Source organism: Equus asinus, chromosome 13 (genome assembly GCF_041296235.1).
Source record: "Equus asinus isolate D_3611 breed Donkey chromosome 13, EquAss-T2T_v2, whole genome shotgun sequence".
NCBI lineage: Eukaryota > Metazoa > Chordata > Mammalia > Perissodactyla > Equidae > Equus > Equus asinus.
This window is the reverse complement of record NC_091802.1, coordinates 1698160-1830567: the sequence shown is the minus strand read 5'-3', so window position 1 is coordinate 1830567 and position 132408 is coordinate 1698160. Positions and strand designations below refer to the sequence as shown.

At 45.4% G+C, this 132408-nt stretch overlaps 3 protein-coding genes and 1 pseudogene across 16 annotated transcripts; 2 read left to right on the top strand and 2 right to left on the bottom strand.

Moving 5' to 3' along the window:
- Positions 1–4494: 4494 nt before the first annotated feature.
- Positions 4495–42491, bottom strand: NT5M (5',3'-nucleotidase, mitochondrial). 5 transcript variants are annotated; one of them, XM_044745457.2, is made up of 5 exons: positions 41849–42357; positions 38797–38897; positions 30561–30621; positions 6632–6746; positions 4495–5257 (listed from the first exon to the last, which is right to left on the bottom strand). In XM_044745457.2, exons 1-5 carry the CDS (start codon positions 42170–42172, stop codon positions 5115–5117), a joined length of 744 nt encoding a protein of 247 aa, XP_044601392.2. In that variant the 5' UTR covers positions 42173–42357; the 3' UTR covers positions 4495–5114. The 5 variants fall into 5 exon arrangements, with proteins under 5 accessions (XP_044601392.2, XP_044601393.2, XP_070338323.1 ...); XM_044745458.2 differs by having other exon boundaries at positions 41903–42345; XM_070482222.1 differs by lacking the exons at positions 4495–5257; positions 6632–6746 and adding an exon at positions 25296–26219 and having other exon boundaries at positions 41849–42478.
- An 18944-nt stretch (positions 42492–61435) lies between these two features.
- LOC106840020 (amidophosphoribosyltransferase-like) lies at positions 61436–63135 on the bottom strand (annotated as a pseudogene).
- A 6411-nt stretch (positions 63136–69546) lies between these two features.
- On the top strand, positions 69547–104171 carry COPS3 (COP9 signalosome subunit 3). Its single transcript, XM_014856351.3, has 12 exons — positions 69547–69742; positions 73206–73335; positions 76017–76129; positions 76222–76271; positions 79537–79629; positions 81172–81351; positions 84315–84455; positions 86490–86663; positions 90105–90191; positions 102129–102242; positions 103429–103509; positions 103851–104171. Exons 1-12 carry the CDS (start codon positions 69688–69690, stop codon positions 103902–103904), a joined length of 1272 nt encoding a protein of 423 aa, XP_014711837.1. The 5' UTR covers positions 69547–69687; the 3' UTR covers positions 103905–104171.
- Positions 104172–111055: 6884 nt separating this feature from the next.
- FLCN (folliculin) lies at positions 111056–130930 on the top strand. Of its 10 annotated transcripts, none has more exons than XM_044744401.2 (14): positions 111085–111207; positions 113227–113347; positions 114176–114346; positions 116615–116887; positions 118272–118418; positions 119744–119965; positions 120972–121132; positions 122645–122736; positions 124458–124645; positions 126412–126525; positions 127319–127442; positions 128602–128733; positions 128847–128952; positions 129676–130930. In XM_044744401.2, exons 4-14 carry the CDS (start codon positions 116639–116641, stop codon positions 129875–129877), a joined length of 1737 nt encoding a protein of 578 aa, XP_044600336.1. In that variant the 5' UTR covers positions 111085–111207; positions 113227–113347; positions 114176–114346; positions 116615–116638; the 3' UTR covers positions 129878–130930. The 10 variants fall into 10 exon arrangements, with proteins under 10 accessions (XP_044600332.1, XP_044600336.1, XP_044600334.1 ...); XM_070482220.1 differs by having other exon boundaries at positions 111200–111299; XM_044744400.2 differs by lacking the exon at positions 111085–111207 and adding an exon at positions 111481–111620.
- The last annotated feature ends 1478 nt before the right edge of the window (positions 130931–132408 follow it).

Here is a 132408-nt window from a genome sequence, read left to right as displayed (position 1 = left end):
ACGAATCACTAGCATCCCCCAGCCCGCTCGCTCACACACGCACACTCACACACACGCCCCAGTCCATTTCAAGTGGGCTGTGCTGCCACCCGGTGGCCAAACCAGGACAAGCACCCCTGGTTCCCGCAGTGGGGCTCCGGCCACTGAGCCACCACCTTGTCCCACAGAGCAAGTCAGTTTCCTCCCCGAGCAGCAATGTTCTGGAATAAATGTCCCTATTTCCTGCAACCCTTTCTCATGGAAACCCAACTCTGGAAACGGGCTGAGAGAGAAGTGGCTTTGCTGAGCTCACACAGCCGGCAGGCGGCCAGGCAGCCCCCTCTCCAGGCTGTTCCCAGCCCCTCCCACTGCCACGCAGCCTTCTGGCTCTTCCCTGCAGGCTCTGGGAGCTGAGTCTAGACCCCAGCCCTGCTGGCTGGGTGGCCTCAGGGTTGTCAATGAACCTCTCTGAGCCCTGGCTTCCTGGGGACAACGAAATGTGTGTGTGTGTGTGTATATATATGCGCTAAAACTCAAATGTGCAAATAAGTGTTCACTATTAACTATATAACTGATCATTCTTTCTTTTTTTTCAATTGCCAATTACAACTATCTCAGTTTCTTTCCATTTAAATGGTCTTCTCTGGTCTCTAACTCAGGCTCTTTTGAGAAGCTCTTAGCTCAAGACTCACTCCCTGAAGGGGCTCATATCCTCTCTCTCTTCAGAGGGTCTCCCTCGTTTTTGTCCCCAGCAAAGGGACATCTAAGCCAGGACCCGGCTTCTGCATGGGCACTGGCCATGTCACCCAGTGTTGGGCGGGGGCCTCTGCCCCACCTGCCCCCACGGCCAGCCCCTGTGCAGGCATAGCAAGGCCTGCTCTCGGCCCAGGCAGACTGCTCAGCCCTGCAGCCCTGGGGTCACTCTGCCCCTCCTTGGTGGTCCCCTATTGAGTGCCCAGCCAGCGTGCTCATCCATCCTCCACACCCCCCCCAGAGGCATGCAGGGACTCCTGGAGCCTCGTGTCAGAGGGAGAGGAGGGGTCTTGGGGACCTACCTCATCTGCTCAACGGCTCCACTTTGGAGGGGATGGGGCACCACCTCCCAGGGACCTGGCTTATCTTCACTTGAGCTGTGGCTGTGGCCTCTGGGCCCAGTACCAGCAGGCCACTTTCTCTGGGGCCTCACCAGGCCGTCCCCCACCTTCCCCCCCACCACGGGCTCCCTGTCCTGAACACCTGCCCTGCCTTTCCTTGGGGCTGCTGGACTCTGGCTTCACCTGGAAGGCAGGTGTGCAGGGGAGGACACTGGCAAGTCGGGGGCAACAGGGGTGTTGGGGAGCATCTTCACCTCCATCACATACGTGTCTCTGCCTGGCCCGCAGGGCAATCAGGAGCTCCTCTCCTCCTCACACCCCTTCCTCGGGCTTGTCACCTAGGGCCATAGCCTGCCCTGCCTGCTTCTAGGAACTGCGCAGCCCCGGCCTGATCCTTTCCCACCTGTGCCTGGTCTCTACTGCAGGTGAGGGTCTGAATACCCGCCTTCAGAGGGAGGCCCAGCCCAAGCTGACTCCGCTCTACCCATGGACACCTGAGCCCCCAGGGAACTGCAGGTCGGACGACAGGGCTGTGCACAGGCCGCCAGCAGAAGCCCCGAACGTGGCTGCCTGCACTCCATCCTGGTGGCACCACTGACCTGGCTCACCCTCCATGGGGACAGCTGACCCTGCTGAGCCCACAGCCCCAAGGGTTAAGTGGTCACCAGGCCATGTTAAGTGCTCATCAGCATCCAGAACACAGGAAGTGCTGAGGAAATGGCTGTCACTGTGGTTGTGACATGGAATGGGTCCCCGCAGGGAAAGTGTGACCCAGAAAGTGAAGAAACCACACAGGCTCCCTGGCCGAGGCGTCTGCTGGCCCGAGGACGCCATGCCGCCCAGGCCCAGGCCCAGGCCCAGGCCCAGAGTCCTGAGCATCCTCAAAGGGGTAAATCTCCACTCTGGGCAAGAGCTGAGGCGTTTCCAGCCCAGCCAGTGGAGATGGCAAGGAACCGAGCTGATGCGTCACCCGGCTGGGGGCAGGACAGGCCCGGCTCTCCTCTCCAGAGGTGGACTTCCTTTTCTGCGGCTCATTAAATGGTTCCAAAGCAAAACATACACTTCTCAAGCTTTGAAGAAAATCACCTTCATGTCAAGTGGGTGTGTCCTGTTTCACAAAAAGAAAATCACGAAGCCTTGTGCTCCTGGCTGCGTCCTCAGCTGTTCCGGGGGTAGATGCCAGTCCCCGCGCCCCGGGGCCACCTCCCACCTCCCTGCCTCTTCTCCAGGCCCCAGTCCTGCTGTCTTCTTCCCTCCCACCCTCTTCGGCAGCCCCTCCTGCCCCAGGGCCTCTGCACGGCCTTGGTCTTCCCTCGGCAGGGCTCCCCCTCTTCTACTCAGACCTCAGTCGAGATGCCTGCTGCCCAGGCCCCGCCACACCGCTCCCCCGGCGCGCTGCACTCCGCAGGGACAGCGGCTCTGTCGGGCGGGCAACCCTCTGCAGCACTGACCGCAGCCCCTGTGCCACTGCAACTGCTCCTTCTCCTGTAAACTAACGAGGCAGCTGAAGCGCCGCTGCCTCGGGCGGGCTCCCGGCTGGGCAGAGAGCACCGCCACCTGCAGCTCTGAGTCCCCAGCCAGCCTCGGAGATTCACACAGCGGCGGCTGGAAAGGAAAGGTTTCAGAGGCGGCGCCTCCTGAGGACGCAGCAGCTGTTAGGAGCGGACCTGGCGGCACGGCGTGGGGCGGGCAGCGGGGCTCGGCAGAGGCCAGGGAGGGCCCATCCCTGAGTGGGCTCTGTGCCCTGGCCTCCCGCCCCACCCAAGGCCCTGGACTGCACCAGGCGCCGGGAGCATGGGGGCAACGGCCACAGGTGACCAGCCGTGTCCCTGTAGCAGAGGGGCTGTGCACCGGATGTGGGGCCCCATGGCTGACCTCAGGGGGACGGGCCATCCAGCAGTGCCAGCACCACTGTCCGGCAAGACCGCCATGAGGATGGGACCACAGGATACCGGACGCCCCTCACCACTGACACCCCTGCAGGAAACCCACACCCCCGTGCTTGGGGGTCTCCCTGGGCAGGAGGAGGAGGGAGAAACCAGATGTGGCTGAGAAAAACCTGACGGGACTAATTTCTGTCATCAGGAAAACAAGGCCCCATGACAGAAATGAACTAAGAGCTTTCCAGCTGCCCCACTTTGCCATCTGCGGTGACTGAGGCCAGGGCTGGACAAGCCTACTGCACGGCTGTGGCCTCAGGACCAGCACACACCCTGGCCGGGGCAGGTGCTCCTCCCACCCCAGGAAGGCCAAGTCCAAGGGAAGACGCCACTCCCATCAGGCCAGACGCTGCAGTGCTCCGGACAGTCGCGAGCAGGGTCCCAGAAAATCTAGACCTCACACCTCTGAGCAGGAGGAGCCCTGTGAAGAGTGGGCGTGCAGGACCAGACGGCCAGGCCCCCACTGCCAACTGGGAAGAGGGCAGTGACCGAGCCCGGGAAGAAGGGAAGCACTGCGCCACATATGTGACATGGTCTCAGGCCCTCGGGCAGCGGCTGTGTCCTCTGTGTCCTCGTGTGAGCACCGCAGAGGGTCCTGGGGAGCCGCTGGGGAGCTGGCGCTCCAGGGTCTGTCTTTGTTCTGGGGCCGCAGGCTGGGACTCCTCTGGACACTGCCCTGCTGGGGCCAGGCGGCCTCTGGGTCATGTGACACAACCCCAAATACCCTCCTCATCAGGATGACCTGCAGAGCCGTCACCCAAGGGATGGAGCCAGCCAAGGGGAGGGGCAAGCAGAGGACTGCCTTTGGCCAGGCTGGGGCCGTCCTGCCTCATCTGGGCTCCTGAGGCCCCGAGAGCCAGAAAGCCAAGAAGCTCCCCAGCCCTGAGCCTCGGGCACCTCTCCCTCATCTTCCCTCCCACCTGACCCCACCCCCGAGGCAGCCCGAGGGTGCCTGTCACAGAAGGACCCCGAGATAGGACCATCAGGGGTCCCCTGCAAGGGCAGCAGGAGAGAAGTGGGAGAGTGCAGGTCCTGAGGCCCCAGGCCTCGGAGGAAGAAGTGTGGGAGGGGGCTGCTCGAGGTGCCGCCCCCAGCAGGTCGGAAGGGGAAAGGTTGAGTCTCTAATGCAGCCTGCCCCTCCACACGTGGCTCCTGGGACCTCACAGGGACTGGCCCTGGAGAGGAGCAGAGGGTGGGCCCGGGGGCTCGGAGTGGGAAGGAGGCACTTGAGGGGACGGTACTGCTAAACTTGCAGGGTGTGGGGGGTCGGACCAAGGGGACCACCATGGCCGCCAGTTCCACCACCAGCAAGACTCTGTCCCTCCGAGGTCCCTGCGCGGCACCCATGGGGAAGCGGCACCCTCAGCCCTTGTCGTCAGTGAGGGGACGGCCAGGCACTTACGGGATGTGCAGCTGGGTGCCTGGGGGTCAGACACTGGAGGACCTTGGGGCAAGGGTCAGAGGAGCTCACAGCCTCAGGCAACATGTGAACAGCCTTTATTTTTTCATGCCTTCAACAAACATTCAAGCCAGCTGACCCTCTGCTGGGCCCTGAGCGGGGCCCCAGGGACACAGCACAAGAAACCCCTGAGCTGGTCAAAGGCAGGGCCTCCTGTGCGTCCCCAACACAGAGCCCGGCGTGCCCTAAACTCGGAGTGTGTTTGCTGAGTCCATGGCGGGTCACTGCGGGACACAGGACTGGAGGGCAGGGAGTGAGGGGTCACCGCCCCCTGCTCCTGCTTGTCGCCCGCAGCCAGGAACACCCCAGCCATCTCACCCCGGCACCCCTTGCTGATGGGTCACGGGGCCTGGGAAGAGGGGACTTCCCTGAGGGGGGAGGACCACTGGCCCTCTGAATAATGTCCTCGGCTCCTGTCCGTCTGGAGGCCCTGCCCCAGGCAGCCTGGCCTGCACTGCCTGGCTGCACGCTTCCTGCCCAGGCCTGTGGGCCAGCCCTGCCTGAGATCAGTTAAGGCCTGGCAGGGCTGGGGAAGGGAAGAGCCATGCAGTGGGCCGGGGGTGGCTGCGAGGGAGCCCCCAGGCCCTGAGCTGGGAGCCCTGAGGTCAGGGCCCCGCAGAGGAGCCCGGAGCACAGTCAAGCTCAGCGGGACCGCTTGCTGTCCAGAATGGCCTTCCAGTCGTCCGCCCACGAGAGCAGCCTGCGGCTGGGGGGCTGCAGCTGCACATGCCGGTTGTGGCAGGCCGTGAAGAGGACGTGCTCCCAGCTGGGCTTCGGCTCGGCCCCTGTGGGCGGGAGGCAGTGCTTCAGGCCAGCGTCAGGAGCCCCGGAGCGCGGCCGCCTGGGCCCGACTCCCGAGCGTCCTGGGCAGCAGCTCACCTCCCAGACTTGGTGTCCCCATCAGCAAAGTGGTGACTGCACTAGCCCCTGTCTTGCGGGGGCCACGAGGATTAACGGAGAGGCCCACAGGAAGCCCTTGGCAAGGCACACGGCCGTGCTCGGCAGTGACTGCAGCAGTCGGTATGGTCGAGCCTTGCTCAGATCCTGCCCTTTGCCTCCCTGTGCCCAGCCGTCCCGCACCAGCGGGCGCCAGCTTCACAGCCCACCAGCTGTCGACCACGGGCCCACAAGCCCCCTCAAGCTTCAGTCCTGCACATCCACATGTGCACACGGGCACTGACCATGGCAATCCTGCCCCTCAGCGTACAGCCTGGCGCCCCACTCCTCCTGCACAAGCCTTTCTCCTGCTCCCCATTATTGGAGATGGAAGCCGAGCAGGTCTCTGGGCCCCTCAAGGTCATGGCCCTTGCTGGCACTGTGCCCTGACTCCCCTTGGGAAACTGCGTGGTTTGGGAGGTCAGGGGTGGGCACACGCCTGGATTCTACCTCTCAACACAGTGCCCTGTTTCCCAAGCCAGCTCTAAAAGCCATTAGGGAAGAAATATTCCATATTTCCCCACTGAGGTGTCCAAAAGAATAGGATTTAACCCTGAAACCATGATATCTACCAGGAGGAGAAAGCTTGCCTGAGTACAAAGGCAAAACAGAGCAGAGCAGAGCCAGGAGCGAAAGAAACTGAATTTTCACTGATATTGTTTGAACTCCTAGATTCAGCCGTGCCTGAAGCCCTCCTGTCCCACCTTTTCAGTTAGGAGCACAGTAAATTTCCCCTCTCTTTTTTAAGCCAGTTCAAGGCTTGTTTGTCTGCTTCTTTTTTGGGAGGGGCGTCCACAAGCAGAGGGCGCAAATACAGCACACAAACCACCTTCAACCGGAAAGAACAGACTTTGCTTTTCTGTTTTATACATTAGGTTCAGCTCAAATAGCTTTTAGAAAATAAAGGTTTCTGCAGCTAAAATATGTGGAAGTTAGAGTTGGGCCCTCATTTAACATGAGGAAGGTGAGGCTTCCAGGTGTCAAGTGACTCACCCAAGGCCACCTGGAGAGTTACCCCCAACTGGGACCTGCTTCTCCCAACTTCCAGCGGTGCCCCTTCCGAGGCCAGATGCTGAGAAGAACTCTGTCTTCCTGACAGGGAGGAGATGCAGTGGCGGGCTCAGGCTGGATGCCTAATACACATCTGGTGATTAAGTGGGGGCCACTCAAGAGCAGGGTGAGGCTGAGCGGCTCACAGCCCTCGGCACTCGCTCCTCACTTGCCTGTGATGTCCGGCCGGTCGTCTATGAGAAGGTCGGCAGAGACCACAGTCTTGTCTCTGGTCAGCACAATCTGCTCCAGAAAGTCAGGGCCGAAGTGCTTCTCCACCCAGGCATACTGGAATGGGAACAGGCAGAGGGGAGAAGAAACTGCCGTCAGCCCTGGGCACAGCCAGGCTTCCTCCAGGGAGAAGGGCTGCCGTGAGGGGGACGCGATTCACCCGTCGGGGGCCAAGGAAACCGACGCTCAGGGAGATGGCGCGACTCGTTCACGTCCCTGTAGCCAGAAGGCAGCAGAGTCCCGGGTCGAACCCAGAGGGCCCCTAGCTCGAGTCCCACACAGCAACAGTGGACACAAGGGCCTCCTGTATCCGTCCAATACTCAGGTGAGTGCCCCGCGGGCTCCCAATGGGTACGTGCACTCTGCTAGGCTCTAGGGACAAAGGAAAGGGGGGACAGAGCTTAAAGCTGCAAGTAGACAAGTTGTTACATGACACTTGGGAAAGTGCCACCAAGAACCAGTGCGCAGGGCCCTTGAGCCTGCCGGTCCACCCATATCCTGGGTGAGCCGAGGACTTTCTTCAGGAAGCCACCTGGGAACCGACTCCACCAGAGAGCGGGAGAGCATCTCAGGCAGAGGTCATGTGTGAGGAGCTAAGGCAGAAAGGGGCAGGCAGGTCAGGGGAGCTGACAGAAAGCGAGTGACTAAGGGAGGCACAGGGGCATGGAGGCTGGTCAAGCCACACACAGGGCGCCTCGCCACTGTTGGGCTGTTCCACAGCCTCCCCTTTCCCTGGAGAAAGTAGCCAGGGGGCGCCCTCCCACAGCAGGGGCTGATGGCTCCTGGCTGCTCCCTCTCGTCCCCCCTACCTCTCACCATCCCAGTGCAGCCAGGTGGTGGGCAAGAGGCCTGAGCCCAGCCACTGGGCTCTGGGGCAGCAGGCAGCGTGAGGGAGCCACACAAGGACAGGGGCAAGCGGCCGCCCCCTGCCAGGCCTGCGGCAGAGGCTCCAGAGCCAGCGGGCCCACCCTGATGTCCTTCCAACACCTTTCTCAACTCCTGCCTTTTGCACACAAGCACTTCAGCTGACAGACTTTGTCAGGACTACGGGTTTTAATCAGTGACAGGTTTTAAAGACTTTATTTTTTTTCCTTTTTTCTCTCAAAGTCCCCCTGTACATAGCTGTGTATTTTTAGTTGTGGGTCCTTCTAGTTGTGGCATGTGGGACGCTGCCTCAACATGGTCTGATGAGCGGTGCCACATCTGCACCCAGGATCCGAACCGGCGAAACCCTGGGCCGCCGCAGTAGAGCGCATGAACCCAACCACTGGGCCACGGGGCCAGCCCGCAACAGGTTTAAGTAGTGGAGGGATCTGATGTGTTCCCAACGCTCGCCCGATCCTGTGTAGAGAACGATCGGGAGCCATAGCCCAGCAGTGTGGCCTCAGGCCCCACAGGGAGCTCCGGCAGGCCTTCTTCGAGGCAGCTGCACGGCCGGCAAGTCCCTGCCCTCCGCGGGCCCCCAACTCCCCGTGTGTGAAGTGCGGGCGTGACACCACGACTGCTACGAATGGCTTCTTTCCGGGGGAAAGGGCACCGTGCTAAGCCCCACAACGGCCCCATGACACCTCCTTAGGAGAGCCAGAGGGCGGCCTGCTGGGGAGGGTGGGGTGGAGGGGGCCCGGCCACACACTGTGGGCCGTCAGGACCTCCCGGCGGTTCCAGCTGCGGCCTCTCTGTGGTCCCCTCTCTCCCTATGCCCCACTCACAATGACCTTCTGATTTCCTGACTGTGTTATGCTTTGTCCTGCCTCAGCAGCTTCACACAGGCCCTTCCTCTGACTGGAACACTTCCTGTCACTGTTCCTGCACACACACATGCACACACCTCTTCTCCCAGCCGCGCAGCCTCCCCTGACCCTCCCCACTCTAACTGTCCTTCCTGGCAGTGGCCACGGTTGTGGCCACGTACCTCTCCAGTTACTTGTTTCACATCCATCTGCCCAGCCAGACTGGAAATTCCTTGAGGTCCAAGACCACGCCTCAGTGAAGACTTGGTGGACAAGCAAACAAACATATGAAAAGAAGGACCGGGTCTGCTTCGGCCAGCCCTGCCCAAGGGAGAAGGGGCTCTGATTCTGAAGACCTCACGGCCAAGGTGGCAGGGCGGCCCCACCGTGACCTGCTGCCCAGCAGCTGCCCCTTCGCCTCTCCCTGGCCCAGTTCTGGGCTCCCCAAACATCCTTCTCCTGAGCGATCTTACCCAGCAGACAAAGGACCCTGAGCAAATGGCCACACTGGCCATCTTCTCAGAAAGACCCCATTATGCAAGAGCAGGGCGCCATCTGGTTCACAACACAGCTGAGCGAGGCGCAAGTCCCCACACCCAGATGGATCGACAGAGGACGAGCTGATCACCCACACCAACCACCTGGCGAGGGTGAGGACCTCTCCAGGGACCACAGGAAAAGGGGCACTGCAGGGCCAGGGCCAGGCAGCCTTGGTGTGGGCGCATGTTGCCATGCAGAGGCAGGAACGGCCTGGGGCTGACGCTTCCAGGAAGGCTACACGTGCATTCATCACTCATCGTCTTATTTGAGCCTCACAACAACCCAGGAAGCAGGCAGTGTTCTCCTTGTTCACGCAGGTATTCAACCAACACCGACTGAGCAGCCGCTGTGTGAGGTACTCTTGTGGAATCCACACTCCAGTAACAGGAGGCCCAACACACAAACAAGCAGTTTCAGGTGGAACAAGGGCTCTGAGCAATGAAACGGAGCTGGGACATGGTGGCGAGAAGGCCTCTCTGAGAAGGGACATCTGCGACTAGACCTCATGACAAGGCACGGCCTGGTGTTCCAAGGTCTGGGAGAACGTCCCACACAGAGGGGACAACAAGCACGAACGTTCTATAGCAGGAACACACTTGGTGTCTATGCACGCGGCTGGAGCGCGGGGAGCAGCGGGAGCAGGGGGCAGAGTGAGGCGCTGGGCAGGCCTGGTCCCGTGGCCTCATGGGCTGCAGTAGGGGACACGACTTTGTTCTAAGTCCATGGGAGTCCGTTAGAGTCGGGTTTCACAAACTGTCCGTGGAGAAGGACCATTTGTTTAATTTCCAATTTATCCTGGACTGATACTTCTGTAACATATGAACTCCAACCACGTGCTTGGATGCTGCATCCACATCAAACGGCTGCCAGCATTTCCCATCACTCACACCCAATTTCTGTGTTTCTCTCATCTTGGGCCAGCACCTGTCGGCGGACCACAAGTGAAGCGGCACCAAATAACTACAACAAAATAATTTTATTTAGGAAAATGACACAACTGGATTTACAGTTTCAAAGGGTCACAGCATCAGGCGAACAGATTCTGTACAAAGAAACTGAGGCTCAGAGAGATTCAGCGAGTGCGAAGCTCCGATGAACACGGGGTCTGCGCCTCCAGAGCCCTGCCGGCTGCCACCCGGGCCCTCCCCAGCACCGCCGCCTCTCCTGCACAGGCACGGCTGGCTTCTCATGGCTGGACGTCCTCCTCAGCAAGCAGCCTGGGCCACATACAGTGACATGGCTGACGGCGGTACTAGCTCTGCACTCCCGGCACATAGCCAGTGCTCCGAACATGGCAGCGGGACCAAGGGCTCTGGCATGGGTCTTGTCCTGCTCTCCTGTGGCCGTGATGCATCTGAGCTACGGGGCCTCGGACAAGCCATTTAATACTCTAAGACTCAGTATCCTCGCAGTGTCATTGGCTCGATTAAATAAAATCAAATCTGTGCAGAACACTTAGAATACCGCCTGGCATACACTAAGTACTCAATAAACTGTATCAAAGCTGAACTTCAGTAACCCAAATAATACATTAAAAAGCTACTAGAACTAATGAGTTTAGCTAAGGAGCAGGATACAAGGTCAATATACAAAAATCACTTGTATGTCCATTCATTTGGATATTGAAATGAAACAAACAATGCCATTTACAATAGTGCCAAAAATATGAAATAGGCTGACAGTACACTTAAAAAGGGTTAAAATGGTAAGTTCTTTGTTACATGTACTTTACCACAATCCCTAAACATTTAAAAAAAAAAGTTAAAAAATATAGGCTCTATGCAAAAAACAATACAAAATTGGGACAAATTTAACAAAATATGTCCAAGACCTGTATACTGAAAACTACAGAACATTGCTGAGAGAAACTTTAAAAGATCTAAATAAATGAAAATGAATAAATGTTCATCAGTCAGAAGATTCATTATTCTCAAACCTCACAGATACTCAGTCAAATTCGAACCAGTTTTCCGTAGAAACTGACAAGCTGACTCTACAATTTATACAGAAATACAAAGATCCAGAATATCCAAGACAATTGTTTAAATGAATAAAAAGTTGGAGAACTCACATTGTTTTCAAGAGTTCCTATAAAACTACAGTAACTGGTATTCGCAAAAGGATAGATATTTAGACCAAAGGAACAGAATATATTTAAGAAACACCCCAAGGTGCCAAGATTCAATGGAGGAAAGATGGGCTTTTCAACAGAGGGACAACTGGACGTTCACAGGCAAAAAAAAAACCACAAACAAAAACACAAAAACCTCTATCTTTAACTCCTACCATATATAAAAATCAAACAAAATAGATCATAACCCAAATACAAGATCTGAAACTATAAATGCTGCTCTTCAAAGGACACTTAGAAAATGAAAAGACAGGTCACAGACTGTGAGAAAATGTTTGCAAAACATATCATCTGATAAAGGACTTGTATCTAGCGTATATAAAGAACTCTCACAACTCAACACTAAGAAGATAAACAATCTAATGAAAAATTAGTCCCAAAAAGTGAACACTTCATCAAAGAAGGCATATGGAGGGCAAGTAAGTACTTAAGAGGTTTCAACACCATTAGTCATTAGAGAAACGCAAATCAAAAACCATAATGAGATATCACTCGACAGCTACTAGAACAGGTAAAATTGAAAAGACTTGACAATACTAAGTGCGAACGGAATGTGACGCAACTAGACAGCTCACACACTGCTGGTGGGAATGCGAGATGGGACAGCCACTTTTAAAAACGGTTTGACAGCTGCTTAAAGTTAGACACACACCTACTAGACAATCCAGGTGTCCCACTCTAGGTACCCACCCTAGAGAAACGAAAGCACAAGCCCACCCAAAGACGTGGACATGAATGTTTATAGGAGCTGTGTTCACAAAAGCCCAAAGCTGGAAACAACCCAAACGTCTATCGGCTGGCAAAGGCAAAACAAACTGTGGTACAGCCATTCAGTAGAATACTACTCAGCAATGAAAAGGAATAAACCACAGATACATGCAACAACACGGATAAATCTCAAAAGTATTACATTGAGTGAAAGCCAGACACAAAAGGCTACTTCTGTATGATTCTATTTACATGACATTCTGGAAAAGGCAAAACTACAGGGATGGAGAACATCAGTGGTTCACTCATGCCAACAATATCCAGTGACGGGGACAGGGCAGGGAAAGGACTGACTGCAAAGGGACACAAAGTAGCACTATTTTTTTCAATAGACTTTATGTTTTAGAGAAGTTTTAGGTTCACAGCAAAATTGAGCAGCAAGTACAGAGGGTTCCCATATACCTCCTGTCCCCAAACATGCACCACCTCCCCAAGCACACCCTGCAACAATGTTCTACATTTGTTACATTAAGCGAACCTACATCGACGTGAACCTACAACGACACGTCATGACCACCCAAAGTCCACAGTTGACATTAGGGCTCACTCTCGGTGTTGTACATTCTGTGGGTTCGGATGAACATATAATGACATGTGTCCACCACTGCAGCATCATACAGAGTAGTCTCACTGCCCTAAAAGTTCTCTGTGCTCTGCCTGTTCACCCTTCCCCTCCACCCCAACCCCTGCAACCTCTGACCTTTTCACTGTCTCCACAGCCCTGCCTTTTCCAGAATGTCATATGGTTGGAATCATACAGTGCTGTACCTTATTCAGACTGGCTCCTATCACTTAGTAATGTTCATTTAAGATTCCTCCATGTCTTCTCATAGCTTGATAGCTCATTTCTTTTTGGTGCTGAATAACATTCCATCGACAGGACGCACCACAGTTATCTATCCATTGAGCTACTAAGGAAGATCATGGTTGCTTCCAAGTTTTAGCAATCATGAATAAAACTGCTGTAAACATCTCTGTGCAGGGTTTTGTGTGAATATGTTTTGATCATTTGTGTAAATACCACAGGGTGTGATTGCTGGATCGTACGGTAAGAGTATGTTTAGTTTTGTAGGAAATCGCCAAGCTGTCTTCCCAAGTGGCTGCACCATCCTGCATCCCCAGCAGCAACGAATGAGAGTTCCTGTCGCTCAACATCCTCACCAGCATTTGCTGTTGTCAGTGTCCTAGATATTGGCCATTCTGTTAGGTGCGCAGCAGTATGTCATTGTTCTAATTTTCAATTCCCTAATCACATAAGATGCCAAGTATCCTTTCACAGGCTTATTTGCCATCTGTATGTCTTCTTTGCTGAGGTGTCTGTTCAAGTCTTTGGCCCATTTTTTAATCAAGCTGTCCATTTTCTTATTGTTGAGTTTTAAGAATTCTTTGTGTATCTTGGATAATACTTCTTTATCAGTTATGTCTTTTGCAAATATTTTCTCTCCGTCAGTGGATTGTCTTCTCATTCTCTTAGCATTGTCCTTCACAGGGCAGAAGTTTTTAATTTTAATGAACTCCAGCTGATCAATGATTCCTTTCATGGATAGTGCCTGTGGTGTTGCACCTAAAAAGTCACTGCCATACCCAAGGTCATCTAGGTTTTCTCCCACGTTATCTTCTAGGAGTTTTATAGTTCTGCATTTTACATTTAGATCTGGGATCCATTTTGAGTTAATTTTTGTGAAGGTTGTAAAGTCTGTATCCAGATTCATGCTTCACATATCAACGCCCAGTTGTGCCAGCACCATTTGTTGAAGAGACTGTCTCTGCTCCTTTGTCAAAGACCAGTTGACGATACTTACGTGGCTCTATTTCTGGGCTATTCTATTCCACCGATCTATTTGTCTGTTCTTCCCCCAATATCACGCTGTGGCGATTACTGGAACTTTACAGTATGTCTTAAAGTCAGGTGGCGTTGGCCCTCCGACTTCGTTCTTCTCCTTCAGTGCCGTGGGGGCTGATCTGGGTCTTCTGCCTCTCCATAGAAACTTCAGAATCAGTTTGTCAATACCCACCAAATAACTTGCCGGGATTTTAACTGAGATTGCATTGACTCTCTCGATTAAGTTGGGAAGGACTGACACCTTGATAATATGGAGTCTTCCTTCCATAAACATGGAGTCTCTCTCCATTTTTTTAGTTCTTTGATTTCATTCATCAGAGTTTTGTTGTTTCCCTCATACAGACCTTGTACATACTTTGTTAGATTTAACCCTAAGTATTTCATTTGGCGGGGGTGGGGGGATGTTAAGGTAAATGGTATTCTGTTTTTCATTTCAAATTCCACTTGTTCATTGTTGGTATGTGGGAAAGTGATTGACTTTTGTTTATTAACCTGTACCCTGCAAACTTGCTATAAATCACCTATTAATTCCAGGAGGTTTTGTGAGGGTTGTCAATTCTTTTGGATTTTCTACATAAATATCATGTCATCTGCAAACAAAGACATTTTTATTTCTTCTTTCCCAACGTGTCTACCTCCTACTTCCTTTTCTTGTCTTATTTCATTAGCCAGGACTTCCGGTACAATGTTGAAAAGTAGTGGTGAGAGAGGACATCCTTGCCTTGTTCCTGATCTTAGCAGGAAAGCTTCTAGTTTCTCTCCATTAAGTATGTTAGCTGCAGGCTGTTTGTAGATGGGCTTTGTTAAGTTGAGGAAGTTCCCCTCTGTTCCTAGTTTGCTGAGAGTTTTTATCATGAATGGGTATTCGATTTTATCAAATGCTTTTTCTGCGTCTATTGATATGATCATGTGATTTTTCATCTTTAGCCCACTGATATGGTAGATTACATTAACTGATTTTCAGATGTTCGACCAGTCTTACATACCTGGGAGAAATGCTACTTGTTCTTGGTATGTAATTATTTTTATACGTGGTTGGATTCAACCTGCTAATATCTTCTTCAGGATTTTTGCATCTGTGGTGGTGACAGATATTATGCCTTCGTCTGGTTTTGGTATGAGGGTGATGCTGGCCTCACAGAATGAGCTGGGAAGTATTCCCTCTACTTCTACCTTCTGGAAGACATTGTAGAGAGTTGCTATAATTTCTTCCTTAAATGTTTGGTAGAATTCACTAGTGAACCCTTCTGGGCCCGGAGCTTTCTGTTTTGGAAGGGTATTAATTATTGACTCAATTTCTTTGATAGATATTGTCTATTTCTTCTTGTGTGAGTTTTAGCAGATTGTGTCTTTCAAGGAATTGGCCCATTTCATCTAGGTTATCAAATTTGTGGGCATAGAGCTGTTCACAGTATTCCTTTATTATCCTTTTAATGTCCATAGGATCTGCAGTGATTCTCTTCTCTCATTTATATTATTAGTAATTTATGTTTTCTTTTTTACTTAGTCAGCTAGGAGCTTATTGATTTTATTGCTCTTTTCAAAGAACCAGCTTTTGGTTTCATTGATTTTCTCTATTGATGCCTTGTTTTCAATTTCATTGATTTTTGCTCCTATTATTTCTTGTCTTCTGCTTATATTGGATGTAATTTACTCCTCTTTTTCTAGTTTCCTAAGGTGGAAGCTTTGATTGATTTTAGATCTTTTTTCTTTTTTAATGTGTGCATTCAATGCTCTAGATTGCCATTTAAGCACTATTTTGCTGCATCCCACAAATGTTGATAAGTTGTATTTTCATTTCATTTTCATTTAGTTCTAGATATTTTGAAATTCCTATTGAGATCCTTCTTTGACACGTGTTATTTAGAATTGTGTTGTTTAAGTATTTTTGGATTTTCCAGCTATCTTTTTATTATTTATGTCTAGTTTAATTTCACTGAGTCTGAGAATATACATTGTATGATTTCTATTATTTTAAATTTTAAATTTAAAATGAGTTTTTTGGCCCAAAAGGTGGTCAGTCTTGGTGAATGTTGCACGTGAGCTTGAGAGGAACGTGTATTTTGCTGTTGTTGGATGAAGTATCAATCAATTGATTGATGTTGATTGATGGTGCTGTTCAGTTCAAATATGTCCTTACTGATTCTGTGCCAGCTGGGTCTGTCCATTTCTGAGAGAAGGATGATGATGTCTCCAACTGTAATAGTGGATTCACCTACTTCTCCTTGCGGTTCTATCAGTTTTTACCTCACATATTTTGATGCTCTGTTGTTAGGCACATGCACATTAAGGACTGCTATGTCTTCTTGGAGAATTGACCCCTTTATCATTATATAAACCCGTTCTTTATCCCCGATAGTTTTCCTTGGTCTGAAGTCTGCTCTGTCTAAAATTACTATAGCTCTCTCACTTCCTTTCGACCAGTGTTAACATGGTACGCCTTTCTCCATCCCTTTACTTTCAATCTGTATGTGTCTTTATGTTTAAACTGTGTTTCTTATATATTTGTATTCTTGTATATTTGGGTCTTGTTTTTTTGATCCACTTCAACAATTTCTGTCTATTAATTGGTGTATTTAGACCAGTGATGTTTAAAGTGATTATGAGATAGTTGGATTAATATCTACTGTATTTGTTACCATTTTCTATTCATTGCCCTTGTTCCCTAGTCCTATTTCTATCTTCTACTCTCTTTCTGCCTTTTGTGGTTTTAACTGAGCATTTGATATGATTCCACTTTCTATCCTTAGTATATCGAGAAGCACATACTCTTTTTTTTTACTTTTTTCAGAGTTTGAAATATGTATTTACAACTAATCCAAGTCTGCTTTCAACAGTACAGTGACACGCGCTGCTTCACAGGTAGTGCAAGCACCATACAGCAGCAAAGTATTCCTAACTTCTCCCTCCCGCCCCTCGTCTCACTGCTGTCATACCTCACACTCACACATAAGCTGTAATCATCAGATACGCTGCTGCTAATACTATTCTAAACAAACTCTTAGATCAATTAAAAATAAGAAAAATAAAAGGTTTTTTTTGCATTCACTTCTTTCTTCTCTAATGCTCTTCTTTTCTTTATTTAGATCTGAGTTTCTGACCTATATCACTTTCCTTCTCTCTGAAATTCTTTTAACATTTCTTGCCATGCAGGTCTACTAGCAACAAATTCTCTAGATTTTTGTTCGAGAAAATATTCCTCCTTCATTTCTGAAGGATAATTTTACAGGGCATAGGATTGTAGGTTGGTGGGGTTTTTCTCTCAATACCTTAAATATTCACTCTACTCTCTTCTTGCTTGCATGGTTTCTGAGATCAATGTAATTCTTATCTTTTCTTTTCTGTAGGTAAGGTTTTTTTCTCTCTGGCTTATTTCAAGATTTCCTTTTTTTTTTTTTTTGAGGAAGATTAGCCCTGAGCTAACATCCACTGCCAATCCTCCTCTTTTTGCTGAGGAAGACTGGCCCTGAGCTCACATCCATGCCCATCTTCCTCTACTTTATATGTGGGACGCCTACCACAGCGAGGTGTGCCGAGTGGGGCCATGTCCGCACCCGGGATCTGAACCAGCAAACCCTGGGCTGCCAAAGCGGAATGTGTGCACTTAACCACTGCACCACTGGGCCCACCCCACAAGACTTCTTTCTTTATGTTTGATTTTCTGCAATTTGAAAATGATATGCCTAAGTGCAGGTTCTTTCGCATTTATCCTGCTTGGTGTTCTCTGACCTTCCTGGACCTTTGCTTTGCTGCCTGACTGTTAATTTCGGGGAAATTCTCAGTCATTACCGTTTCAAGTATTTCTTCTGCTCCTTTCCCTTTCTCCTCCTTCTGGCATTCCCATTACACAGACGTTACACCTTCCGCAGTTGTCCCATAGTTCTTGAATATTCTGTTCTTTTTTTCCCCAGTCTTTTTTCTCTCTGCTTTTCAATTTTGGAAGTTTCTATTGAGATATCCTCAAGCACCGAGACTCTTTCCTCAGCTGTGTCCAGTCTACTAATGAGCCTGTCAAGAGCATTTTCATTTCTGTTACAGTGTTTCTGATCTCTAGCTTTTTAAAAATTCTTTCTTAGATTTTTCACCCCTCTGCTTACATTATCCATCTTTTCTTGCATGCTGTCTACTTTTTCCATTACAACCCTCAGCGTATTAATCAGTTGTTTTAAACTTCTGGCCTGATAATTCCAACCTTATCTTGTCTGGTTCTGAGGCTTGTTCTGTCTCTTCAAACTGTCTTTTGCCCTTTTGTATGACTTGTAATTTTTTCTTGAAAGGTAGACATGATGTACCAGCCAAAAGAAACTGCAGGAAATAAGCCTTTGGTGATGGGTGGAGAGGTGGGGGAGGGGAAACATTCTCTAGTCCCAGGATGAGGTCTCGGTCTTTGGACAAGGCTGGGCCTCTGCTCTGCCAGCCTCACCAGTGCATCTCAGTTTCCCCTCCTGAGCGAGGCAGGACGGCAAGAGGGCTGGAGCTGGGTACTTCCCTTCCCTCAAGTCAGTCAGGCTCTGAGAAACCCAGCAACTCAGGCTCTGGCACAACAGTTTCCCTTGAGAGCAGCCTCGTGAAGAATAGAGTATTCCGGCATATCTCCAGAATATTCTTTCCCCACCAGAAGCACGAAGGGATTTTTTTCTGAGCTTTACCGTGAGAACCTGGTAAAACTCCTGAAAGTAAACTCACAAAAGTGTGGACCCCGTGACGGGGCCTTGAGGGGCCCTGGGGGTGGAATGTGCTCTGTCGGGACTGTCGTGGCACTGCTCCTTTAAGGTCAATTTCATAGAGTTTGAATTATATCTTAGTAAACCTGATGCAAAAAAGGGTAATAAGGGCAATTTTTAAAGGTTTTTGAGTATTCTGCCAAGTTGCCAACCAGAAAGGTTTGATCAGTTTATTTCCACCAGCCATATCTGAAAATGCTGGTTTCTCCAAACCTTTACCAATTCTAGTGATTATAATTTTTAAGTGCTTATCATTCTAATACAGAAAAATCACTTAAAGTTTAATTTCTTTACTAATGAAGTAATCTGTGCATACGTTCACTGTAGTTTTTTGCTTTCAAGAAACTTCCTCTTCGCCTCTGTACCCCATTTTTCTATGAGGTGTTAGCCATTTCCTGTGGCTGTAAGAAGTCTTTTGTCACCCCACAGCAGCTGTTCAGCCCCTTTGGGCCCCTGTCTCTGTGCTGGTTCAGGTCCTCATTCTGTCTCCCCTGCGAACCTCCAGACAGCCCCCAGCAGGGGCTGGACTCCACCAGCCCCTCCACCAACCCTGCCCCCAGCCCCTCCACAATCCCTCCACTGCAGAAACGCCAGTGGGATTTACAAGGGCTTCGCTTAAAAACCCTCCAAAGGCCCCAAAGTGCCTGGGGCCTGATCCTACAGACCCCGCCTGCCCCTTCAGCTCGCCGCCAGCCTCCCCCTCACCTCCCCCTACAGCTCCCCTTTACGCATCTTTGTGTCTGCGCGTCCTCTGTGTGCCCACCACTCGTACTCGCTCTCCTCACTTCCCTGCCGTCTCATTTCCATGATGAGATCAGTTCGTACTTTCCCCAAGACGCCTGCCCTGGCTTCCTCCTCCGGTGTGCCCACAGAGCCTGTGACACGGTGACAGCCAGCTGTCTTCCACCTGCACTGTCACCAGGTCCTGAAGGCAGAGGTGGGCATGCGACGTCTAAGAGCTGCAGCAGGCGCTCAGCGCACGTTTGCTGAAGGAACGCCAACAGAAAAGGCATTCACTTTCTTACTGCAAAAGTAAGAGCTTATCAAACAAAATCTGGAAAATCGAGGAAAGTGAGAGAAAGTAATATCTACATCAGTTGGCTGTATTTCCTTCCTTTTTTTAAAATTTACCACTTGAAAAAAAACATACTTGTAATTTAACTGTGTAGGCAACTTTGCAAAAAAAACTTATTTTTCCAGGATCCAAGAAGGCAGAAAAAAATTAATTGACTACAGAATGGTCCAGGCTTCCTGGTTTGAGAAAAGTATGCTGAGCTTCCTTCTTTCTCTACTGCTGGGCAGGGGAATTTGGGGACGAACAGAAGACAAGGAGATGACATTTACTGCTAGCAAGCATAATGCTAGGTGGTTTATGTAAGTTTCTTCAACTTTTTTAAAATTAGTTTTTAGTGAGATAGAATTGACATGCAACATGGTATAAGTTTAAGGTGTATAGCGTGTTGACTTGATCCATTTACGTACTGCAACATGATTACCACTCAATCTTCTTTAATAATGCCCATGGCAGGCATCACCACAACAGCATCGATCAAGAACCCAAGGCTCTGAGAGGTGAATCGAGGAGCTTACAGGTGGGGTCACAGATCCAGAGCTGAAAGTGGGACTCCCAGGCTCGGCCAGGGCTCAGTGAGGGCAGCCATCCTAGGGACACCTCTGAGGACAAGGCAGGTCTTGGACATGCAGTGCTAATTAGGTTTTGGAAGAGAAAGGTGGCTCATTCACCCGATTATAATTTTGCTTCCTCAAAATAGTTGAGGATAAAATAGTTCGGCCCTGATGAATGTAGAGTTGTCCAAGTGTAAAATGGTGGTGTTATTTCTAAACTGGAATCGGTCAAAACGATTGAAACTGAGTCTAAACTACATGTAGCAGGAGTCACCAGGAGGACTCGCAAGAGAGGCGACCTCCTCAGGCCTGGAGTACGAACAGCAAGTCCATGACACCAATGACTGTGGGAGCCAAGGATTCCCTGAGTGAGGACAAGGCGGCAACGTGGTAAGTTCGGTGCTGGAAGGGACAGCAGGGGCAGAATGTCCAGGGTGGCAGCAGTGGGCCTGCGGCAGCTCCCTGACACCACCTCACAGCCCCCTCGGAGCCGTGTGGCTCACGGGTCCACAAGCAAAGCAGCAGCTCAGAGACGGAGATCTCCGAGCTAGACGTGGTCCTCGCTATTCAAATGTTGGATGGAGGCCTCCCAAAGTCCTCCTCTGCTCAGATGAGTAGATCCCAGGACGGACCTCAAACCAGGGAAGGAGGCGCAAGTGCTGGGGGTGAGGGACACGCTCCTGCCCAGTAACGGGCGTCTTCAATAGTGGCCCACTTCTTTTAGCAAGAGATGTGACCAACAGTAGCATGAAAGCCAAGGTTTGAAGGAAAAATGGTTTGACCCAGGGCCCTGTAAAGGTATCACACACTTCTGTCCACATCTCCCATCATCAGCAGAAAATGACCACATCTAAGCAGAAGAAGAGGTTAGTTTCGGAAGTATCAACCATCTCAACAGCCAACTTTTTTTAGCAATAATTCACATACCATAAAATTCACCAATTTAAAGTGTACAATCCAGTGGGTGTTAGTATATTCACCATCTCAAGATAATGCCTGTCTTGCTAAAGGTTCCGCATGCACCGGACAAGAACGTCCGTCTGCTGCTGTGGTGTGGAGCGCCAGGCGGGCGTCAGGTGGGCAAGCCGGCTCTACTTCCTGCCTGGTTTTCTGTCTCCTTATTCTATCAGTCGTTAACACAAGAATATTAAAATCTCTGACAACTGTGAATTTGTCTATTTCTCCTTACAGTTCTATTAGTTTTTTAAAATTTTTTATTCAATTTATTAAACTAAAAAACAAAGAACAGTTCACCCATTTCTCCCACCCCCACCTCCTGCCTCTTGTAACCACCAATCTGCTCTCCGTGAGTTTGGTTTCTGTTTGTTCACGCTTTGTTTTGTTTTTAAGATTCCACATGTGAGTGAGTCCATGGGATATTTATCTTTCTCTGTACAAGGTACTTCACTTAGGTCTTACGTTCAAATCTTCAATCCATTTTGAATTAATTTTTGTGTGTGGTGTTAAGGTAGGCATCCAGTTTCATTCTTTTTCATGTGGCTGTCCAGTTTTCCCAACACATTTACTGAAGAAATTGTCCTTTCCTCATTGTATATTCTTGGTTCCTTGTCATAGATTAATTGACCATATTTGCTGTGTTTATTTCTGGGCTCTCTATTCTGTTCCATTGATCTATGTGTCTGTTTTTATGCCAATACCACACTTTTTAAATTACTTTAGTTTTGCAGTAAGTTTGAAATCAGGGAGCACGATGCCGCCAGCTTTGTTCTTCTTTCTCAAGACTGCTTTGGCTATTCCGTTTCTGTAAAAATTTTGGTGATTTTGTGGTTCCATACAAATTTTAGGATTGTTTGTTCTATATGTGTGAAAAACACCATTGGAATTTTGATAGCGATTGCATTGAATCTGTGTATTGCTTTGGGTAAGATGGACATTTTAACAATATTAGTTCTTCCAATCCATGAGCATGGGATATCTTTCCGTTTATTTGTGTCTTCTTCAATTTCTTTCTTTAATGTCTTGTAGTTTTCAATATACAGGTTTTTTACTTCCTTGTTTAAATTTATTCCTAGGTCCTTTATTCTTTTTGATGCAATTGTAAATGGAATTGTTTTCTTAATTTCTCTGATAGTTTGCTGTTGGTGTATAGAAACGCAACAGATTTTTGTGTATTGATTTTGTATCCTGCAACTTCACTGAATTCATTTATTAGTTCTAACAGTTTTTTGACGGAGTCTTCACAACTCTCTCTATATAATATCATGCCATCTACAAATAGTGACAGTTTTACTTCTTACTTTCCAATTTGGATGGCTTTTCTTTTCTTTTTCTTGCCTAACTTCTCTGGCTACAACAAATAAAATGACTAAAAATGGTAAGAGTGAACATCCTTGTCTTGTTCCTGATCTTACAGGAAAAGCTTTCAACTTTTCACCACTGAGTACCATGTTAGCAGTGGGCTTGTCACACATGGCCTTTATCATGGTGAGGTGTGTTCCCTCTACACACGCAGACCTTGTTTTACTGAGCTTTGCGGATAGAGTGTTTTTTACAAGACCCTCCACCAGCAAAAAGATGACAACTCGCTGAAGGCTCAGATGATGGATAGCATTTTTGAGCAAAAAAGTATTTTTTTAATTAAGGTACGTACATCTCTTTTTCTGGACATAATACTATTGCACACTTAACAGATTACAGTATAGTGTAAACATAACTTTTATTTGTACCGGAAACCAAAACATTCACAACACTTGCTTTATTGTGATATTCACATTATTGCAGTGGTCTGGAACTGAACCTGCAGTATCTCCAAGGTGTGCCTGTATCCGCTTTGTCGAGGGTTTTTTTATTATAAATGGATATCCATTTTATGAAATGCTTCTTCCACATCTATTGAGATAATCATTTGATTTCTTTCCTTCACTTTGTTAATGTAGTGTACCACACTGACTGATCTGTGGATGTTAAACCATCTTTGCATCCCTGGAATAAATCCCACTTGATCGTGGTGTATGATCTTTCTAACAGATTGTTGAATTTGGTTTGCTATTATTTTGTTTAGGATTTTTGCATCTACGCTCATCAGGGATATTGGCCTGTAATTTTCTTTTTCTGTGGCATCCTTGTCTGGTTTTGGTATCAGGGTAATGCTGGCCTTGTACAACGTATTTGGAAGAGTTCCCCGCTCTTCTATTTTCTGGAACAGTTTGAGAAGGATTAGTATCAATTTTTTAATGTTTAGTAGAATTCACCAGTGGAGCCGTCTGGTTCTGGGCTTTTATTTGTTGGGAGGTTTTTTGATCACTGATTCAGCCTCCTTGCTGGCAGTCAGTCTGTTCACATTTTCTATTTCTTCATGATTCAGTCTTGGTAGGTGGTATGTTTGTAGGAATTTATCCATTTATTCTAGGTTGGCTAATTTGTTGGTGTGTAATTGCTCATTCTTTATATATCTATGGTATCAGTTTTGACATCTTTCTCATTTCTGATTTTATTTGAGTCCTCCTCTTTTCCTGGTGTATTAGTTTTTTATACTATAAAATGCTGTCTCCTTTTACTCCACTCTACAGTCTGTTTTGACATATAATTCACATATTGTAAAATTCACCAACTTCGAGTGTATGATTCAGTAGTTCTCTAGTAATCCACCGTGTTGTTCAGCCATCACCGAGCCAATTCTCGTACATTTCCACCATCCCGAAAAGAAGACCTACGCCAACTACAACGAACACTCAATTTTTTAGTAAACACTGGTTTGGGCCAAAACATGCCACAAGCCCCAGTTTCAGATTCCTAGGTAGCACACAAAGTGGGAGATGCCACGAGGGGAACTTCCTGAAATGCTGGCGGCATGGCTCGCACACTGTCCCTCAAAGGACCTGTGGTTGCTTTTGGTGGCAAGAGAAAGCAATGTGCCTGTTAGTTAAGTCTGACAAGAGGGCCCGTGCTGGGAACAGTCAGACAGTTTGGTGGGAAAGGCATGAAGAAATTTAATTCATTATCTTCTTAAGTTCAAAAAATGGCCTATGTTTTTTTATTTGAGGTTAAGAGGCTCAATTATGGGGTGGAAATGTTTACCATTTATTCTTAAAATCAAACACAGAATCTAGCTGACATGTGATCTGGAGACCAGACTTCAAATGAAAAGAACCCGTCCCACCATTACAACCAAGCATCTCACTTAACCCCACTGTGATCACTCACCTTGCTGAATGAGGAAAAGTGGAGCACCACGTCATGTGTGAGCCTCAAGAATTTGCCGTGGAGTTTTTAAAATCTCTCTCTTGGAAAAAATGGTAATATCATGCTCACTAAGCTCTGAGTTGGGTGAAGTTAGAGAAGGGAGGCAGCGTGGCACAGAGGCACAGATGACAGGCTCTGGAGCCAGAATGCCCAAGCCTGATTCGCCATTTCTTGCTGCTGACCTTGGGCAAGTGACTTAACCTCCTGTGCCTCAGTTTCCTCATCTGTAAAGTGGGGATAATAACATACCTATGTCAAAGGGCCATTATGAAGGTGAAATGGATCTGCACAGGTAAAGCCCTCGCCTGCATATACTACCTACCAACTCATGCATTAATACCCACTATTATTGAGCAGGTTTGGGTTTAAAATATCAGCAAGCTCCAGCCAGAAAGAAGGTCCTAATAACCTGAATGTCGCCCAGTTCTGATTCCCCAGGTGTGACAAAGAAGTTGAGCTCACATGGGCCGCTGCCTCAGCGTGGCCTGATGAGTGGCACTAGGTCCGCACCCAGGATCCGAACTGGCAGACCCCAGGCCGCTGAAGCGGAGCATGCGAACTTAACCACGCAGCCACAGGGCCGGCTCACGCTATCAATATTCATTATTAAGACAGCGTGGCATTGGCATAAAGAGAAACATGCATATCAGTGGAATGAAATAGAGAGTACAAAAATAAAGCTACAGGGGCCAGCCCAGTGGTGCAGCGGTTAAGTTCACACGTTCCACTTCTCGGCAGCCCGGGGTTCGCTGGTTTGGACCCCGGGTGCGGACATGGCACCACTTGGCAAGCCATGCTGTGGTAGGCATCCCACATATAAAAAGTAGAGGAAGATGGGCACGGATGTTAGCTCAGGGCTAGGCTTCCCCAGCAAAAAGAGGAGGACTGGCAGTAGTTAGCTCAGGGCTAATCTTCCTCAAAAAAAAAGTGAAGGAAGTTATATTCCTAATTCTCAACCCTTCTTTTGAGACGCAGCTAGGTAAGACATTCACTTCAAAGCCTCCCAAAAAACCTCAAAGTCAAATTAAACCAAAAATAAAGCTACATATATATGGTCATTTAATTTTCAACAAAAGAACCAAACAATTCAATGGGAAAATGAAAGTCTTAAAAAAAAGTATTCTCAACAAACATAAAAAGCAAATAGGAAAAAAATGAACCTCATCCCCTACTTCACACAATATACAAAAACACATTTGTGACGGATCAGAGATCTAAATGTAAAAGCTAAAAATATAAAGCTTCTAGAAGAAAACACAGAAGATGGTGGTAGACAGAATAATGGCCCTCCAAAGACGTCTACATCTTGATCCCTGGAACCTGTGAATATGGCAAAAGGGACTTTGCAATTAAGTTAAGGATCGTCAAAGGAGATTACCCTGCATTACCCAGGTGGGCCCAGTGTAATCACGAGGGTCTTTATAAGAAAGAGGGAGGCGGGAGAGTCAGTCAGAGGAAAGACGGTGGAAGCAGATGTTAGAGTAATGTGATGGCTGCTGTGAAGATGGAGGAAGGGACCACAGGCCAAGACCTGCAGGCGGCCTCTGGAAGCTGCAGTGGGTAAGGAAATGGATCCTCCCCTGGAGCCCAGGAACCAGCCCTGCCAACACCACGCTGTTAGCCCACTGAGACTGATTTTGGACTTCTGATCTCCAAAACTGTAAGATGGTAAATCTGAGTTGTTTTTAGCAGTAATTTGCATTTGCGGTAATTTGTTACCACAGCAATAAGAAACTAATACAGGGCCTACCATCATTACTCTGGGACAGGCAAATATTTCTTATAGGACACAACAGGCACTGAGCATTTTAAAAAAAAAACCTTGATAGACTGGACTTCATCAGCTTCTGCTCATCAAAAGGCACTGGAAAAGGCCTGCCCAGTGGCATGGTTGTTGAGTTCCTGTGCTCCACTTCGGCAGCCCTGGGTTCACTGGTGAATCCACACACCGCTCATCGGGCCATGCTGTGGCGGCGTCCCACATACAAAAAATAGAGAGGAAGATGGGCACAGATGCTAGCTCAGCGACAATCTTCCTCAAGCAAAAAGAGGAAGATTGGCAACAGATGTTGGCTCAGGGCCAATCTTCATCACCAGAAAAACAAAACAAAAACAAAAACCAAACGAGCAAGCAAAAAAAAAGTTGAGCTCATAGCAATTAGGTTTCCCTTCTTTGACTGGGTCTGGAGAGGAATAAGGAGAGGAGAAAAGCTCCTGCTTCTGATGCCAAAGGCTGACGTTGCTGTGGTGGGCATGAGCAGAGGGAAGAACTCTGTGAGCAGTCAAGGCATTGAGCACCCACCAGCGCTGCCCTAGGGACAAAACAGTGCAGACGATGTCCTCAGACCAGCCCCCAGCCCTTCAATCCCCGAGGCCCAGGCAGAGGAATTGTCAGCACCCACCTGGCCCCAGCCTCCGTCAGCCAAGGGCAGAGGCCCCATCCACTAGGGACAAGAGGGTATATGGACGGTGGGAGAGGAGGTGGCAGGAGCTACACTCATCTCTTCACAAGACAGAGTCGGTCCACTTTTCCCTCTTAGTTCCAGGAAAAAAGCTGTCAACGTGGCTGAACTGTTCCAGAGGGCTGGAGACTGCAGATAAGCACGCACCCCGAGCCTGGCCCACAGCACATTCTAGCCAGGCCCTCTGGCCACCAGCCAGCAGAATTCACCCAGACCTCCTCAAACAGACTGCATTGTCCTGTCTTGGTGTCTTTGCTCAGGGTCCCACTTCCTGCCCCAGCTGACCCTGTGCAGCCCGGCCTGGCCCCGGGTGGGAGGGGTGCTCTGCCCAGGCCTGCACAGCGCCAATGGCACACAGCCACTCTCCCTGTAGCGTGCGCCACACTCCACCTCTGCTTGCGGGAGCTAGGAATTCTATTTCTTAGAATTTACCCTATGGACATGATCATCGAAAGATTTATTTAAACATGACTTCAGCTGTTAGCAATCATGTTTTTGAAGAATATTTGGTGACAGAAAAAAGCAAATACATTAAGTAGAAAAAAGATACTAAACCATATGAGATTTAAGTTTTGTTAAAATATACATATTATATTTAATACACATCAAAGCAAAACCAGAAAGAAACACATCAAAATGTTAACAGTGTTTCTACTGCTAGATGGCAGGATTGTAGCTGTGGGCTCTGTTGCTGTCTGTCCTTCGTTTATTCTGGCCACAGCATCCACCATCGCTGCAGCCCTCCCTCTGTTAATAGCGTCTCAGTTTTTCTCTGCAAAGCTGCCCCCATCCTTAACAGAATGTCAGCCAGGATGCCCACCCTCCCCTGGCCAAGGACTGGCGCGGGACCCCAGCTCAGCCAGTCAGTCTCTCTCTCCTGGGAACACGAATCTCGGGCAAAGAAACCAACGGATGGAGAACGAATGGAGCTGCGCGTTTTTCAAGCTCATACGCTGAAGAGACCATCTGTCAGCTCTGGCTCCCCAGCTGCTCATCTAAGATCTGCTTCTGCAGCTTTTCCTTGGATTCTCTGAGCAAACCAACATCCTTCTAATAAACTCTACTTTTGCTTAAGTAGCCAGATGCCATTGATGCTGCATGAGACTAGAGAGTCCTAAGTGATATCCTCTTCTTACACGTTCACTGGATTGCAAACCCTCTACGGTGAGCATGTGCTGCTTGCAGAAGTGGCTAAGAGCTCGGGCTCCGGGCGCACAGATCTGGACTGAGCCCCACCGCCTGCGTCATCATAGACCCAGCAGATGAGCTGCCTCCCCTCTCTCAGCCCCTTTCTTCATTTGTCAGATCAGAAGAGTATTTTATTTCACAAGAAGCTGTGGTAAGCCTTAAAAACGATAATAAAAGTATAGGACCCTGCATATTAGAGGCGTCAAATAAAGAGCAAACATTATTACTAAAAGGTGTCTGATAACTCTCAGCCACACAAATGAATCTATTCGTCTAACAACGAACGCTGAGTGCACACAACGTGCGGGGTCCTGTGCTGGGGCTGGGGTCAATGGCAGGTGAGCCAGTCATGGTCCCACCCTCAGAGATCTTGTGGTCCAGCGGAGGAGACAAACAGATAAGACACAGACAAAGAAATGGACCCATTTCAAACAGTGTGTTACACAGGAAACGAGGTCTGAGACACAGGACAACAAGGTGGAGAGAGAACGTACTTGAGATATGGTCAGGAACTGTGGGGGGCTGGGCTGAGCCCTACTGGATGAAGAGGAACGAGACATGCAGAGGGCCCAGCATGGGTGAGGGAGAAGCAAGAACACCTGGCATGCTCAAGAAACAGAGGAACGTGGAGCATTGTGAACAGAGAGGACAGAAACTTAGGATGGGTGAGAGAGGTGACTAGGCAGGGCCTTGTAAATTATGGCGAGGAGTTTGTGTGTTTGTGTTTGTGTGTGTGTTTGTGTGTGTGTGTATTTAGTTCTACTTTAAGTGTAGTGGAAAAACATTAAAAGATTTTTATTTTTTTATTTTTTATTTTTGGTGAGGAAGATTGGCCCTGAGCTAACATCTGTGCCAATCTTCCTCTATTTCATATATGGGATGCCACCACAGCATGGCTTGATGTGTGGTGTAGGTCTGTACCTGGGGTCCAAACCTGTAAACCCCAGGCCACCAAAGCAGAGCGTGAACTTAACCACTACGCCACTAGGCCAATCCCCCCATTAAGAGGTTTTAGAGTAGAGAGTTGACATGATCTGCTTATGAAAGACCTACTCTGGCCGCGTGTGGAACTGAAATGAACAGTTTAGGAGGCTATCTTAGTATTTCTACAAGGAATGCTAAGATGGTGGTGATGGAGAGAGGCAAGTGGACAGATGCTAGAAATACTTAGCAACAGCATCAACAGGAAACATGACCTCCTGATGTGCTGGACGTGAGGGGTAAGAAGGGTGTCACTGGGACGGCTTCAGACTTCCAGCCTGAGCGGGGAGGGATGGACATGGGATAGAGCATCAGGACCCCAGGGACAGACACATCAGGTTGGAACTGTCTGGAGCTCAGAGGGGAGTCCCGGCTGAGGCTACAGGGGTAAGATGGTGGGCATAAAGATGACACTGAAATGCACAGGAATAGACAAATGACAGCCACCTTATCAATTCAGCAACCACTGGACAGTCATCCTAACCACCCAGTATAATCCCAGCTGAAACCGTTACTCTAACCCAGCAGTTCTCAACTTAAAGGTGCACCTGGAGGGCTTGTTAAAAGACACATGGCTACTCCCAGAATTTCTGACGCAGGTGGTCTCAGGAGGGGCCGGAGAACGTCCACTTCTTACAGGTGTCCAGGGGCTGCTGACCCCAATGGGCTGGGCTCTGACCCTGGACCACTGCTCTCCCAGGAAGAGTGGACCTGGCCTTCAGTCCTGACCCCTCACTTACCGACTGTGGATAAGTCCTTAAGTCCTCTGAGCTTCACCAAACTCACGTTCCCTGTGCTAACAGGGCGTCGGGACAACCACGGAACGGGGTGCTATGAGCACGCGATCAGTGGGCGCCGAGCGCCACGCCTGATACCACTCTAACTGCTCAGTAAGTGAGCTCCCGCCCCATTTAAAGCACACAGAAGGCACTCAATGTTGGCTGACTGTGCATGTTTTGTTTCTAACCTGGAGCTGAAGAGAGATACGAAGACACTCTGGAGAGCTCCTGCTGGAGGCCGTGCCAAGCCCGCAGAGCAGGAAGCCTCCGGATCCCATGGCCCACTTTCCTGGACTTGGGCAGGCTGCTTGGACCTCCCCAGGGCAGGAGCTGGGCCCTGAACCACCTCTGTGTGAATGCCTGCCTCCTGGGCACCAGATCTTTACTCTGGGTTTGGCAACCAGAGGTTCCCAACTTCCAGAAAAGTCTGTTTCCCGTAATTCTATTTTTTCAATAAGGACAAAGTGAGTGTGTACCAATATGTAATTTAACTGTTTCACCTTTGTAAGACTTTTCATGTAAATAAATTCACATGCCCTAATATTTGGGTTTCGGTTGCCTCCAATCCCTCCCCTGACACACTTTCTCTCCGTCCATCCTTCACAAACAACACTGCACTAAAATGTGGATGGTCACCCTTCCCAGAGAACCTGGCGTCTTCACCAGGTACCATCCAGAGAACGTGACGGAATCTCAGAGTGGTGCTAGAGAAGGTGTTCAGGAGAGCAGACCCTGGCAGAGAGACAGGAGGGAGCGACAGGAGAAGTGGCAGACAGGAGGCGACCCCAGCTGGCCAGCAGCTGTGCTGAGGGTCAGCACCCCTTACCTGCTACACATGGGGTAAAGGTGACAAGGGGCAGAGCACCAGCCCGCGCCGAGTGAGCTGCTCGTCTTACCTTCTCATAGGGACAGTACTTGTACATCCGGATGGGGCTCGTGCAGATGAAGACGTCAGTGCTGCGGGAAGAGGAAGGACAGTGAGCCTGCCAGCCTACGTCCCTGTGGCCCCCGCCAGCCCCGCCCCCACTCTGCGGCACCGAACCCTCTCAGTCTGCACCACCACCCAGAATGGGAAAGCCCACTGCCCCGAGTTGCTCTCCATACCAGTGACATCTGCCCATCCTATGGCCCTGGGCAGCCCTGTGCCACGCCACTCCTTGGCCCAGAGAACCAGCACAGGGGTGGGCATCCAACTTATGGCAATTCTGCATGGCTGGACCCAAAAGGTTAGCTGGGCTAATCAGTGCCCTCTGAGATCTGAACTGGGAAACACTGAGAAAGAAGCACGTGGCACGGAGAGGAGCACGAAAAGGACGCAGGGCAAGTGACTTGAGGGAGAGTCAGGACCTCATGCAATTCAAAGTAAAGAAACCTTCGAGGAAGAAGTCTTCCTAAAAAGTATGCCTGCCAAGCCCTCTGGCAGGGAGGAGCAGAGAGGAGGAGCCCAGATCCAAGCCGGCTAAGCTCCCCAACCACAGGAGCCCCCTCAAAACGGGCATGGGCTCTGCTCAGGGAGGCCCCTTCCCCACGGTCTGTGGTTCCGTGCTGGGTCAACGCGGGGGCTGACCTCCCAGGAGCCTGCTTCTCTTCACAGCCCCAAGGCTGTCCTTGCTGACAGAGCCAGCTGGTCTCAACACCCACATAAAGCCGGCACCTACTGGCTGATCAAACTGAGCCTGCGGAAGACTGGATTTTCCTGGCTCCTTTTCTTTGCAAACTAGTCCCCTGAGAGCCATGGTAAGATGGCCAGGCTCCCGGGCAGAAGGCACGTGTCTTTCAGTTCCCTGAGTCTCCCCTCTCTCAGCACTGCCTCTGCCAAGTTTGTGTCCCCTCCCACGCGCAGGCTCGGTCCCCTAGGTACTCAGCCTCTCCCCAAGGTTCTCTCACCTCCTGCCTGCACTGAAACCTGGCCTCCCAGGAAGAACTCGGCTCCCCTGCGGCTGAGTGAAAGCCGCTCGCTCCTCACGCCCCACGTGCTTCAGAGAGGAGGTGAGGAGTCTTCCTGCTCTGCACTGCCACCTGCAGACCACACACCCCTCCACACTCCTGCCTCCTACACCACAGCCCTGCTGTCTCCGTCACTGTCACCTACTCTGGCCCAGGCCGTGCCCCTCGTGCCCTCCCCCACTCGCGGGCCTGCCGTCGTCCTTCCATCCCGCTCCTATCACTGTCCTCAGCGACCATGTCACGTACACACACACTACGCACACACATGCAGCTCCAGCCCCTCAGGTCCTAACCTGCTCACCTCCAAACCCCGTCCCGCACCCGTCTCCAGGCCCCTGCCACCGCCGCCCGGGAGCTTGTAATCACTTCTGCTGTCTCAACTTCACGCTTTGCTCTGGGACCACCACCCACTACCCTTCCAGTAAACTCATTCTAACTTCTTCCGCTCGGTCTTCAACCCCACTGAGGCCCAGCACCCTTGCATCCTCCCTGGCGGCCTGCCTCTCCCACTGCCCAGCACCACCATCACCCAGCTCGCCTTTCTCTTCCTCCATGGGGGTCTGTTGTGCTGGGCCCCCAAAAGAACCCGACTGTCCAGCTTCTCCCACCTGCACCCAAGCAATGCCATGCTGCTGGAGAAAAAGAAAAAACACATAACCAGTTTGGCCAGTTCCACCTTAAAATCATAACCGCAACCCCGAGGGTCTGAGCCCGCCTGGCAGCCTTCCTCGGGGCCCTACTGCGCGTTCACTTACTGCTCTCCTGCGCAACGCGCCTCGTCTGCTCATCATGAAATCGAGAAAGTCGCCTGTGTCTGAACTTCCTTCTCCCTTTCCACTGCCAGGAGGAAGCGGGTCCCTGCCTCCTCTGCGCCGAGCCCTCCACGTGTGCCCTGGATCCCGTGCCCTTATCTTCACAGGGAGATCGGGCCACTCACTGCAACATGCCCCTTCCACCACTCCTCCCTGTCCCAGCACATTCCAGCGCCTCCCGTCTTAAAACATACATGTGCGCATACGAAGCCCTGACCCCTGCCCTCCCCTCCCCACCCTGGATCTCCGCTCCCGTCGCAGCAGAACAACCTGGCAAGTGGCCTGCACTTGTTGACTCCACTTCCTCACCTCCTGTGCCCGCTCCAGCCAATCCAGCCTGGCGTCCAGCCCCTCCACTCCACAGAAATTGCCCGTTGTCACCAAGGACCCTCAGGTCACCATATCCAATGCACACCGCACCCTCCTCCTCCTACCCACCAGCACGCAGCGTGGCAGCCACACCCTCCTCCATGACAGCTCTCCCGTCCTGGCGCACCTGCCCTCACCAACTGCCCCAGCAGAGTCTCCCGGCCTTGCCGGCTGGCTCTCCCCAGCTCTCTGGCTCTCCGTCTACACTCCCAGCTCAGCAGTTCCTCCAGGCCTAGGGCTTTAAACACCGTCTCTATGCTGGTGCCCCCTAACTTTACCTCCACAGTCCAGCTCTCTCCTCTATAAGAAAAACCACCCAGTTTTTCCTCCTGTGTCTCTCCTTCCTGTATGTCTCCTTTCCTCTCACACTACTGCCACACCCACAACACTTCTGACACCAGATGTGAGGGGAAGCTCGCACACCAAGCAATTCTCTGTGACACCAGCTGGTGTCCTACAATTTAACCCAGTTCTGACACTCTACCTGGAGACAGCGTCAGACCCCACAGGTTAAGGGCTCAGTCCCACAAGACCGGCCCCACTTCAGATGCCAGTCACAAGTTCAAGTCATCAGCTGTGCTTCTGACAAACCAGCTACAGATGGGAGGTTCCCCGGCCCCCTCCGCGGGCTCCATCAGTTTGCTGGAGTGGCTCACAGAACTCAGGGAGACACTTTACTTACTATTACCAGTTTCCTATAAAGGACACAGAGGAACAGGCAGGTGAAGAGACACACAGGAGGAGGTCTGGGAGGGTCCCGAGCGCAGGAGCTTCTGTCCCCGTGGAGATGGGGTGCGCCACCCTCCCGGTGTGGCTGTGTTCGCCCACCTGGAAGCTCTCCGAACCCCCTACTATTGGGGTTTCTGGAGGCTTCCTCACGTGGGCACGATCGACCATTAACTGCATTTCCAGCGCTCTCCCCTCTCTGGAGAAGGGGGGGTGCTGACAGTTCTCAGCTCAACATGGCTTGGTCTTTCTGGGACCCAGCCCCATGCAGGAGCCATCCAGGGGTCGCCCCAGAGTCACCTCATTAGAACAAAAGACGCTCCTGGTGTTCTTATCGCTTAGGAATTTACAAGGGTTAGGAGCTTGGTGCCAGGAGCGGGGGCAGAGACCAGTACACACATCTATTTTGTATTAACTCACCTCTCTCCTGAGTGCCAGGCTTACATCCCTAATGGCCTATTAAATATCGCCATGTGGCCATCGCACCAGCGTCTCAAACTCGGTATTTTCAAAATGGAGCACGTGGTTGTCCCCCTCCCCAAACCTGTTCCTCCCTCAGTTAATAGCATTACTATACATGTACCTAGCTGCTCAAGCAACAAACCTAAAAATCAGCCTTTTTCCTACCTTTCCTCCACCCCCAATATCCATCACCAGGTCTGACGGGTTCTGCCTCCAAAGCATGTTTCAGTCTGTTAGCTTCTCTCCATAGTCATTGCCCCAGCCCAGGGCACTGCTGTCTCTCACTGAGCTCCAGCGCCCAGCCATTCCCTGAGACCCAGCGCCCAGCCACTCCCTGAGACCCAGCATCCAGAGTGATTGTTCCTGAACAGCTTTATCAAGGTATAACTGACACACGATAAACTACACATATTAAAAGGGTACAAAATGGTAAGTTTTGACACGTGTGAAACACAGATCATCACAGTCAAGATAATAAACACATCCAGCACCCCTTTGTCATCTCTCTGCCTGCCCTTCCCTGTCCCTCCCCCACCCCCTGGGCCCCAGGGAACTAGTGATCTGTTTCTATCACCATAGATCAGATCGTATTTTCTAGAATTTTATACAAATGGACCCACAGAGTATATACTCCTTTTTGTCTGGCTCCTCCATCCAGTGAAACTATTTTTGGGATTCATTCATGTTGTTAAATGTATCAATAGTTCCTTTTTTTCTAATTGGGCAGACTGATTTTTTTAAAGTTTCACTGAGATATAATTCATATACCATGACAGCCACCTGTTTTAAGTGTGTAATTCAATGAATTTTAGTATATTTAGAGTTTGACAACGATCACCAGTCAATGTCAGAACACCTTCATCTCCCCAAAAAGAAACCCTGTATCCATCAGCCGTGACTCCCCACTCCTGCCCCCGGCCTTAGGAAATCACCAACCTACCTCCTGTCTCTGTTTCATATGAACGGAATATGAAAGGACATTTCATATGAATGGAATCCCACGCTATGTGGTCTTTTGTGACCAGGCTCTTTCATTTAGCACCATGCTTCCAAGGGCCCTCGGCACTGTAGAATGCATCAGTACTTCATGCCTTTTTATTGCTCGAGAACATTCCACTGTGTGGATAGGCCACATTTTGTTTCACATTTATCAGTTAATGGGCATTTGGGCTGTTTCCACCTTTTGACTATTGTGAATAGTGCTGCTAGGAATATTCATGCACAAGTTTTTATGTGGACATATATTTTCATTTCTTTTGAGTATATTCCCAGGAGTGCCAATGCTGGGTCATATGGTAACTCCATTTATAACATTTTGAGGAAATGCTTTCCACAGCAGCTGCACCAATTTACAATCCCATCAGCAATGATAATGGTTCCAAATTCCCTACATCCTCGGCAACACTTACAATCTTCCATCTTTTTTATTATCGCCATTCTAGTGGGTGTGAAGTGGTTTCTCATTGTTTTTTGACTTGCTGTTCGCCAAGGACTAAGGATGTTGAGGCAAATTTTAATGCACTCCTTGTGTATATCTCCTCTGGAGAAATGCCCATCCAAATTCATCACCCCAAGCCCATGTTTGAAACCTAAGTTCTATCCCATAATTCTCTCCTCAGCCTCAGCCTCCACCACTCTACCATCCCACCCCCGACACGCACTCAGTCCCAGCCATACAGGTCTCCTTCATGTCATCAGATAAGCAAAGCCCTCGCCCACCTCAGTGCCTTCACACCTGCTCTCCTCCTGCCCTGGAGGGCCGCACCCCTGGTTCCGAACTAGCAGTTCATTCCTACCCTCAGGTCTGAGGCCAAATGTTATCTCCTCAGAGAAACCTCCCCACCCACCTGGAGCAGCCCCTTTCCCACCTACTCCCAGCACACCACCGTGTTTATTGCCTGCACAAAGCTTACTGCAATCTGAAATTACTCCGTTTACTTGTTGTCATCCTTCCCTCCGTTTACTTGTAACGTCAACTCCTTGAGGCCTGAGACCTTAGGTGTCTTATTTACAAATACATCTCCAGGGCTAGACAGTGCCAGGCACATAGTAAGTGGCAAACGAATCTGTTTAGTGAGTGAATGAACTGTCTCTTATTCCAGGCTCCACAACAGAGTAACAAGAGCCACGTTTAAACACAGGTTTAAGCACATCTAAACTTGTCCTAAATGAGATGCTTCCTTCAAAAGTAGTGCCCTATGATGTCAAATGCTTGTTTTGACAAATACGATCGCTTAATATGTGTTGGGAGTTAGATATAACAACAACTATGGAAAAATACATATATATATGAAAGAAAACTCAAACAAAAAATACCAAAATGTAAGAAAGCAGTGGTTTCAAAGTGGTGAGATTACGAATAACTTTTTATCCATTTTTTAATTTTCAAAAATTAACCATATGCTATATTTTTTTAGGGCAAACATTTCTGGCCTTCTCTTAGGGACTGACTTCCCTCTGAAGCCAGTTACAATCACATCAGAAAGTACTCGTTGCTTGAGGCATGATGAGTTTCCTATTCAATGTACACTGAAATCCATTACATTCTAAGCATCAGGGAAATTCAGACATGACTCACTTATTTGCTAGCATTGACTCTAAATAAGTTTTGGCTATTTTTACACATCAAATGCCCCTTTAAGGACAATTCATGTTGACTGAGGGCATTTTATGAGGCATATACTCTGCGAGTTGTTACTACTAAAGGGATAGCATGCAGGACTAAGTATCCACCAACAATTTAAATGCACATGGCTTTGATCCAGCTAGTCGACTACTGTACTGAAATACTGGCACACGTACACCAAGACTCTCACTGCAGCCCTCATATACAAGAAAAAATGAAAAACAGCTTAAAAGTCGTACGGAAATCATTACATAAACTATGGTATATGTGTATGATAAAATACTATATAGTAGGTAAAAAGAATAAGATAGTTCTATAGTATTGATATGGAAAATATCTAGCACATATTAAGTGAACAAGAGAAAGCTACAGACACAATAAACCCAACAGCTACTATGTGAATATTCATTTGGCGAATATCTGAGTGTGTACCACATGCCAGCTATCACTCTAGGCCTGAAAAGAAAGGCGTAACCAAGCCAATCCCTGACCTCCGGAAGCCAACACTCAGAAGAGGAAGGGACAAGCACAGACACACCATCCCAGCAGAGAGTGGGCGCCCAGGCAATGCGGCAGAATGACTGGGGAGGACGGTGGCCACTTTAGCCGTGGCAGTCAGGGATGGCCTCTTTGTAGAGGTGACATTCAAGGTGCTCAGAGCTGAAGGACGAAAATGATGTGTCCCTGCAAAGAACCAGAGGAGAAACTTTCCAAGAGATATAATAAGAACAGAGGCCAGAAGGCCAGAAATAAGCGTGGCACATCCATGGGGCAGAAAATAAGCCAGTGTGCCTCGAGCAGGTGAGAAGAGGTCAAGAGGTGGCAGGGCCAGGTCACAATGACAGCCTCACTGGCCTGGCGGGTTAGGGTTTATTTCAGTGCAACAGGAAGCCAAGAGAGGGTTTTAAGAGGGGACCAATATCACCAGAATTTGGTTTAAAAATATCACTCTGGCTGCTGGGTGGAACATATAAATTACAAATCTATACATAAATACATATGTAAATGCATTTTAAAACGTCTGGAAGCGTACACCCTAAATGGGCTGAAGGGGGATATACGTAGGGAGAGAGGCAAAAATGGGCAACTCACATGTTTTCACATCTCTTCACACTGTCTGAGTCTCTCATATAGTCGGCACTGACTGACCTTAGGAATCTTCCACCCAGTTAATAGCCAAAATGGAAGTAAAGGACCAATGATATGGTCCAGACTTGCACTTCCCAGACTGGTTGCACAACTCTGTGAGCATATTTAAAAACCAATGAATTGTACACATCAAACGGGCATATGCACACAATGGAATACTATTCAGCAATGAAAAGGAATGAAGTACTGATTCACACTACAACATGGATGAACCCTGGAACGTGTACGTCAAATGAAAGAAGCCAGTCACAAAAGACTACATATTGTAGGAAATGTCTAGAATAGGCAAATCAACAGAGACATAAAGTAGATAGTGGTTGCCAAGGGCTGCAGGGGGAGGGCAGGAAGGGGTATAGAGTTTCTTTTTGGGGTGATGAAATTGACTATGGTGATGGTTGCACAACTCTGTGAGCATATTTTAAAACCACTGAATTGTACACTTCAAATAAAGCGATTTTTAAAAAGTCCTCAGGGAAGCACATAGTTGTACTGGCTAACGGAATTTAGTGGACAGTGGGCAATGGCTATGGAGTGGGGGCTTCAGCTACAGAACCAGTCACTTCACTCGAACAAAACAGTACTCCTGCTTCCTTAATCATCCTTTCTCCTTAGGTCTCCTGTGGCACCTCTTCACACGCCTCATCTTTTTCTTCCCAGCACTTATAACAATCTGTAATTATCTTCACGTGTGTGATTCTTTGTGTAACACATGCTCTCGGCTGGACTGCGGGCTCCACAAGAGTAAGAACCACGTTTGTGTTTGTTCTGTATCACGGGTGCCCTGCAGCATCTACCAGTCCCTTCTCAGATACTGGCTGAATAAATGAACTCTGAACATCCAGCGAACCCAGTTAAATTAGACTCGATATTTTCTCAAGTTACTGGATCAAAACATCTTAATAACCTACAAACTTGAGTCCAACGACAATGAAACAAGCATGGTCCTGTGAAACGGGTGAGGAGAGAGAAGGGAGGGAGATAGAAGGGGAGGTAATGGCAAGAAGAAGGTGCAGACACTGGGAAGCGAGGAGACAAACTTACTTTTCTAGGTTGGCCATCTGCTTCACAGCTTCCACAGCCCCCGGGAGAGGTTCAAGGTCAAAAAAGAAATTCTCTGACTCCCATATGCTGATGGCCTTCTCCTGAGAAGACAAAGAGAAGCAGGTGACTTTCAGAGTCCTCGGCACCCTGCCTCGTGGCACAGAGGATGCTGTGGCTGGGGAGGGCTGCTGACAAGCAGGTGGGCCTTCCACGTTCCCCTCACCACCACCCCCACAGACACCCCCAAGGACTTATTTCCTGCGGGGAGGCAGAGGATTACACGAGCTTGCGTGTGTTCCAGCCCCTCTCCAGGAGGGATCTGACATCTGCGAGGAGGCAGCAGAGACCAGCCAAGGTGTTAGGGGCTGTGGACTCTGAAGTGTGCTCCGCTGCAGGGGCTGCTGGAGCCGTCTGGGACACAGGGCCATCACCACGAGCCTTACGTATGCTTGACTCCAGCAGCCAGCAGCAGCCTGCAGGCTCTGAGGAGGGACCAGGTCTTGCCAGAGCACTAGAGTCCTTAAATTCCAGAGAAACTCAGAGATCCTTAAGAGCACTGCCGTGTCTTCCCGAATAATGCGGGTGTGGGTAGAAGGCCAACTGGCCAGAGCTCCAGGCCCCTCACCCACATCAACCGGAACAGCTCTTTTATCTGGTTTATGCATTGAGATACCAATAAATACTTTGTTTAAAAAGTATTCTGCTGTTTTTTCAGTTTGCAAGCCAAAAATCCAGACCGTCATTTTACATATAATAAAACCAAGCCTCAGAACGGGGATTTACTTAACGTTACACAGCGAAACGGTGGCCAAACTGTGAGTAGAATCCCATCTCCAACTCCCAGGCTAGGCGTTTCCACCTTATGCTGCCACACCAAAATCAAGTTTGCAGAATGCCACACCTTTCCAGGGCCAGGACTAGGGAGGGGAGACATACCCCAGCCTCTGAGAAGTAGGAACCTAACCCCATGTGTGCAGTGCAGGAAGTGCCCCTGCCAGGTCAGAAGCTGCTCCAGAACAAGTGCCACCACCACGTCACTCCTGTGGGTGGAGTACACTGAGGCCACACTGGCAATACTCTTGTGAACAGTATGGGCTTAAACAAACCAGTGCTTATCGATAACATGCAGTATCAAAGCGATACTGTCAGAACTTGAACGTGGAGGTTCTGACTCACACGGAGGCAACGTGGAATGCTGGAAAGTACGCTAGACGTGGGAGTCAGAAGGACTGGGCCTTCCTGTGCGACCCTGGGCTAACCGCCTCGACTCAGGAATCAGCACCCCAGGATCCCCTCCCTCCCCCCTTCACTAACTTGCTCCGAAACCCCAGTCAAGACACTTTCGTTCTCTGGGCTCAGCTCCTCACCTGTCCGAACAGTGTAAGATTCTAAGTCAGTTACAATAAGCTTTGCCTTCCACCTCTGCCCTCTTTACCTCTCAGAGCAATGTGGAGATCAAAGGGAACAGGACAGAGTAGTATTGTGTGAAGTAGAAATGCCTACACAGGGACCCGGGGTTGGCTGGCTGGTTGTTTTCACCAGCAGATGCCGGGCCAGCTCGGCCAAGGGGAGAGCCAGAGGTGTCCTGCTGTGAGCTGTGCTGGGGATGAAGGGCATGTCTTCATCTATTAAAACCAGCTGCCTGCAACGTTCCCAGAAGCAGAAGAAATGAGCAGGTCACTCCCAGAGCACCCCGTTCCGAGCACCCCAGGAGCTCTGCTCCTCTGCCTCGTACTCGGAAAACGGTGACTCATCTCCTTAGAGCTGGAGTCTGCACACCTGCACAGCAGACTGGAAAAGCTGCTTTTTCACAGTTGGGGTGGGCTTAGTTTCATCCCCCTAAACAGTTCTGGGGAGGAAATAAGGTGCCCAGAGTACCAGTGCTGCTGTCTATAAGCGACACATACACAGCAGGACAGCACGTTACCAAGGCTACAGAAACTGCCAGGGTATTCTCTTGGGTTCAAAGTTTCCGATTAGGTATCAGGCCGGGGAGAAGTCAGTCCACTGGCTCTGGGAAAGTCGCCTTCCGAAGTGCCTGGTGCTAATGAAGAGAAATGACGCTTGATTTCCTTTTTAACACCTGCCCTTCAACAAACCAAATTATTGTCAACGTGCCTTACATATGTCAAAAGAAAAGTCACTTGTGAGAACAAGTGAGAACAGGACTTCAGGTGGGGAAGCTGAATACGCTTGGGGGGCAGAAAGTCCGGAGTTTGAATCCTGACTGAGCCCCTTACTAGCCATGTGACTTGGGACAAGTTTCCGCACCTGCATAATGGCAATAATCATGCCCACCCCACAGAGAAGATAATGCAACCTGTGGCTACAAAACAGGCTCCAGGGTCACCATCAGATCCTCCCATAGTGCCCTGAGGTGGCCAACGCGGTGGGGGAGGGTGGGGGGGGGCGGGCGGCAGAAAGCACCCAGCCTCTCTGAGTCTGTGCACGGCAAAATTCCCCGTTCCCTTCACGACACAGCTCAAATTTAAAACCAAGCTCTCTCTCTGTAAACCCGCCTGGACGCTGGCCTGCATCCATCATGGGTGCAGAGGGCAGAGCCCAGCGGGAGTCAGGTAGGTGGGGTCCTTCGCACTCAGCAGGGTCAGGAGAGCAAGGGGATAAACCAAGGAGCAGATCCTACCCTACCTTGACCACTGACTGACTGTGTGACGTCCAGAAAGTCACTCAACCTCTCTGGGAGCTATGCTTTCACAGAAAAGGGCAAAAAAGAATAGTAAAGACACTCATCAAATTCATGAGGAGGAAGAAACAGAAATGTGACTGCAGCAAGGGTCAAGGAGGGCTTTACTTGGAACGTTTATTTTAAAAAATTTACAAACCAAAGACTTCATGCCAAATACACCAAAAATTAAAAAGTCGGCTGGAGATGGAGAGTTAGCTATACTATGCTTTATATTCTCCTGAATTTTGAGAAGCCCTCGATGAGAGCCAACAGTCAGCGCTGGGCTGCGCCCGGCGCTGCACCCTGGGTCCTCCCCAGGACCCTGTTTTACCAGAGGCCCACCCGAGGCTGGAGGCGGTGACCCACCCAAGGCCAGGCGGGCTCCCAGCCCCGGGGGGCGGGCGCGCGGGGGATGCTCACGCTCAGCCCGGGCTGCAGGCGGCCGTACTGCTCCGACACCCAGAAGCCGCGCCGGTCCTCCAGCGCGATGAAGGGCTGGTCGGGGAAGCGCGCGCGGTACTTTCGGAGGAAGCCGCCCTCGAAGTCGGCCAGCACGCCGTCCATGTCCACCAGCACCCGCAGGGCGCGGCCGCCCGCCCGGCCCGCCGGCCCGCCCGCCGCCCAGCGCCGCCCCGCCGGGCCCGCCGCGCCGCGGGGCCGCCGCGCACACCAGCCGCCCAGCCGGATCATGGCCCCCCGCGGGCGCTCGCTGCGGGCGCCGGGGCCGGGGCTGCGCCGCCCGGCCGCCTCGGGCCGCCGGCCATGACCGCCGGGAAGGAGAGGGCCCTGCGGGAGGGGGCCGCGCGGGGGCCACGGGGGGCGCGGGGGGCGCGCGGGGCCCCAGCGCGCAGGCTCCGACCCCAGAGCGAGGCTGCGGCGCGCGCCGCCCTTAAAGGAACACGCGCCCCCGCGGAGGCGGGGCCCGAGGGGCGGGGCCATAAGGCCTGTCCCGGAGGCTGGGTCTGCGCCCCCACCTTCTCCCAAGACCCTGGAGCTGGCTCTCTCCTCCCACCGCAACCCCGAGGATCGAAGAACAGTGCGCACCCAGGGAGCAAGCCTGTGTCGCTGCGATGTTCATTCAGCACTTACTGTGTCGGGCTGTGGACAAAACAGAGAAGACCCCTGCCCTTCTGGAACTTAGGTTTTGAAGGGGAAACAGACAAAAAGCAAATAAACCTACCAAACAGGCCAAATAACTTCAAGAAGTGACGGTAGCGTGAAGGAACCAAGATCGGGTGATGTACGCTCTGAAGTCTCCCGCTTTACAGTGGGCATCTGGGGCGAGCCTGGCGTTAGCAGAGCAAATGAAGACCTTGCAAACATCACAGAGCCTTCATAAAACTGGTGATTTTCAACTAAACCTATAAATAAATATTGTTATGTACCCCTGCATAGGTTGCTTTAAAAAAAAAAACAGGGTGATGTAATGACGGAGAGGTGGGGGGACTGCCAGGTGGTCAGGGAAGGCCTCTTGTGGGAGGTGATTGTGAAGCAGAGACCTAAATGATGAGAAGGAGCTTGTAGGAACCAGAGACCGGTGGTCCAGACAGCAAGAGCAGCTGCAAGGCCTGAGCAGGGGGTGAGGCCCCAGGGGTGGAGAGAAGGCCAGTAAGGTGACAGTTTTCCTTCTTATGTTTCTTTGGCACACTTGCTGAGCATCTCCGATGTGCTGGGCAGTGGATATCGAGTGGTGAACCAAGTCCTCATGCTTATGGAACTGCCATTTTTGGGTCTTCCTGAAAGTATGGTGAGGGACAGGTGGTCCAAAGTGAGGTCAGAGAGACGGTCAGGGGCCAGCGAGGAAGCAGTGTGGCACAGCTAGAAAAGTATGTGAGCTGTGGGATCCCACTGACCCATGCCCGGACTCAGCCACATAGAAGGTTCTCAGCACCCTGGCACAACAGGTCACCCTGATGGCATCTCCCCGATTCAAGGGTGGGAACCAGGTCTGATCCATGCCTGCCTCTTGAATAAATGGGTGAATGTGATCCCTGCAAGAACCTTTGCTGATTATTTTCTGACCCCCTAACTAAGATTTCACATGTGCTTCTCCACCTTGATAGTCATTCTTCAATTACATCACCGTGTTTTTCTTTGTCATTTTACTATGAAAATTTTCATACAGGAAACTTGAAAGAACTGTACAATGAAGATACATATACAACCACCTGGATTCTGTAGTTAACAGTTTGCTACATTTGCTTTAATATACCTCAATGCCTTTCTCCATCCCTCTACCCATCCATCAGTCCGTTTATTCTCTGATGCATTCCAAAGTAAGCTGCAGACAGCAGTACACTTCATCCCTAAATATGTCAGCCTAGGTAGCTTTAAATGAGTTCAATATATTTAAGGGTAAATCTTACAAATGAAATGTACAAATCTTAACTTTAGCATTCCACGGGTCTTGACAAATGCCTCCCCAGACGATGTAGAGCAGTGCTGCCCGATAGAACCGTCATCAGTGATGGAAACGCTCTGTGCTGTCCAGACGCAGTAGACACTCACCGCATATGGCTATTGAGTAATTCAAATGTAGCTACTGAGACTGAGGGACTGGATTTTCCATATTATTTCATTTTAAATAATTTAAATTTAAACAAGCCATCTGGCTCGTGGCCGGCAGGTCAAACAGTGAAGCTATAGCATGTCTCCATCTTTCAAGAAAGTTCCTGTTCCTTCTCCATCAGCCCCTTCTCCCGCTTTGCTAATTTTTTCCACCATAGATGAGTTTTACCTGTTCTAGAACCATAAATGGGTTTGTACGCTATGTACTTCCTTGTGACTGACTTCTTTCACTCATTATGTTTTTGAGAGTCATTCATGTTGTTGATGTACCAAAAGTTTGTTTCTTTTACTGCTGAATTCTCTCATTGCATGAATATGCCTCAGTTTGTCCATTCTCCTGTTGATGGTCATTGGTTTCTAGTTTGGGGCTATTCTGACTAGAGCTGTTAGGAACATTCGTACAAGTCTTTGTGTGGATGTATTTTTTCTCTCGGGTAAACACCTCAGAGTGGAATAACTGAGTCATAGACCAGATATATGGTTAATTTTATAAGAAACTGCCAGACATTTTTCAAAGTGATTGTGCCATTTTACACTCCCACAAGCAATGTGCAAGAGTTCTGTTTGCTCCACATACTCACTAACATTTGATGTTGTCCATCTTTTTAATTTTAGCCATTCTGCTGAGTGGATAGTGGTGTCTCAGTGGGTTTCATTTTGCATATATCCCATGGTTTATTTTATTATCATTTCAAAAATTATTTTCCTTATTATTTCTTGTAGGTTTTTATTTTTTGTCTCCCCCTTCGGAATGTATGTTCCATGAGGGTAAAAGCTTAGTCTGGTTTGTTTACTGATGTGTCCCTAGTGCCTAGAACAGGTCCTGGCATATAGTATGTGTTCAATAAATTCATTCATTCTTGTAGTCACCAAACGGCTTTTGAGTGCCTTGAGCAGAGCAGATGTTAATCCTATTTGACAGGTGAGAAAATCCAGACTAAAAGAAGAGAGACTGCACCATGTTCAACACAGCTGAAAATAAATGCTAATCGTAGCTAACCTATATGGATGCCTACTATGTGTCAGGCGCCACCTAGGCTCTTTATGTAAATTGTCGTACTAAATCCCCACAAAACTGCCATGAAGAACATTAATATTAACCCATTTTAGAAAAGGAAACCACTGAGGCAGAGAGAGATTAATAATTCGCCCCTTGGTGTGGTAATTTAAAACAAACGACTTTGACCCTCCTCCCTTCTAGAGGTGGAGCTGAATTCCTGTCCCCTTGGAAGTGGGCTGGATTTAGTCATTTGCTTCTAATGAATAATGTGAGGGAAGTGATGGTTTGTAACTTCCAGGAATGGTCGTAAACGGCATTGTGGCTTCCTCCTTGCTCTCTCCCTTTCTTTTTCTCTCTTTCCCTGTCTCGGATCACTCACCCCGCCACATCTGAGGACATTCAAACAGCCCTATGGAGAGGTCCCCATAATGAGGAACTCAGGCCTCCCGCCAAGAACCAGAGAGGAACTGAGACCTCCCCACAACAGCCAAGTGAGCGCACAGTCTTGGAAGCAGGTCCTACAGCCCCAGTCAAGCTTTCAAATGATGCAGCCTCAGTAGACATCTTGACCACAACCTCATGAGAGATCCTGGCTCAGAACCACTCTACTCAGCTGCTCTCAGATTTGTAACTCAGAAACTGTGTGAGATGATAAATGTTTGATGTTTCAAACCTCTAAGTATGGGAGTATTTTTTTACTCATCAGTAGATCACTAATACACTAGGTAAACGTTAGAACTGGGATTCAAATTCAGACAGTTGGACTCCATTTGCCACGATGTTCATAATGCTACTACCCTTGATTGAGTGTCTCCCACGTGCCAGGCTCTGTGAAATGGTCTCCATGCATTAGTGGCTTTGATTGAAGGTCGGTCGTTGCACTGTAAAGCAGCGACTGAGCTGCAGGTTCTGGAGCTTTGCTGCCCGCAGCCGCAAAGGGCAAGGATGACAGGTACCACCAAGGCTACTTGGTTGTTTAAGCAATCCAAGTTTATTGACAAAGGGAAACAGAACAAGGAGCAGGGATAAAGGGGAACAACAAATCGGTACGTACAACATCCATGCCACAATCAGCCAGGGAAGTCCCAATAGTTTGTACAACGGGTGGGAGTGCCGATTGTCCAGGTCTGAGGCAAAGCGTCCTTTCCTCAGTGAGACCTCCAATTATTCTATGCCTGTGACTCCCTTTTATCCCAAAGTTTCTCTGGGTTCCGACTCAAAGTTTTAGACATTTGGATATTTTGAGTTATTTCTTCTTGTTCCCACGGATGGGGTGTTTTTTATCGTTTTTGTTTTCATGGATGGGATGTTTCTAAAGTTCTGTCAGGTGCCCGTCAGGTGGTGAGCCCAGACAAGGAACATGATGCGGGACATATTTTTTGTAACTTGTGCCTTAGAGTCAAGGCCGAAGTGGCCATCTTTGGCCCCAAGCCCAGACACAGTCCTTTGTGTGGGGCCTGGGCCCAGTGTCCTTGGAAGGTGGGGGAGTCAATGAACTCTGCACAAACTTCATTGCCCGGGTTTTAGCCCCGACTCTGTCACTTGTCAGTTGTGATACTTTGACATGTTTTTAAACATCGCTTGGATTAAATGTCCTCATTTGTAAAATGGGGATGATAGTAGCACCTGCCTCTAGAGTCGTTACAGAATGACATGAGATTTACATTTAAAGCATTTGGAACTAGTCATGCGCCTGGTCGGCACTCAGTACACATCAGTTGTACTGCCTCGCGTGTTGTTTTCTATCATCACGATGACTTACACACAGTATGCAGAGCACTTCATCTGATGGTATCTTCACAATGGCCCCAGGAGGTAGACACCACCATTTCACAGGGTGGGAAAAGCTTCGGAGAAGTGAAGTGACGTCACACTGCTGGTACCAACATAGGCGACCTGTGAATCAAGGCCATACAACTTCAGATCAATCCTTCCCATCATGGGATCTTCCAGTCTCTGCATTAACCTAGATTTTCTGCCAACTGGGTGGGGTGGACAGAGAACTTACATTTACTGAGGGCCTACTGTGTGCCGACCTCCCAGTTCCAGAAGCTCTTTCCCCTTTCTCCCTAGGTATCTGGGAACCTTCTTTCCATAGTGTTCTCTCCACATAGGACTTACAGCAAACCTCAGACAGAAAACCAGGCTTTGCCTTCAATGTGTAGAGGGAACTTTTGTAACTTAGAACTCTCAACCAAAAAGCTGACTTTGAGTCAAATGACCTTTTTGTTCTAATTGTTGCTATCTGCCCTTCTCCTTCCAGAGCAGCAATAAACCTTATGGCTGAGGCTTATCAAGCAGAAGGGGTAAAGAGAAAGAAGCCAGCTGACTGATAAGGAAAGGTACGTTAGGATGTATTTCAAGTATACTGCACCCAAATAACCAAAGAAAAGATAAAGGACTTCATCAAAATTAAAAACTTTTGTTCCTCAAAGAACTCTACTAAGAAAGTGAAAAGATAACCCAAAGAATGGGAGAAAATATTTGAAAATCATATGTCTGGAAAGGACTTGTGTCCAAAATATATAAAGAACTCCTACAACTCAACAGTAAAAAGACAAATATATACTCCAATTCAAAAATGGGCAACGAGTATAAATAGACATTTCTCCGAAGAAGATATGGCCAACAAACACAAATGGCCAGTAGGCACAGAAAAGACACTCAACGACCAATATCATTGGTCGTTAAGGAAATGCCAATCTAAACTGCAATGAGATACCACTGCACACCTACTAAAACAGCTAAAATTGAAAAGACTGAAAATACTGAATGCAAGCAAGAAAGTGAAGCAACAAGAAATTTCGTATATTGCTGGTAGACATGTAAAATGGTGCAACTACTTTGGAAAATAGTTTAGTAGTTCCTCAAAAAGTCAGACATAGAGTTACCATATGACCCAGAAGCTCCACTCCTCAGTACGAACCCAAGAACATGGAAAACACATGTCCAAAGGGGCTTATACAATATTCATAATAACCAAAAGGTAGGAGCAACACAAATACTCATCAACCGAGGAACAGAAAAACAAAATGTGGTATATCCAACAATGGAATATTGTTCAGCCTTGAAAAGGAAGGAAATTCTGACACATGCTACTACATGGATGAACCTTGAAGACGTGCAAGGGAAAGAAGCCAGACACACAAGGTCACATATTGCATGATTCCATTCGTACGTGATGTCCAGATTAGACAAATCCATAGAGGTAGAAAGTAGATTAGTTGTTGCCAGGGGATGGGAAGAGGTGGGAGGCAATGGGGAGTTACTACTAATGAGCATGGGGTTTCTCTTTGGTGTGATGAAAATGTTCTAAAATTACATAGTAGTGATGGTTGTATAACTTTGCGGCTTACCAAGAACAACTGAATTGCACAACTGAATTGTAAAAGAGTGAAAGGTTATGGTATGTGAGTAATATGTCAAAAAAAACAGAAAAGAAAAAAATATACTATGCCCTAAGGATATGTATTTCAGTTTCCTTTGATATTAAGCAGATAGAAGAAGATACCATAACATTTACAGGCCATTTGGTTTTTATGTGGAAATTAAAGGCTCAAAGTTTTTAAATACTAAGATGTTTGAGTGTTGATTAGCTTTTGTATTTTTTTAGGATTTTAAAATTATTATTTGTAAAATGTAAATACAGAATTATAGACTTTTTATGGAGTACACTTTAAGGAATTTTAACAGATGTGTACATCATGGAACCACCACCACATCCAGAATACAGAACAATTCCCCATAAATTCCCTCATGCTGCCCCTGTGGCCACACACTCCCGATGCCCATGACCCTGGGCAATCACTGATCTGCTTCACGTGCCCACACGTAAAATAGAATGTCACATGGACATTCTAAAGAATGTCATAAAAATGGAACCATACAGCATGTGATGTTTTGAGACTAGCCTCTTTCATTCAACATGAGATGAATCTAAGTTTCCTGTATTGGTGGTTCATTTCTTTTTATTACTGAACAATATTCCATGACATGGATGTACCACAGTTTGTATGTCCGTTCACCCATTGAAACGAAATTTGAGTTGTTTCCAGGTATTGGTAATTATGAGTGCAGCTGCTACAAACATTCAGGTACAGATTTTTGTGTGAACTGACTTTTTCATTAATTTGTGGTAAATACCTAGCAGTATATACCTAAGTGTATGTTTAGCTACATAAGGAAATGTCGAACTGTCTTCCGGAGTGGCTGTACCATTTTCATCTCAACAGCAATGTGTGAAAGTTCCTCTGCATCCTCTCCAGCATTTGGTTTGGTCAACTTTCTGTTTGTTTAGTTGTTCGAGTTTTTTCGTTTGTTTGATTTTTAGCCATTCTAGCAAGTCGTGGTACTTGATTGTGGTTTTAATATGCATTTCCCTAATGGTTAGTGATGTTGAGCATCTTTTCATGTGCTTGTTTGCCATCTCTTTATCTTCCTTGGGGAGGCTTCCATTTAAATCTTTTGAAAAAAAAATTATTGCACTGTTTGTTTTCTTACAATTGTCTTTTAGCACTTCTTCAAATATTCTGGATACAGGTTCTTTGTCTGATATGTGACTTCACATATTGTCTTTTCGTTCTCTTAACAGCTTCTTTCACTACGCAAAAATTTTAATTTTGATGAAGTTCACTTCATCTGTTTCCTTTTCTATGTTTTCTTTTATGGATTATAATTTTGATGTCATAGCTAAGAACTCTTTGCCCAACTCAAGGTCACAAAGATGCTCTATGTTTTCTTCTAAAAGTATATAGTTTTACAAAGATCTATGATGCATTTTGAGTTAATTATTGTAAGGTTTGAAGTTTAGGTTAGGGTTCATTTTTTTAAATTGTGGTAAAATATATTTAACCTAAAATTTACCATTTTAACCACTTTTAAGTGTATAGTTTGGTGGTATTAAGTACATTCACATTATTGTGCAACCGTCACCACCATTCATCTCTACAAGTTTTTAGTCTTCCCAAACTGAAACTCTGTATCCATTAAACACTAGCTACCCATCCCCTCTCCCCACAGCCCCTAGAAACCACTATTCTGCTTTCTGTCTCTATTAATTTGACTGCTCTAGGTACCTCACATAAGTAGAATCCTACAATATTTGTCCTTTTATGACTAGTTTGTTTCACTTAGCATATCTTAAAGGTACATCCATGTTGTAGCATGTGTTGGAATTTCCTTCCTTTTCAAGGCCAAGTAATATTCCATTGTATGGATTTACCACATTTTGTTTATCTGTTCATCTGTTGATAGACTCTTGGGTGCTTGCACCTTTTGGTTATTGCAAGTAATGCTGTTATTAACATGTGTGCACAGATATCTGTTGGAGTCTCTGCTTTTAATTCTTTTGGGTATATAGCCACCAGCATGTACAGTGGTTCCAATTTACCATATTTGATATTTGTTATTTTCTGATTTTTTAACAACAGCCATACTAATGGGTGTGAAATCATTTTTGTGTGTATGTAGATGTCCAATTTTCCAACACTATATGATGAAAAGACTATTCTTTCTCCATTGAGTTGAGTTTACACCTTTGTAAAAAAAATCAATCAGCCATATTTGTATGGGTCCGTTTTAGACTCTTTATGCTGTTCCATTGCTTATCCCTATGCCAATACCAAACTGTCTTGATTACTCTAGTTTTGTGGTAAGACATAAAGTCAGCTGGTATGAGTTCTATAATTTGTTTCTCAAAATGTTTTAGCTATTCTAGTTTCATTGGGTTTCCGTATAAATTGTAGGATGAGCTTGTCTCTATCTACAAAAACAATCCTCCTGGGTTTGAGTGGAATTGCACTAAATCTGTAGATCAATTTGGAGTGATTTGAATTATTAACTATATCAAATATTCCAATCCATGAATGGAAAAAATCTCTCCTGTTTTCTTTGATTTCTTATGTTGGCATTCTGCAGTTTTCAGTATACAAATCCTGAACATGTTTTGTTAGATTTTTACCTAGGTATTTCACTTTTTGGTATTTTTAAAATTTTGATTTCCAAGTGTTCATTGCTACTATATGTAAATATGATTGATTTTTGTATGTTGATCTTGTATCCTGCAACTTTGCTAAATTCACTTGTTAGTTCTAGAAGCTGTTTTATAGATTTCTTGGGATATCCTACATAGATAATTTTGTTGTTTGTGAATAGGGACAGATTTATTTATTTTTTTCTAGTCTGTTAATTTTATTGCTTTTTCTTTTATTCTTGCCCTATTGCATTGGCTATGACTTCCAGTATGATGTTGAATAGGAATGGTGAGAATGGACATACTTATCTTTTTCCCCACCTTAAGGGGAAAGCATTCGCTCTTTCCATTAAGAATCATGTTAGCTGTGGCCTTTTTGTAGATACTTTTTATCAGATTAAGGAGTTCTTTTCTATGCCTAATTTTCTGAGAGTTTTTTTTGAATCACGAAAAGATGTTGAACATTGGTAAATGCATTTTCTGCATCCATTAATTGATATAATTCTATGGTTTCTCTTCTTTAGGCTGTTAATATGATAGATTACGTTGATTTGCAAACAGTGAACAAGTCATACATTCCTGGAATAAACCCTGCTTAGTGATGGTATGTGACTTTTTTATATATTACTGAATTCAATTTGCTGGTAATCTGTTGAGGATTTTTGTGTCTATGTTTATGAAGGATATTTGTCTGTAGTCTTCTTAAAAATTTAGATTGTTGATTTAAGAACTTCTTTTCTAATATAATGTTATGCGATTTCCTCTAAGCACTGCTTTAGCTGCATCCCACAAATTTTGATATATTGTATTTTAATTTTCACCCAGTTCAAAATATTTTCCAATTCTTCTTGAGACTTCTGATTTGACCCATAACTGTTTAGAAGTGTGTTCTTTAATGTCCAAGTATCGGGAAAGCTTCTGTTAGCTTTTTGTTCTTGACTTCTTTAATTCTATTGTTTAGAGAACATGCTTTCTATAATTCCAGTTCTTTTAAATTTGTTACGGCTTGTTTCATGACACGCAATATGATATATGTTGGTGAATGTTCCATGTGCACTTGAAAAGAGTTTGTGTGCTGCTGTTATTGGGCAGAGTTCTATAAATATCAATGAGACGATTTGCTTGATGGTGTTGTTCAGTTTTTCTACTTCCTTGCTGATTTTTCCGTCTACTTGTTCTATCAGTTACAGAGCAAAGTTAAAGTCTTCAACAATAACTATGGATTTGTCCATTTCTGCTTTTTTAAATCAATTTTTGCTTCATATATTTTGAAATTGTGTTAGGTTTGTATGCATTTAAGATTGTTATGCCCTCTTGGTGAATTGACTCTTTCATCATTATGTAACGTACCTCTTTATCCCTGTTAACTTTCTCGTAGGATATATCACTAGAGAAACTACAAACATTATAAGGATAATAAAGTCAAGCTATGAAGAGCTCTCTGCACATAGTTTTCCATGTCTGATATTAGTATAGCCACCTTCGACTTTCTTTCAATTGCTGTTTGCAAGGCATATTTTCTTCCATTCTTTTACTTTTTATCTTTCATTAGCTTGAGGTGAGTTTCTTGTAGATAGCATTTACTTGAATTTACTTTTTCATTCATTCTCACAATCTCACTTCTCTAATTGGTGTATTTAAACCATTTATATTTAATGTAATTGTGTATGTGATTGGATTTACGTCAACCATTTCATGTTTCTTTTATGTTTGTTCCCTCTGTTTTTGATTCCTCTCTTTTGCCTTACCTGCCTTCTTTTGGATTATCTGAATTTTTTTAGTATTTCATTTTAAAGATTTTATTTTTCCGTTTTCTCCCCAAATCCCCCCAGTACATAGTTGTATATTTTAGTTGTGGGCCCTTCTAGTTGTGGCATGTGGGACACCGCCTCAGTGTGGCCTGATGAGCAGTGCCATGTCCACGCCCAGGATCCGAACTGGTGAAACCCTGGGCTGCCGAAGTGGAGCGTGCGAACTTAACCACTCAGCCACAGGGCCAGCCCCTTAGTATTTCTTTCTTTTTTTTTCCTTTTTCTCCCCAAAGTCCTCCAGTACATAGTTGTATATTCTTCGTTGTGGGTCCTTCTAGCTGTGGCATGTGGGACGCTGCCTCAGCATGGGTCAATGAGCAGTGCCATGTCCACACCCAGGATTCGAACCAACGAAACACTGGGCCACCTGCAGCAGAGCGCACGAACTTAACCACTCAGCCACGGGCCAGCCCCCTTAGTATTTCATTTTAGTGTATCTATTGAGTTTTTGACTACATCTCTTTGGATAGCTTTTTAGTCATTACCTTAAGGATTACTGTACATAACTTTTCACAGACTACTTGGAGTAACTATTTTACTGCTTCAGGTGGAATGTAGAAACCTTACCACCATTAGGTCCATTTACCCTCCTCCTTTCTGTTGTGATTGTCACATTTTATGTCTACAAACAGTGGAAATCCCATCAGACAGTATTATAACTTTTGATTTCAATCATTACACATATTTTAAAGAATTTAAGAGGATAAAAATAGCCTATTAGATTTACCCAGATATTCGTCATTTCCCTTACCCTTCCTTCAGTCCAAGTTTCCCTCTGATATTCTTTCCTGTCCATCTGAAGAGCTCTCTTTAGCATTTCTTTTAGATCAGGTCTGCATGTGAGAAATTGTTACTTTTCTTTCCACTGAGACTGTCTTTATTTTGCCTTCATTCCTGAAAGATATTTTCGCTGGATGTAGAATTATGTGCTGGCAGTTCTTTTCTTTCAGAACTTGAAAAATGTTGTTCCACTGTCTTCTGCCCTCTATGTTTTCTGATGAGAAATTTTCAATCAATCAAAACATTCTTCACCTATATATAGTGCTTTGTTATTCTTTGGCTGCTTACAATTTTTTTGTCTTTTATTTTCAGGGGTTTAATTATGACGTGTCTGGGGGTGGATACATTTGAGTTCATCCTATTTGGGGTTTGATGATCTTCTTCAAATTGTAAATTCAACTCTTTTGCAAAATTTGGTAAGTGTTTAACCATTATTTCTTCACATTTTTTTCTACACTGTACTCTTTCTTCTCTCTTTTTGGAATTCCAAGGACATGAATGTTAGACCTTTTGGTATTTTTCTATGGGTCCCTATGGCTCTGGTTTTCTTTTTTTCTTTTTTTTTCTTTCTGCTGTTCATCTCAAACTATCTTCATGTTCATGGACCCTTTCCTCTCTCATCTCCATTCTACTATTCATCCTATCCAGCATATTTTTTAGTTTTTATGTTCTTCAGTGCTAAAATTTCCATTTGATTCTTTTTCATATCTTCTATTTTTTTGCTGGAACTCTCTCTTTCCATTTGTTTCAAGTGTGTTCATCCTTATTTCTTGGAGTGTGGTTATAATAACTGTCTTAAAGTCTGTCTGATAATCCCAACAACTGTGTCATCTATGAATTGACATAGGATGAATGTCTTTTGCCTTGTGAGAATTTGACATTTTCCTGGTTCTTAATATATTAGGTAATTTTGAATTCTGTCATGAATGTTATGTTATGAAATGCTGAGTCTTATTTAAATCCTGTAGAGAATGTTGATTTTTTTTTTATTTTGCTTTGTTTCAGCAGACAATCAAACCAGTTAGCTTCAATTCACCATTTCCTGCCAGCCTTCTGTGGACTGTGGCTTTGTCAATTCAGTTTTCAAAGCTGTTGCAGTCCTGTTTGCATCTATTCTGCGTGTGCACCACCCAGTGCTCAGTCTCAGACGTGCTCAGACTGCTTCATAGTTCAGTTCCCAAGCCCTTTGGTGTGCAATTTAGGTTCCAGTTCACACATGCATTGCCTGAAAATGAGATCAGGAATTCATACACAACTTTATGGCATCACTTTCTTGATATCTGTGATTTCTTTAATACTCTCCAGTCTCAGAAGGATATGCATTGGTGTAGTTTTCTTCACCCTTGTTGTATTTAGGGTTTTTTGAGCTTCTTGAATCTGTGGGTTCATAGTTTTCATCAAATTTAGAAGATTTTCAGCCACTATTTCTTCAAATATTTTTCTACTTCCTGACTACAGGAACTCCAACTCTGTGCTATAAATTCTATTTTTTTTTTTAATTTTTTTTGAGGAAGATTAGCCCTGAGCTAACCACTGCCAATTCTCCTCTTTTTGCTGAGGAATACTGTCCCTGAGCTAACATCTTCCTCTACTAACATGCCCATCTTCCTCTACTTTATATGTGGGATGCCTACCACAGCATGGTGTGCCACGCGGTGCCATGTCCACACCCGGGATCTGAACTGGTGAACCCTGGGCCTCTGAGAAGCACAACGTGCGAACTTAACTGCTGTGCCACCAGGCCAGCCCCTAAATTCTATTGTTGCCTCTATGTTATGTGTGATTGGAGTCCTTGCGCTTGGGAAAACCAAGACATATCATAATCAAATTGCTGAAAGCCAGTGATAAAGAGGAAATCTTAAAAGTCTTCAGAAAAATAAAGACGCAATATCCACAGAGGAACAAAGATAAGGATGACAGCAGACTTCTTGTCAGAAACAATGTAAGTGACATTAAAAAATGGGGAAAGGACTTGAATAGATATTTCTCAAAAGAATATATGTGAATGGCCAACAATCACGTGAAAAGATGCTCAAGATCACTGATCCTCAGGGAAAGACAAATCAAAACCACAATGAGATGCCACTTCATATTCATTAGGGTGGCTATTATCAAATTTTTTTAAAGCAGATAATAACAAATGTTGGTGAGGATAGGAAGAAATCAAAACCCTTGTACCCTGCTGGTGAAAATGTAAAATGGTATAGCCATTATGAAAAATCGTATGGCAGTGCCTCAAGAAATTAAAAACAGAATTACCATATAACCCAGCAATTTCACTTCTTGGCACATACCCAAAAGAATTGAAAACCAGGACTTGAACAGGTATCTGTACACCCATGTTTATAGCAGCCGTACTCATAATAGACAAAAGGTAGAAGAAACCCAAGTGTCCACTGAGAGATGAATGGATAAACTAAGTGTAATATATCCACGCAATGGAATATTATTCAGCCTTGAAAAAGAGGGAAATTCTGACACATGCTACAAAATGGATGAACCTCAAAGTAATTATGCTAAATGAAATAAGCCAGTCACAAGAGGCCACATAATGAAGAATTCCGTTTACGTGAAATGTCCAGAATACGGAAATCTGGAGAGATAGAAAGTAGATTAGTGGTTGCCACCAGTTGTGGGGAGGGTGAAATTAGGACTAACTTCTAATAGATATGGGGTTTCTTTCTTACTAAAACTCACTGAAGTGTAAACTTTTAAATGGTGGATTTTGTTATGTGAATTATGTATAAAAAATTACCATAAAGATGGAATGAAGGAAATAGCATTTTATAGTACATAAAGCTGCAAGGAGAAATAGGTGAATTCACAATTATTGTCTGAGATTTTAATATCTCTGTCTTAAAAACTGGTAGAATAAGTAGACAGAAAACTGGTTAAGGATATGGAAGACTTGAACAACACTGTCAACCAAGTTGACTAACTGAAATTTTTATAACACTCCGCATAACAACAGCAGAGTCCACATTCTTGTCCCGTGCACGTGGAACATTTACCAAGATAGTCCACATTCTGGGCCATAAAACAAACCTCAACACACTTAAAAGGATCCAAGTCATACAAAGTATGTTCTCTGACCACAATGGAATAAAATTAGTAATCAAACACTGAAAGATCTCTGAAAAATCTCCAAATGTCTGTAAACTAAAAACATACTTCTAAGTAACACATGGATCAAAGAGTAAATCATAAGAAAAATTAGAAAATATTTGACCTGAATAAAAATGAAGATACAACGTTGCAAGATTTACAGCAGTGTCAGTCATTTAAACAGACATTTCACTAAGGAAGATATCCAGATGGCCAATAAGCACATGAAAAGATGCTCGACATCATTAGTTATCAGGGAAATGCAAAGTAAAGCCACAATTAGATATCACTTCACATCCATTAACATGGCTAAAATTAAAAAGACTGACCATAACAAATGTTGACAAAGATGTGGGGGAATTCGAACTCTCATAAATGCTGGTGGGGATGAAAAATTGTACAGACACTTTAGAAAACATTTTGGCAGTTTCTTAAAAAGTTAAACATGCACCTACCATATTATCCAGCTATTCTACTCCTGGCTATGTACCCAAGAGGAAAGAAATATGTTCATATGAAGACTTGTGCATGAATGTTCATAGAAGCTTTATTTGTAATAGCCAAAAAGTGGAACAACCCAAATGTGCTCATCAACATGTGACTAGATAGACAAGTTGTAGTCCACTTATACAATAGAATACTATTTAGCAATAAAAAAAAGATCAAACTAATGACAAATGCAGAACATTCATGGGTCTTAAGTGATTATGGTGAATAAAACAAACCAGACAAGAAAGAATATATACAGTATGATTCCATTTAAATAAAACTCTAGGAAATGCAAACTGATCTATAGTGACCAAAGCTGATCAATGGTTGCCAGGGAATTGGGGAACATGGGGAAGAGAGAGATTCCAGAAAGACCCAGGGGAACTTTTTGGGGTGATGGATATATTCACTATCTTGGTTGAGGAGATGGTTTTGCTGGTGTGTACATAAGTCAAAATGTATCAAATTTTATCAAACTTTTAATGTGTGGAATTTTTTGTGTCAATTATATTTCAATTTAAAAACAAAAATTTTATTCTTATAAAAGAAATGGAAAGAAAGAAAACATAAGTGAAGTGGAGACAATGTTCAGGTTGCTAGCCAATATTGCCAGATCCAGCTTTTCCTGAATCTGCAATTAGTTCACCCCTGAACTTTTTTTTTTTTGTTGCGGTAACATTGGTTTATAACAAAATATAAATTTCAAGTGTACGTCATTATATTTCGATTTTTGTGTAGATTACATCACATTCACCACCCAAAGACTAATTACAATCCATCAGCTTACATATGTGCTCTGTCACTCCTTTCACCTTCCTCCCTCCCCGCTTCCCCTCTGGTGACCGCCAGTCTGATCTCTGTATCTCTGTGTTTGTTGTTGTTATCTTCTATTTATGAGTGAGATCATACAGTATTTGACTTTCTCCTTCTGACTTTTTTCGATTAGCGTAATACCCTCAAGGTCACACATGGCCAGATTTCATCTTTTTTCATTGCTGAGTGGTATAACCATTGTGTATATATACCACATCTTTATCCATTTGTCCTTTGGTGAGCGCTTACATTGTTTCCAAGTCTTGGCTATTGTGAATAATGCTGCAATGAACATAGGGGTGCGTATATCTTTTCACATTCATGTTTTCATGTTCTTTGGATAAATACCCAGCAGTGGAATAGTTGGATCATATGGCAGTTGTATTCTTAATTTTTTGAGGAATCTCCATACTGTTTTCCATAGTGACTGCACTAGTTTGCATTTCCTTCCAGCGGTGTATGAGAGTTCCCTTTTCTCCACACCCTCTCCAACACTTGTTATTTCCTGTCTTGTTAATTATAGCCATTCTGATGGGTGTGAGGTGATATCTCACTGTAGTTTTGATTTGCATTTCCCTGATAATTACTGATGTTGACCATCTTTTCATATGCCTGTTGGCCATCTGTATGTCTTCTTTGGAAAATGCCCGTTCAGATCGCTTGCCTATTTTTAATTGGGTTGTTGGGTTTTTTGTTGTTGAGCTGTATGAGCTCTTTATAGATTTTGAATATTAACCCCTTATCAGATATATGGTTTGCAAATATCTTCTCCCAATTGTTAGGTTGTCTTTTCATTTCGTTGATGGTTTCCTTTGCCGTCAGAAGTTTTTTTAGTTTGATGGAGTCCCATTTGTTTATTTTTTCTATTGTATCCCCTGCCTGGTCAGACATGGTATTTGAAAATATGCTGCTAAGACCGATGTCAAAGAGCATCCTGCCAATGTTTTCTTCTGGAAGTTTTATAGTCTTACATTCAAGTCTTTAATCCAGTTTGAGTGAATTTTTGTATAAGGAGAAAGATAGTGGTCTACTTTCATTCTTTCGCATGTGGCTGTCCAGTTTTCCCAACACCATTTATTGAAGAGACCTCCTTTCTCCACTGTATGTTCTTGACTCTCTTGTCAAAGTTTAGCTGCCCATAGATGTGTGGGCCTGCTTCTGGGCTCTCTATTCTGTTCCATTGATCTGTGTCTGTTTTTGTGCCAATACCATGCTGTTTTGGTTACTATAGCTTTGCAGTATATTTTGAAATCAGTGATACCTCCAGCTTTGTTCCTTTTTCTCAGGATTCCTTTGGCTATTTGGGGTCTTTTGTTGTTCTGTATAAATTATAGGATTCTTTATTCTATTTCTGTGAAAAATGTCCTTAGAACTTTGATAGGGCTTGCATTGAATCTAGAGATTGCTTTAGAGAGTATGGACATTTTAACTATGCTAATTTTTCCAATCCACGAGTTTGGGGTTTTCAGAGTACAGTCTTTCACTTCTTTGGTTAAGTTTATTCCTAGGCATTTTATTCTTTTTGTTTCCATCATAAATGGGATTGTATTCTTAAATTCTCTTTCTGTTACTTCATTGTTAGTGTATAGAAATGCAACTGATTTTTGTATGTTGTCTCTCTATCCTGCAACTTTACCATATTCATTTATTATTTCTAAAAGTATTTTGGTGAGTTCTGTAGGATTTTCTATATATAAAATCATGTCATCTGCAAATAGTGACAGATTCACTTCTTCCTTTCCAATCTGGATCCCTTTTATTTCTTTTTCTTGCCTGATTGCTCTGGCTAGGACTTCCAATACTATGTTAAATAACAGTGGTGACAGTGGGCATCGTTGTCTTGTCCCTGTTCTTAGAGGGATAGCTTTCAATTTTTCTCCACTGAGAATGATATTTGCTGTGGATTTGTCGTATATGGCCTTTATTATGTTGAGGTGCTTTCCTTCTATATCCATTTTATTCAGAGTTTTTATCATAAATGGATGTTGTATCTTGTCAAATGCTTTCTCGGCGTCTATTGAGATGACCATGTGGTTTTCATTCTTCCTTTTGTTTTTTTGCTGAGGAAGATTTTCCCTGAGCTAACATCTGTGCCAGTCTTCCTCTATTTTGTATGTTAGTTGCCGTCATAGCATGGCCACTGACGAGTAGTGTAGGTCCACACCCAGGAACTGAATGCAGGCCACCAAAGCAGAGCATGCAGACCTTAACCACTAGGCCATGGGGCTGGCCCCTATTCTTCATTCTGTTAATGTGGTATATCATGTTGATTGATTGGCAGGTGTTGAACCATCCCTGCATCCCTGGAATGAATCCCACTTGATCATGGTGTATGATCTTTTTAATGTATTGTTGTATTTGATTTGCCAGTATTTTCTTGAGAATTTTTGCGTCAATGTTCATCAGTGATATTGGCCTGCAATTTTCTTTTTTTGTATTATCCTTGTCTGGTTTTGGTATCAGGGTAACGTTGGCCTCATAGAATGATTTAGGAAGCTTCCCCTCCTCTTCAATTTTTTGGAAGAGTTTGAGAAGGGTAGGAATGTTGGGTAGAATTCACCAGGAAAGCCGTCTGGTCCTGGATGTTTATTTTTGGGAGGTTTTTTTTTTTCACATTTCTATTAATTATTTAATTTAGTAATTTAACTACCCCATTGCACAGGTGGGGAAAAGTGAGGCACAAAAAGGTTGTATTTTTTGTTTTTTAAAGATTTGTCTAAAATTAGACAGGGAAGCCAAGGTCATAACTACAATCAGAACTCTAGAGGCTTGACACCTTTGGGGTATAATGGATTCAAGATTTGCATGAAATGTTATGTTTAACTCACCTGTCCTATTTCCATCACACCATCTCAGTCTAACCTCTTGCACATGCTTTAAAACATGGACCTGGCAAATGCCACTATGACAAGATACATTAGCTGATGCTTGTCTAAAAAAAAGAATACCAATATTGTTGTATCATATGCAATTAGCAAGGTTCAATTATGAAAATATTCCATACTGAATTCCAATAACTTAAGAAACATTCCACAAAATTCTCTAAGAATTTTCCCTAAGTACCTAGCAATCCCCTCTAAAACAGAAATTTACGTATTCTTTAGGTTACTGTTGATGATCTGAAATTAAATGTATACAATCTCATAACTGGTAGCCTCAAAGTACTAAACTACTAAATAAAACTGAAAGGATCATCCAAGTTCCTAGATAATACCAAAATATTCATTTAGGATTATTAAATAAAGCATAACACTTTGGTACCTTTCCAAGAAAAAAATCTTGAAGCTTATAAAGGTAAACATAAGCACGTAGCATTTTACATTGTATCAACTGCGTAACAGTGAACGGGTAAGGTGTAACCACTACAACTTCTCTACCAACTTTCTATCTTGAAATATCAAATCTGCCCCTACCAGCTACCATTCCGATTCCACAGGGTATTTTCCAGTGAGACAAGCTGTACAATGTTCTTTTCAAAACATTCCAGACCATTCCCATTTTCTTGAATTATAATATCCTGCTTTGTACAATGACCATGCTTTTCAAAACATTCCAGACTATTCCCATTTTCTTGACTCATAAAATCTTGCTTTCTATGATGACCATTCCCATTTTCTTGAATCATAATATCTTGCATTTTCTCTTTCTATTCTTTGTTTTATCCCTTCTCGTACAGATGAAACCAGTCCTTCTACTGACAGATACACAACACTGTTTGCTCCTAGATATTCTGCAAGATGTTCAAATTCTGGTTTATTGGCAAAAGCTCTTCTTTTGTTGGTATGTTTATTCCCATGAAGCATGGATATCTAATTGGTGGTGAAGCTACTCAAATGTGTACCTCTTTTGCACCAGATTCTTTGAGCAATTTGATTATGGGTGAGGTCATATTGTCTCTTACAATCCAATCATCTACAAGAACAATTCCTTTGCCTTTGAAGTTGTCTGACACTACTCCAAATTTTTTTTGCAACACTAAGTTGTCTTAACTTCATGTTTGGCTGAATGAAGGTTCTTCCTACATACCGGGTTTTACACAGCACCTCCACATAGGGAAGCCCACACCTTCCTGCATAACCAAGAGCAGCGGGTGTAGCAGATTCAGAACGGTGCTAACCAAATCTGCATCCACAGGTGGTTCAATTGCCAGCTGCTGACCACAACAGTACCTCACTGTATAAACCATTTGGTTTTCAAATATACTATCTGGTCTTGCAAAATAAACATATTCAAAAATACAAAAAGCCATTGGTTTTCCTTCAGACCTTGGTATAGTATCAAGTGTTTGGACATTATGTCTGGATATTTTCACAATTTCTCCAGGTAAGACTTCACGGTAATATCTTGCACCAACAGATAAAAAGCTACAAGGTTCTGAAGATACCGCCCATCCTTCGGTTTCTGAAGAGTTTTTCTCTTTATCATTTATATCAGATATAGGAATAAGACGACCAATGCATAGAGGACGATTTCCATAAGGATCTCGTACTGCATAAATAACATCTCTGTGCATTATAAGCAGGGAGTATGCTGTAGGCGCTTCCTTCATTAAGTTTTTAATCCTTGCTACCCAGTCTGGGGTGTCATCTTGTTCCTGAGGTGAGGTATATGCCAGTAACTGGGTAATCATTTCCCTATCGGAACTTCTTGACAGACCAATACCATGATGCAGAAGCTTTTCCCTTAATTGAGCAGCATTTATCAATTCGCCATTATGTGCCACAGCTATTTTCCCCTTTGATTTCTTCATTGACCCAATAGTTGTTCAGTAGCATTTTGTTTAATCTCCACGTATTTGTCCCATCAAGTGGTTCAACAACAAAGGGCTGACAATTTTCTAATTCGCAGTTTCCTGTTGTGGCATACCTCTTGTGCCCAATTACAAGATTTGAAATATATAATTTCTTCAAATTGTCTTCAGTAAAGACGTGATTTACAAGAGCCATTCCCGTGTGTGTTTTGAATGTTGGTACTGAATACCCATCACTAGTGACAATACCAGAACTCTCCTGACCCCAGTGCTGCAGCCCCACGAGTCCCAGAGTGGCCACTCTCCTGAGGCGATGCACCCGAACGTGCCACATTCCTCTCTGATCCCCAACTCCTCCAGCTCCATGTCGCTGCCAAAAGTGTGTGGAAGGACCTGCTGCTGCAGCAAGGATCTAACTCCCAAGGAACAGCTGCCCGCTGGGACGAACGCCCAAGGAGCTCATGCCTGCAACAGCTTATTCCTTCACTAGTTTTGGGAGGTTTTTGATTACTGTTTCCATCTCCTTACTGATGATTGATCTATTCAAATTCTCTATTTCCTCATGATTCAGTTTTGGAAGATTGCATGATTCTAAGAATTTATGCATTTCTTCTAGAGTATCCAATTTGTTGGTGTTTAGCTTTTCATAGTATTCTCTTATAATCTTTTGTTTTTCTGAGGTACCCATTGTAATTTCTCCTCTTTCATTTCTGATTTTATTTATTTGAGCCTTCTTTCTTTTTTTCTTTGTGAGTCTAGCTAAAGTTTTGTCAATTTTGTTTGTCTTTTCAAAAAACCAGCTCTTAGTTTCATTGATTTTTTTCTATTTTTTTTAGTCTCTATTTCATTTATTTCTGCTCTGATTTTTATTATGTCCCTCCTTCTACTGATTTTGGGCTTTGTTTGTTCTTCTTTTTTCAGTTCCTTTAGGTGCACTGTTAGGATGTTTGAGTTTTTGTTGAGGTAGGCCTGTATTACTATAAACTTCCCTCTTAGAACCACTTTTGCTGTATCCCATGAATTTTGGCATGTCGTATTTTCATTTTCATTTGTCTCTAGATATTTTTTGACTTCTACTTTGATTTCTTCATTGACTCAATAGTTGTTCAGTAGCATTTTGTTTAATCTCCACGTACGTGTCGCTTTTCCAATTTTCTTCGTGTAGTTGATTTCTAGTTTCATACCATTGTAGTCTTAAAAGATGCTTTGTATTATTTCAATGTTCTTAAATTTATTGAGATTTGTTTTGTGGCTTATTATATGACCTATCCTGGAGAATGTTGCATGTGCATTTGAAAAGAATGTGTACTCTGCAGTTTTTGGATGTAATGTTCTATATATGTCTACTAAGTCCATCTGATCTAATATGTCATTTAAGGCCAATGTTTCCTTATTGATCTTCTGTTTGGAGGATCTATCTATTGGTGTAAGTGGAGTGTTAAAGTCCCCTACTATTATTGTGTTACTTTCTATTTCTCCTTTTATGTCTGTTAATAATTGCTTTATATATTTAGGTGCTCCTATGTACCCCTGAACTTTCCATTGACATGGGCTGGTAAGTTCCCTTTTAAAATTAAACCAGTTTAAATTGTGCTTTATGTCACTTCCAACTCAGAGTCCTGAGTGGTACAACCTCGACCTCTGAGAAAATGGGATGCAGCATAGCATGAGAGTGGAGTATGGGTTTGAGGAATTAGAGGAATCAAATACTTTTTGGAATTTTAAAAGTAGAAGTGCAAGGAAAGGAGAGTAGATCCTCCAGAAAGCAGGTAGGAGGGCTCCTGACTGGCATTCCAGCTCTGTACAATGTGTAGCTTGTTTGGATGAGCTTGTGCAATTAACATATAAAGGACATTGATATCTGCTTTGTAGAATCTCTATCAAATTGCTATTTGCCATCATGAAAAGAAGCCTGGACTGGGATTCTGGCAATGTAGGTCATAGTCCTGACTCTGCCACTAGATTTCTGTGGGACCTTGGGCAAATTACACCTCCTCCCTGGCCTTCAGTGACTCATCAGTAATAGGAAGGGGTTGACAAAATGGTCTCAGAAAAGTTGTCCTTAATTCTATCCGACTTCCTAAGAAAGAAATTCTGCATGTGGCTGTGGGTGGAAACCTGGACCTGCTAAGATGGCAGAAGAAAGATGGTGAATCTGGGAATAGGAGGCACTTTGAAGCAGATCATTTGGATCACTATATTGTAGGAAATGCAGAATTGTTGGAAAGCAGATTACAAGAGGGTAGGGCATGCTTCTGTTTGGGTTCTTTTTTCTCACCCTCTCACCCCAAATGGTCTGTAGACCCTAGCTGCCGTGGAGCTTGCCCAATATACACAGTGAATAAAAGTTCAGGGGTCATCCCCGTGGCCGAGTGGTTAAGTTCACATGCTCTGCTGTGGGGTCCCAGGGTTTCACCGGTTCAAATCCTGGGTGCAGACATGGCACTGCTTATCAAGCCATGCTGAGGCAGCATCCCACATGCCACAGCTAGAAGGACCCACAACTAAAAATACACAACTAAGTACCAGGGGGCTTTGGGAGAAAAAGGAAAAATAAAGTCTTTAAAAATAAATAAATAAATAATAATAAAACAAAAGTTCAGGCTCTGGAGTCAGAGAGATAAAGGTTCAAATCCTAGTTCTGCTGTGTATCTTTGGCCAAACCCTTAAATCTCTCTAAGCATCAGTTTCCTCTTCTGAACAACAGAGAATAAAAATTGTATCAAATAAGGATAGGCTGGGTTAAGCTTCAGTAACAATCATCGCCAAAATCTCAGTGGCTTGACGAAAGTTTATTTCTCACTCATTGTGGTAGGCAGCCTCTAAAATGGCTCCAGTGAGCCCTGCCTCCTGGGAGTCATGATTTTCAAAAACCTCTGCTCTAGGGCTGGACCTAGGTTACAAAAAGATTGTGACTTCAGTGTTGCTTCTCTCTTCCCCTCCCCTCCCTTTCCTCTCTCTCCCCATCTCTCTGTCCCTCTGTCTCTTCTCTCTCTCTCTCTCTCTCTCAGAGAATTCACCCAGCATGTTTAAGTGGCCTTATGGAGAGGCCAGGGGACAAGGAACTGAGAGAGGTCTCCAGCCAACAGCCAGCAAGCAACTGAGGTCCAACAACTTGTGAGTAGCTAAGTCCTTCTAACAACCACATGGATGAGCTTGGAAGCAGACTGTCAAGCCTTCGGATGAGACCACAGCCCTGGACAACAACTTGACTGAAACCTGTGAGAGACCTTGAGGCAGAGGTGCTCAGCTACACTGTGACAAAACTCCTGATCCACAGATACTGTGAGATAATAAATGTTTCTGACATATAAAAGCCTCTAAGTTTTGGAGTCATTTGTTACATAACTACACGTCCAGTGTGGGTTGGGAAGGGGTGCTTGCAGGCACCCAGGCTGATAAAGGCTCTATCTTAACCCCTGTTTCCATGCTCACCATAACAGACGAGGAATTGCATGCTGGTACTTAAAACTCCAACTCAAAAGTGACACACACCACTGTTACTTGTGTTTCATTGGCCAAATGAAGTCACATAGTCACACCTAACTTCAAAGGGGGTGGAAGTAAAAGTAATGGAATATGTGTGAACAGCACTGATGATTCCCATAATAAAATCTGCCCTGAAGGATTGTTGTGGGGACAATGCATTAAACTGCTGTCTCAGGATGCTTGCAGCTACATGTGAGAGGAAACACCATATGAACGTATACAATAAAGGCTTAAACAACAAAGGGAATTTGTTGGCTCATATTTTTTGGCTACAGGATGGTCTCAGGTAAGACTGGATCCAGGGACTCAGTGATGCATAGGACTGGGTTCTTTCTGTCTCTCTTTTCTGTGTTTTGAGATATAAGCTTCATCCTAAGCCTTGCTCCCCTCAGAGCCCCAGGGTGGCTGCCAGAAGCCCCTGGGGCTGGGGCAGGGAAGAGAGTTCCCAGAAGTCTTGAGTTTGCCTATGATGGGATCAGCCTAAGTCAGATGCCACAGGTGGCCTGAGGGGATGGTGCTGGAAGGTCAGGATGGTTTCCCTAGGTCACTCACTCAGATCTCTAAGTCAGGTTCCCTGGAACTGTGTGGATCTCCAGATAGAAATGGAATGTGTGGAAAGTGTTCACACCAGTGCCTGACACTGTTTTCCCCCTTCAGGATTATCTACTATTCCTTTCTTTCAAGTCACTTCACTTGGTGAAGATATTTCAGTGACGAATCTACAAATGTCTACTGGATCTGAAAATGCTTTGTAAACGGAAAAGGCTGGACAAATGTAAGTGATCATTACAATTATTATAGACAAGCAGTGCCCAACTCAGACACACCAGGATCCTCCTTACTCACTATATTCTAGCTACACTGGCATTTTTCCTTTTCCAGAAACACACCAAGCTTGTTTGGGTTTTAAGATCATTACGCATGGCTTTTGTTCCTCTTTGTCTGGAATTCTCTGCTCCCAGATCTCTTTTGACTGGCTCCTCTTCATCTCTCAGGTCTCAGAAGCATTTCTTGACCTTCTTATACCCCATCACCATGTTTTATTTTCTTCATAACTACTGTATTACTATCTGAAGTTATTTTGTTTCTTTGCTTGCTTCTTGTCTTACTCCCCAAACCAGAACTTCATATCAGCAAGGCCTTCTGTCTTGTTCACAGATACATCCCCAGCATCTGGCACAGGACTTGAAACATATTAGACACAAAGTAATGTGTGTTAAAGAATGAAAGAACAGATGATTAAATATAGCATCTCCATCCACTGCTGTGCTGTTATGTGTCTCATACAATTGCCAGATTTTACAAATGACTAGCTTTAAAAAAAATACAAGTTAGAATATATTCAAGGTCACCCCTGTAACCATATCTCTTTCAGTCTCTTTTTCCTTGAGAGAAGGGTGGAGTGACTCTTAGCTGTTTTGAAATGAATGTAATTTGTATCCTGGCTCCTCTATACCACAATCCAGATGTTCTCCGTCTTTAGGGTGCATCAGAATTACCAGCAATGCTTGTCAAATTCAGATGCAGGGCACCATCCTCAGAGTTTCTGATGTAGTAAGTCTACAGTGGAGTCTAAGAATTTGCATTTCTAGGAAGATCCCGGATGCTGCTGATGCTGCTGGTGGGGGAACCACACTTGGAGAACAGCTGCCACAATCTAAATAGGCAACAAATTTTAAAGTACGATTAGTGGGTGTGGCTATTTTGAATTATTGTAGTGCTTTACTTCTCTGCGACATTTTTGGCTCTCATTAAAATCCAAATACATTCATGGAAATGTCCTATAAATTAAATTATGTCTTGTGTGTTCCAAGAGATCAAAGACTGAGGACCAAAGGCTGCCATAGAGCATTCAGGGTCAGTTCCATTTTCGAATGCATGTGTTAAAGTCATTCATCTAAATACATCCCAAATTCACCAATTTATTTCCATCTCTACTTGCAAGGTACAATTATTATTATTATATTTCATGTTGACTACTGCAATAGCTTCCTAAATGGCTCTCTGAAATTATCCAGGTGAAACCAGGCAATCTTTTCTAAATGCAAATCTGATCATGCTACTGGCTTGCATAAAACTCTCATTGGCTTCCCAATCTTCTCAGGGAAAAGTCTAGTATCTTTCACACAGCTTACTTGATGTGGTCCCTATCTACCTTGCAGCCCCATCTCATACCACTCCCCTCCAACCACCAAGACCTCTTGTCGATTCCTCAATCTCAGATAGCATGTTACCTCCCAACACAGGGTCTTAGCACCTGTTGTTCTCTCACTTAGGGAAATTTCTTGCCCCTTATCCTATTGACTCCTACTTTTTCTACAGAGAGCAGTTTGTGTCATTTCCTCAAGAAAGCCTTCCCTCTCGCTCCCAAGCTAAGTCAGTTTCCTCTGTTGCATGATCTTATAGAACCTTGTTTCATTCCTTCAGAGCACTACCCCTTTCTTCCAGGGTCTTTATTTGTTCATTATCTGCAGAGAAGAAGGATCAACACTGTTTTTACTGACCAGTGCATCCCTAGTGCCTGGCACAGCACATTGTATTTCAAGAAATATGTGTTGGATAAAATTTAAGATGCATGTTTACTTACTCAGTCCCTACTATGCTCCACATCCTATGCTAGGCCCAAAGAGGGTACAAAGATGAGTAAGACGGATCCTCGACTTCAAGGAAGTCCAAGCCAATTAAGAGCAATGGAGACAAATTTCTGCAACAGCGTAAAAGTGGCTACATGAGAGGAACAAAGCTCTTCTGGGTGTCAAGTGGAGGAGGGACAGATCAATTCCAAATGGAGAAAGCAATTCATTCAACATATCTCTTGAATGAAGATATAGTTGTATATGCTGGACATTGTTCTAAACGTTTTATGTGGTTGAGGTCATTGTAAGAATTTCAAAGATGGCGAAAACAAAGGAAAGGACGAGCAAATAACGTGCCCAAAGTCACACAGCTACTAAGTGTTAGGAAGGGGATTTGAACCCAGGCTGCCTGCCTGCTCCAGAGTCTATGTTCTACTACCCACAGGAAGAACCTCATGGAAGAGGTGGCAATTAAGCTGGGGCTTGAAGGATTTGCCAGGTAGAAAATGGGGCGGCCATTCCCAGCAAAATCCGGAAAATATGTGCCTAATTATGAGTTTAGTTTCTTCCTTTGCCCCTGTCCCCATTAAATAGAAGTAGAGTTTTCACAGGAGCATAGAATGAAGAAGGAAGGAAAATAAAGCTAACTTCCGGCTACAGGGAGTAGCGAAACTGTTCCCATGGAAACAGTAACTAGTTCCCAGGTGGGTGAGATCTCGCGGTGTTTGAGCCGGCGGAAGTGACGTCGTGCCGCTCTGGAGGCTCTCTGCTGGAGCGCCGCGGCCCCTCCTCCCAGAGCGGCCCCTTTTTCCCGCGCGAGCTGGCTGTGCTACTGGGGCCGCCCGGGGGAAACATGGCGTCTGCCTTGGAGCAGTTCGTGAACAGTGTCCGACAGCTGTCGGCTCAAGGTGAGGCCCTGGGCCGCCGGGCTGGGCCTGGGAGGGCCCTCCGGGCCGCGGGGACGGGCCTGCATCCCCAGCCGCCAGCGCGGACGGCTGGGTCCGCCCCATGGGTGCCTGGCCTCGCCTGCGGGGCTGGGCTGGGGGTTGCGGCTCGTGGACCAGGGCGGGACGGGCGCGACTGAGTTTGACCAGCCCTCTCGCGCTCCAGAGCTCCGATGCCCGCCCCCAGCCCGTGGGGTCGGCGACCCGGCCGCCTCCCCTCCCTGGGGCTGCCGGAGCCTCCTCCCCCGGCCGGGCCCCTCCACCGGGCGCTTCGCTTGACAGTTTGGGGGCGGGACTTCCGCCGAGGCCTTCCCGAGCGCGCATTGGTCCCTGCGGCCTCCCTGCCTGCGGTGATTGGTGCGCCGGCCCGCCCGTCCCCGCGCCTGGCCTCTCCGGACTAGGCCGCGGGCAGCGGCGCGGGCCAGTCCTCTCGGTGCCCTGGCTGGAGGCTCGCCTTGGCCGGCCGTCGGCTGCCGGCCTGCGCGCCCATTTTAGTCCTGCGGAATGCCGAGGGAGCTCTCGCTCGTGGGGCTCCGTCTAGGGTAGAATTGTGACCATTTTTGCTTCGCCCTCAGCTTTCATGCTGTTTGGCTCGTTGACCTCATCGCCTGAATATAGAGCCCTGGACTCAGAATTAAAGTAGTTAGCTGCTGGCTCTGAAGGCCCCTTTAACCACCCTGTTTCCTCATCTGTAAAATAAGAATAAGTCCCCAGTTCACAGAGTTAGGATTGGAGGAGAGAAGCCGCGTAAAAGCACTTGGAACGGTGCCTATCATGTGGGTGCAGTAAGTACAGTTACAAATCATTGCTAATGACCGTTACTTGTCAAGTTAATCTCGATTCTCTCTTCACCTGGAAGGTGGAGAGGCCCTGTCGACCTCGCTGTAGTAAGGCTTAGCGGATCTGATATGGAGCCTGCTTAATGAAATGCTCCTCTCTCATTTCCCTTATTATTGATAGAAATCAGGCTCACAGGTACGCCATAGACTTGCCGTGTCTATGAATGAAGAAACCATTCATTCACTCATTTATGCCACAGACTCTTAGTTTCTGCTTCCTGGTATGTAGCCTGGTTAGAAGATTGGATTGGAATCCTGTCCCAGTCACTTCGCGTGCAAGCCACTTAATATCCCTGGGCCAGTTTTCTCATTTACAGAACGGAAGGAGGGCTGTGAGCATCAAGTGGGATTACTTATCTGAAAGCTTTGTACGTATGCTCTGTGCAAGACACTGCTTTAGGAACAGTCTACAAGGCAGTGAAAAATATCCTTTCAATGCCCACGGCCTCTGTGCCTCACGTTCACTGCATAGAAAATATTTGAGTTTATAAGTGCTCTTCCTCAGAATTTTCTAACGTAGACCTTAAGTGAAGGGAGTATCATAACTTCCAGCTTTTACTGATTAGAGGACATTTCATTGACCACATCTCTGTCTGGGCTCATTTCAAGTGCACCCTGTGGCACTTAGACTTACTTATGACTTTCCCCTTGGTCCTGCACTAGTTAACTCTCTTAGGATTTGATAGTGACCCAGCTTTTATTTTGTCTCAACTCAGCATTGGTTATTTAACTGGGGAAAAGATAATGAACTGAAATGCTTATTTTTGGTTGCTTCAGATCACTCTAAATGTATTTAAAGTAGAGGGTTAAAAAAGGGGGCACATCATTTAACTGGAAGAAGCTGTCTATTTCATAGTGAACTCTATAATAAAATAATGGTGAATTGGTACTTCTCAGTTCAACTTATGTCATTATCTTGAAAGATGATACCTAATACGAGCATAGATGTTTTTCTTCTTGTTTTCCAATGTGGGTGATAAAGCTGGATTTCCTTTGTTCTTGTTAAAATTTATCAAATTTAAAAGTATAGTATAAAAGCCCCAGAAATTAAATTATCAAAGTTCCCAGCTACAGTTACTTGGATTTTAAGTATTATAGTATTTAAAGTGTTTTTTAATAAGGAAAAAATTACCCAGCTACTAAATAGAAATAACTGTTATGGGTAGCTTGAGGTTCAAAATGTAAAAGAAAACTGTTGAAGGAGGAAACTTGAGGTTGATGCCCATGGACTTTATACCCACTGCCACCAGAAAGACAGCTAGTGGGGTTTAGGAGTATAGAGTGTGGCCATGGTGTCTGTTATCAGAATAACCTGTTAAAATCAGTGAGTCTACTTCAAAGTACCAATTCGGGCCTAATTAGATACTATTGTTGTTAAAACATAACATTATGTTATATGGGAAAGATCGGCGGATCAATTAGGAGATGAAATTCAGCAAGCTGCTTGTTGATTGATTGGCTGCTAAGCAAGCTCTGTATTCTGCAGTTGGAGAAACGAGGTAGGCTCTCCACCTGAGTTTGCATTGAATTACCTAATCATCATAATCCCAGGTGATGCTTAGAGGGCACAGAGAGGACAAATATCCGGGTTAGCCATGGGGAAGCCGGGGGTGTGTGTCTCTGTGTTTGTGAGGGTCCGGGAAAGGTCCAGACCGACTGTTGAACAAAGAGTATGAGTTGGGTAGTTAGGGAGAAGAGTGAAGGAGGGAACACTAAGCATGGAGAACAGCATGCGTGGAGGCGTAAAGGTGGGAGAACGTGGAATGTTATTGAATTTTCTGAGCTTGGTGTGACCAGAGAGGAGGTGTGTGAAGGGAACTAGCAGAAGGTAAGACTGGGGATGTGCAGGGACTGGTTACTGGGCTGAGGCATTTAAAGCCATTGGAATAATTGGAATTTTGCATTTTAGAAAGATCACACAGATAGTAATATGGAGTCCGGATTGGAGGAAGGAAAGACTGAAGTAGACAGACCATTTGGAAGATTTTTCTTTTGAGGAAGATTAGCCCTGAGCTAACATCTGCCGCCAATCCTCCTCTTTTTGCTGAGGAAGACTGGCCCTGAGCTCACATCCGTGCCCATCTTCCTCTACTTTATATGTGGGACGCCTACCACAGCATGGCTTGCCAAGGGGTGCCATGTCTGCACCCGGGATCCGAACGGAAGACTTTGGATGTCGTACAGACAAGAAATGATGAGGATATGAATTAAGACAGAGGAGAGAGAAAGGAATGGAGCTAAGAGACTTAGGAAGTAAAATTAAATCATATTTGGTGACTTTTGGATATAGAAAGGGAGATGAGGGTGGTGATGATAGTAATGGGTACATTTCTGGCTTGAGGGACCAGAAAAGGCAATGGAGGAAAAAGAGAAACTTTCGGGGCCAGAGGAAAATGGAAGGTTTAGTTTTGAGGCCTTGGGCAGCATCGTTTCATTTCCCTGGCTCTTCTGGGTCCTCATCTGAAATGGAAATATAGGAAATCGTCCTTAGGTATTTCTTGCTCAGAGGAATGAAGTCTATGGTTAGACTTCCTTTGGATTGGTTAGTGCTATAATTGAATATCATTCCTGTCGTTCGTGTTTTCCAGGGCAAATGACTCAGCTTTGTGAACTGATCAACAAGAGCGGGGAACTCCTTGCAAAGAACTTGTCCCATCTGGACACCGTGCTCGGGGCTCTCGACGTGCAGGAGCACTCCTTGGGCGTCCTTGCCGTTCTGTAAGGGGCATCTTCTTGTGCTGGCCACAGCTGAGCACTGTGCACTTTCTGGCTTTATTTTTTGGTTGGGAAGTAAGCCGAGTAAACAAGATAGAGCTCTTTTACACAACTAATGTCACATCATAGTCATTACATTTTACTCTTCCTGACTTGTTATTGCTTCTTATGTTTTGTTCAGTTTTATCATTTTTTAACTCTTATTTGTGTTTATATAAACTTTGTGATTTATTTATTTATTTATTTTTTAAAGATTGGCACCTGAGCCAACATCTGCCACCAATCTTCTCTTTCTTCTTCTTCTTCTTCCCAAAGCCCCCTGGTACATAGTTGTATGTTCTAGTTGTGAGTACCTCTGGTTGTGCTATGTGGGACGCTCAGCATGGCCTGATGAGCGGTGCCATGTCCGCACCCAGGATCCAAACCAGCGAACCCCGGGCTGCCGAAGCGGAGCATGCGAACTCAACCATTCAGCCATGGGGCCAGCCCCTGAAATTTATTTTTAAAAATGAATGGCCATGTCAATTGTGGGCACTGTAGTTTGCATATATCTGAATACTTTTATTCATGTAATCCATTGGATTGTCCAAATTTTCTAACTTGGAAGGAAAATAAGGAAGAGTGATGGAACAGGGCATGGTGGAATATATTGAGTGAAATTACTAATGCTCCAAAGCAACATTGCTTCGAATTCCCTTCAAGCGAGTTTAAGCTGTTTAAGACCAAATTAAATAGACCTTATTTCAATTAGGGTTCCTTGTAACTCTGTGTACTTGACAGTAGAATTCTTTTTCTCTTGATGTTTTAGTATTGTAAATTGGAATGTTATGGTTATCGTGAAAGTTGAAATAAAATAAACTGAGAAGAAATTGACCTAAAGCAAGGGTCTGGCTTCACTCATGCTGGGATTCCTGACACAAAGATATGTGTCAGGAATAGAGTTTAGAGAAGACGCTTTGTCAGAATGAAAGGGTCTAGAGCTGTACTTGGCATACAGCAGCCACTCGCTGTATGTGGCTATTTAAATGTAAATTAATTAAAATAAAGTTACAGATTCAGTTCCTCAGTTGCACTGGCCACATTTCGGATACTCAGTAGCCACATGTAGCTACTGTGTTGGACAACACAGATAGAGAACATTTCTGTCATTGCAGAAAGTTCTGTTGGATGGTGCTGGCTGGTAAAGATGTCTCCTGTGTGTGTTTGCTGATTAAAAGAATGGATAGCATGCATGTTTTACACACACAAACTTACATGTACGTATATATCAAGTGAGATAGTGTACATGCAAGCATTGTGAAACCATCAGGTGTTTTACCATTATCTATCAGTAAAAGAGAACCTGGAAAGAACCTGCACTTGTTTCCAGGTACCCTGGATTTGAATTATCTTCTTCCAATTACGAGCTGTGGGGCCCTGAGCTTCATATTTTTACTTATAAAATGCAGATCACAATGCCTCATTGACCTGTTGTTAAGCCCAAATGATTGTTTCAGACACATTTTGATAATTAAACGGTGTGATTTCAGGGGCCGGCCCCATGGCCAAGTGGTTAAGTTCGCACACTCTGCTTCGGTGGCTTAGGGTTCTCAGGTTCGGCTCCTGGGCATGGACCCACACACTGCTTCTCAAGCCATGCTGTGGCGGTGTCCCACATAGAGGAACTAGAGTAACCTACAACTGGGATACACAACTGTGTGCTGGGGCTTTGGGGAGAAAAAAAAAAGAGAGGGAGATTGGCAAGCGATGTTAGCTCAGGGCCACTCTTCCCAAAAAAAATATGTGTAATTACAGATGTAAGGTGACATTGTTAAATCAAATAATACTTTATAGATGGAAGTTAAAATAGAAAGATGTAGGAGAAATTGTGATTAGGCACCAATCAATATTCATTTGATTTTTCTTGAAGTTAGTTTCAATAGTTCATTTTTTTTTTTTGAGAAAGAAGGGATTTAAGTTTTCTTGTAAGTAGTTACTGAGTGATGGCAGCTTATATGATTTCTTCCCCAAAACCTATCTCTGACCTCCTCTGAGAGTGTTTATCGTGGCAGTTGTAAGGCGCCATCTGCCAGGTGACTCAGGATGAATCATCTGAGTCCTCCGTCTTATCACCATCTCCACTCCTTCCTGACCTGCCTATCAGCTAGTTCTTTCTCCCAGATGGACCACATCCCCTCAGTTCTGGCAGCAGCATCTCTAACCTGAAGCAATGCCACAGCCTCCAGCCAGACCATAACTCTCATTTCTTGCCCCCCTTCAGTCTGTTGCCCTCAGAGCAGGAAAAGCAAGAACTGGTTTTTAAATGAGTAAGTAGTCCTGACCACATTGGAGCTCAAAAGAAAAATATTTTTTAAAATTTTGGGTTAAAAGTTTGTATTCAGTTCCTTCATGAATATTAGGTGACCTAATGTTTGTCCTCATTTAATGGAGTTTTCTTTTTTGAAAGTTATTCTTTTTTAAGCGTGTTTTTCTTAACTTCTATTTGTGTCTATTTCTGTGTCTTGATTGTGCAAAGAATCAGGCCAGGAGAATCTCACAGACTCTATTTCTTAACTTTTTTTAAATACTATGTCTTATTTAATTTCACAGAGTATTGAAGATAGGATAGACTTCTAGCCTCAGTCACTTGTACATTTTCCCCCATGAAATGTCAGGATAAATGGATTCTTTTCTCTTTATTCCAGATTTGTGAAGTTTTCTATGCCCAGTGTTCCTGACTTCGAAACATTATTCTCGCAGGTTCAGCTTTTCATCAGTACTTGTAATGGAGAGCACATTCGATACGCAACAGACACTTGTAAGCTAAATAACATTTTGTTATTTTCCACTGACTGTATTTTGCCTGTGTAGTCATTTACATTTTCAATATTTTGTCATTGTTGTATCTAGTTGCTGGGCTTTGCCATCAGCTAACAAATGCACTTGTGGAAAGAAAACAGGTAAGCAATGTTATCCAAGTATTTAAGTTCTATTATAATATATATCTAACATATATCTATGTATCTATAATGTATATCTAACAATGAACTAATTTGTCAAGGTTCTAGGTTAGTGCTGAGCGTCCTAACACTTAGATATATAGTCGTATGTCTCCTAGCGACAGGGATGCCTTCTGAGAAGTACGGCCTTAGATGGTTTCTTAGTTGTGCAAACATCAGAGTGTGCTGAAGGGGAACACATTTGCCACCCCAAAATGTGTCTTTTTAACATGAGATTTATTTTAGGCTGATTATTTTTAAGAAATAAAAGACAACGTTTTGTTTTGTTTTAAGATTGTATTATTTATTTATTTTTAATTTTTCCTTTTTCTCCCCAAAGCCCCATGGTACATAGATGTATATTTTTAGTTATGGGTCCTTCTAGTTGTGGCATGTGGGACGCCGCCTCAGCGTGGACTGACAAGTGGTACCATGTCCACGCCCAGGATCCAAACCAGCGAAACCCTGGGCTGCTGAATCGGAGTGCGGGAACTTAACCACTCGGCCACAGGGCCAGTCCCAAAGACAAAGTTTTTCTTGTTACCTTGCCCTTAACTGCCTAATTCAGGTAGAATTCAGGTAAAAAAAAACCTTAGCACAATTTGAACTAGGTGGTAAATAGGGAGGGACCTAGAAAAGCCTGTTTGTTGGGCTCCCCTCTGTGTGCTCTTGTTTCTATGTGGCAAAAAAAAAACCACTTGGGGGCTGGCCCGGTGTCACAGCCGTTAAGTTTGCACGTTCCACTTCGGCGGCCCAGGGTTGACTGGTTGGGATCCTGGATGCGGACCTATGCACCACTTGTCAAGCCGTGCTGTAGCAGGCATCCCACATAAAATAGAGGAAAATGGGTGTGGATGTTAGCTCAGGACCAGTCTTCCTCAGCAAAAAGAGGAGGATTGGCAGCGGATGTTAGCTCAGAGCAAATCTTCCTCAAAAAACAAACACACACACACTTGTTTTCCAAACATTTTCTCCTTTTCACCTACCTGTGAATTGCTTTCCTTCCCTTTGAAGTCCCTGACTCTCCTCACAGCCAACATCTTTTGTCTTTAATTGAGGATGATATTTAAAGTGATAGCTTCAGCCATTTGGTTTCCTGTATTTCTCCCATCTATGTATGTTATTAAATTTGTTTTGAGGCTGGCCCTGTGGCCAGGTGGTTAAGTTCATGTGCTCTGCTTAGGCAGCCCAGGGTTTCGACGGTTTGGACCCTGGGCGCGACCTAGCACCACTCATCAGGCCATGCTGAGGTGGCGTCCCACACAGCACAACTAGAAGGACCTGCAACTAGAATATATAACTATGTACTGGGGGGCCTTTGGGGAGAAGAAGAAGGGGAGAAAAAAAAAAGAAGATTGGCAACAGATGTTAGCTCAGGTGCCAATCTTAAAAAAAAAAACAACTTGTTTTTCTCCTGTTAATCTGTCTCATTTCAATTTAATTCTTAGACTAGCCAGAGGAACCTAGAAGGGTCGAGGAAAATTTCTTCCTCCCCTACAGTACTTACACAAACCTGGATGGTATAGCCTACTACACACCTAGGCTATATGGTACTAATCTTTTGGGACCACTGTCATAATGTGGTCCATTGTTGATCAAAACATTGTTTTGCAGCGCATGACTGTATATGGTCACTTTAGCATTTGCTGTAAAGACAGCTGGCCTCTCCATCAGGTGAGGACTCTGAGATGCAGGGTGAAATAGTGATTCAAGAAAGGCTGCTGCTGCTGGTGGTGGTTTTAAGAACTACCATTCTAGTGCCCTTTATGTTGTAATATGCTGGTTTTTTGTTTGTTTGTTAAAACTTTTCTTTTAAGTTTTAATTATGACATAATTTTAGCTTTAAAAAAAGTTGCAAGAATAACATAGGGCTGGCCCCGTGGCCAAGTGGTTAAGTTTGCGCACTCCGCTGCAGGCGGCCCAGTGTTTTGTCGGTTTGAATCCTGGGCGTGGACATGACACCGCTCATCCAGCCACACTGAGGCGGTGTCCCACATACCACAACTAGAAGGACCCACAACTCAGAATATACAACTATGTACTGGGGGACTTTGGGGAGAAAAAGGAAAAAAATAAAATCTTTAAAAAAATAAATAAATAAAATAACATAAAGATTCCCATATACCCTTCATCCAGATTCTCCAGATGTTAACATTTTACCACACTTGCTTATCCTTTTCTCTTTCTTTCTGAGACATTGGGAAGTAAATTGGGGATATGGTGCCCCTTACCCTAAATACTTCAATGAGTATTTCCTAAAAATTAGGACATTCTCTTATATAACTACAATACAGTAATCAACTTCAGGAGATGAATGTTGGTATGATCCTTTAACAAATCTACTGACCTTATTCAGATTTTGCCTGTTGTTTTGCTAATGTCCTTTATAACAAGAAAATCTCAGATCATGGGTTGCGTTACATTGTCATGTCTCTTTCATCTCCTTTCATCTGGAGCACTTGTTTGGTCTTTAACTTTTGTGATATTGACGCAAGTATAATTTGGATGTTTCTTTTTTATCTGAAATTGGACTTTAAGACTAGTTGTTTGAAGGAGACTGAAAACAGAAAGAAATAGTTGGTATTGTCTAAGAGTACTAAGTAAATTGTGGTTTGAAAGAGATAGTTAAAAAAAAAAAGTCTTTATTGAAAAAACTGTGTAAGTTTTGCAGCTATTTCATAGTCACGTCTCCTACCCAGAAACAGACTGTACCTCACTAGAAACTTGTTATTTATATTCAAGGCAGGAAACGAGTTGGTAGTATCAGTTTCAATAGTAGTTTATTATCAAGTAAGAGATGTTGTTGGAGAGAATGTATGGATGATACCTGGACTGCCCTGTGGGAAAATGCCGACAGCCTTTTCCACAATTAAGTTTACTAAGCAGAGGCTCTCACCTATCATAAATATTTGGAAAATTTTTGTTTAGATGTAAATATGATGATCTTTTGATAAAGTAATATTGCTTTTGGTTATTGATCTTCATTGTAAAAAAGCCTTATGATTTTTAAAATGTTGCCAGATTACCCTGAATACCACAAACACCTTAAGAAAACATTTTTCTGACTGAACAGGGACAGAAATTTCCTGGAAGAGTATGGAAACCTGATATTGTTATTTAAAGAAACCTATCAATTAGTGTTATTTTTTATTTGTAAGTGACAACATAAGATCCAATGTGCTGTCATCTTTGAGAACTTGTCTGAAAGAGATGTCATTTCTGACAGCCCCTGAGAGGAATTGGCATCCTTAAGCAAGCCATAGACAAGATGCAGATGAACACAAACCAGCTGACCTCCATACACGCCGATCTCTGCCAGGTGAGCCAGAGTGTTAGTCAGCCCGAGTCAGAGGGGGAAGGTTGGTTGTGGGCTTGCTCAACACTGGGTCAGATAAATGAAAGCAATTTGCTGGAGACTGTTACACATTTTAGAAGTTGAAATATGTGGGTACATCTGTTCTATTAGTAAGCAAAATTTTTGTCAGGCTACTGGGTGCGAACTGTTGAATGGGGCTCAGCTAGTTGGCTTGTGATGTGAGTGGAACAGATAGAGTAATCAGTGCTTATGATGTTAAAAAAAATCCCAAGTCGTTTTCTTTTTAAGGAATTGTGGAACCTGAGATAAACACAAGTTACTTCTTACATCTTAAAAATATTATTCGTTTATTTTATTTTACATGGTTCAAAATCCAGAAGGCAAAAGGGAGGGTGTATAATGAAGCTTACCTCCTGCCCTGCTCACTAGCCACCATCGCTTCTCTCCAAAGGAACCAGTGTTAGTAGTTTCTTGTGTACCCTTCCAAAGATACTTCATGCACATACAAGCAAATAGGTGTATAGTTTTTGTCTCAGTTTTTTTACACAAACAATAGTCATCTTTATGAACTCTTAAGTACTTTGCTTTTTTCTACCTCGTGTCTTGGAGATGATTCCATATCGGTGCTTTACTGCTGCATAGTATTGCATAATATGGGTTTACCAGTCCCTATGGGGTGTTTAGATTGCTTCCTTAATGAATAACATGGTACATGGATTATTTCAGACATGTTCTAGTTTCACATGAAGATGAGCTTTCTTTTTCCTTTTTTGTTGAGGAAGATTTGCCCTCAGCTAACATCTGTTGCCTGTCTTCCTCTTTTTGTATATGAGCCACCACAACAGCATGGCCACTGACAGACAAGCAGTATAGGTCCATGCCTGGGAACTGAACCTGTGCCATACCAAAGTGGAGCACACCAAACTTAACCACTGGGCCACCGGGGCTGGCCCTCTTTTTTCTTTTTAAATCTTGAAAAAAGCTTTTGTGATTGAGGTATAACATACATACAATAAAATACACTAATCTTACGTGTACAATTCAGTGATTTTGTACCTATGTCTTCACCTGTGCCCCCATCATCTAGATACAGAACGTTGCCATGTGCTTGCTTTCTTGAGGTGCACAATTTTCTACACTTACCTGAAGGATTTGGAAATTAAAAGGAGTAATTAAAAAAGCCACTTTTGTTTTTATCACACATGCTGGTCTGTTTCTATTCCACAAGCTCAGCGAAGAGGGAAAGGACCCACTTGTTTGCACATTGTGAAGAGAATGGGTGCTAGGTGGGCCAAGTGCTGACTGAGCTTCAGTGCATCTGTGGGGTACTGTATCTTGTGGCTGGTTAGTCTTTTATAAAGAAATGCTGTCTTATTCGGAATGCTTAAGAAAATGGAATACTGTGTGGACATTTAGATCATGTTAATAAAATGTAAAACAAAATAATCATTTTCTTGAACTTTCTGAAATCTATGAATTTGCTCTTTCTGCTAATGCCTAGCGAAATACAATTAAAATGACGATTTAATACAAAATTTTTCACAGCTCTGTCTACTGGCAAAATGCTTTAAGCCTGCGCTTCCGTATCTTGACGTGGACATGATGGATATTTGTAAAGAGAATGGAGCCTATGATGCAAAGCACTTTTTATGTTACTATTATTATGGAGGGATGATTTATACTGGGCTGAAGAACTTTGAAAGAGCACTCTACTTTTATGAACAGGTAATCATCTGTCTGAATGTCCGTGAAGTGGTTTTGAACTTGTGTGGTCAAAGAAGTGCTTAGCTGGAGTAGAGTGATCCTGGGCCTCTGAGTTTCGAGTGGAGATCCTTTCAAAGACTGTTTCTCTGTGATCGTGTAACTGGTGGTAGTCTGTTCCTTAAGTTGAAGGGCAGTAGCAGTGGAGGGAAGAGCACTAATGACTGGGTCTAACCTAGGCCTTGCCACTTCCACCCTGTCTGACTTAGGGAAAGTTCTATACATCTCTTGAACTTTATAGTTTCCTTTGCATATGGGAAAGAGATTGAACTGAATGATCTTTGAAGTGTCGTTTTGTTCTAAAACCAAGTGTGGTGTTTTGTTAAGTTTTATTGATTTTAATAAGTAAAACATTCTCATAGTTCAAAATTCAAGGGGTATTAAGGCATACACAGTGAAAAGTCCCTCCCACCTTTGTTTCCGTCTGTGTAGCGGCCACTGATCTGTGTAATGAGACATAGTACACAATTTGGTAGAATATTCTGGAGGTTTACTCAGAGTCTAAAAAAGAGATTTACAATCTTGGTAACACTGTGTTTTAAGATAAATTTGTCAGATGTTCCTAAGTTTCTATTTTATTCATAGCACATACTAAGGTAATAAAGGATAGTCTAAGCCTTCAAGGAGCTTACAATCTGGTTGAAATGCTGTCACATAAATACACATGCACACAGCTGTGTCTGAGCATTGCTTCAGTGAGTGGGGCTTGACAAGCACTGCCGAGGGGACCTAGGGAAGGGTCACCAGAAGGTACTGGTAGGCAGGGACAGTGTCATTAAAGGATGTGTCTAGTCAGGTAAAATCTTCAAGGTGACTTCTCTCTAAGAGTACACAGTCAAAAATTTCAGTTGTCCAGCTGGGGGCTGGCCCCGTGGCCGAGTGGTTAAGTTCGCGCGCTCTGCTGCAGGCGGCCCAGTGTTTCATTGGTTCGAATCCTGGGCGCGGACATGGCACTGCTCATCAAACCACGCTGAGGCAGCGTCCCACATGCCACAACTAGAAGGACCCACAGCGAAGAATATGCAACTGTGTACTGGGGGGCTTTGGGGAGAAAAAGGAAAAAAATAAAATCTTTAAAAAAAAAAACAAATTTCAGTTGTCCAGAAAATAATAAACACACACTTTATAGCCCCTGAATGCATTATCATTTTACAGCTCAATATAATGACTGATGAGCATACTGATGATCTAGAAATATCAAGATGATGTGGGTGTTAAAAAGGCAGGAAAGCATGCAATACACTTAGAAAGATATTTCTATCACACACACAGTTAAAATGTTAAAAACAAAACATTTTTGAGATTTGTAGATAGAAGCCTTTTATCTGACAATATGCTTGTCCCCTGATTTTGCCCTAGTGACAAGCATTGTCTAATGTTAGTCTGCTTCATACAACTGTGTTTTAATAACATGCAGTTTATAGATAGTATAGATGGCATTTGTACCTTAATTTCAGAAGGTGATACAAATCTTTTTACTGTTTCAAAAATAATTACAAAAGAAAGAAGTACTTATTGAAAAAAATTCAAATCATACAGCATTGTGCAAAGCAAAAAGTGAAAGCAGCTTTGTCTTCTCATGTCATGCTGCGGATTGACCCAGTTAGTTTACTAGTAGTAGTCCTCGACTGATGAAAATGTGAGTTGATTGTGGTCTTTCACTGTGAAAGCAGTGTTGCAGTGGGGATCACTGTACATATATCCTCATGCACTTACACGAATGTGTAAAGTAATCTCAAAGAAATGCCTGACCGGCTCAGTGGTTTGGATTTTGATTTGAGACCTTTGGGCTGATTTGGGCATGATAGTTTTAATTTTTCTTAACCTTTATAAATCCAGGTGTAAGAAAGTAAAAAGGCATCCACAGAATGGGAGAAAATATTTGCAGATCATATTTCTGACAAGGGACTTGCATCCAGAATATACAAAGACTTCTTACAACTCAACAATAAGAAAACTAAACATTTAAAATGGGCAATGGATTTGAATAGACATTTCTCCAAAGAAGATATGCAAATGGCCAATAAGCACATAAAAAGATGCTCATCATCATTAGTTGTCAAGGAAATGTCAAAACCACAAAGTGTTACCAATTCACATCCACCAAGATGGCTAAAATTAAAGAGACAGCTAGTTATAACAAGTGTTGACAATGTGGAGAATTTGGAACCCTCATTATTATGAGTGGGATTGTAAAATGGTGCAGTCACTTTGGAAAACAGTTTGGAGTTCCTCAAAATGTTAAACATAGAGTTACCATATGACCCAGCAGTTCCACTCCTAGGAATATACCTAGGAGAAATGAAGACAAATATCCACACAAAAACATGTACACTAACGTTCATAGCAGCATTATTCATATGGCCAAAAGGTAGAGACACCCAAATGCCCATCAAATGAGGAATGAATCAACAAAATGTTGTATACCCATACAATGGAATATTATTCAACCATAAAATGGATTGAAGATACATGCTACAACTTGGATAAACCTTGAAAACATCTTTGAGTTAAAGAAGCCAGTCACAAAAGACCACATATTTTTGATGCCATTTATACGACATGTCCAGAATAGGCAAATCCATAGAGACATAACAGTAGAATAATGGTTGTGTGGAGCTGAGGGGAGGAGAGAATGGGGAGTGACTGCTAATGTGTTAGGGGTTTCTTTTTGGGGAGTGAAAATGTTCTGAAATTAGGTATTGGTAATAGTCGTACAACATGGGGAATATACCAAAATCCACTGAACTGTATACTTTAAAAGGGTAAATTTTATAATATGTGAATCATATCTCAGTAAAGATGTTATAAGAAATAATAGGACATTTGATATAAGTATTGTTTTTTAATTAAAGTGATGCACGTAGTCGATTGCTCTTTCCTGTTCAGCGTGCTCCCTTCACACTAAGCATTCTTCTCTTGCTCAGGCTATAACTACCCCTGCCATGGCGGTCAGTCATATCATGTTGGAATCGTATAAAAAGTATATTCTAGTTTCTTTGATATTACTTGGAAAAGTACAACAGCTACCGAAATATACGTCTCAAATTGTGGGTAGATTCATTAAGGTGAGTTTTTAAAATAAAACTAATTTCGTCAGTGACATGTTAAGTCCATAACTGTAACGATACCTAGTTCTGTAGCTTGATTTTATAGTGTTTTAGCTCTCCCAGCAGCTTCAACTTAGCAGACATTTATTAAATGTCTCTTGGGAGTCTGGGAGCTGCAGTTCCAGCAGAATTTCTAACTCCACCCCAGTCCTTACACCCTCTGATCACCCGATGGAGGTGGAGTGTTTCTCAGGAATCTGTTTTCACACTTTTGCTCTGGGTAATTATAGCTACAGATGTTTAAGCTATAAGGCTTGATTTTTTTCTTTTCCATTACAATTTAGTGAAAATACTGAAAAAGCAGTGCTGATTTGTTGAACTCTCTATTTGCCCAAGGGCTGGGAAATCTTACTAGAGCCCTGTTTGAAGACCACAAATTCTGCCCACTGAAGTTTTGTTTGTTTTCACTGAGGATCCAACTTTAGGACACATTAAAAAATAAATTAACTATTTTTTAAAAACTTTTTGAATTATATACTCATGGTTTAAAAAAATTGCGCAGTTCAGCTTATGAGGTCATGGTCAATTTGATAACCATTTTACCCTGTCTCTCCTTGTACAAAACTCAAAATTTCAGGATATCAGTTTGAAATCTTCCTGACGAGAAGATCTTTGTGCTGTCTTGTTGAAGATAGCCGAGCGTCCCTCCCCTAAGAGCCCTGTTGTGGCTCTGAGGGCTGTAGGCTTCCTGGTCCCAGGCAGGAGGGAAGGGAAGGTGGTTTGGCGAGGTTCCTTGAAGGCCGTGGGAGAGTGAGGGGCAGGGGAGGTTTAGCGTAGCCATTCTCAGATGATTTTGGAGAACTCTCTTGATTCCCTCAGGTGGCCCTCAAGCTGGCCTGTTTTAGAAGGAATGCTTTCATAAAGTGATGTCTTCATGACTCAAGGGCATCGTTCACAAGCATTAGTAGTTTATTCATGATATCATAAATGGTGAAAAGAACACAGACTGCAGAGTAGAGATACAGGTTTGAATCCAGTTTCTACCTGTGCTCCTTATGACCACTCACATTCTCTTGTACCTCTGCCACAATTTCTTAATATTTAAAATAGAAGATTTGTTGTTACTGCCATCGAGTTGATTCCAAGTCCCAGTGTCCCTGTGTACAGCAGAGTGGAACCCTGCCTGGTCTTTTTGCACCATCCTCTCACCTTCTGGCTCTATATCAGACAATGCTCCCATGCTATTGATAGGGTTTTCATGGCCAGTTTTTTCAGAAGTGGGTGGTTAGGTCCTTCTTCCTTCCTAGTCTGTCTTAGTCTGGAAGCTCTGCTGAAATTTGTCCATCAGGGTTGACCCTGCCGGTATTTGAAATACCGGTGGCATAGCTTTCAGCATCACAGCAACATGCAGCCACCACAGTGTGACAACGACAGATAGTGGTGTGGGTCCCTGACCAAGAAACAGACCCGGGCCGTGGCAGTGAGAGCACTGAATCTTAACCACTAGACCACTAGGGCTGGCTCCAAAAATAGCGGATAATATGTATAAAATGCCTAAAGTACCTCAGGCTCTTCGCAAGTCCTCAGCCACTGTTAGTTCTCTTGTCTTCCTCCTTCATATCAAATGGAGCAGATTGTCCCGTTGCATCTGGTGAGGTGTGGATGTGTGTGTGAGAGCATGAGAGAGAGTTGAGAAGGATGGAAATGTTGCCTGCTTTCTTCCCAAAGTAATTTATCAATAGAAAAAGAAAGAGCCACTGAGAAAAAAAGACACGTATGCCTTAACTAAATGCAGTGCACTTTCACCTGCTGTGCAATTATTTGCTCTATGCTACAAAGTTTTTTTGACAATAAATTACTCCAAAGGGAAATTCTATCCTTGGTCTTAAAAACTAGGCAATTTCTTTGGGTAAATTATGATTTGTTAGGTAATAATAAAGGATGTTGAATGTACTTGCTCACAACACAGTGCTATGTTTTCTTTTGCTTCCTATACAGATTTGATTCCTTTAACGTTTTAATCTGATTTTTCCCCCACCTTCAAACCTTTAGCCTCTTAGCAATGCATACCATGAATTAGCACAAGTTTACTCAACCAATAATCCCTCAGAACTCCGCAACCTGGTGAACAAGCACAGTGAAACATTCACTCGTGATAACAACATGGGACTGGTGAAGCAATGCTTGTCTTCTCTTTATAAGAAGAATATTCAAAGGCTAACCAAGGTGAGGCATCTCCTGACTCCCCCGGGACCTCCCTCCCCTCTTTCCCTTCAGAGTGCTGAGAACGCAGGTGTAGGGATGAAGTGTGGCAGGATTTCTAAACTCGCAACTGATTTCTTAGAAAGAGTTTTGATTTATACCTTTTGGTCTTTTCAGGGCTAGAGCAGGGTATTTGAGAAGAGGAACAGGTGAAGAGGAAGACAGGTAGGAAATATGTCCACACTGGGAGGCAGAGAAAGGTAGCCTGAGAGAGGTAAACTGTTGTAAGGGCAGACGGGCTCATACCGGCACTGCAGACCTAAGTCCCTCGTGATCAGCCTTGGAACCTCTCAGGCTGTGCTGATCTCTGTTTGAACTTCGTGTGTGAACACAGTGCTACTCTGACATTACCGTTCAGGCCAGGGTTGAATGAGCCATGTGCAGTTGACTTGTAGGAGGTAAGCCAATTATATAATTTTTATTTTCAAAATGAAAATAACCTGACGGTTTTTGATTATAGAAAATATGTTTGTTAGCAAGTCTTCAAACAGTACAGAAAAGTATAACAGAAAAATGAAATCCTGTGTGAGCTAGGAAAGTGTATGCTGCAGGTGATAGGAAACTGACTGAGAACAGCTTAAACAAATAGAGGATGGTTTCTCTCTTCTGTTGGGAAGTAGTGTAGTCAGAGCTGGTGAAAACATGACGAGTCTGTCCTTGTGCATACCCTCTGCCCTGTGTCAGCAATGCGACAGTGGGGAAGAAGTGGAGGAGCAAGGATAGGGGATGTCTGTTGCTAGGTGACCTAGCAATGGCAGACGGCCACTGGAGGCTCCGGATGGAGGACAGGGAAAGGATGATGGATCTGACAATGTGGGAGCCTGGAGAAGCCAGAGAAGAAGAATGCTGAGTGAGGGATTGTCGTGGAGGCAGGCAGGCTCCTGCCGGAGAAAAAGAAGAAAGGTGAGGAGATGGCCACGGGACAAGAAAAGGAAACTCCTCGCAAATGCTCTAGAGAGAGAAACTGTAGTTTCCTGGCTAAGATAAGGAAATCAGCAGCAAATTTATAAAAAGTTAATTTGTAAGAGAAAAATGAAGAATGTAAATGAGAAAGCAACGCAAGAAAGATAAAAAAACAAATATAACCTGTCAGCCAGAGAAAAACCTACTTGACCCACAGGCAAAAAAGACCAGGATCTAAGAGATTCAGGGTAGCAAGCAGCCTAATTCTCCACAGAAAATTTTCTGTTGGTACAGGTAGTAACAGAACCACTCCAATTCCTGAGGTAAATTCAAGAGGTAGCCATTGAAAAACAGCTGCACCCCAGTTGTGACTAGTACTTGAGGTTTAGATAAAAGAATCAAAATGTTAACAAGGATGAAAGACGATGCATTTCAGAAAAGTGTTATATTGCAAAATGGCAAATAAATGTTAAATGAATAAGAATCTAAGAGATCTAGTAAGTAGATGTTTCTGCAAAAATCAGTTAACTATCTTGTGAAATAGTCAGCCACAGTGCGTCACTTTGGGATAGGTTGATAGCTTACGCTTTGAGAAGTCAGTATAGGAAAGTTCAGTTTTCTGTTTGGGATCAGATAAATCCAGAACAAGTTTGACCAGACAAATAGGAAGCTCCTCGAGGTGGTGAGTCCAGGCTTGGGGCAGTGGCTCCACTGTTCTCAGTGTCCTGGATCCTGTGTGTTCTGACTCATGGTGAAGTGAGGTCCACTGGGCTGGTAAGCACTGCCCAGGGGACCTAGGGGAGGGCCACCATAGCCGCTAGTGAGCAGGGACAGTGCCGTTAAAGGATGTGTCTAGTCAAAAGGGTAAATCTTTGATGTGGCTGTTATTCTTTTTGGCCTCACATCCTAGTGTCGGAATAATGGTGGCGAGGAGGGGTGGGGGGGCCGGGCGGGAATCAAAGGATTTTCTAGCCACTTTAGTCTCTTTCTTGTTCAAAAGTCAGAAAATCAAAAGCTTTTCAGGAAGTCTTAATGGGTACACTGTGCATCAGTGTTGGTGACGGGAACTGTGTCCCATGGCAGTGCTGGCTGGAAGGCTCCTAGAGATAAGGGATTATCACATGGGGGTAAATCCGCCATGCCGTATTAACGTTTTGGTGGAGATTTTTCTAGACTCCTCGTGCTTCTCTGTCTCTTCCCTATATGTATGTGTAGACACTCCCAATTAAATGTGATTGGGATCATGTTCTGCATGCTATTCTGTACCCTGCCTTTTTTGTTCAGTATGTCTTAAAACTCTTTCCTTGGCAACATAAGCCTGTACACAGTTGCCCTACATAGTAGTCTGTTGTACAGATGGATGAGAATTTGTTCACCCAGACCTCTACTGATGGACATTCAGGTAGAAGTTTCTGTTTATCTTGAAATAGGAAAAATGATGGTTCTATGAATTTAGAATGTTCACTTTTGCGTCCTCATTTGTGTTAAAGTACTTATGTACTTCTTTAAATTAACAGTTTCATCTTCTTGGGTGCTACTCTCTGAACTGAAGTATATAGATTTTTTGATCATTGGCTTATCAAGAATTTTCAAGACTAGAGTTTTAACATGCCATGCTTTGAAAATGCTGTTGTAAATATTGCCAGCTTTTCTTTCAAAAAAAGCTTTTTCAATTTGTTCCTGAAAGGGGGCATTTTCATCAAGTTTCAAGCAGAGCAGTGGTAAACACTGGCTTCCTTCTAACACCCCAATTTGTTTTCACATTTTAGCTTTGAATTGTGAAGGATGCATTTAATATTTTCAACTTTATTTTATTTAATAAGTAAGACATTCATAATACAAAATGCAAAATATACAAAATTCTGTCTAGCTCCCGTATACCAGCCACCCTTTTTCTTTCCTCAGAGCCCACCATTACCAGTTTCTTGAGTATCATTCTAGAAATTGTCTAAGCACATATAAGCACATGCACACTCCCTCACACATGTATACACATTCTTTCCCTTTCTCTTACACAGATGTTAGTATGCCATATACACTATTCTGCATCCTCCTTTTTTATATTTAATAATATAGGTATCTTGGATTCTTTTTCAGTTCATAAAAGCTGTCCTCCCTTTATAGATTTTGTACAACTACATAGTAGTGTGTTTATATGATTGCACTGTACTGTACTTAAAAAGTCCTCTGTGGGTGGTCATTTAGGCAGTTCCAGTCCATTGCTCTCACAAACAGTGCTGCAGTGAATGACCTTGCATGCATGTCATTTCAGACATAGAGGAAAGTATGTGCAAGGACATACCTAGAAGTCATTACTTCTCTAGAAAATTGATGACTGAAACCACTGGGTTCATCAATTTCAAGTCATCTCCACAACAAAACAATTATTCTGTACAATGATGGAAAGCAAATTTTTAATGATTCAGTAGTGCTCTGTACACCTTTAATAAAATTTTTCCTCCCTCGTTTCTAGCTGTGATTAATTCCACTTCTGAATTTCAGACCTTTTTAACACTATCTTTACAAGATATGGCAAGTCGTGTGCAGTTATCTGGACCTCAGGAGGCAGAAAAATATGTCCTACACATGGTGAGTGTGTTTTCATTTTTTAAAAGTTAACTAGGGGATTTTTATCCTTGTAAAAGTAACAGATGTTCATTATGGAAAATACAAAACAGAAAATGCAGGACGTCCAAAGTCAACCACTGTGGACCTTTTGGTTTATTTCATTACAGGCTGTAGCGCTTTCCAGTCATATGTGCTCATGTGATACACTCAGTGTGTCCTATTTGTGCTCCTGATTTACATTTTCATTCTCAGAGTTTTTGTAAACATCATTTAAAACACTCGTGAAATATATCAGATATACAGAGAGGCTTAAAACAGTGCTCTTGCTGTGGTGGTCCGTGATAGGTCACGAACTTGTGCCCGTATACAATTCAGGACACTGCCGCCTGCACCGAGAAAGCCTTGTTCAGCTAGGCAGGGTGCTTAGTGACATCGTTGGTTGCAGTCTGACTTGAGCCTGTAACTCCTCACCGACCACGTCAGTCCATGACTACACTCAGTGAAGTGGTGACATAAAGGGTGCTGGACCAGGCACCCACGTGCTCGCACCCAGCTTCAGAAATCAGTGTTACCAGTACAGCTGGCTCCCTTGTTCATCACTTCCCAGTTGCATGTCCCCACTCCCCAAATTTGGATAAGCATCATTTAAATGACTATATGGTAACCCAGGTTGACATAGCGTAACCTACCTGCTTAGTCATTTACATAAATGCGTGGCTCTGATCTGATCCAGCAAAGCAAACCTGCATCCTTAGCCCAAGGCGCATCTTATGTGTAGAAAGTTAGCGTTTACAGTTTTCTGCTAGTGATCCCCCCTCTGATTTCAGGAGCACTACTATATCAGGATTAGGAATAATAAAACTGGTTTCCATTGTGATAACGGAGTATTTTATTTCCACAGTTCAACTTACAAATGTTTTGAGTTTTTTTTTCCTTCAGCCTAACCCTCAAAACACACACACACATCCCAGACAAACAAAACCTGTCCTACTCAACCGACCTTGGAGTGCCTGCTCAGAGCACCTTGCTAACCCCACAGGGGTTACCCAGAGTGAGGAAGCTGCAGTCTCCCCCAGGGAACCCACTCTTTAGTGATGGGTAAGAAGAGCTGTGAGTGGTTATGACACCAGCCAGGACACATGAGCTAGTGAAATGCTTTGAGGGGTCAAAGGAGGGGGATGGGTTTTGAATACTGCATGACAAACCCTGACAGGCTGTGGATCAACTGGGGGTGTTTTGTTTGCCAGGGGACATTTGACAATATCTGAAGACGTTTTTGGTTGTCACAGCTAAAGATACTACTTATCGAGTGGGTAGAGGCCAGGATTATTGCTAAACATCCTACAACACAGAAGACAGCCCCACAACAAAGAATTATCTGGCCCAAAACGTCGATACTGCCAAGCTTGAGAACTCCTGCCCAAGAGTGTAAGGTCTATGAGGGCAGTGATTTTTTTTTTAATTTCTTGTTATGGCTTTATTTTTTTAGAGCAGTTTGAGGTTCATAGCAAAATTGGAGAGAAGGTACGGAGATTTCCCATGTACCCCCTGTCCCCACACATACATACATACCCTCCCGCATCATCAACATCCCTCACCAGAGCGGTACATTTGTTACAATTGATGAACCTGCACTGACACATCATCACTCAAAATCCATAATTTATATTAGGGTTCACTCTTGGTGGTGTACATTTTATGGGTTTGAACAAATGTATGATGCCATGTATCCATCATTACCGTATCATACTGAGTATTTTCACTACCCTAAAAATCCTCTGTGCTCTGCCTTCTCATCCCACCCCTGGTAACCACTCATCTTTTTACTGTCTCCATAGTTTTTCTTTTTGTAGAATGTGATATAGTTGGAATCATACAGTGCGTAGCCTTTTCAGATTGGCTTCTTTTACTTAGTCATATGCATTTAAGGTTCCTCCATGTCTTTTCATGGCTTGATAGCTCATCTGTTTTTAGCACTGAATAATATTCCTTTGCCTGAATGTAACATAGTTTATCCATTCACCTACTGAAGGACATCTTGATTGCTTCCAAATTTGGGGATTATGAATAAAGCTGCTTTAAACATCTGTGTGCAGGTTTTTGCGTGGGCATAAGTTTTCAGCTCCATTGGGTAAATACGAAGGAGTGTGATTGCTGGATCACATGGAAAGAGTATGTTTAGTTTTGTAAGAAACTGCCAAGCTGTCTTCCAAAGTGGCTGTACTATTTTGCATCCCCACCAGCAATGAATGAGAGTTCCTCTTGCTCCACATCCTCACCAGCATTTGATATTGTCAGCATTCCGAATTTTAACCATTCTAACAGGTGTATAGTGGTATCTCATTGTTTTAATTTGCATTTCCCTGATGATAGGCAGTGTGGAGTATCTTTTCATAGGCTTATTTGCCATCTGTCTTTCTTCTTTGGTGAGGTATCTGTTCAGGTCTTTGGCCCATTTTTTAATCTGTTTTCTTACTGTTGAGTTTTAAGGGTTTTTGGTATATTTTGGATAACAGTTTTTGTCAGATGTGTCGTTTGTAAGTATTTTCTCCCAGTTTGTGGCTTGTCTTCTGAAGTTTTTGATTTTTTTTTGGTGAGGAAGATTGGCCCTGCACTAACATCTGTTGCCAGTCTTCTTCTTTTTACCTAAGGAAGATTGGCCCTGAGCTAACATCTATGCCAGTCTTCCTCTATTTTGTATGTGGGACAACGCCACAGCATGGCTTGATGAGTGGTGTGTAGGTCTGCACCTGGGATACGAACCTGCAAAGCCCAGGTCACTAAAGCAGAGCACACAAACTTAACCACTATGCCACTGGGCTGGGCCCTGAAGTTTTTAATTTTAATGAAGTCCAGCTTATCAGTTATTTCTTTTATGGATTGTGTCTTTGGTGTTGCATCTAAAAAAGTCATTGTCATACCTGTGGTCGTCTATGTTTTCTCCTACATTATCTTCTAGGAGTTTTATAATTTTGTGTTTTACATTTAGGTCTGTGATTCATTTGGGTTAATTTTTGTGAAAGGTGTAAGGTCTGTGTCTAAATTCACTTTTTTGCGTATGGATATCCAGTTGTTTCAGCACCATTTGTTGAAAAGACTGTCTTTGCTCCATTTTATTGCCATTGCTCCTTTATCAAAAATCTCTTGATTATACTTGTATGGGTTTATTTCTGGGCTCTCTTTTCTGTTCCATTGATGTAGTTGTCTGCTTTTTTTGCCAATACCGCACTCTCTTGATTACTGTAGTTTGAATAAGTCCTAAAGTCAGGTAGTGTCAGTTCTAACTTTTTCTTCTCTAACACTGTGTTGGCTGTTCTGGGTCTTTTGCCTCTCTATATAAATTTTAGAATCAGTTTGTCAATATTCATAAAATAACTTGCTGGGATTTTGACTGAGATTGTGTTGAATCTATAGATCAAGTAGGGAAAAACTGACATCTTGATAATATGGAGGCTTCCTATCCATGAATATGAATATCTCTCAGTTTATTTAGTTCCTCTTTGATTTCCTTTATCAGAGTTTTGTAGTTTTCCTCCTGCAGATCTTGTACATATTTTGTTAGCTTTAGTCCTAAGTATTTTATTTTAGGGTAGGATGCTAATGTAAACGGTATTCTGTCTTTAATTTGAAATTCCACTCATTCATTGTTGGTATATAGGAAAGTGATTGACTTTTGTACATTAATCTTGTATCCTCCAACCCTCTTATAATTGCTTATTAGTTCCAGGAGGATTTTTGTGGATACTTTCAGATTTTATATGTAGTCTGTAGATGATTGTGTCATCTGTGAATAAAGACAGTTTTATTTCTTCATCCTAATCTGTATACCTTTTATTTCCTTTTTTTTGTCTCAATTGCATTAGCTAGAACTTCCAGTATGATGCTGAAAAGGAGTGGTGCATCCTTGTCTAGTTTCTGATCTTTGTAGGAAAGCTTTGAGTTTCTCACCATTAAGTATGATGTTAGCTATAGTTTTTTTGTAGATATTCTTTGTCAAGTTGAGGAAGTTTCCGTCTGTTCCTAGTTTACTGAGAGTTTTTATCATGAATGGATTTTGGATTTCATGAAATGCTTTTTCTGCATCCATTGATATGATCATGGTCTTTTTTAGTCTGCTGATGTGGTGAATTACATTCATTGATTCAAATGTTCAACCAGGCTTGCACACCTGAGATAAATCCCACTTGGCGTGGTGTATAATTCTTTTTATACATTGTTGGATTTGCATGTGTTTTGTTGAGGATTTTTGCATCGATGTTCATCACAGGTATTGGTCTGCAGTTTTCTTTTCTTGCAATGTCTTTGTCTGGTTTTGGCATTGGGGTGATGCTGGCCTCATAGTTAGGAAGTATTCCCTCTCCTTCCGTCCTCTGAAAGAGATTTAGAGACTGGTATAATTTCTTCCTTACTTGTTTGGTAGCATTCACCAGGAACCCTCTGGGCCTGTTGGTTTTCATTTCAGAAGGTTGTTAATTATTGACTCAAGTTCTTTCATAGATATAGGCCTGTTTGGGTTGTATGTTAGGGATTTTTTAAATGAACATTTTATTGAAGTACAACCTACATGGAGAAAAGTGCACTTAAGTGTGTAGCTAGGTACGTTTTCACAGAATGAGGACATCTGTGCGACCAACAGCTAGATCGAGAGTCAGAATATTACCAGCGCCCTAGAAACATCTCTCATGCCTGCTTCCAGCCCTGCTCCTGGCTAGAAAGGTTGTCATCCTGACTTCTAACATCCTATTCCAGTTGTGTTTGTTTTTGAGCTTTATATAAAAGAAAACATACAGCATATACTTTTTTGGGTCTGGCTTTTTTCCCCTCAACATTATGAGTTTGTACATGATGTCATATGTAGTTTTAGTTCACTCATTTTCAGGGCTACGATGTTCCACTGTATGAGTATACCTTTCCATTCTGACTAGATTGACATTTGGGTTGTTTCTAGTTCTAGTTATTACAAAAAAGTGCTGCTGTGGTGAACTTAGGTTTGCATTTCACTTGGGTATATTCCCATCCACTTTTTAAAGAGGCAACTGTCTGTGATCACATAGTCAGTTAATTATGCATTCTATTTAATATGTGTTGGGCTGGTTGCTGTTTCATTAAATAGCTTCTATCCCTTCCAAGGCTAGAAAGGAGTAGGCCAGTTTATGCAGCTCAGTCCCACTGTAACAAATGAACTAATTGTTGTCACCCTGTGGAGCAGTTTGTTTGGAATAACATTACCTGTTTGGGACTTTTATTGGCTTCTTAATTTTAACTTTCATGGACAGGACTATAGCTATTTGGCTATGAGGATCAATCAAATAAATCTCCAGTCATTGATGCAAGAAAAGCACATAGACCTTGAAACTACTGTGGAATCAGCATTGGAAGAGAAGTTTTCTTGAAGGATCAGAAGATAATTTCTACTGGGGTGAAACAAAAATGTGTTAGGGTTTTGGTTGGAGTGACGTCAGCATCAAGGTGGAGTGAGCTCTTCCTTAGTCTCTCCCCTCTAAGATACCACGAAAAGGACATTCATAAACCAACAGAAGACATTGACACGACACAATACATGTCTGAGAGATCCACACAGCCATATGTCTGAAGGTGGGGGTGCTGGACCTCCCTGGAAGGCAGTAGAAGGAGGTAAAGGGATCACCTCTCCCTCCCACGTGGCAGCAATCTAGGGGCTGGACCTCACGGCAGCCAGCGCATGATCCTTAGAGGAGAAGGGAGAGAAGGCAGCACTCCACGGGATCACTTGTGCTTTGGAGTTACCTCCCAGCCTGTGGGAACGCCCACACTGAGGCGTCTAAGCAATTGCAGGGGCATCTGCACCAAGTTGGGCAGAAAGTGAGTGCAGAGCCAGGGCACGTGGGATCGTGCACAGGAAAGTGCCCCCCTCCCCGCCAGCACACCAGCTCAGCCCAATGGCCTGAGCAAGGGACCCCCACCAGAGCACTTGTGCATATGTTTGTAAAGCAGCAGTGGTGAGCAGGAAAATGCAGATGGGCCCTGTCAGCATAGCTTCCAGAGGACATGCACAGCTACCAGAGATCAGGGCAGGCTCAGAATACACAGTTCCTGCCCGCCTCCTAGTGGCAGCAGGTGGAATCTGCGCTCAGATACTACCACGATGTGACAGTGCAAGTCCACCCCAGCAAATCCCATGAAGGGGTATATTAACACTCCTGACCAGAAGAAAAATGACAAGCATCCAGAAATCAATCCTGAAGGCACAGAAATTTACAATCTAAATGGCACAGAATTCAAAATAGCTATCATAAAAACACTCAAGTAATTACAAGAAAACTCAAAAAGTTCAATGAAGTCAGGAATAAAATTAATGAACAGATGGAATTCTTCACAAAAGAGATTGAAACTATACAGAAAAACCAATCAGAAATGTTGGAGATGAAGAAAACAATGAATGAGATAAAGAACAATCTAGAGTCCTTATATAACCGAGCTGATATTATGGAGGATATAATTAGCAATTTAGAGGACAGAAATAGAGAAATGCTTCAGATAGAGGAGGAGGGAGAACTAAGACTAAAAAGGAATGAAGAAATCCTGTGAGAAATATCCAACTCAATTAGGAAGTGCAACATAAAGATTACACGTATTCCAGAAGAAGAGAGGGAGAAAGGAGCAGAGAGCTTGTTCAAAGAAATAAGAGCTGAGAACTTCCCAATCCTGGGGAAGGAGCTGGAATTACAAGTACATGAAGTTAAGAGAACTCTTAATTACATCAATGCAAAAAGACCTTCTCTAAGGCATATATTAGTAAAACTGGCAAAAGTCAATGACAGAGAAAAAATGTTAAGGGCAAACAAGGCAGAAGAAAATAATCTACAAAGGAACCCCTATCAGGCTTTCAGTAGATTTCTCAGCAGAAACCTTAGAGGCTAGGACACAGTGGAATGATATATTCAAAATTTTGAAAGACAGAAACTTTCAGCCAAGAATACTCCATACGGCGAAAATATCCTTCAAATATGATGGAGAAATAAAATCTTTCCCAGATAAACAAAAGCTGAGGGAGTTCATCACCACAAGATTCCCCACACAGACTCAAGATATGATCAGGAAGGCCTTCATACCTGGGGGGAAGAAAAAAAACAAGAAAGCATTTACAAAGCCTTGAGCAAGGAGATAAATAGGCAGACAAAATCAGAAAACTGCAGAACAGGTTAGCAAACAATTATAACATTAAAGATAAAGACAAGGAAACATCAAAAATAAATATAATCACTTCATTTTAACCACAAACTCGGAACACAAAATGGAACAAGTTGTGACAACAATAACTTAGTTTGGGAAGAGGAAAGGGATGGAACCTGTTTTGACTGAGGAAATAAGAGTCTATCAGAAAATGGACTATCTCATCTATGAGATCTTTTATACAAACCTCACAGTAACCACTAAACAAAAAATTAGAATAGAGACACAAATGATAAAGAGAAAACTGAGAAAACCATCATAGAGAACTACCAAACTGAATTGGCAGTCCAAAACACATGAGGCAAGAAACAAGGGAAATACAGAACAACTGGAAAACAAGTGATAAAATGGCAGCATTAAGCCCTTGTGTATCAATAATCAGGCTAAATGTGAATGGATTGACTTCTCCAATCAAAACACACAGAGTGGGGCCAGCCCAGTGGCATATCGGTTAAATTCGTGTGCTCTGCTTTGGGTGCCCAGGGTTTGCTGGTTTGAATCCTGGGCACAGACCTGTGCACCACTTATCAAGCCAGGCTGTGGCAGGTGTCCCACATGTAAATAGAGGAAGATGGGCACGGATGTTAGCTCAGGGACAATCTTCCTCAGCAAAAAGAGGAAGATTGACAATGGATGTTAGCTCAGGGCTAATCCTCCTCAGGAAAAAAGAAAAAAAGACACAGAGTTGCTGGATGAATTGAAAAACAAGACCCAATAATATGGTGCCTCCAGGACACACATCTCAGCTCTAAGGACAAACACAGGCTCAGAGTGAAGGGATGGAAGATGATACTCCAAGCTAATGGCAAACAAAAGAAAGCAAGAGTTGCCATACTTACATCAGACAAAGTAGACTTCAAGATAAAAAAGGCAATGAGTGACAAAGAGGGGCAGTATATAATGATAAAAGGGACACTCCACCAAGAGGATATAACACAGATAAATACATATGCACCTAACACAGGAGCACCAAAGTACATAAAGCAACTATTAACAGACCTAAAAGGAGTTACTAACACCAACACAACAATAGTAGGGGACCTCAACACCCCACTTACATCAATGGACAGGTCATCCAGACAGAAAGTCAACAGGGAAACAGTGGAATTAGATGAAAAGCTGGACCAGGTGGACTTAATAGACATAGAACACTGCATCCAAAGACGGCAGACACATTCTTGTCAAGGGCACGTGGAGCACTCTGAAGGACAGACCACATGCTGGGAAACAAGGCAAGCCTCAATAAATTGAAGAAGACTGAAATCATCTTTTCCAACCATAATGCTATGAAACTAGAAATCAACTATAAGAAAAAAGCTGGGAAAGTGACAAATACGTGGAGACTAAACAACATGCTACCGAACAACCAATGGATCATTGAGGAAATTAAAGGAGAAATCAAAAAATGTCTGGAGACAAATGAAAATACATCACACCATCTCATATGGGATGTGGGAAAAGTGGTCCTAAGAGGGAAATGCATAGCAATACAGGTCTACCTTAACAAACAAGAAAAATCTCAAAGAAGCAATCTTAAACTACACCTAACAGAACCAGAAAAAGAAGCACAAACAAGCCAAAGTCAGCAGAAGGAGGGAAATAATAAAAATTAGAGCAGAAAAAAATGAAATTTAAACCAAAGAAATAGTAGAAAGGATCAATGAAACTAAGAGCTGGTTCTTTGAGAAGACAAATAAAACTGACAGACCCTTAGCCAGACTCACTAAGAAAAAAAGAGAGGGCTCAATAAATAAAATTAGTACTGAAAGAGGAGAAATTACAATGATACCACAGAAATATAGAGGATTATAAGAGAATACTATGAAAAACTATATGCCAACAAATTGGACAATCTGGAAGAAATGGATAAATTCTTAGACTCATACAACCTCCCAAAACTGAATCAAGAAGAAACAGAGAATCTGAACAGACCAATCACAAGTACAGAGACTGAAACAGTAATCAAAAACCTCCCAGAAAACAAAAGTCCAGGACCAGATGGCTTCTCTGGAGAATTCTACCAAACATTCAAAGAAAGAAGATTTAATACCTCTCCTTCTCAAACTATTCCAAAACATTGAAGAAGATGGAATACTTCCTAACACATTTTACGAGGCCAACATCACCCTGATCCCAAAGCCAGATAAGGACAACACAAAGAAGGAAAATTACAGACCAATATTGTTGATGAACATAGATGCAAAAATTCTCAACAAAATGTTGGCAAACCAAATACAGCAATACATTAAAAGGATCATACACCATAATCAAGTGGGATTTAAACTGAGGATACAGGGATGTTTCAACATCCGCAAATCAATCAATGTGCTACACCACATCAACAAAATGAGGAATAAAAATCACATGATCATCTCAATAGATGCAGAGAAAGCATTTGACAAGATCCAACAGCAATTTATGATAAAAACTCTCAATAAAATGGGTATAGAAGGAAAGTACTTCAACATAATAAAGGCCATATATGGCAAACCCACAGCCAATATCATACTCAATGGGGAAAAACTGAAAGCTATTCCTCTGAGAACAGGAACAAGACAAGAGTGTTCACTCTCACCACTCTTATTCAACATAGTACTAGAAATTTTAGTCAGAGCAATTAGGCAAGGAAAAGAAAGAAAAGGTATCCAAATTGGCTGTGAAGAAGTGAAACTTGCTGTTTGCAGATGACATGATTCTGTATATAGAAAATCCTAAAGAATCCATTGGAAAACTATTAGAAATAATCAACAACCACAGCAAAGTTGCAGGGTACAAAATCAACTTACAAAAATCAGTTGCATTTCTATGATAACGAACTAACAGAACTCAAGAATACAGTCCCATTTACAATCGTAACAAAAAGAATAAAATACCTAGGAATAAATTTAACCAAGGAGATCAAAGACCTATACAATGAAAACAATAAGACATTATTGAAAGAAATCAATGATGACAGAGAGAAATGGAAAGATATTCCATGCACATGGATTGGAAGAATAAACATAGTTAAAATGTCCATGCTACCTAAAGCAATCTACAGATTCAATGCAATCCCAATCAGAATCCCAATGACATTCTCCATAGAAATAGAAATAAAATTCATATGGGGCAACAAAAGACCCCAAATAGCTAAAGCAATCCTGAGAAAGAAGAACAAAGCTGAGGCATCACAATCCCTGACTTCAAAATATATTACAAAGTTATAGTAATCAAAACAGCATGGTACTGGTACAAAAGCAGGCACACAGATCAATGGAACAGAACTGAAAGCCCAGAAATAAAACAACACATCTACAGACAGTTAATTTTCGACAAAGGAGCTAAGAACATACAATGGAGAAAGGAAAGTCTCTTCAATAAATGGTGTTGGGAAAACCGGAGAGCCACATGCAAAGTGAAAGTAGGCCATTATCTTTTGCCTTAAATAAAAATTAACTCAAAATAGATTAAAGACTTGAAGGTAAGATGTGAAACCGTAAACTGTTAGAAAATATAGGTAGTACACTCTTTGACATCGGTCTTAGAAGGATCTTTTCAAATATCATGTCTTCTCAGACAAGAGAAACCAAAGAAAAAATAAACAAATGAGACTTCATCAGACTAAAGAGCTTCTGTGAAGCAAAGGAAACCAGGAACAAAACAAAGAGACAACCCACCAACTGGGAGAAAATATTTGCAGATCATATATCCAACAATTCAAAGGGACTTATGCACCCCTATGTTCATTGCAGCACTGTTCACAATAGCCAAGACCTGGAGGCAACCCGTGTGCCCATTGACCAATGAATGGATAAAGAAGGTGTGGTATGTATACACAATGGAATAGTACTCAGCCATAAAAAAGACAAAATTGTCCTATTTGTGACAACATGGATGGACCTTGAGGGTATCATGTTAAGCAAAATAAGCCAGACAGAGAAAGACAAACACCATATGATTTCACTCGTGGAATATGAACAAACACGTGGACAAAGAGAACAGATTAGTGGTTACCAGAGGGAATGGGGTTGGAGGATGGGCATAAGGGGTAAACAGGTACATATATATGGTGACTGACAAATAATAATGTACAAGTGAAATTTCACAATATTATAAAATATTATGACCTCAATAAAAGTTTTTTTTTAATGTGTTAGGGTTTCACTTTTTAAAATGCAAGGGCAATGTAAATTACATCTCAGTGAAATTAATGTTTAAAGATGCAAGGGCACTTTGAAAGCGATATGTTAAGAGAAGCAAGATGCAGAAGACACACATCGTATGAGTCCGTTTCTATAAAATGTCCAGAACAGGCAAATGCACAGAGACAGAAAGGAGATTGGTGGTTGCCAAGGACTGAGAGGATGGGAGAATAGGGAATAACTGCTTAACAGGTTTAAGTGTGATGAAAATGTTTTTGAACTACGTAGAGGTGGTGTTTGCACATTGCAAATAGATTAAATGCCACTGAATTATTCACTTTAAAATGGTTAATTTATATTATATGAATTTTACCTCAATAAAAAAATGCAAGAGCAGGGATTTCTGTGTGTGTGTGTAAGTTTTGCACCCCTTAGCATCTATAATGGTGCTTAGCACATAGTAGATGTTCAAGAAATAGTTGTTGAATAAACATATGGTGCTTAAAAATACACATATGAATTTATTTACTTATTGCTCTCTGTGCTTTCCCCTGATTATACTGAGTCACTATAAATTCACTTAGTGCTCGGGTCTGAACTGCTTTTGTGATTTCTTTTTTTATAGATAGAAGATGGAGAAATTTTTGCAAGTATTAATCAGAAGGATGGTATGGTCAGTTTCCATGATAACCCTGAAAAATATAATAACCCTGCCATGCTTCATAACATTGACCAGGAGGTAAATATGAATGCTACCTTTTGATTTGTGTGTGTGAGAGGAAGATTAGCACTGAGCTGACATCTGTGCCAGTCTTCCTCTTTTTTGTATGTGGGATGCCACCTCAGCGTGGCTTGATGAGTGGTGGTAGGTCTGCACCCAGGCTCTGAACATGTGAACCCTGGGCCAGGCCCCGTTTTGATTTTTTCGATTGCTGTTTGAGATGCTGTGTTTGAAATACTGCCCCTATGCTCCAGGATAATTTTAGTTTTAAATATAGGTATTTCCCAACTAGTTTCTAGGAATATCTTAGTTTCTAGAAAGTTAATTTCAAAATGGGCTGCTTTAAAACTTCCAGATTGTGTGGTTATAAGTAAACGGTGGGTTAGACTTCCCATCTAGCTCACCAAAGCATACTTAACTCCTAAAACACTGAAGGGTCTTAAAATTGGCTCAATTTTATCCATACCCAACCGCCACTTATAATGCAGAGCCTTGTTTCTGTGGTAAGATGTATTCAGAGTTCCAGTCTGGGAGGTCAGAAAACATCTCTCTGTGTGAAGATGGGGGGTAAGCGGGTGGCTGGAGGGGGAGAGCTGCCCCACAGCTCTCTGTCAGGCAGCAGGTGTGGGCCACAAAGCGGGCGTGGAGGCACCTTCTGCGGTCCTGCTGCGCTGAGTGCCATGCTGGGCTCTGGCTGAGTTGGAAGTGTGTGGGCCGTTGGTATTTCTCACTTCTGATTGGGAAATAGATTGAACTGAACATTGAATCTGAGACCTAAAAGAAATGCAAAGTAGCATAGTATACTTCCACAGTCCCTTTTTTGCAATTCAAAATCAAAAATAAAACGCTGAAAACTGGAAGTTTTTTTGGTAACTCATTTGATGGCAAATATCACCTGAAATAATGTATAGTCTTTATTTGTCCCACTTAGTGTGAATATTTTTAGGTTTCACTGCAAAAGATATTAATGTTTGGTTATGGGCTGCTACCCTAGATCCTATTGGGATGTTAGGTAATATACAGTACTTGTACTGTATTAATTTTCTAAATTCAAAAAATTCTGATTCTAAAACCTATCCAGCCCCAGGGGTTTCAGATCAACAGACTGTGAAACTGTAGCGCCCATATTAATAGCTTAGGTTAAAAAGGGTGTAATTGACCCAAACCTGTTTACTAACCATCTTCAAACATGTCTATCACACAGATGCTGAAGTGCATAGAGTTGGATGAGCGGCTGAAGGCCATGGACCAGGAGATCACAGTGAACCCCCAGTTTGTGCAAAAGGTGATTAGGGTTCTGCTCATTAAGTAGACTTGGGCTGGATGGAGGAGGAGGGGTGTTCCCACATCAGGAATGTGAACTTGCTTTCAGGTTAAATGTTTAGTTGCCAGAAGTTTTTGAAAATCTTTATCACTGAGTTCACAGAGAGACTCACTGAGAGCCTCTTCAAACTACAGCCAGGAAGTGTGCTTAGGGGGTGCATAGGTGGCTCCTGGAATTGCCTCCTCTCCGTTGTACAACAGGGTGTCTGCCCTCTGGGAGGGATGGGTGTGCTTGTTTGGGGCTGGTCGGAAACCCTTGACAAGGGCAAATATAAATACACTGTCTTGCTGTCTCCTTTACAGAGCATGGGCTCACAAGAAGATGATTCAGGAAACAAACCATCTAGTTATTCTTGAAACTAACGTCCATCCTGAATTAAATGAAAGGAACTGTCACCTTGGCCAGTGGCAAGTGTCAGGAGGGCAGCAGGGAGGACCAAGCCTGTCTCACCTGGACGTTTAGAAATTACTTTTTATTTTGACATCTTCAGTCCTATGTGCTTTCAGAAAATCATTCTGTCTGCAAAGAAAGGAAAAAAATTTCAAACTTTAAAGTCTGTTGTGGATTTATTTATCCTCAGATTAATGTTGTTATTCATTAAATCTACCTTTTGTTTTAAATTACTTGAACATTGATGTGTCTTCTGTATCACTTTTTTTCCCTCAGAAAAGTTTTTAAAGAACACATTCATTATGAACAGAAACAGTTAGATTTTAGGAATTTGGGGAAAACTTGAATCTAAAGTTGGTATCAGTTGCCTTTAAAAACAAAAAGCTGGGAGAGTCCATAAGGCAGAAGCTAATTTTTTATAATTAGAATTAACATGCAATTTTAGTGACAGCACGAATTATGAATTAAAGAGGTGCTCTTTCTAATCTTTGGTGTGTGCTACACTCTTTTGTAGTCTTGAGAATGGCTTTTTTTTTTTTCTGACAAAGACTAGCCCTGACCTAACATCTGTGCCAGTCTTCCTCTATTTTGTATGTGGGTTACCACCACAACGTGGCTGACAAGTGATGTAGGTCTGCTCCTGGGATCCAAAACCCTGAACCTAGGCTGCCAGAGTGGAGCATACCAAACTTAGCCACTACGCCATGGGGCTGGCCATAAGAGAATGCTTTGTTTTCTTTTGTTGTGTTGTGAAGAAGATTCACCCTGAGCTAACATCTGTTGCCAATCCTCTTTTTTTTTTTTGCTTGAGCAAGATTAGCCCAGAGCTAACATCTGTGCCAGTCTTCCTCTACTTTGTATGTGGGACACCTCCACAGCATGGCTGAGGAGTGGTGTAGGTCTGCACCCAGGATCCAAACTTATAAACCCAGAAGAGGAGCACGTGGAACTTTAACCACTCGGCCAAGGGGCTGGCCCCCTGAGAATGGCTTTTTATAAGACAAATGCCCAACTTTGCTGCTTTTTCTTCTAGAAGCATTTTCAATTAAACTGCACAGCTGCATCTTAATTACGTTCAGAGTCCCTCCTCTACGGAACTCTGAAATGCATTTGACTAGGGTTTGCTGATTGAGCCCCAGAATGGTAAGAAGCCTTTATAAAATGGTCAGATTAAACTAGAATTTGGTCCTTAAAGGATGTTTCTCTCTCACCAGCAACATTCACTTTTTAAAAATGTGTCAACTTGGGTAGTCGATCACATTTTCATTATTTATAAAAAGGAAACTCTGACACTTCATGAGTCACAGTACAAAGTTGCCCCTGATAGAGAGGCCTTGCGGGCCATGTGGTCTATTGTGACAACTGCTCTGCTCTGCTGTAGGAAAGCAGCCTCAGGTGATGTGATATGTCACTGAGTGGCTGTGGCTGTTTTCCAGTGAAGTTGATATAAAAATAGGCAGAGGGCGGGATTTGACCCCTCATCTAAACCCTCAGATTCTCCAGGTCAAATTAGTACTGCTGTGGGCTGCACATTTTCACTTATGTCTATATATACCTGTACTTAAGATGGTGCCAGCCCCGGGGCCGAGTGGGTGAGTTCACACGCTCCGCTTCGGTAGCCCAGGGTTTCACCGGTTCGGATCCTGGGTGTGGACATGGCACTGCTCATCAAGCCATGCTGAGGCGGCGTCCCACATGCCACAACCAGAGGCACTCACAATTAGAGCATACAACTATGTACTGGGGGCCTTTGGGGAGAAGGAAAAAAAAAGAAGATTGGCAATAGTTGTTAGCTCAGGTGCCAATCTTTAAAAAAATAATATTTAATGGAAATGTTCCTTTTATCAGTGTAGCAAATTACGCTTTTCGAAAAAAAATTGGACAACTTCTGATTTACCTGGATCTGAATTAAAATCACTTCAGTGTGAGAATCCTAGTAGCTGCCGGTCACGGCTATTTCAAGAGTAACTCTCTTGTGGGCTTCTAATCAAGTGGACACTTAGTTTTTTCCCAAAATGGATTCACTAAAACACATTATTTTGAAACTTTGAACTCAAAAAGGGGTATGGTACTTAGGGCCTCATCCTAACATTTACAAACCACATGTCCTTGTCCCTCATGTCAGTGTTGGAAGAGGAGTGCTTGTTGTTATCTCTCAGCTTTACACCCATGTTTATGCATTCTTTCTGATTCTGGGGCTAGAAGTCTGCAAATCACTTTTTTTTTTTTTTTTTTGGTGAGGAAACTTGGCCCTGAGCTGACATCTGTGCCAGTCTTCCCTCTATTTTGTATGTGGGACGCCGCCACACAATGGGTTGATGAGCAGTGTGTAGGTTCATGCCTGAGATCCAAAAGCATGAACCCAACCACTAAGCCACCAGGCCAGCCCGTTTTTGTTTTTTTTGTTTTGTTTTTTGCCAGCAAGAGGCAGACTATAAGGCAAGGGAGGGAAGAGGGACAGGCTCCTTGCTCTCTGAGTCCTGTTGAAGAGTGAGACCCCAGCGACAGCCCTTCATGCTGGCGAGGAGGGCTCAGCAGCAGCCCTGAACCGCAGGTTGAGCGTTTCCCATGCTCCCAGAGTCAGCCTCATCGCCCTCCCTCAGAGACACGGGCCCCAAAAGGCAAGCCTCTCCCACTCCCCACACAGGTTGGGGACCCAGCCTCTTCCCTTTGTTCCCCCAGTCCTGAGGGTGCTATCTGCTTCCTGCAGTTACTACCTTGCTGAGACTTTTCCCTTCTCCAATATCTGGTTAATGGATCTATTAAATTCTTTGTTAAAGAGACTGGAGAGCGGTTTGTCTCTCCTGACAAGAGTTACATTTGAACATCTTATGGGATGGAGGAGATGCATGGCCTGGTTTGTTACTAAGAAGAGTGTGAGACTTGGCACATGCTGCTTCCGACAATATGTTGCCTGGCTCGGCCTGTGTCTCGTCTTGAGGACTCACCAGAATCCACCTGCTGAACAGTTAACACGGACTTAGCTGTTCCTTTGAGTTAATGCCCGGCAGCAAATTATTTTGTGAACATTTATGAATACCTGTAGCATTTTGATGGTGCCGAAGATGGCGAGTTTGTACCTAGGGAATTAGGGCAGTTTCTGAGGTCCGAGGTTCACTAGCGGACCTACCAGTTCTCTGAGGACTTCTCAAGGAAATCTCAAATATTAATAAACACTCTGGATTAATGAGAATAATTGCCCTCAGAATTCAGTACCGAATCACAGACGTGTTTTTATTCATATTCGTACAAGTGAACTGCCCAAAGGGACCATGTTTAACTTTTAATACACACTTTCTTAACTATGTATGCTTGGTCTGAGATCTCCAGCTTGGGATATACTGGTAAAAGGTATTCTTTAAAGAAACATCTGGTTGTATGTTTTTGAAATGGCAGTAGATGTTTTCCGAGCCAAAGAATGGTACTAATGCGCAATAAAGCAGCGGGATTTTGCTGCGCTGTAAGCCTGTATGGATGGTTCCTTCTTGACTTTGTTTAGTAAGTTGGAATCCCAAACAAAATTAGGTAATAGAACATTATCGTGAAAGATGCCAACTGGCCTTAGCAATACAATGATGCCTATGTAACCCAATGAGGAACAAATACTTTTACTTTTCTAGCAAACAATTTGGCAGAGGGGAAAGTCAAGTCTTAGGTTTTTAGGTGGGCTGAATTGTTGGTGTTCACTGGCAGACCAACGTTGTTCAAGTTCCCTCCTCCTTCTATGCCAGCGGTCAAGTTGTATACTAATTCTTTCTTGCTAAGTGCGTTTCAAAGATGCAGTTTTGGGTTTGTTAAGTTCTAAGTTTCTGGGTTGCAACCTGAAATGGTAGCCAATTTGTAGAAGAAAACATTGTTTGGACATAAGTCTGAGCAATTGCAAAGGAACCAGAGGAAATAAACGACTGTGTCAATCAGATATTTATGAATAGGAAAATGTGATGACTATGTTTTTTAGGCAGCTGAATGATTAAATGATAGTGAACAAAGATGAAATCCTATCTACCTCCTTTCTTGAAATCAAAAGTTGAGACCAGAGAACCTTAATTGCAAAATGCATTTAGTAAGCCTGGGTCCATAATGGACCATTAAAGTTTATTATGAGACTAAAAAGAAACCACTTGGTATTTAACAAGCAGCTATATTAGATTAAAACACAGAAAGCTCATCAAGAGAATTCTCATTCAGGGAGGGTGTTCATTTTTCTTTTGCTGAGAAAGATTTGCCCTGAACTAACCTCTTCCAATCTAGCCAATCTTCCTCTTTTTTTTTCCCCCTCCCCAAAGCCCCGGTACGTAGTCGTATATTCTAGTTCTAAGTCCTTCTAGTTCTTCTATGTGAGCCGCTGCCACAGCATGGCCACTGACATAAGAGAGGTGTGGTTCCACAAGTGGGAACCAAACCCGGGCCACCAAAGTGGAGCATGCTGAACTTTAACCACCACGTCATCAGAGCTAGCTCAGAGGGTTAATTTTTAAAAGCTTTCTGAAAGTGCTATGATAAAAAATGCTAAATTAACAATAGTGATTTTCTTTTTATTAAGAGAAAATATCAAGACTACTACTAGTTCTTGCCTTGCAACTGGCTGCACAGCTTATCTGCAGAGTTGACAGTCGAATAACCTAAAACCTCAAACTGACTTGCAGGTTGTGCATGAGTTCCACCTTCTGAAATATGGCCCATTATTTGCTGCCCTTCAGCAGCTGGGCAGATCCCCAAACTGCTAAATACGTCTGAAAACACAGGAACTGCTGTCTCGGCTGCTGGAAGAAAGGAAAGCTTAGATTATTAATTCTTTTTATAACAGAGAATCTATCATAGTACCCTTGAAACAATCAGATGTGATTAAAAATATGAGATCCAATTGCTTACAAATGAAAAATACCTCTTCTTCCTGAAACTGAAAACTGATTCAGGGACATGGTGGTTTGACTCAAAGATAAAGCCCAACTGTACTGTATAGCGAGGTGACAGCCTATGTTGGTGGGGGTACACCTAAAAACCTCCGCAAGAAATTTCACAGTGAGACTCGACTGTCCTTCACGTGGCTTCATGGTCTTGGCAACTGGTAACCCTGAACCGCTCTGTCAGTCTGGATGCTCAGCTGTCCACACCTATTCAACGAAGCCTCAGTTTAGTTGTAGGAAGGCAGACAAGCATCAAGAAATCTTTAATTCTGATTGATCCCATTTCAGTGATGGAAAAACGCGGCAGTAGTTGTCCAACGTTTTTGGGAACGTTTCATAAGATTCCTATTATGGGACAGAAGCTCTGAGTTTAGCATGGTATTTCAGTTGGTTGGGCATTGTTAGGTGTTATTGCCAGCTTCGCTTTTTCACTGACAATGTGGGGTACACTTTCTTACTTCTAAGATGTCTCTCACTTTTGTTGAATGTCCTTGAAAGTTTATACTCTGAGAGGGCCCAGTTTAATTAACCCTTGGTACAATTCACTGAGGCAAGGAATTGGCATCTAAGTTTATTTGAGAAAGTACCTCCAAAAGAAGCAGTTGGCTGAAGCCAGCAGTGCGGGTAAAGATATCAGTGACGTAAACAGAGTCAGCTGCAGTTGAATGCACACGGAGCTGTACTGAAAATGGCAATCCTCGAACAAACCTGCCTCCACTGTGACCTTTATTAGCCCATCATCATGGAAATAAGGATAATCCGAGCAAGGCAGCATCCTCCACCAACAAACTGAGGAAGTTAACCCTGGAATTAAAGTTACAAGATGGAGAAATAGATATTTTTTTGTTATCTTAAAACCTGACTATGTTAGTCAATGTTAGTTTCAAGACCACTTACCACTAGGAGAAAATGGAAAAAAACAAGATTACAAAAAAAAAAGGGAAAAGAAAAAAACAGTCTTTCTGTCTTCCTGATTGAAGCAATACAACATACATTGGATTAAAAAAATATTAATCTCCTTGTTAAATTAAAAGTTATGGTAACTAATTGAAAATTTTGGAAAGTTTCCTAAGTTCTTTGCTTATTAGTGGGGAAGTCGGTTAAGCAGACTGGTATTCAGAACCGCCGCTGTGGCCATTTTCAGGGTGAATCCCGTTCACTTTGAGAAACGTGGACACGATGTTTTCTTCTAGAAATTGGAAAGGCACAGCCACACAAGGAGGCTGCAGACATTTCTTGCACCTTTCCATGAAGGCTTTCAAAGCATCCTGCAACCTCAATCCAATTCAACTGTCTGAACTGTTGATGGCAAAAGTAAAAACAGAATTTCAAATCAAGACACTCGTGGGTTTTTTATTGTTGTTTGCTTCAGAAATTATCTTGTGACTTACTGGCCAACAGACTGTGCTGTCCAACGTCAAGAGGAACTGGATCGGTAAGAATAATTAAACACATAAAGGCGGTGCCCGACCTCACAGCTCCACCCCACACTCCTCAGTCTTTACACCAGGGAAAGGAGGCAGGGAACGAACTGCCATGCGCCCTTTCCTCGTGTCCTCTCTTCACAACACTGAAATTCAAACGAAGTGACCTGGTGACTTAAAACAACAAGACCGCGCACGTCTCCTTGAGGACGGCTGAGGGTGTCGCCTGGCTTCGCGGCCCCCAGGCGGGACGCCGGGCCGGGCTCCGCGGCGGGGCCAGCGGCCTCTGCACCGGCTCGGGCTGAGTCCTCTCTCCAGCTCTTCCCTCTAAGTACCCACGTTACATCACGCACTCGGGACTTTAACGTTTGAGTACGCAGACTGAACAAAAGGAGCTCAGGTTTAAGAAATATTATTACTCATCAACTGACATTTTCTAAAGCCTCGGACGCGCCACCCGAGCGCGCAGGCTGGGGCGGGAGCTGCGGCGCTTCAGGCACATGCGCACTGCCGCCCAGCCGCGCGACGGCCGCCCCCGCCTCCTGCGGGCCGTCCCACCGGGCAAGGGAGCGTCGGCAGTTTATAAAACCCACGGGAGACAACGAAATTACAGGGTCTTTACAACGTGGAGATGTCCTCTTTGTTTTTGTCTTCGGTGTGGATCTGGAGTCCTGGCAGGCTACATTTTCCCTCAAATCTCTTTTAAAAATGCTTTTTAAACTTAAGCATCCCCCCTCTTGAAATGGTTTCCTCCAGTGGGCCCCCCCCACACCCCCCGCTGCGGCGGTCGGAACCATTTCGGAGTTGTCGGTGGGGGCGCGGGCGAGGGGCGGCGTGGGAGTGGCCGCGCTCGCGGCCGGGGCGCCCCCGCGGGGCGGCGATGGTACGGCCCGCCGGGTCACGCGCTCGGGCCGGCGAGGGCGCGGCGGCGGGCTCGGGTGAGTGCGGCGGGCGCCCGCGCGAGGGCTCGCGGCGCAGGCGGGCGTCCCGGCGGGCGTGCGGGCGGGCGCGTGAGGAGGCCGCGCCGTGGGTGCGCGAGGCCGACGGCGGTCCCGGGCGGGGGCCTGGGCTGCGGGGCTGCTGGGGGCCGGCCCGGGCGGAGAGGCGGGCCCTGCGGGCGCGGGTGGCGGCTGAGGCTCGCACGGACGCGGGCGGGGCCTCGGGCCGGGCAGGGGTGGGCGCGGGGGGAGCGCTGCTCGCGGCTGCCGGGGCCGCGTCGCCGGCGCGTCCTCCTCCCGCGTCGCCGCGAGCCCGCGCCGTCGGCCCGCCCCGCCGGCCTCTGCCTCCGCCGGGTGTGGGGGAGCGCGCCCGGCCTTGCGAGGGCCCTAGGAGGGAGAGCCGGTGCGCCCAGGTCAGTGCCCCCCGGGGAGGCCGGGAGCCGTTGCTCTCCGGTTGGTGGGTGTTGTCAGACGCGGCCTCATCGCCTGGCAGGAACGCTCAGCCAGGGACTGGCTCGTTGTGGGTTGGGGTCCAGGGTGGGCGTCCGCAGCCGTCGGAGGCGAGGAGGCGCTGGTTCTGCCGCCGCCCCTGGTGTCCATCCAGGGCGGGGGGAGGGCCTCCAGGAGAAAGTGCGGGAGGCAGTAGGTTACCGACGGTGCCACCAGACAATTGGGTAATCGTGGCACGTGACACTGTTCGCTGTTCTCAGTGTGGTACGTTGAGCGCTCTGTAAACAGAAGTCGGGGAGCAGTCGGCAGGAACAGTGCCGCCCGGGTGGCGGCGCCGAGCGGGCTCTCCGGGACGTGGCCGCCGGGGCTTCTGTGCGGCGCCTGCCTCGGTGAGGCCCCGCTGCGGGAGACGAGCCGCCGCTGGCGGAGAGCCGCTGTGATGCCGTGGGCACTGAACAAGTGTGCGACGCGGTGGCGCCTTTAATCCTCCGCGGTCCCATGAGGAGACCACGGCGAGGACATGAACTAGATCAGGGCCGAGGGCCTCAGCGTGGGAGGCGGATTGGATCTCACGGGCCGGGGCGCGGGCTCGGCCACGATGGGCGGGGGACGCGGTGGACAAGGACCCTGCCTCTGAGGTGTTTGAATGCTTGCCTGGGGCATAGTGTTGAGAGACAGTGGGGCAGGAGGAGCTTTCTTTTTCTTCTTTGGATTCTACAAAGTTTGCTGGAAAGGAGGAAATGTTAGCCGTACTCGAACCAGATTGTTCTTTCATCAGACATCTGGCCGAGGCTGGAATCGGGGTGAATGAGGGGTTGATCTCGTGCTCCCCAGATGTCTGGTTCCCGTGGAGTGGTGAACTCTGCGAGGGGGCGTTTGGCTTCCGTTTCTCAGCTTTAGGGTAGTGCCGAGAGAGGTTAAGTAACCCCTTTGCCCTCACCCGGCTGGTAAGGACTGGAGACGGACTTTTCCGACCCAGCAGGTCTGTGTGACTCTGGAGCTGAGTGTTACCTGACTGCCTTCCAGTGGCTGCCTGGGACTGTGGCACTCATGTCAGACAGGAGTGCTTTTCTTGTAAACAACAACAACAACAACAAAACCCCACAAAACTAATCATGAGAGCAGCCCGTGTTGGTCCTGGATTCTGGGAAGCAGCTGAGCAGCATCACTCCTGGTCTCTCCCATTTGAGGCGGAGAGGAACTTGGAGGGTGACATTGGCGTAATGTGGGTGCTGCCAGAGCAGCCCCTTTATCACCCTAGAGTTGGAAGGATGGGGGCGTTATAATTTTTAATGTTTGTATCTTACAAGATACTTAAATATAAATGTATTTCGAGAGGTCCTTAGGAAATACTGCTGTAGAGGTGCGAAACTTCTGCTGAGACTTTGGCTGCGGTGTCAGCTGCTGCTCAGAGGCAAGAGGCCTGCCCAGCCCTGCAGAACCGCTGGAATCCGCACGTCCTCTCTCATGATGTTCTAATTTGAGGCTGGCTGTAAGGTGCTTAGATGTTTTCACGCCCCCAGGCCCCTTGCTCTTAGAATTAGCTCTGCTTTTTTTCCCTTTACCTAGAAAACGTCAGGTCCTAGAGCTGAAGCATCACGGCTGTTGCGCCGCCTCCCTCGTTTGGAGGTGGCCCTCCCTGCTCTGGTCTAGGTGGGACAGTGGACCTGTGCTGCTGCTGAGTGTAAAGGTTCGTACGGTTGCTCTGCCGATGGGTGAACCTTGACCAGGCGCTGCTTTCGTGTGGGTATCTTGCTGGAGGGAACCTTCCTTCTCTTCCCTTTTATGCCTCTTAAAGGAGACACGGCCTCCTTTTCCAGAGTTAACACCTCTGCCTTTGCTTTGGGTCCTGATACCTCTTCCTCCAAGGTCCTTCTTCCATCAGTGGTTGCCTCACCCCGTCTTCCACAATAGCTTTTTAAACCATTATTTCCCTTGAGGTCACCATAGGGAGCCCTGTCGACCCTTTAAATTCGGTTTATTTGGCTCCTGTGACACTAGGCCCTCTGACTCTGGCGTACTCCATGTTTGTGCTTTTGAACCTCTCCTGCCCTTAGATGCCCTCGATGAGCCCTCCACTGTCTCTGACAACTGCCTTCTCTCTATGGGAAGCTTGTAAATTCACTCATTTATCCACCACTTACTAATTTAGTGCCTGCTGTGTGTCGAGAACTGGTGTAGAGTAGACAAAGTCTGCCCTCTCAGGAAATGTTCATTCCAGTGAAATAAAGCAGGGGAAGGGGCGAGAGTGATGGGGGTGGAGGTGAGCGGCTGTTCGGGGTGGACTGATTGGGGGCGCCTCTCTGAGCAAGGGGCGTGCAGGGAGAGGCTGAACGGTGAGGAGCAGCGAGCCAGGCAAAGGTGTGTGGGAGCGGTTCCAGACTTTCATCTCCAGCCCTGCCCTCCCTTTGATACTGCAGTCCAGAATCTCCATGGGCCTCTCAGGGCTTTCCAGCCAAAGGTTCTCCTGCCTCTCAATCTCTATCTGTCTCCTCTCCCCCTGCCCACCTCCCTCCAGGAACACCCCGTGCCCTGGCTCTCCATACCTGCCGGCCACCCCTCAGGGCCTCCTGTGTGATCCCCGTGCCTGACTCACCGTTGGCCCGCCTGACTTTCTCTTCAGATGTCTGTTTTATGTCAGCTTCTGCCATTCCCACTGTAACCACTGAAGCTCCAGCCCCTGCCTCAGGTATAAGAACAGGTGCAGTGGCAGCCATGTCAGCTGAGAGGCTGATTGCAAAACATCAGGTGGGTGGCAGAGTTAGTGGGCAGGCTAGAGAAGCAGGCTCTGAGCACCGCCGCCAGCAGGGAGGCTGCTCCGAGGGCACGTTGAGGGACACGCCATGAGCAGGTTGTTGAGGACGCTAGTCCCCTGGGACACACTCCCCCAGGGGACTCCTTGCCCGCACTGGGCGTCTTCATACTGTCCGCTGCTTTGCCTCCCTTCTCTAGGTTTGGCACCGGGCAGGTACCTCTGCCTGGCCAAGCTGTGGTCATGCCTGTGCCTGCCTACAAGGGGGTGTGGACAGAGGGTGTCTGGCTTTCTTTGGCTCCGTAATGGGGGACAGGGTCCCCAAAAGAGAAGAAGGTTTGGATCCTGGCCAGTGTCTACTATTCAGTCAGACATTCAGAAACTTAAATGGTTCTTCATTATTTTGAGCAAGACTGTCCGGTAGAACTCCCTGTGATGCTGGGAATGTTCTATGATCTGTGCTGCCTTTTAAAATGGTGGCCATGGGCCACATGTGGTCAGTGAGCACTTGAAACGTGGCTAGTGACACTGAGGAAGAGGGCTTTTCATTTTAATTCATTAAGCCGAGTTGCCACATATGGCTCATGGCTACTGTATTGGACAGCATGGGTCTGGAGAATACATGTTCCCTCTTTAGCCTAGCTTCCAGGCCCTCCTCTGTCACACACGTCAGGTAAGCTGGGCTGTTGCTGTCCCACCTCTGTGTCTTTGCTCTTGGATTCGTGTTTCCAGACCTCCTCTGCCCTCGAGAGCGCAGTGGACACAGCCTCCCTTTTAAAAGCCTTCCTTGATTCTCGCAACCGTAGGATGCTTGTGTCTGTGTCCACATCCCCAGCTCTGCCTCCCTTACGATAGATAAGCTGCCCCACTTGTGGCCCAAGCCCAGCTTTCCATTTTTGCGCTGGGTCCCATACCTAGCTGCCTCCTCCAGGACTTGGCTTCTCTCCTGAGTTACATTTTGCTCACATGGTCTCTGGGGCCACACTGGAGTTTGCCTCACTGCCTGTCATTCTCTGTCACCTTGGCCAGCTCTTCCTCCCCTCCACGTCTCAGTTTTGCGGGGCCCCAGGCTCCGCTGAGGCACTCCCATCCCACCCAGCCCTGACTGCCGCACTCATTTCCGCACTCATCTCCCACTTCCTGTCACCGTCTCCACTTGGAGGCTTAGTAGGCATCGGCTCTTGGCCTCCTCCCCACTTGTTCTTCCTCCTGTCTTCCACAGCCCTTTCTTACTGGGCCAGAGAGCCTTGTTCCCTCTTTCACGCTCCACAGCCCACGCATGAGCAGAGTCTGATGGCTCTGCCTTGGGAACGCAGTCACAATCTGACATTCCTCACCACCTTCCACTGCCCATCCTAACCCAGGCCACCTCTCTTCTTACATGAAACGGTGGGAATGCCTCAACTGGTTCCCTGCTCTACCCTCGCTGCTGAAGTGTGTTTTCTGCACAGCTCCAGAATGCTCCTTTTAAAGTAAGATTCAAACGGTTTCTCATCAGAATCCACCAGAGGCTCTCCAACCTCTGAAAAAAACCTCCTCCTAGTCTTCTGCCCTTGTCCCCCAACTCTGCAGACGCTCAGGCCCCCAGTTGTGTCCCCTCCTTAGCCCTCCACGGCTCCTTCCGTTTCTTCAGCTCTCACTCGGGGAGCCCTTGTGTCCAACACCATGTCCCACCACCTCCACTGATTCTCTGCCCTGGACCCGCTGCACTTCCCTTCCTAAGGTATCACGTGCGAGACAAAGCAGTTTCTCATGGTCCCTCCCCTCCTAGAAGGTAAGCTCTGGGAGGCAGCATCGCGTCACCTGAGACGTCACCCAGCATGTTGGGAGGGCTCAGCCTCTCTGGTGGGTTTTGCTGCATTGTCACTTGTGTGTGTGTTCCCTTCTGTCTGCCTTGCAGTCCTGTCTGGTTCTAACTGAACGGTTTTCTGTGTGACCATTGAATTCCATTTCCCTTCTCTATTGTAACTTGCTGTGGACAGGGACCATGTCTGTCTGTCTGTCTTGTTTCCCCTGCACCTGACGCAGTGCTGGCGCAGAGTAGGTGCTCAGCCAGTGCCACCTGGCTAGGTTACCTGCCTCTCCTAGACAGGAAACCTGTTGACAACACCTGCCCAGTTCACGTTCTCCAGAGTTGCTGGCAAGTTCTGTGGTGTGAACACGCACTGACCAGCTGATGGTGTTTCCCCTCCTCCCCCCATGCAGGCCTTGTGCCGTCCCCAAAGCACCATGAATGCCATCGTTGCTCTCTGTCACTTCTGCGAGCTCCACGGCCCCCGCACTCTGTTTTGCACAGAAGTCCTGCATGCCCCACTTCCACAAGGCGCTGGGACTGGGGACAGCCCTGGCCAGGGCGAGCAGGCTGAGGAGGAGGAAGGCGGCATTCAGATGAGCAGTCGGATCCGTGCCCACAGCCCCGCAGAAGGGGCCAGCACTGAGTCCAGCAGCCCAGGACCCAAAAAGTCAGACATGTGCGAGGCAAGTGTCTCTCCTGATGTTGGGGATGTTTCTTTCTCTACAGGGGCTCATGCCTATGCTGTGTGTGTGGCCTCCTGGGGGAGTGGACAGGAGGCCCCGTGGTGCAGTGAGGGTGCCCTCACAGAGGTGTGGTCTTAAGATGATGTGTGCAGACCGTTCTCTGTGGGCCCCGTGGAAGGCATCTGCTTCTCTTTATGTCCGTTAGCCCTTTCCCCTCACCCCAGCTTTAGCTTTTTCAGGCCACTCTTTGCCAGTAGTTGCCACCGTCATGTTTGCCTTTCATCCGTCCCCTCCACACACTCGTGTTCACATGCTGGCCCATCCTGGCCTCCGATTCCCTCAGTCTAGTGTTCTTGGGGAGTCTCCTCCTCATAGGGTCCTGGGTGTTCCTCTTTGTGCTGCATCGTGAGCTGTGGGGAATGGAGTTTAAGTTCCCTCATAGGCCACTTCTTCATGTGAAGGACCTGGGATGGGACCCAAAATCAGAGGTGGAGTTGGACCTGCCACTCCAGTGTGAACAGGAATCCAGCTGCCTTAGTGTGGTTCCTCTGAGAAGTAGACGATGTGCACAAGGTTAGTTTATTGCTGGAAACACCTGTGAAGAATCAAGAGGGTGGGAGAAGAAGGTAGGAGAGCCTTCTGGCTGTGAACAAGTCTGACACCTGCAATGGAGAGGAAGGAAGGAAGGAGGGCTGGGCAGGGAGCCTCCTGGAGGAGACTCCGTGAGCCGAATTGCTGTGGGAGGAGTCCTACATCCCGCAGGCCAGGGCTTGCCTCAGTGCTCTCTTGTGCACAGTCCCAGGGTGCGGGCAGCCTCCAGGACGCAAGCCTCAGCACCAGTGTGACAGTGGCTCCAGAGGGGCAGCAGCCAGGACTGCCAGTCCAGTCCACTCTCCAGAGCAGGGGCTCTGAGCTTGGTCTCAGGCTGCTGCAACAACAGTGAAGCCTGTGGCATGCTCCTGAGCCCCGGTGCGTGGTTGTGTCAGGACCAAGGACAGAGGCCAGCACAGAGCCCTGTGTGAGCCCCTTTGCAGCTCAGAGACTGAGCTTTGCTTTCTGTCAGATGGGGCTTCTCTCTGTGAGTATCTCATAGGGTGGCACTTTGGATTAAATGAGATGATGTCTGTAGAGGTCTTTGTAACACCTGGTACCTAAGTGCTCGGTAGATTACATCTGTTATTCAGACCCTCTGATAGCCTTTGTGATCCTGGTTTTCCTGTTCAGGAAACATTGCTGTCCTCAGATAAGTATAACTCTGGTAGCCAGTTGTTTTTTTTTTATAATAGAAAACAGATTGAATTTTCTACTTCACATTTGCATAAGAGTAAGAAAATGTGTCGCCTGCTTCCCGAATAACTGGTTTGGTTTTCCTTCTCGTGGGCAGGGCTGCCGGTCACTTGCTGCAGGGCATCCTGGGTATATCAGCCACGATAAGGAGACCTCGATTAAATATGTCAGTCACCAGCACCCCAACCACCCCCAGCTCTTCAGCATTGTCCGCCAGGCCTGTGTGCGGAGCCTGAGCTGTGAGGTGAGCACGTGGGACTCTGGGGTGGGGGAGCTCTCTGTGGACTGTCCCACACACTCCAGGACGCCCTGAGCAAGTTCAGTGCTGGTCATGGGAAGGAAGACAGAAGGCAGTCCTGTCATGAAGACGGGCAGGTCAGTGAGCCAGGAGCACTGGGCAGCCTCAGTGAGCCAGAATTCCAGAATAAGTTGTACTGGCCTCTAGTTTTCTAAATGGTTGCTAGCTTATCATTTTAAGAACCAAACTTTTATTCGTCCATTCCTCATGGACACGTTTCTTTAAAGATTTTATTTTATTTTTTTTCCTTTTCTCCCAAAGCCCCCTGCTACATAGTTGTGTATTCTTCGTTGTGGGTCCTTCTAGTTGTGGTGTATGGGACGCTCCCTCAGCGTGGTTTGATGAGCAGTGCCATGTCCACGCCCAGGATTCGAACCAACGAAACACTGGGCCGCCTGCAGCGGAGCGCACGAACTTAACCACTCGGCCACGGGGCCAGCCCTGGACATGTTTCTAAGATATAAAATATTCCTAGGATATGTAGGTCACCATGTCAAACATCACATTTGTCTTTGTCTCAAGCATCATTATAAGCCTCAGTGATCCATCATGTGCTCTCAGAACCTACTGAAGAGTGAACTGATTTGTTTCTAAACTATATGGCTGCAGTTGTTGAGTTTGAGTCTTAGCTTATATGTTTCTATCTGTCACAAAGAACTCATAGTCCGGTGACTGAAACTTCCTGTAGCTGTGCCCACTTGGGTAGACACGCTGAGCTCTCTCACTGTTAGTTCTCACTTACTGTCGCTGTGTGTCAACCTTCAGCAGTTTCCTTCCTTTTGACTTCCTGCTGCTAATCTGCTCGCAGATGATCATGTCTGATGGAGCTGTGTGTAAAGCGGGAGCGAATATGTCATGAGGGAGACCTGAGTTCTCTCCTACAAATAAAGTATGCAAACTTTATTATATGGACTCTGCAGTGGCAATTTTGACCTACCCATTCTGCAGTATATTCCAGATGATTTACATTGGCAAATTTGACTCCAAGATAGATATATTTGTAGAGGTGTTATTTTATGCTCAAGATAGAAAAAGTAATGAACCTACTTTACTGGCCTTTGCATTTATGACAACAAACATTGTCTTTAGAAAGTTTGGTCCCAGGAGCAGATGAGAGCAAAGTGTTCCTCTCTCATCTCTACCCTTCCCACTCTGCCTGTAATTAATGCTGGCTAGTTAGTGCAAAAAGAAGTCTGAGAAGGAGGGTTTGACTTTGTCTCGCTGAAGCGAGGAGAGGACCGTGTCCTGGAGTGGCTGTTGTTTCGTCCCAGGTCTGCCCTGGCCGCGAAGGCCCCATCTTCTTTGGGGATGAGCAGCATGGGTTCGTGTTCAGCCACACTTTCTTCATCAAAGACAGCTTGGCCAGGGGCTTCCAGCGCTGGTACAGCATCATCGCCATCATGATGGACCGCATCTACCTTATCAACTCCTGGCCCTTCCTGCTTGGGAAGATCCGAGGAATCATCGACGAACTCCAGGGCAAGGCACTCAAGGTAAGGCCACATAAAGGGCGAACGGTAGCAGTCGGGGGGGGAGCTTGACACTGAAAAAGGGCAAGAGCGTGAGCAGTTTTGTTACCTCTTGGTCCTGTGGCAGCCGCCCTGTCTGAATTGTAGTCTCCTGGCTTCAGAGTCAAGGTTGTGGTCACAAGCCTGGCAGTCAGTTGGTCCTGCTTGCTTTCCTGGTCTCTCTCGAGTCCGTTGTTGTCCTGGTTCTTGTTCTGCTCTGGCTGCTTTATTTCAGTCCGATGCCCTGGTTTTATCCCTGGTGTTTTTGCTTCCTCTGATCTTCATTTCAGAAGCCTGTCAGTTAGTCGTGCTGTGGATCCGCCACCTAACACAGACTCCCCAGCTGTGGCGTTGCATCTCTCAGGCTGGGCTGGGCTATCCCTTGCGGCAGTCCTCAGACCTCGGGGGCTTGAAGCCACAATGTCTGTTTCTTGTTCGTGTCCTCTGGCCATTCCAGGGAAGCAGGGGAGCTGCTCGTTCTCATCCCAGCGGGTGGAGCAGCGACCGGGTTGGAATGTAGCTCACTTGCCTGCTGGAGGCCTGGAGGGTACTGGAGGGCCTCTTTTCCCTCTCCCCTCACTGCCAGAATGGGTCACGTGTCCCACCCACGCAGGGCCTGAGTAGTGAAAGGCTCCACGTGCCTGGCAGGGGAGGACTGGAAATCACGTGGAGAACAACGCTCACGACCACCTTGAGCGCACGTTGCCAGAGTCCCCTCAAGTGCTTAATGAGCTGCTTGTAGGAGCGGGTACGAGCAGGCACAGAGAAATTCTTAACCAAGTCCTCTTCTGAGGCAGCTTCTAATCCAGCTGGGGAAGCAAAACCACTTGTTTGGAGTTAAGAGACTGGCGGCACTCTCTGTCCTCTGCATCAAGGGAGCAGAATGGGACTTCAGCAGCAGGATTCATGACGGTGGCTGTGAGCGAGCTGGATCTGGGCTGCTCCGCTGGTTTTGTTTTGTTAAAGGGCTACCGCTTCCTTTTGCCTCTAGGTGTTTGAAGCGGAGCAGTTTGGGTGCCCACAGCGTGCCCAGAGGATGAACACGGCTTTTACGCCATTCCTGCACCAAAGGAATGGTAACGCTGCCCGTTCACTGACGTCCTTGACAAGCGATGACAACTTGTGGGCATGCCTTCACACCTCCTTTGCTTGGTAACGAGATTCTCAGGTCTCTTAGCCACTGTGGGAATAAGAGCAGTCACAGTGTGTTAGTTGGGTTGTGCACGAATTTGGGGCGACATCACCTGGGTGCCTCCGTGGTGTGTGCTTGTTGGTGAGCCCTGACCTGGGCGGCAGCCCTTCTCTTCCTCTAGGCGTCTTCCCCCAAGTGTGTGGAAGAGGTATTTGGGTGGAACTGACTTCCCAGTGACATTTTTAAAATGTCATTCCCATACCAAGACCAGTGATCATCTCCTTCTTGGAAACTGGTAAACATGTATTCCACGTGGCATCTGGGGGTCAGGAATTGGAGAGTGGCTTGGCTGGGTGGTTCTGACCCTGGTTCTCAGGAGTTTTTGTCAGCTGGGGCTGCAGTCATCTGAAGGGTTGACTCCCTCACAGGGCTGGCAAGTTGGTGCCAGCTGTGGGCAGGAATCCTCAGCTACTTGCCACATGGACATGCGCGCTGACTTCCCTCAGTGAGTGATCCAAGAGAGAATGAGGTGGAGTCTGCAAGGCCTCGTAACTGGCCTCGGCAGTCACATGGCTGCTTCGAGCACATGCTGTTCGTTAGAAATGTGTCGTGTCACTAGCCCAGCCTAGTCAGGAGGAGAGGATTAGTCTTCATCTTTTGAAGGGAGAACTGTCAACAAATTTGTGCATATACTTGAAAACCACCGCCACTCTGTCCTCTGGCCACAAATTATTTTCTGTTCCTCCTGTTGCAAGATACAGTCCTTCCAAAGACTCCCCCCACTTCTCCTTTCTACGTAGCGTCAGCTTGAAGTCTAGGGTCTCGCTGTCTAGACCAGGGCCTGGTGTGGACGAAGCTCCTCAGATACTCATCCTTGAGTGCATCTCCTGAGGGCCTGCGGACTAGAGAGAAAGTTCTGTCTTCCTCACCTGACAGGATTCCTCCTGTCGTAAAATTAAATCATTTTTATTAGGGAGGTTTTCACACAGACCCAAAGTGGAATAAACAGTATGGTGAACTACACACCCTATCCTCCAACTTTTGCAGTTATCAACATTTTGCTGCTTTTTCACCTTTCCCATTTTTTGTCCGTAGAATATTTTTAAAGCAAATTTTAGTTATGTCGTTTCAACCATTAAACCATGATCATGCCCGAGCAAATGGACTAATTCTTTAGTATCATCCAACCTAATCCATGTGCCCTTTTCTCACTTTGCCTCAGAAATGATTTGTGAATTGGGACTATGCACCAATGCGCGGTGCGTAGGTGGTTCCGAGTTTCTTAGTCTGAGGCAGTTCGTCCTGCGTCCCGCCCCTGGTTTTCCTGGGCCTTTTGTTGGAGGACTTGGGTCATTTGTCCAGTAGAATTCCCCCTTTGGATTTGGCTGACTGTATCCTCGTGGCATTGCTCATACATTCTTTTATATCCGTATTATTCCGTAAACTGGTAGTTAGATCAAGAGGCTTGATTGGCGTCAGGTTCAGTTTTTCTTTTGGCGAGAATACTTCGTCGATGGCACTTTGTTCTCCAGGCTCCTGAAGGCGTGCGGCAGCCGGCTGACTGAGAAGCTCCTGGAGGGCGCGCCCACCGAGGACACCTTGGTCCAGATGGAGAAGCTTGCGGGTGAGCTGGGAGGTGTTTGTGCCGGACCCTTTGCCTGCGGTGCCTGTCGGGCCATCTCGCAGCCACTGAACACTCCTGTTCCAGCAGAAAGAGCTGGTGCAGGGGGCCCTGGGATGAATAACCCCGGGAGGAGCGTCTGCAGAAGCTTGCCCTTTAATCTGGGTGTTTGTATTGTGATTTCCTGTCTCATTTCCTTACAGTCACATGAGAGAGTCCGTTACTGGGCAGGTTGGGAAAATCCACTCTTAGAGCTGTCAGTCTGTGGAGAGGCTCGCTGGAAGGTTTTCTTCTCTCTGTTTTGTGAGAACCAAGTGCTTGGCCTTCCTAGGCAGTCTCCCTGAGTCTCTGCTCTTCAGCAGTAAAAGGTTACGCTTCGCTTCCCAAGGTTTCCATCCAGGGCAGTGGTCCCCAGAGGTCCCTGCGGCCTCGGCAGTCCTCCCCAGGTTCGTGTCAGATCCCCACATCTGGGCCCCAGGGGCCCGTGTTTTCAGTAACTTCCCAGGGATTCTGCTGTGGTGGACACCAGCCCAGGAACCTCTGCTCTCCGTCCTGCCTGTACTTTTCCTTTGGAGGCGATGCAATGTTTAGTGATCTAGGTCCATGGTCTCAACTGTGGAGTAGGGTGAACCAAATTTGTGATGCGTGTTGTGTGTAGTTTGTTACTAATAATGCTTGACACACTTGAGTGTGTGAATGACTGACCTTCTTCATAAGTTGGAGCTGCGTCAGGGTTATTCTTAGAGTCAAATGACTCGCATACATTGCATTCAAACATGCTCTCCTGAGTAGAGAAAAGGGGAGTGGAGTTCCCGCAACAGCAGAACATGCTCAGAAAAGACCAGACTTTGCAGTCCACCTTCGCATCCTCATGGATCGGTTGACCCTGGACCCGTTGATCATCGTAGTGATTACATATGTCTAGTAGGGTAGTGAAGGTGGCAAGGGTCGTCTGTTGGTGGGATTTACTTACGCAGAGAGCCAAGTATATCAGGACCTGCCAAGTAATCTTGTCCGTTTTAGGAGAGGGAGAAGCAGGCATACAGGCCTTGCTGTCGTGTCTTGGGTTGTATTCGGTCACAAAGAAGGTGAGTGTAGGGGTGTGGAGCACACAGTTTGGAGTTAGACAGACCTGGCTTTGGGTCCTGGCTTTGCTGCTCTCGTGTGTTCTGTGTGCACCGGCAAGGCCCTTCCCTGTGAGCCTCACTTGTGTCGTGGAGTGAAGATGTCCTCATTTGTGAGGGTTGTCATGAAGATTAGTTGAAATAACATGTATCTCTGTGTCTGTAAAGTGGGGAGAGTAGTACTGGCCTCCGGACAGTTGAGAGGATTAGGTGCAGTGGGGCGTGGAGGCCCTCAGAAGAGAGCCTGACCGAGGACGTCGTCAGTGACGATGAGCTGAGCTGTCGCCGTTCTTATCGTCGGTTCGAATTTTCCCACTGACGGTGAACAGCTCGGAGTCCTGCAGGTGTGTGCTTCACAATGCAGGGCGAGGCTCTGGGGTGAGGACACAGCAGCCTGAGCCCTCCCAGCCCCCTGCCCCCACCCCCCAGGCGCTGAGGGCAACAAGTGGTAGAGATAGCTGTCCAAAACCAGAAACCAGTGAGGGTTTGACCAGAGATGCCTTGGGCTGAAGTGGTCATGTAATGAGACTGTTGCCCCCGGGCAACGAAGGAATCCAGGGGCGGCACGTTTTGTAACTGTCTTTGTCATCTGTCTTGCAGACTTAGAAGAGGAATCAGAAAGTTGGGACAACTCTGAGGCTGAAGAGGAAAAAACCCCTGTCTTGCCGGAGGGTGCAGAAGGGCGGGAGCTGACCAAGCGCCCGACGGATTCTTCCCTGCTTTCAGACTGCGGAAACTGGCAGCCGCGAAAGCTGTCTGTCTTTAGGTCCCTTCGGCACATGAGGCAGGTAGGCAGCGGTGGGGCAGAGCCCCGATCAGAAATTCAGAAGAGCCCGATCCTCTCCTTTCACTCATCTCCAGCACACTTCGCCTTTGGGCCTGTTCTGTTCAGGTCCCAGCAGGGACTGGTTGTCTGGGAGAAACTAAGAACCTTCTTGGTGGGTAGCTGGAGACAGTGGTGGGCATGTGGGGTGTCTGAGCCGCAGGATCAGCGCTCTCCTTTTAGTGATGACCTAGGTCTTTCCTTTAAATAAAGGCCTGGATGGTTGGTTTCTCATGGTCCTCTAATCTTATCATTCTAGAACCTTCTGAAGGAATTGAACAGTCCTATTGGTTTGCATGCAGCCTAGTGCTTTGGAAATTGAAAATTATGCCATTCTTACAAAAAACTGGAAACATTCTGAATGTCCAGTCATAGTAATTACATCCCGACAATGGAATGTCATTAAGTGCGAGAAAGCACGCATGCAGTCTGTTGTATAGGGTGGTGCTGGGGTATTTATCTATCCACACCAAAGACAGAAGTCTCACAGGGAGATCTGGTCACATGGGAGGAAGGGGTCACTAGATGATGAGGACAGATTGTCCCCTTTTATATTTTTCAGTATTTACTTTTACAATGAGCATGAATTTTATCAGCAGCTATTTCTATTTTGGAAAATGGAGTAAAGACTGATTTAATGGCAGATGCAGGGACTTCTGGGTGAATAAGATTCATCCATCAAAATCATGTGTTTGGGGGGGCTGGCCCCGTGGCCGAGTGGTTAAGTTCGCGCACTCCGCTGCAGGCGGCCCAGTGTTTCGTTGGTTCGAATCCTGGGCGCGAACATGGCACTGCTCATCAAGCCACGCTGAGGCAGCGTCCCACATGCCACAACTAGAAGGACCCACAACGAAGAATATACAACTATGTACTGGGGGGCTTTGGGGAGAAAAAGGAAAAAATAAAATCTTTAAAAAAAAAAAAAAAATCATGTGTTTGGCTGAAATCATCCTTATTGATTGCTCATGTGGACCGAAGTTGGAAGGAATCTTGAATTCCTTTGGAGGGAGGAGGACTTTGAGACTGTTGAGGTTTGGTAAAATGTAGTATTGTAGCCTTCTTTATTTTTTTAATTTTTTGGCCGTGTTTATATGCCATAAGATAACAGACTGAACTCGTCTCAAATGTCAGTGTCATGGAAGTGAATAGAAGGTGAGGTGGGGAGAGGGCTGTTCTAGATTAAAGCAGAATAAAGACAGGACAAACAGAGCAGTCGTGATCCTTGAGTGACTCCTGGGTTGAAAGGATAATAGCTTCAAAGGACGCTGTCAGGGGTTTGGGGCTCTGGATGTTGGCTTATTATGTCCGTGTGGCCTTTCTGGGTGTGGTGAACGTTGAGATCGTGTAGGAGAGGCCCTTGTTTCTCCTGGGTGCTGAAGGGTCACGATGCCTGCCACTTACTTTGAAATGGTTCAGCAGAATAAAGTGTGTATAGAGAGAAGGGAAATGTTGCGGAAAGCTACCTTTTGTTTCAAGTTTCTGCAAATAAAATTGGGAAGAAGATCTAAAAGTGTGCAAGAGCTTTGGGATCAGGCTTTTGGTGCAAATCCAGGGACTTCACCTGCTTCCTTCTGACCTTGGGCGAGTTACCCGGCCTCCCCAGGAAGATAAGCGACTTTCCTGACCGGTCTTCCTTCACTAGACACAAGAAGTTTCTTGATGAGCACACAAATAAATTCAGTTAGGTGGAAAGAAAATTGAGGGCAGAAAGCACTGAACTATATTTTTCAGGTCCTGGGTGCCCCGTCTTTTCGCATGTTGGCCTGGCACGTTCTCATGGGGAACCAGGTGATCTGGAAAAGTCGAGATGCAGACCTTGTCCAGTCAGCATTTGAAGTTCTTCGGGTAAGAGTTCTTCTTTCTCATGTGTTTTGTAGCAGGACAGTCTTTGCCTAGTGGGTTTTAAAACAGTCCTGACTTTAGCTGTGAATGTATGATGCGTCAGTGGCTCAGTGCCAACAAGGTTCATGCCCGAATCTAAGATCTGTGTTTTTTCTCCACTTAAAAATGGCAGTCGTTGATGGTTTTTTATTTCTGGTGGAAGGAGTCTGTGTTATCCTGATAGATAACTAAGTCTCTCTGCCTCTCCCCAATCTCTGACCCCCTCTGAGAAGCCATGAGAGTGGCACGGGTGCTGTGGAAGCAGGTCTGGGTCGCTGCGTTCCTTTGCACGGAGCGTGCCCGGTTGGGTGGGATGCAGGTGTGGCACTCTGTCTCCATCCTGGAGGGTTAGGGGATGCCAGGGCCTGGGTCTGCCTCTGACGTATTTAAGTCATCGGAGAGTGTGTGCGTACCTGCCGTCTGCCTAGGCCTCTGAGGGCACCAAATGAGTGTGATAATCTCTCAAGAAACTTACAGTCTCTTTGTGGGATAAGGGAAGAGACTTACGTCTGAGAAGTCAAAGCGTAATATAAGAAGTAATCCCGCAGAGCAAGAGGCAGCACGGTCGTGTATGACCGATTGCCAGGATGAGAGTTGGGCTGAGCGGGAGAGACCCCAGTGGGGTTGAGTCACCAGGGACACCCTCTGGGAGGAGACGGGCTTTGAACTGAGCTGCAGAGGGTGCACGGGGTGTGGGTGATGGAGATGGGGGAGGTGTTCCAGCTGGTGTTGTTCTCAGTCGCTCTGTCCTCTCTAGACCATGCTGCCGGTGGGCTGTGTGCGCATCATCCCTTACAGCGGCCAGTATGAGGAGGCCTACCGCTGCAACTTCCTGGGGCTCAGCCCGCAGGTGCAGATCCCCTCCCACGTGCTGTCGTCAGGTGCGTGCCTTTCCTGTCTAGTCTGTCCCCGCACCTCAGGGCTCAGAAGTGGAACTGGAGCTTAGCTGTAGATTCAAGGACGTTGGCTGCTGGCCTTGGAGGCAGGAGGACCCACATTGTAGGACCAGCTCTCCCAGTGGCATCGGGCCTCTGTTTTTAAAATGGGCGAAGGTTGACTAGACAACCTCATAGTAAGGGTGGCTTGCTGGGTTGTAGGGAGCAGGTCACAGTCCTGGGGGTGGGAACAACGCAAATGGACGTCAGAGGATCATAGCGTCATCCTGTGAGTGTGAGTTGGTGCTCGCTGGACTGTGAAAGTGTGCCTTCCATGTTCCTGAAGTCTCCTCGTCTTCCTTTCCTCTCATTGGTCTCCTGTCACGCTTCCTTGTCCTCCGACTTTTTTCTTTCTCTTATATGCCTCAAGCCCATCCTGACATTCGTTAGTGCACTGGGGCTCTGTGCCTTGCTCTGCCCTCAGCACTGACGAGCTTACTCCTCTAGGCAAAGAACAGGGAAACTCATTAGCATCCCTCACCTTTTGGTTTGGGGAGTCCAGGAGTCAGCCTGGGTGCAGATTCCACCTCCGCAGGCAGGTCAGTAACTTCTGAGCGCTGCGCTCTCTGTGAGAGGCAGTCACTGTGCTCAGAGGCAGTCGCAAGATTGAGCGGCAGAGCGTTTGGCGCTCGGCAGCCCTGAGCCACCACTCCATTCGGCGCCCAGGCTGAGCCCTGAGGCCCCGAGAGGCCGTGCCCTTTCTGGGTAGTGTTTGGAACATAGGCTCTGGTTTCAGGGATGGGCTTGAAATTCTTACCACAACTAGCTGTGTGACCTTGGGCAAGTCACTTAGCTTCTCTAAACCTGATTCCCTGTCTATAAAATGGGGGTAATAGTGGGATGGCTCCCATAGGGCTGTTTAGTAGCAAGTGAATTGAGGCACGTAATGCAATTAGTAGTTGTTGTAATGTAAGACATTGTTAATTTAACTGAGGCAAAAGTTAACCCTTAACTCTGTTCACAAATAAACTACAAAAGGTTGTAAGAGCCCAAGCGTTGCTCTCAGGAGACCAGGCTTTTTCCCTGGTTGATCTGAGAGAATTTGGAGCGGCACAGTTAGGTGGGCTGGTTAAGGGGGTGAAGAGTGTGTTTTGTGTTGCCACAGAATTTGCTGTCATAGTGGAGGTCCACACAGCCACACGCTCCAGCCTCCACCCCGTCGGGTGTGAGGATGACCAGTCTCTCAGCAAGTATGAGTTTGTGGTGACCAGTGGAAGCCCTGTAGCTGCAGACCGAGGTGGGTGCGGCTGAGGGTGCTGCCTTTCACTAGAGCAAGAGCGGGAGGAAGAGCGCCTCTCGCCCGCCTTGTGCTGACCTCCCCGTGCTCCTCTGCCCCGCTCTTGCTCCCAGTGGGCCCCACTATCCTGAACAAGATGGAAGCTGCTTTGACCAACCAGAATCTGTCTGTGGATGTGGTCGACCAGTGCCTCGTCTGCCTCAAGGAAGAGTGGATGAAGTAAGCACTCACTCCCTTGGCTCCTAGGGTCTTTCTGACAGGGGCACGGCTGCCACAGCAGTGTGTTCTGTGGAGGAAAACTAGAAGTTGTCTCCAGAAAAAGCGGTGGGGCCGTGGCCACTGGGAGAGGCAGTGTAGAGTAGAAGTTAAGAGCGTGAGTTCCAATCCAGCTCTGCCACTTGTTATTTACTGGGTGACCTTGAGCAGGTGGTCCAGTGCCCCGAGCCTCAGGCTGCTCCTCTGTGGGGTGGGGTGGCGCTTTCCTCCCTGATGGAGGGAAGCGCTTATTTTTGCTGCTTAGTTAACTGTAAAAATCTGAAAGTCAGGTAACAGTCCCTTTTTATTAAAGCAAGCTACTTTATTTCCTCCTGCCATTGTAGTAATTTTTTGTCAAATTTAGTCAAACATTGTCATGATTTCAAATAATATAGTGAAGCTTAGGAGCAACCAGTTTCTGTCATGAATTTAAGGAAATTTTTCTTTCCTTTTTTCTCCCCGTTGTGATGCGCTGGCCGTATCCCCCAGAATTAGAACTGACGGGCCAAGCAGAGGGTCGGAAGCGTGCAGGTGTGAGCTGCCGCTGTGCCGCGCCGTCTCTTCTCGGTGTGTGAATTCCAGCTCCACTTGCAGAGCTGGGCTGGTCGGAAGCCATTTAGGCCCCGGGACCAGAACTCTGGGGATTGTGCTGTGGTATCTGAGTGTTTTGTTTTTGTTTTTTTACAGCAAAGTGAAGGTCCTTTTTAAATTCACCAAGGTGGACAGTCGACCCAAAGAGGACACGCAGAAGCTCCTGAGTATCCTCGGAGCATCTGAGGAGGACAATGTCAAGCTGCTCAAGTTCTGGATGACAGGTCTGAGCAAAACCTACAAGTCACACCTCATGTCCACAGTCCGAAGCCCCTCAGCCTCAGAGCCTCGTAATTGACCCCACCGTGGGAGTCTGTGTCTGTGTGCACCTTCTGGGAAGTGGTGATGATGAGCTCAGAGACTGGCCTCTGATGGCAGTGATAGGCTGTCCTTCTGTTTCTGAAGTCCTGGTATGGAGCTGTCTCCTAGCCAGGAATGGAAACCGTTGGGGCTGAACTTTGCCCTCTGTGTGGGTTTGGGCCTGGTGTTCTTGGCACCATCCCACAAGCTGTTTGAGTTGTTCCAGCCCTGAAGAGGGCGGTGGGAGACTCCCTTGCATCTGTGCACCCCTATCAAAGAAGACTATAAGGAAAACTGCATCTCATGCTTCTCATGAACTCAGAATTTATAGGGAAACGTGTCAGGCCAGTCCCAACTTTGGTGTGTTAGCCACAACATTGTGTTCTCTCTCAAGGTTAATGTTCTAACCTTTCTATTCTGAAATTCAGCAAGAGTTTTCCAGGTTTTGTATGTGCGTGTGTATTTTGCTACAGTTGTGAATTTTCAGGACGTGTGGTGATCCTGAGGCATTTGTGGTAATCTGGTTTTGAGTTAGGGCCCTGGGAGAGGCTTTCATGGGTGGAGTGGATGTTTTCCTCATCTTTGGATCCTCTGGAATTCATGTTCTGAAGCCATGTGACTGCCGAGTCTTCTGGCCACGCTCTCCTGCATCGCTTTGAAATTACCCTGTAACTTGAGGCGAAGCCCTGAGCTGCTTTACACAAAAATGGTACTTTGCTGAAACGTCAGATGGAGCCGTCTGACTTGCCTGACTCCCCGCGTGTGGAGTTGAGTGTAATTCCGTATCACCTTACCCTCTGTTGCTTCTTTAGACATTTACATTCGCTAAAGTCAATTTCTAGAGTGTGGGGCTTTAAGACAGTCTCATCATCCCAGTGTACATTTTTAAGAAGAATTCATGGTTTGGAGGGGTTTTCCAGTAGTTTTGCTTATTTGTGTGTGGTTTTCTGTGTTTGTTTAATTTATATTTAACATAAAGACTAAGTTTATATGACTAGGTATGTGTACGATGCAAGAATACTGAAACAAAATAAAGCTGTATTTTTATAAACTGTTGACTACATGGTTTTATTGGTTTGATACCTAAAATTTTCTTGGCATCAGTCACAGAAAATATATGTTAAAATAACACCAGTGATGATATAATTGTTTCTGAACTCTGAAGTCTGTTAAAGGCTTACATCTTCCAGGGGAAGACTTGCATGGTAAATTGTGGTTAATTTTGGTCAATTCCAGCTCTTAGCACAGTAGCAGCTACCCATCCCCTACTGCCAGCCATGCGGCAGGCAGCTGTGCCTGTGCTCCTGGAGCAGCTTGCAAACAGCACGTGGGAGCTGAGGTGGGTGAAGTGGACTCTGTCCTCCAGCTATTGGGGATCCCTAATCACTGACTGCTGCTGCTGCTCGCAGAGGTGCCGACCGAGGATGGATTGCTGCTTCTGTTCGCAGAGGTGCCGACCGAGGATGGATTGCTGCTGCTGCTCGCAGAGGTGCAGAGGTGCAGAGGTTGGATTGCTGCCTCTGATCACAGAGGTGCAGACAGAGGTTGGATTGCTGCCTCTGATCGCAGAGGTGCCGACCGAGGATGGACTGCTGCTTCTGTTCGCAGAGGTGCAGAGGTTGGATTGCTGCTGCTGCTCGCAGAGGCGCAGACAGGTTGACAGCCAGTGTTGTACACCCTCATGATTGCAAGTGCCTCCCTCCCCAGCTGAAGTGACTGCCAGGAAATTTAATGGGCTGGTGCTCCCCCTGCCTTCATTTTTTGCTCTTCCCCTTTCATGAAGCAGACATTAAAGACTAGGACATTCAAAAACAGCTGCATATATGGGAAAATTAGCAAGTGTGCATGCCCGAAGAAAGGCTCAGAAAAGACCTAAGAAAACAAGTTTACACCTCAGGCTGATCCTTAGCAAAAAGACAGCCGACAGCAATAAAATAAAAACAATAGAAAGCAGCAGACCCTGAGGAAAGGGGGCTGTCTGGTTTCCAGAGTTATCACATTATTAGATTTAAATGTCCAGGGTTCAACAAAAAAAAATTATGAGGCATACAAAGAAAGAGGGAAGTATGGACCACACAAAGGAAAAAGATAATTCAACAGAATCTGTCCCTGAAAAAGACTTAACGGCAGATATAGAAGACAAAGACTTGAAAATAGCCATCTTAAAAATGCTCAAAGAACTAAAGAAGGATGTGGTGAAAGTCAAGGAAATGTGTGAATGAAATGGAAATGTCAGAGAAGAGACAGAAAACCTTAGGAACCAAAAAGAACTTCTGGAGCTGAAAGCTACAATAACTGAGATGAGAGATTCACTAGGCAACGCAAAGGCAGATTGGAGCAGGCAGAAGGAAGGATCAGTGAACTTGAAGATAAGACAATAGAAATTATCGAGGCTAGCAATAGAAAGAAAAAAGGTTAAAGAAAAGCAAACACAGCCTAAGAAACCTATGAGACTCCATCAAAAGGACCAACATAGGCATCATGGGAGTCCCAGAAGGAGAAGAGAGAGAAACGGGTAGAGAATATTTG

Coding starts and splice junctions, on each gene's coding strand:
- NT5M (XM_070482222.1), bottom strand. CDS start 42,421: ATGGCCCCGCCCCTCGGGCCCCGCCTCCGCGGGGGCGCGTGTTCCTTT. Junction 38,898..41,848: donor GGGAGCCCGCCTGGCCTTGG/GTGGGTCACCGC, acceptor TTGTCTTCTCAG/GAGAAGGCCATCAGCATATG. Junction 30,622..38,796: donor CAGATGGCCAACCTAGAAAA/GTAAGTTTGTCT, acceptor CTCTTCCCGCAG/CACTGACGTCTTCATCTGCA.
- COPS3 (XM_014856351.3), top strand. CDS start 69,688: ATGGCGTCTGCCTTGGAGCAGTTCGTGAACAGTGTCCGACAGCTGTCG. Junction 69,743..73,205: donor CCGACAGCTGTCGGCTCAAG/GTGAGGCCCTGG, acceptor CGTGTTTTCCAG/GGCAAATGACTCAGCTTTGT. Junction 76,130..76,221: donor TCGATACGCAACAGACACTT/GTAAGCTAAATA, acceptor TGTTGTATCTAG/TTGCTGGGCTTTGCCATCAG.
- FLCN (XM_044744397.2), top strand. CDS start 116,639: ATGAATGCCATCGTTGCTCTCTGTCACTTCTGCGAGCTCCACGGCCCC. Junction 118,419..119,743: donor TGCGGAGCCTGAGCTGTGAG/GTGAGCACGTGG, acceptor GTTTCGTCCCAG/GTCTGCCCTGGCCGCGAAGG. Junction 124,646..126,411: donor CCCTTCGGCACATGAGGCAG/GTAGGCAGCGGT, acceptor TATATTTTTCAG/GTCCTGGGTGCCCCGTCTTT.